This window comes from Cnephaeus nilssonii, assembly GCF_951640355.1.
Source record: "Cnephaeus nilssonii genome assembly, chromosome: 4".
Lineage (NCBI taxonomy): Eukaryota > Metazoa > Chordata > Mammalia > Chiroptera > Vespertilionidae > Cnephaeus > Cnephaeus nilssonii.
The window spans coordinates 50,764,731-50,900,876 of record NC_137075.1 but is presented as its reverse complement, the minus strand read 5'-3'; the positions used below and the strand labels follow the sequence as shown (position 1 = coordinate 50,900,876).

General features: G+C 44.7%; 2 protein-coding genes across 3 annotated transcripts; one reads left to right on the top strand and one right to left on the bottom strand.

Moving 5' to 3' along the window:
* The first annotated feature begins 17,738 nt into the window (after positions 1 to 17,738).
* SHC4 (SHC adaptor protein 4) lies at positions 17,739 to 135,150 on the top strand. 2 transcript variants are annotated; one of them, XM_079769815.1, is made up of 12 exons: positions 17,739 to 19,303; positions 53,446 to 53,516; positions 78,599 to 78,662; positions 82,973 to 83,092; positions 94,487 to 94,540; positions 99,743 to 99,794; positions 109,378 to 109,501; positions 110,937 to 111,108; positions 113,153 to 113,213; positions 123,629 to 123,808; positions 131,316 to 131,569; positions 132,856 to 135,150. In XM_079769815.1, exons 1-12 carry the CDS (start codon positions 18,719 to 18,721, stop codon positions 133,009 to 133,011), a joined length of 1,893 nt encoding a protein of 630 aa, XP_079625941.1. In that variant the 5' UTR covers positions 17,739 to 18,718; the 3' UTR covers positions 133,012 to 135,150. The 2 variants fall into 2 exon arrangements, with proteins under 2 accessions (XP_079625941.1, XP_079625942.1); XM_079769816.1 differs by lacking the exon at positions 82,973 to 83,092.
* EID1 (EP300 interacting inhibitor of differentiation 1) lies at positions 88,766 to 90,766 on the bottom strand. Its single transcript, XM_079769819.1, has one exon. The coding sequence runs from the start codon at positions 90,417 to 90,419 to the stop codon at positions 89,856 to 89,858; it is 564 nt and encodes a 187-aa protein (XP_079625945.1). The 5' UTR covers positions 90,420 to 90,766; the 3' UTR covers positions 88,766 to 89,855.
* Positions 135,151 to 136,146: the final 996 nt, after the last annotated feature.

Below are 136,146 nucleotides of genomic sequence, written 5' to 3'. Positions count from 1 at the left end.
GAGGGATAGAGAGTTAGAAACATCGATGAGAGAGAAACATCGATCAGCTGCCTCCTGCACACCCCCTACTGGGGATGTGCCCGCAACCAAGGTACATGCCCCCAACCGGAATCGAACCTGGGACCCCTCAGTCTGCAGGCCGACGCTCTATCCACTGAGCCAAACCGGCCAGGGCTGTGGTCTGTTTCTTACCCAAACTCCCACTGCAATGAGATAGTGAGAATCACGGTTCCCTGGTGTGATGTCAGGCCAGTGGCATTTCCCCTGCTGGGTGTTCGTGTCTCAGGACAGACCTCTCCTATCCATGGCCTCCAGACACTGACAGCGGGGCTGCGGGAGCACAGCAGACCCCCCGAGTGTGTGGACCAGAGGCCCAGGGCTGGCAGCATGTGGGTCAGGGCAGCGAGAGCTGAACCCCAGGCACAGCTTCCAGGATGTGGGATCTTTGGTTCGGAGCGGTCCAAGAGGTGATTCAGTGCAGTCCCCTCATTTACAGATGAGGAATCAGGCCCAGGGAAGCGAAGGGACCTGGCCAAGCTCACTTAGACTGTTGGAGGAATGTTAGGGGAACCCCCAGGCTCTGGCTATTCCACCTGTGCCTCAGAAACTAGAAAATCCTTGGGGGTTCTCCCCCACCCCCGATTCTACTTTTGAAAGTAGATTCTCTAAGGAAAGCTTTGTTTTCTGGCCAAAACAGCTATGCTTGCTAAATTGGGATCTAGGCCTCCTGAGGCAGAGATTGCCAGACTTTGCTACCCCGTGACACCACAGACGCCACACCTTCCCCACCCCCGGAATCTTCCTCTAACTAAGCAGAAAACAGCAACAGGGCAGCCCCACCAACCAGCAGCCACTTCTACCATCGGCACCACGTTTACCTCCACCAGTTGGAGAGAGGCTGCCTGGCTCCTGGCTACCTTCTTACGTCTGCAAATGTTCTTCAACTCCAAGATGCCCTGGCAGGGTAGTTCAGTTGGTTAGAGCATCATCCCAATATGCCACTGCTATGGGTTGCAACCCTCGTTAGGGCATCAACCAATGAATGCACAAATAAGTGGAATAAATCTCTCTCTCTCTCTCTCTCTCTCTCTCTCTCTCTCTCTCTCTCTCTCTCTCTCTCTCTCTCTTCAGGTGTTGAGTCTAGGTGTCTTACCCAAGTGGTTCTCTTTTGCATTCTCCCCATTACAGCTTCAGCTCTCTGTCCCTTCTTTCTCACCTTCTTAGCTCAAATCTTTCACCGTCAAGTTAACGACTAATTTTGCTGTCCTCTGTCATCTCACTTCTCATCAGCTCTTCTCTGGCCCACTAGATATTGTAAGACAACAGGTCTCTTTCATTCTCTGATTCTCTTACAGTTGTCCATGAATTACTCGATGTGGGTGGAGCCAAGTGTACAGGTATAGAAACATCTGGTTTAGTCTCAGCTCTGCCATCTTCTAGCAGTGGGCCTTGACCAAGCCGCGGGATTGCTGGAGAGTAAATGAATTAGTGTACGTGAAAGGGGTGTGCCAGTTGTCAAGTGCTAATCACATGACCGGTGCTATTGCAGATGTTGTTGGTGAAGGTGTTGTTGAAGCGAGCTGCCTGGGGGAGTGCCCTCACTGAGCTTCCCGTTGCCATTCGGCCACCATTGAGGAGTGGGATGAAAAGCAGCCCTATGAATTCACTCTGCTCTTAAAGAAAGAGCATCGCTGATGTTCACAAAAGTGCAATGTTTATTTTCACACACAAAAAAAAGTCTAAAGAAATAGCTTGTGATCCTGAAGAACAGGTTTGTTTTCATCAGTGAACACCACGATTACAAAAATGATCATGTTTCCTTCGTTGTCTTGGCTGCTTGGAGCTCGGAATTAAATTGACAGTCTATTTAGCAAGTTTATTTGCCCTTCTGTCAAACACTTCATATGCGATCACTGCTGTCACCTGAATTTCCTTCTTGTTTGTTATCTTCACTTCGTTCTTCAAGGTACAGGGGTGGGCAAAACTAGCTTTACAAGTAATTGTTCATATGGGAATAATACAATAAATAAATAAGTAAATAAATAAATAAATAATACAAGGATACACTGTGTTTCATGTACTCACAACAAATAAACCTACTTTTGCCCACCCCTGTATTTAGTTCACAAGTTAATGGATGAATACATTCTTGTTGTAAAGATGAAAAGACCTCAGAATTATACAGAACAAAACTTGAAAGAACTCATGCATTATTTATGATGTAGTATTCTATTTGTGCAAGTAGGCTCATATCCATTTGGAATGATATTAGGAATAATCAAGTTTTTTTAAAAAACAAACAAATAAAAACTTAATTTGAAAGCTTACTACTATGCTAGATACATTCACATATCTATTCATTCTAACAGCCCATTTTACAGATAAGGCAAGTGAGTGAGGTTGTTGATTGTTCAAAGTCAGAGAGAGTAAATGGCAAAGCTGGGAATGAAACTCAGGTCTGGGGTTCAGAGTTTGCATGTTAGTTCCTTTATTTGTTTGCTTTTAGCCGTTTCACCCCTCATAGCAAAAAGGAGGATTACAAAGTGTATGCACAGCTGGGCTGTGTGGATGTGTGGGATCTGCTTTACAGCTACTCCTCCCTCTGCCTCAAGCCACGAGGCTTATTTAGGTAGTTCAGCCCCGAGCATCTTTCTCTTTAAGGGCCAGCAGATGTCTGATCTTTGTGCTAACTCCAGAAGACTCAGCCAAGGTCCGGAGTGAGAAAGGTAGCTTTTAACCTTCTTCCCCCATTGACCTTGCCTGCTGACCACTGGGCTGCCGCTGCCAGGCCAGAATACAGCGTGTCCTCTCTCTTTCCGGAAGAGGCAGCAGCAGCACCTGCACTGCTCACAGCTGGTCAGGGATCTGGTGGAAAGAAGTCGCTCACCTCCTGGTCCTGTCCCACCTGCGCCCGCCTCCCCGCAACGATGGCAAATTCTTACTGCTCTGTAACAAGTTTGCCTGGTCTCCTTCCTGGCCGCCCCTTCCAGTAATGGGTACTGGCTTCCCCCTCCTCCTTGGCCCTGGCCAGAGGACACAGCTATTGATACACACGCTGCCCGCTGTCCCAGCAAGCAGGCAAGCACAGTGCTATTTTCATCTGAATTCCCAGCATCTTGGAGAAAGAACTTGGCCATTGCTGTCCACCAGACCCCTGACGAGGGAGGAGAGCCTGCAGGCTCTTCTGTAACCTTCCTTTGACTTGGACTCCGAAGACAAAGGTGAACTTGAGTGCTGCAGGGACACAGCTTCCCTTTATGCTCCCCCAGGCCCCCGGGCTGTCTGCTCTCCGCACTGAGGCCCTTTTGTCCCGGCGGGGCACCCCCGGCCTGACTGCCCGCACTGTTACAGCGCGGTCCCCGCGCCCTCGCCCCGCCCGCCGAGCCGCTGCGCCCGGAGAAGGGCTTTTGAGTTTCGCGAACGCACACTGGCCCTTTTCTTCTCGGGGCGCCTGCAGCTTTGATGCTGCGCGCCTGGCAGCCTGGCACTCCGCTGGTCTTTCTCTGGGAGGCCGTGCGAGAGCGGGAGCGGGGCGCTTTGGCCACCGCCAGGCTCCCCGGAGAGGCGCGCAGCCCCGGGCCCTGCGGAGCTGGCGGGCCGCGCTCGCTCGGGACTCGCTGCGGAGGCCTGGGAGGAGCCGCCGGGCCGAGTTCGTGCGGACACCCATCAGCCCGCGGTCGCTCACTTCCACCCGGCAGTGCTACTTCTAGAACTCATCCTGTACACCAGGATATTGATATTTTTCACTCTAATCTTTTTAAAAATGTTCTAGACATGCAGAAAAAATGGGAAGATTTTTCAGTGGTACAGTGGATGTTCACATCCTCATTATCTAGAATCTGCAATTCACATTTTGTATGGGAGGCGTTGGTTACAAGAGCTATCCTGGTCCCATAGTGTGTGTGTGTGTGTGTGTGTGTGTGTGTGTGTGTGTGTGTGTGTGTAGACCTAAATGCCTCCCCACCCCCTTTCTTGAATTATGGCACATTTGTACAATGGTACTACATAGCAATTAAAATAATATCATACATTTAGTGACATGGAAAAAGGTGGTGTTTTATGTTAAATGAGAGGAAAACAAGTAGAAACTATGCACAATATTAAGTTATCTTTTGTTTTAAAAAAAGGTTCATGCATAGGAAGTAAAGCACCCTGAGATTATCTATTAAAATGTTAACAGGACTGTCGCTAAATTAGGATATGGTTGAATTTAATTTTCATCTGGCTTATTTTATTTCTTTCAGTGAAATACTATGTTAAGTGAAAAGGGAGATTTAAAACATGTGATCAGCTCAAGAGACCAACAGGGGTTATCCTAGCACCATTCATCTTGACAGAAGTCCTGGGCCATCCCAACTCCTATGTAAAATTCCTGCATCACCTGCATGCTGCTGGTTGGGGCGGGTGGGGAGAGGGGAGTTGGAGCACTTTACACCCCACACAGTTTCCCAAACACGAGTACCAGGTCTCTCTTTCCTCTGCTGCCCCCCCTCTCCTGCAGCACACTGATTCCACTCTCTCATCACTGCTTCTTAGGCCAGGGCGGTTCCTCAGCACTGACGAGAGTCCTCTAAATTCACTTTCCGCACTGAAAGTAAATCTCCTCTGGGGTGAAATTCCCCTCCTTAAAGAGAGGGCCAGGGATTAACCCAGAGGCGCCGTGCTCCCACCCCCCCCCCCCTCTTTCTCTGTGAGAGGCCTGGCCCCAGCAGACTCCAGGGGAGTGCTTTAGCGGGGCTCCTGGGGGACCTTTAGGGCCAGCTGGATAACGTTTTCCTCACCAGTCACGCAGTGGCACGTTCAGAGACTGCAGTAATAACAGCTCACTCTGTGCACATACTTTTAGTTCACAAAGTAAACTGGCAGACTCTTACAGTGGTTCCCAGAGCAAAATCAAAAAGCATTTGGAGATAAACATGGAGTTGCCAACTTTTATTTTGCCACATAAAACCATAAAAAAAAACACTACTGTTTATGATTACTGTTACTTTATAACAAAATAGACATTTTATCACACATACAAAATAGAAAAGACAATTTCAAAATATGAGACAGGTGTTTTTGAATTGAGGTAACATTGGTTAATAATGTTTATAAATTCCAGGTATATGACATTATAATTCTACTAGAGGCCCGATGCATAAAATTCGTGCAAGGGGCTTGGCCCTCGCAGCCCCAGCTGCCTTGACCGGCCCTCACAGCCCCGGCTTTGTCCAGAAGGTTGTCTGGACAGTCGTTCTGCTGTTTGGTCTAATTAGCATATTAGCTCTTTATTAGATAGGATATCTGTATACTCTATTATTGCATGCTCACCACCAAAAGTCTAGTTTCCATCCTTCACCATATATTTCATCCCCTTTACCCATTTTACTCTCCCCCTACTCCCTACCCCTCTGATAACCACCAATCTGTTGCCTGTATCTATGAATTTGTTTTTGAAAATACAGTATTTAAATGTTACTGTATAAAAACTCTTACTATAAGGTCCCCCTCTCCCCCTGTGAACTTTTAAAATCATTACTATTTCTATATAAACTGGCAAAAACTTTTCCAAAAACAAGTACTGGTTTGGGAACCAACATTTGGAAACCATTTCTCTATTGTTTTTGATCCTTATGATCATCCACTTGCACCTGCGGAAACAGATTCAGAGACCATCAGCTGGTAAGTGGTCAAATTAGGCTTCAAGTTCAAGTCTGCTTCTCCAGAACCAGCAGTGTCCCTAGTCCAGGTTGTGTCTGTGTAACCAGGCTGCCTTTGTGGTTCTTCTAGGAAATAGCTGACCAGAAAATAGGCCTGATTTGCTTTTCAAAGTTTGTCACCAGAGTAAACCCAGTGGAACAAAGTTTATCTTTGAACCTAAAATCATCTACACTAATAAAAGAGAAACATGCAAATTGACCATCACTCTGCTACACCCACAGCCGATCAGGAGCGAGTATGCAAATAAGCCCAACAAAGATGGCAGCGGACACAGAGCTGGAGCGAGCAGGAGGCTTGGGTTGCCCCTGGCAATGGAGGAAGCCAAGCTTCCCACCCGCCCTGGCCGGCCCTGGCCTCTGCTCAAGGCTACAAAGTTTCAATTGTAGAAGATAAATAAACCTTCCAGCCAGCCCTGGCCTCTGCTCAAGGAGGCACTGGGAAAAAAGAAAGAAAAGAAAAAAAGGAGGGGCCTGGAGCCTGGGTCACCGGGGGGCGTGGCCAGCCTGAAAACATCCCTCAGCTCCTCACCCAGGCTGGCCACACATCCATGGGTGAGGGTCCCCGCTGGAGGGCTTGGCCAGCCTGAAATCAGCCATCAGCCCCTCACCCAGGCTGGCCAGGCACCTCAGTGGGGACCCCCACCATGAAGGGGGTGTGGCCAGTCTGAAAACAGCCCTCAGCCCCTCACCCCGTCAGTGGGGGTCAGTTGGAGGTGATCAGGACAGCGGGGAGGGAAAGTGGGGGTGAGCAGGCCACCAAGAGGGGCAGTTGGAGGTGAGCAGGCCGGCAGGGGAGGCAGTTGGGGGTAAGCACACTGGCACGGGGGGAAGTTGGGAGTGATCAGGCTGGCGGGGGGGGGGGGGGCGGCATTTGGGGGCAAGCAGGCTGGCAGGCAGGCAGGTGAGTGGTTAGGAGCCAGCAGTCCTGGATTGCGAGAGGGATGTCCAACTGCTGGTTTAGGCCCGATCCCTGTAAACCGATAGTAGGACATCCTTCGAGGGGTCCCAGATTGGAGAGGGTGCAGGCCGGGCTGAGGGACAACCTCCCCCCCCCACCCCCAGGTGCATGAATTTCATGCACCGGACCTCTAGTTGAGCTCATAAGAGGGTATTAGCTTTTCAGAGAAGTTCCTGCCTAATTTCAGTTTATTTTTACCAGCAAAGCTGTTGTGACAGGTGACTTTAAAGGGAGGAGCATGTATTAGAATTCTAAACTACCCTCATACATCTACTAATGGATTCCTGAAATTCCTTCAGTTTAATCTTATCCAATGATGTGTTTGAAAAAAATCATTAAAATTTTGGAAATAAGGTAAGAAGATAGACAATATGTCCTTTCAATTTTATACTGAAGCATTATTTAACAAGCTCAGTCAAGAATTAGTTAATTAGCCAGGGAAATGTATCATGTTTGACTTTACTTTTTACTGTTAATTAAGTTACATATTAGCTATAGACATTGTCTGGAATAGAGGCAAATCATTTCTGTCTAGTGGAAATGACAACCCCAAGGTTATGGTTTTATTTGTACAACATTAACCTATTTCTTCTCTAACATGACAAAATTATTTTGTAACTAGAGGCCTGGTGCATGAGATTTGTGCACTCCGGGGGGGTCCCTCTGCCTGGCCTGCTCTCTCTCGCAGTCTGGGAGCCCTCGTAGCCATGAGCTGTGATTGAGGGGGAGCACCCTGACCACCAGGGGGCAGCTCCTGCATTGAGCACCTGCCCCCTGGTGGTCAGTGCACGTCATAGCAACCAGTTATTCCACCCTTTGGTCAATTTGCATATTACCCTTTTATTATATAGGATGCCTTTCCTGGTAGACTGTATAAATCCCATTTGAACCAGCCTTATATATCGCTGGTTTGTTCTCTCTTTGATAAGCTAAATAAAATTTATTTAAAGGTGGTCACCACCAATGCTACTTAAAGATGTTATCAGTCATTTGCCTCAGTGTGCATGAAGAATCTGAGAACAGGTTTTGAGAAGTTGAACAATGCAATATTTGGGATCTGAGGAAGATGAGGGAGAGGATACGTGAGATGAAGGGATCAACCAAAATTCTCAAGACAGTACTATCAGAATACCTTCATTTTTTCATATGGTTCCTTTGACCTTAGCATGGCTTGCTAGAAATAGGATGTACAAGGAATAATGTTGGAGAAGAGGTTGGAAAGCTAGTTGGGGTTAGCCATGGTAAAGGATCGGAATTTGATCCTCTAGGAGTCATTAAAAGTTTAAACCCAGGAACTGATATGATCATATTTTTGAATAATAAAGAAAGAGAAATCAGACAAGAGTGTATTAGAAGGAGAGTCTCAGTGAGAGATGACCAGGGTTCAACCCATATGTAAATGTATGTGAATGGAAAATTAAGTATAAAGTCAAAAGGCAATTCAAAGATAAAATGAACAGACTTGGTGATGAGATGTGGGATATGAAGAGAGGAAGGAGTTTGAGATGACAGCTGGGTGGATGGGAAGATGGTGCTGGTGATCTAGGTAGAAAGCTGTAATTTTGACCTGTTGAGTTTGAAGATTGTCTCAAAGAAGTTTGAATCTGGAGCTCTGAGTTTGGGCTAGCAAGAAAACTTGAGATTTAGCAGTGCATTGGTTATTAACAGAAGTTATGGACATGTGTATGGTTGTTGAAGAAAAACATACACTGGACAACCTCTCCAGTACTTGGCTGTCTAGAGAACAACGGTAGGGCTCACAGTATGCTACTGCCACGAACAGCCCAAGGAGCAGAGAACAGTCCACTGCCCAACACTTTGGCAAGGAATATGCATTCCTCACACCCATTTCACTTTGTAGAAATGGAGGTTCAGGAAGACAAAGCAAATTTCTTAAATGTAAGTTCCAGGAGTGGAAGCTTAGACTGGAAACACCTCCTAGAGTTAATTAACCCTGCAGTCCTGGCTGAAACGTCACACCGTCATGTCTTCCCCTCTCCTGACAAGCCCACAAGAGCAGAGAAAGTATGGGATCTTTGTCTACCCTATTTTGTGCCCTTCCCCAGCCCGCTTCCTGCAGTGACTTCTGTGCTTCATCTGTAGCAGCAACATTATACCAGACGCTGCGGAAGTAGAGAGTAGGGTATATTGTATTCCCCTGTATCCATCATCCAGCTTCAGCCTTTATCAACATGTAGCCAATCTTGCTTCATTTGTGCCCCATCCCTCACATTTTCTCCCCTGCCTGATTATTTTAAAGTAAATTTCAATAATCACATCATTGCTTCACTCAGTACTGCCATATGTATCTCTAAAAGATAAGGGTTCCTTTAAAAATGCAATTTGGGGAAGTTTAAGATGTTCTAGATTAGAATGTCTGAACACAGTATCCACTCAACCTTGCTATTGTTTGGTTCTGCTCCTTCTTTGGGTCTTGCTCTACCCATTTAGTCCTTACAATAATGCCATATATAAGGTAGCATTGATATATATATATTGATTTCAGAGAGGAAGGGAGAGAGAGAGATAGAAACATCACTGATGAGAGAGAATCCCCCACTGGCTGCCTCCAGAATGCCCCCTACTGGGGATCGAGCCTACTACCCGGGCATAAGCCCTGCCTGGGAATGGAGCCAGTGACCTCCTGGTTCCTGGGTCCGCGCTTAACCGCTGAGCTACACCCGGCTGGGCATTGTTATCTTTCTTGAGCAGCTGAAGAGAAACTGGGGCTCTGAGAAGTGAAGTAAATTGCCAAAGTGACACGGATAGTGTGAAAGGAAGACTCGGAGGCAGCATTTTGAACAGGAAAATTGTTTACCGTCTAAGGAGGTTCTGTAGGGAACCCAAGCTTTAGAAAGATTGGCCTGCAACATAGGAAATACAATGGTTATTTAAAGGAAAAAACACAAAATCACCAAGGTTACTGAGTTCTCAGCTAGCCTATTAGGGAGGAAGAACAGCGGTGTTCTCCCCTGATTATCACATCTGCAGGGGCCCCATCACGTCACTCCACTCCCAGCACCTCCCAGGCTGTTCAGTGGGGAGTCCTCAAGATACAAGAAAGGCTCAGCTATCATTTATTTGGGGACTAGAATTAGATGGGGCAAACCTTTACCCCTGTTTAATTATTTATTTTGGTTGTCGATGCTGATTTATCTCAGGGTGCAAAGATTCTTTTTCCCCAGCTCACAGTACAAAGTATCTGTATTCGTTTCTAGTGCTGCCAAAAACAACAAATAAACAAACAAAAATAAAACCACAAACTCTGCAACTTAAACAACACAAATTTAATATTTTAACTTCCTATAGGTAAGTTTACCCTCAGGCCACCAAAGTTCACATCTGTCCCACGGCAAAATACATTCACCTTATCCCAAGGTCCCCAGTGATATTATAGCATCAACTCAGAGTCCAAAATTGCATTAGCTCAAAAGTCCCAAATCCTTCGTCTGTGTCAGGTTTGGATGAAGTTCTGGGAAGGACCTATTCTGGGGGTAGAGTGTCTTTCCATCTGTGGGCCTGTGAAGGAAAGGAACAAAATATAATGGTGGGACAAGCACAGGGTAACAATGATAGGTATTCCAGTGCAAACAGGAAGAAAATTGAAAAAAAAAAAAAAAAAAAAGAGGCATTGATCTCAAGTGATTTCTAAATATAGCTGAGCAAATTCTGCTAGGTTTATGGTCTTGGAATAATCCCTTTTGACCTGTGCCTGTGTCCCCTGGGCAGTGTTTCTGCCGGCATGGCATTCTCAAGAACCTTGTGTGTCTCTCATTTATGTCATGGGGATTTACTTCATTAGACAAGAGTCTCATTCACAGACCTCCCAGAGATAATCCCCTCCCTATTTTTGGCGTTTGTTGACATGGCTGAGAGAACAGACCTTAAGCTCTCTGGTGTGACTGAGGGCATTGGTGAGGCACAGGCTTCATCTAACAGCCTTTTCCAGGGACTCTATACTCCGACCTTTTGATCTTTCAGGTGTCACACCTTCAGCTCTTCTTGTAGCGCACACATTCCCGACAGTGGATCTTTTCATTTTAGCATCCTTTGAAATCCAGATCGTCTGAGAGTCTTCAAAACTATCAAATCCTGGTTCTTTTATTTTTGCTGTTTAACAGTTCTTTCCTCAATTTATCTCTTTCCTCTCACATTTTACTCCCCCCTGCAGTTGCAAGGAAGCCTGAGAAATTAAGTATTTAGCTTTTCCTGGTAGAGGACTGAAAATGAAGTTTGGATTAGCCAGCTCATAGTGCTCGGGTTTAAACCTGCCTGTCCGGGGCCCTGCCTTTGCCTTTTGCTCTTGCCAGTCCACAGAATTGGAGTCCTGCTCCTGAGTCAGACACCTCCTGATGACTGCGCTCTGACCCCTTGTCCAACACCCACTCACGCCTTCTTGTATGCTGTCCTGAGCCCCCGAGCCACTTACACTGCCATCTGCAGCCCTGGCTGCCTGGGGCTGACCCTGGAAGCGTCTGGCCCCCTTTCAGAGGCCTACAGACTCCACCCGTCCCATCGCTATGCAGGGGAAAGCTGCGGATCTGACAGCACCTGCTTGTACACGGGTCATTTGTAAGCTCTCTCTCTCTCTCTCTCTCTCTCTCTCTCTCTCTCTCTCTCTCTCTGTGTGTGTGTAAAAAAGAGGGAAATGGACCACACTGATCAAGGCCATGTTGGTCCTATGCTAGCTTTACTACACTTGACCTTAGCCAAAAGGCTGAGAAGCGATAGCTTATGCTAGCTTTAGAATCTGTCTGGGTAGAAGCTCTTCTGAAAATATTACTATGGCAGAGATGTTGTTGTCTTCCACAATAGCCATTGTCCGCTCCTTCCCCAGTAACAGACTATGATTTTGTGTGCAGCAGCCACGCACTTAGACAAAAGACTTCATTCTCAGGTGAAGCGTTTGTTTTCTCTTACAGCCAGGCGCAGCCCTGTGACTGAGTTCTGGCTAACGTACTGGAAACATTCTATAGCGCTTCTGGGATGTCTCGTTAAAGAGAGTAGGCACGTCCTTCTTTGTCCTTTCATCCACTTTGTTGCCTGGAATGCAGATTGAGTGGCTGGAGTTCCATCCGCCACTTTGGACTGTGAGGAGAAGAGATACATGTTCAGGATGGCCCAGAGCTGATGCTATGCCTGGACTTTCCACTTCCAGGGAAGTAAATATTTTGTTTAAGCCACTGTTCTTTTGATTTTTATGTTATTTGCAACTAAAGGTCACCCTAAGTAACGCATCTATTCTTTTTTATTTTTTTAAATATATATTTTATTGATTTCAGAGAGGAAGGGAGAGGGAGAGAGAGAGAGAAATATCAGTGATGAGAGAGAATCATTGATTGGCTGCTTCCTTCATGCCCCACACTGGAGATCGAGCCCACAACCTAGGCATATGCCCTAACCAGGAATTGAACCATGACCTCCTGGTTCATAGGTTGACGCTCAACCACTGAGCCATGCCGGCCGGGCTATTCTTTATCTTCATGACGTCTAACTCTTTACACAGTGCTTCCAGGGACATTTTCTCATTTTCAACAGCGAGGAAAATATCGGGTTTCCTATGCTGTTTCTAGCTGGTCCTGGTTCCAGGAGAGCCAGTCAGGGCCAACAGCAATCATACAGAGCTGTTTACCTACCAAAGTTGAAGAGTGGAAAAACTGTAAATGTTTTGATCAGGAGGCAAAGGAAGATGTTGCTTTAATGGCAAATCTGGGGGAACAGACCTGCTCTGTTTTTGTGATACTTGGCCCTGACTCTCAGACTCAACCCTTCCACACCTCTCACATCCCCACCCTTAAAATGGTATTTTGATCTCTGGTAAGAGTTTTATATAAATACTAGAGGCCCGGTGCATGAAATTTGTGCACTTGGGGGGTGGGTCCCTCAGCCCGGCCTGCACCCTCTCGCAGTTTGGGAGCCCTCGGGGGATGTCCGACTAACGGCTTAGGCCCGCTCCCACTAGGGAGCGGGCCTAAGCTGGCAGTCGGACATCCTTAGCACTGCAGCGGAGGCAGGAGAGGCTCCCACCACTGCTGCTAAGCTTACCAGCCATGAGCCCGGCTTCTGGCTGAGCAGTGTTCCTCCTGTGGGAGTGCACTGACCACCAGGGGACAACTCCTGCATTGAGTGTCTGCCCCCTGGTGGTCAGTGAGCATCATAGTGACTGGTTGTTCTGCCGTCGGGCTGAAACTGGCTCTCTGACATCCCCCAAGGGGTCCAGGATTGCGAGAGAGCACAGGCCAGGCTGAGGGACCCACTGGTGCACCATCAGGGCCAGGGAGGGACTGAGGGAGGGCTCCAGGGTATGACCTGCCCATCTCACTCAGTCCCGATTGGCCAGACCCCAGCAGCAAGCTAACCTACTCATCAGAGCATCTGCCCCCTGGTGGTCAGTGCACATCATAGTGAGTTGAGTGGCCTTAGCATATCATTAGCATATTCTGCTTTGATTGGTTGAACAGCCAACCAGACAACTGGGACACTTAGCATATTAGGTTTTTATTATATAGAACTAGAGGCCCAGTGCACAAAATTCGTGCACAAGGGTGGGGGGTGTCCCTCAGCCCAGCCTGCACCCTTGCCAATCTGGGACCCATCGGACCCAATGGGATCAGACCTAAACGGGCAGTCGGACATCCATCTCACAATCCAGGACTGCTGGCTCCCAACCACTCGCCTGCCTGCCTGCCTGATTGCCCCTAACTGCTTCTGCCTGCCAGCCTGATCACCCCCTAACCACTCCCCTGCCAACCTGATCAACGCCTAACTTCTCCCCTGCCAGCCTGATTGCCCCTAACTGTCCTCCCCTGCAGGCCTGGTCGTCTCCAACTGCCCTCCCTTACTGGCCTGGACACCCCTAACTGCCCTCCCCTGCCAGCCGGGTCACCCCTAACTGCCCTCCCCTGCAGGCCTGGTCACCCCTAACTGTCCTCCCCTGCAGGCCTGGTTGCCCCCAACTGCTCTCCCCTGCTGGCCTGGCCACCCCTAACTTCCCTCCCTTGCCAGCCGGGTTGCCCCTAACTGCCCTCCTCTGCAGGCCTGGTCACCCTAACTGCCCTCCTCTGCCGGCCTGGTCACCCTAACTGCCCTCCTCTGCCGGCCTGGTCACCACCCCTAACTGCCCTCCCCTGCAGGCCTGGTCGCCCCCAACTGCCCTCCCCTGCAGGCCTGGTCGCCCCCAACTGCCCTCCTCTGCAGGCCTGGTCCCTCCCAACTGCCCTCCCCTGCTGGCCTGATTGCCCACAACTGCCCTCCCCTGCTGGCCATCTTGTGGCGGCCATCTTTGACCACATGGGGGTGGCCATCTTGTGTGTTGGAGTGATGGTCAATTTGCATATTACCTCTTTATTACATAGGATTGTGGATTCCCCCCTGAAATAGAGCTTCCACAGTGTTTTCATTCCTCACTGATGGACTGTTGGACTTGTCCTCAGTGAAATTCTTCAGGAGTGGGTCTTGCCCAGTTACAGTTCTTCAGGAGTGGTCTGCTCTGTGATAGAGATGGACTTGGTGTCAGGAGTAGGAGTCCTTGTGCTTTGGCATTCTGATCCCACCTGCTCCACTGGGTTCCAAGGTAGCAATTGGCCTACATTCCCACAGAGTTATTTCTGTCTTGTTCTGTTTCTACCTCCCTACACTCCCTAGCACACCCTTTCCTTCACCCCAAATTCCACCTTTGGCACCGTCCAAAGCTGGGCAGGCATTTTTGCCCAGGTCCCCTTCCCCCTCACTCCTCTGAGAAACCCTGGCAGGACCTGGCTAATTCTATGGTGGCCCAGCCTGACCCAACTCTTCCTTGAACCTGCCTGTGCCACCCAAGAAGTTCAGCCATGGCAGGCTGTCCCTTAAGAAGCTGGCATTTTGACTCGTAGCAGGTGCCCTTGGCGTGGGGCTGTCTCAAAGCAAACGAGGCATACTGCAATGGTCTGATCAGAGCCCTGCGTTCCGGGGCAGAGATGTGGGGTTATGGTACTCTGATGGTTTACTGACACTAATGGCTTTTCTTCTCTATTATTCGTGTTTTTACTCCGGACAATCCTGGGAAGTACTTAGGGTGAATGTTATAGATATGATCTCCAAGGATTTGGAGAGGGAGCAAGCACTAACATTTAGTGGGTGCCGGGTGTGAGGTAGGTTCTTGCTTGGCTGGCTGGTATCACAATGAGCAGGGACATGCAGTTGTAGTGAGTCCGCACTTGGTTCTACCCTAGATCCACCTCTATCTGGCTGTGGGCTTAGATGAGCCAGTAAACCAGGGTGGCTTACTGTAAACTCGGAGCCTAGGGTTCTGCAACGTGGAGATTTCAGGCCTGGGATGTGGGCTTGGGCTCCCTGGTGCCTGGGAGGCAGCCGAGTGCAGTGGCTACAGCACAGGCCTCACAGCAGGCGGAGCTGCTGGAGGGCCCCAGCATCACTGTTCCACCAGCAGGGACCTTGGTCCAGTCACTGAACTTGCTCTGAGACTCTTTTCCACATGTGTAAGGTGACGATGAAAGTAGTCCCAGCCTCCAAAAGTTATAGTGATTAAATGAGAACGCAGGTGTTAAAGGGAAAAAAAACCCACAGGCCCCAAATGGCGTCACTCGAGTTAAAAGCCCATGATACCAAACCTAGATTTAAGACCTGATCTAATTGCAGTTCCAACCTCTCCCAGAAACAATCTTAATCAACCAGTAGGGAATTTTCTGGTCAAGGACCAGTAAGGTAATATGTCACATAGGCCCTCTCCATCCCCCATAGGAAGAAGAGGCAACCTATATAATAAAACCCTTCCCCTTCTCTTTCCTCCAAGGAAAAGGTGCCCCCCCCCGTCCCCCCCCCCCCCCCACACACACACAAATAATCCTTCCTTTTCTTTCTGGCTAATAGCTCTCTTGCCCCCGACCCAGCTTCCTATAAAGACCCTCCATTTTGTACAACCCCTTGGAGCACCCTTCCAATTGCTTCCTGAATTGTTTAATAAAATAAATTAGATATTCAGATTTACTTGGTTACATTTTGTGGTTTTCTTTAAATATATTTTTTTAAAATTGATATTTAGAGAGAGAGGAAGGGAGAGGGATAGGGAAATAGAAATGCTGGGGATCTAGCCCACAACCTGGGTATGTGCCATGACGGAGAATTGAACCGGTGAGCTCTTGCTTCCTGGGTCTACACTGAACTGCTGAGCCACACCAGCTGGGCAAGTGCTGTGTTTTGTTGTTGTTGTTTTAACACAGGTAAACTGCCTTGTGTTCCATAAACAGTAGCTCTTCTTAATATTATTTTCATCATTATTATTTGAAAAGGATATTCTAATGTCCTGGGAAAAAGGGAACCGTCCGCTTTGCCTACGCACCTACCTGGAATGGAAATCCACTCAACTAACGAGCCTTTTCTTGGGCTGTGGGGGCAGATTCTCAGCCCTGCCTTTGTGCTGAGAGCGGCCCAGCTGGGCTGGCATGGTCTCTGAGGCGGTTCCCCCACCCCCAGTTGTCGGTCTGGTTTCTTTCACCCTCACAAAGGGCCTGGCAGAGCTGCCTAGCGGAGTCAATATCGCCAGGGTCCCGTGGGACAGAAGCAGCCCACGGTGGCCATGGCTGCTTGTCCAGTCCCACCTGGTTCCCCTCGCCCCCCCTTCTCCCCTAGGACTCACTCCTCCTGAGCCCTGTGGCTGGTCTGAGGCCCTGGAGTCTGACTGAGGCGCACACCTGGGCACCTGGCTCTCCTCCAGTGCCTGGCTCTCCTCCAGTCGGAAAGACCTCAGAAGGGCCCACACAGCCAGGTGGGCTGCTATTGTTCCAGCCCACACCATTGTGAGGAAGCTGTTTCTTTGGGCAGTGCTGGCTTCTAATTTGTGCTAGTTTTTCTTTCCATTGCCTAGAATGGGGTCGAGTGTAGGGGGAAGAGTACCAGCTTGAGGGGCAGGTGGCCCTCTATTCAGAAGGCCTGGCAGGTACTTCTGGGCCAGGCACTGTATGGAGCATGGTGCCAAGAGCTTTGCAGAAATGAGAATGATCTCAGGAGCCCTCATAGCATCGCCATCAGAGGCTCCTCCTAACAGAGGCGCAGGCGCAGAGTGGTGAAGTAACTTTCTCAAGCAGCAGAGCCAATGGGGGCTGTGATGGCAAGGAGGGAATCCATGAGAGGGGAGGGAGAAGGGAGGAAAGGAAAGAGGGAGATTGCTTCACAATCTTGCCCAGAGCCTGATTTACAAGGGATTTAGCCACACCCTTCCCAGAGAGGTGGTCAGCAAGGACTGACTGGAAGGGTTATGGAGATGCAAGGGGGCCTTCCCAAGGAAAAACACACCCTAACAGGAGATGGGAAGGGGCGCTATTTCTGTGGGGGAGCTGGAAGCCGGTGAGGATGCCTTTTTGGGTGGTCCCAGCAGCCATTTAATTCGGAACCTGTGTTTGGATCCCAAAGGAGCTCAGGCCCCTGAAGTCATGAACACCTGAGCCGAACGCAGCCTTCTGAGCAATAAGACCATGAAGGCGGTGTCCCTGATTCCTGTGGTTGCCAGTTAGTTTTCATTTTTGAATGAATGAATGAATGAACAATTCACACGCAAGAGCCTTGGCCCACCAGCAAATGGAACCTCCAGCAGAGGTGTTCCTGTTTCTTCTGGCAGGTGATTTCCACACCCTCCGGTGTTTCAGCAGCTTCCTCTTCCCGGTTCCTGAAGGAACCTGCATTCCCCTCTCCCGGCTTCCTTCCTGGCTTCCTGTGTTGCCAAGCCTCTTGCAGTTGTCATCACGTCTTCAGAAAGCAGCGAATAGGTACAGGAAGTTGCTCCAGACAGGAGATGAAACCAGCAATCAATAATAAAAAAAAACAAAAACCACAAAGACTATGTTTCTAAGAAAAATGCATCACCGGCTTCCCGCAGGAGTTATGCACCATACGTCCTAATATCCGTGGAACAATGCATCTCATTTTTAGCTCTTCTGCTCGGCTTTCCTGGCCATCTCAGCAAGAAAGGAAATGGACCTTGTAACCTGCGGCTGCCCGGCTTACCGATGATTTATGGTAAATGATGGCCTTTCCTTTTAACCCTTCCATCAGATGTGGCAACCTAGAATCCCCTCCCTCCCGCTTGCTTTCTCCCGGCTACTAGCTTAGTATATTTATGGTGCATGAGTCACCAAGCTGCCGCCTGATTGGATAAAAACCCAGCACCCCTGAGACCATCAGTCAATTACAGCTATTCTCAGCTCCATTCACAGATTTATTAGCTTGCACACACGGAGAAATTCATTCAGCAAAGTTCATTCATAAAAATTTCAACACTCCGCGTCTCATCCCGCACCTCTCAGCCTTCCGCTGCGGCCGCGCTGCCGAAAGAAGCTGTGAGAGGGGGGGATGCTCCGGGCCAGGGCGGGCCGGCCGGGCGGGGATGCGCCCAACTCGGAGGGACCACTCGTCCCTGAGATAATGCCCAGCAGCTCCGGTCACTAGTCCTCCTGGCTCGTGGCCCAGACGGAATGCAAGACGAGATCTTCCAAGAGAGGGCAGCCATTAGAATCAAGAAACTCGGGCAGAAAGCCCTTTGGCTCCTCTTCCTTTCTTCCTTTTTCTTTTTTTAATGGGCAGTCACTGGAACAAAGGGTTAACAGGCCAGTCAGTGCCCCGCCCTGCGGGAGCCGGAGGGAGCAGGTTTGAAAGTTCCTGTGCGCCGCGGGGCGGCCGGGGGCGGGGGCGGGGGCGCTCAATCTTTCTGCAACCTCCCGCACCGCCGGCGCTGCTGCGGGACCCGCCGGCCGGGGCTGCGCCGGGATCCGTTCCCCAGAGTTGGCCTTGAGCGATCCCCGCCGCCGCGAGCCGGGACCCAGCCCGGGCTTACCCGGCGAGGAATCCAGGCGAGAACCCCGGGTGCTGCCGCCCGGTCCAGGGAGGGACTGGAAGCTGGGGAGCCGGCTTCCCTCCCGGCTGTCAGCCCCGAGGGCTCGGCCGCCGAGCCGAAGAGGTGGCCGCCGTGAGCTGCGCGGGGCGCGGGGACATTGGTTTCCGCACCGGCGGTCGAGCAGACGAGGCGGCGGTCTGTGCCACAGCGCCCCGTGCCAGCCCCGCCGGGGCTATGCGGGAGCGCAGCCCGGACGGCTGGGCGGCACTCGCGCTGTCTGTAGGGCTGCTCGGGCACCCCGGGATGCTGCACAGGGCCAAGTACAGCCGCTTTCGGAACGAGTCCGTCACGTCCTTGGACGAAGGCAGTCCCGGAGGCTCCGTCGGGAACAAGGGCTCCCCGCCGCCTCCCCACCCCGCCCTGGCCCCGCACTTGCCGGCTGAAGATGCCACCTCGGCGTCCCAGGAGAGCCCCACCCCACTGTGCACCTTGATCCCGCGTATGGCCAGCGTGAAGCTGGCCAACCCAGCCACCTTGCTGAGTCTGAAAAACTTTTGCTTGGGGACCAAAGAGGTGCCCCGGCTGAAGCTCCAGGAAAGCCAGGATCCGGCTCCCAGCAGCCCGGCCTCACCCGAAAACTGTCTGAATAGGTCCGGGTCTGCACCTCCGCAGCAGCAGGACGTGGTGGGGCGCAGGGCAAGCGCCCTAACTCCCGATGCCTGCCCCCTCCCGGGCCCTGGGGAGCCCACCGCGGGGAGCAGGCAGGACCGGCACTGCCCGCAGCACCTGTTGGGGATGGGCATGAACTACTATGTGAAGGTGAGTCCATTTCCGTCCCCCGCTCTGCAGTCCTGAGGGCTCCTGGGGACTGGGGCATCTTCCCTGCTTTCTGCAAGGGGCGCCTATCACCGGGCTGAGGTCTAGGGTTGGACCAGACATTGTGCAACTGGACCCAGGGCAGGAAGGGAGCCGGGCTTACGGGCTCTGCCAATACCTGCCTTGTACTGGAGTCGGACAAGTTTGGTTCAAGGGCATGAACTAGTGCTAACTTAGGGTAGTTGCCAGGTGTGGGGGCAACTTTTGATCGGGGCAGCCGAGATAGCGTCTTCTTGTCCCCACTGGACCTAGCATTCTGGCCAAGAAGAGTCTAGAATTTCCAATCTGATTAGTGATTGAGACCCGGTAGGTTATACCGGCCATTGTACTTCAGTAGAGATTTCTGTGCTAGAGGAATACATGCTGTGTAAGGACCTTGAATTATACTTTAAATTTTAATTTAGCATTTAACAAGCACTTCTCAAAACATGGCCAAGTCTCTAGTCTTGTATGAGGAGCTGGTCTTAGGTCTTTGGTGCCCATTTTTGCATTTATTGCCTACACTGAGGCAAGTGTGACTTGTCCAGGGGCCATGTGCAAAATTAAGGTCCTTGCTGGCTTTGCACCTGCTCTTGCCCAGTCCAGATCTGGGTGAAAGAAGTAGATTTGGTCCTTGTCCTTCTGGAGCTCACATTTCAATTGAGGAGATTGACGAATGCCTGTGAAATAAAAAGAGAGATATACCTAGTAATAGATATCTCGTGTGAGAATGCTGAGGGGATTCAGAAAGATGGAAGGTTGTGATCTGGGATTCATTCACGAGACACCTTCAGGGGAAGGTGCATCTTGGGAGAGAGAACACATCTGGATTGGCAGAGGGGAGGAGACTCCTAGCAGGGCAAGAATATGAGCACAGCCTAAAGGCAGGTGTCGCTGTGGTGGCTGCGGGCCAGCATCTCAGAAGCTGGGCTCTCCTGAGAGAAGGCATGCTGGAGGGCAGTGAGGGGGCGATAGAGGAAATGGTACATAGGTGGTGCTCAAGCAAATATGAGTCAAAAAGAGGCCATTATAGATCAGAGGTAGCTTGGGGAGAAGGGAGCAGTTGACCAAAGATCTTAGATGCCGAATGAGGAGTTTTTAAACACTGACTGGCAAACAAGATCCCTTGTAGGTTTGTAGGCACACTGCGACTTCACCAAAGTGGTTTCAAAAAGATCGACCTGCGGATTTATTCGAGATGAATTGAAGCCAGGAGAAATTGGAGATTGGAAGGACAATAAGAAAGATGCTCCGAAAGTTCAGGAAAGAAGGATGAAAACATGGATGAAGGTAGAGATGAGAGAAAGGCGATGAATGTGAGAGAGACTGTGAGAAGCCTCAGCAGTTTTGGGTGATGGATCAGATCATTTTAGGTCATAATACAAATCACAGAATAGTCAACGTTTATTGAGCAGGGGGCAGATGGGTGAGTTTGTTCTTGTTGTTTATGGGAGTTGAGGGGAAGGCTGATGAAGGGGGTTGTGAGGAGTGAAAAGTAACTTCAGACTTAAGTCTCAGGATAAGAGTCGTGAAGCCAGTGACTTGGGGAGACTCACGCTGTGTTTGCCCTTGACATGTTACATTTAAAGTGATGCTACCCAAGTGGCACTTATTTGTAGGGAGGCGGTCACATAAGACTAGCACTCAGGTGAGAAGTTTCATGTGAAGGTGTAAATTTCAGAGCTAGCCCGATAATTATATTGTAAACAGGCAATTAAGAGCTCTAGGAAGACCAATAATGAACACTGAGAGGGTTACAAAAAGAGCAGGCTTGGGGCAGCCTTGGAAAATGGATAATTAAAACCTCTAAGGAAGATAAATTTGTGGGACACTCAGCTCTTGCACTCCTCCACAGTGATATGACTCATAATGGAAATAGCTTCATGTATCTACTAAAAGTTCATGGGCACAGTCTCATTTGCCAAGCTTAAGTGTCTGCTCGGTCCGAACAGGAAAATGACTGACTCTCCAAACCCATGGTCTTGGCACCTGCCTTCCCATCACCGAGACATCCTCTGCCTTCTGCTGTGCCTCTGCTCCCCTCTGTACCGCCTTCCACCACCCCACACCCAGGCACCACCTGCACCATTTTAAACGTGGAAAGAGTTGCTGTGTGCTCTCCACTGTCCCTGGGCAATGCCTCCATTGGCATTTTACATTTTTAATGAGAACACCATCTGTCTTTCCCTGGCGATGACAACTGACCCCCAGGAAAAGTGCTGACCCATGACCCGTACTATTTTGCCATTAGACAGTGATGTGAGACACCAGTTGACACCTCTCTTAGGAAGTCAAAATATACACAGAAGAGCTTACTTTAATAATTTTTATAGAATCCTAACTTTGAAAACTGGCGGGGGCTCAGAAGTTGTCAAGTTCAATGCCTCTACAGAGAAACTGAAGCCCAGATAAGTGATTTTTCAAAGGCCACACAGAAGTCAAAAGGACAGTTAGATCTAGAACCCACGTCCCTTGCGTGCCATTCTTGGCTCTTTTCACCACAGGTTTTCATTGTGGTTGAGATTCTGTTCCTCAGGATTCTTTGAGATGTGAACCAATTTTACAAAAATGAAATGGAAACCTATTCATTTACAGTGAAAAATATCAAACCAAAATTGTGACCCCTCTATAGCAATGGCTCTCAACCTTTCTAATGCCATGACCCTTTAATACAGTTCCTCAGAGCTAGCCCGATAATTATATTATAAACAGGCAATTAAGATCTCTAGGAAGACCAATAATGAACATTGAGAGGGTTACAAAAAGAGCAGGCTTGGGGCCCCCAACCATAAAATTATTTTCGTTGCTACTTCATAACTGTAATTGTGTTACTGTTAATGAATTATAATGTAAATATCTGTGTTTTCTGATGGTCTTAGGTGACCCTGCTAGCGGTTCACGACCCACAGGTTGAGAACCGCTAGCAGGGTCGCCTAAGACCATCGGAAAACACAGATATTTACATTACGATTCATAACAGTAGCAAAATTACAGTTATGAAGTAGCAACAAAAATAATTTTATGGTTGGGGGTCACTACAACATGAGGAACTGTATTAAAGGGTCGCGGCATTAGAAAGGTTGAGAACCACTGCTCTATAGGAACAGGCACATAGGAAGACTTAAACCAAAGGTTACTCAGTGATGATGGAAGCAAGGCATAGAAGTGACAGAGATGTTCTTAATGGTGAGTCTCATAGAGTCAGATTTTATAGGCAAGACGCAGCCACATATTTCACTTCCTCATCTGCATCATATGACTGCCCCCCCTCCCTGCCCAAACTTATTTGTTTATTCATTCCCTCATTTATTCAACAAATATGTATTGTGAACCAATTTATCTGACAGGGACTGTTCCAGGCCCTGGGGAGACATACGTGAATAAAAGAGACCAGGTCTGGGCCTTGGTGGAACTTACATTCTAGGGAGTAGAGATGGGCCCTGGTTGAATATTGAATAAACAAGTCAATACAATATGTCATGTGTAGTAGGTGTTAGGAGAGCAATATAGCAGGGGAAGTAAGAAGGGCAGTGGCCTGGGTGGGGATGGCAGGTATATTTTGGGGGGGCTAAAAATGGCATAGTTCATTTAGTTTCCTTGCACATTTTATCTTCACAATAGGAACTGTATTTGCCCTCTACTCTTATGTTACAGTTGACTTTGGTTAAATATCCTTTTTAAAAATGACTCTTCCTTTGGTCTCTTGATGTAGAATCAGTTATACAGCTGAAAATACTTTAGAAATCCTGAGCACCTAATTTTGAGTCACTTTCATTTAAGCTCAGGCCTTGAACACCCTGGAGGTCACTCAAGGGAGATGGCTAACAAATCATCCTTTGAGAGGTACTGGGCCAGACTCAGACAGCCAGGTCTGAGCAAAGTAGTGAGGTGAGTGAAGTCTGCTCCATGATGCCAAATGGTTTACTTTCGCCATAAGATTCAGTCTCATTTCTTTCTGAAGTCTTCCCAAGTCACTTCACACATCAACAGACATTCACCTGGAGGCCTCCCAGCTGCCCCACATGTCTGTGGTGAGTGTAGAAAACATACAACGTGACGGGTGGGCTCATCTCTAAAATGAGCGGCTTGGTCTTCATGGCCTTCACGGTGCCCCCCAGCACCAGCATTTAATGACTCTAGGCTCCTTTCTCCAGTGGGAAGTGTTTAAACTTTCCCGCCCCCAACCCCGCAAATTGCCTGTAATTTAGTTCAAAGACTACATAAAGCAAAGACAAAGAACAAACCCTGCTGTGACAGGTGAGCACAGTAGTTCTCACACTGACCCTCGGAGGGAGGCTGCCTTCTCCAAGCGAGGGCACTGAGACCCCAGAAGTCGGTTATCTGCCCTTTACAACCTAAGTAGCCGACAGGATTCAAACCCAGGTTTGTCTCCCTCCACTGCTCATCTCCTTCCAGGCGTCCTGGAAGTGTGCGAGTGGAGTAGTGTGTGGAGGACCACACTGTGCAGGGGAGCTTTATTACAGAACGGTCCTTAGAGCTTGCTGGGTCGCACTCATTTGCATGATTTCAGTCTCCTCACTTCAGCTCAGCCCAGCCCAACCCATTCCTCAGACTGTGTTAGTGTCCTAGGGCTGCTGTGACAAGTATCACAAACTGGGTGGCTTACAACAACAGATATTTATTCTCTTGCAATTCCGGAGCCTAGAACTCTGAAATCAGCAGTCCTTGGCATCCCTTGACTTGTAGATACATGACTCTAATCTCTGCCTCCTCTTCTCTCCTCTGTGTCCATGTTCAAATTTCCCTCTCTTATAAGGACACCGGACCCTGGGTTAGGGCCCATATGAATTCAGTGCGACTGCATCTTAACCTGATTACATCTGCAAAGACTCTACCTCCAAATAAGGTCACAGTCACAGTTCTTGGGGTTAAGACTTCAACCTACCTTTTTGGGTGATGTAATTCAATCATAACAGTCCCCCAGAACATTAACTGCAATGTTTTTGCCCACATAGACGTTCTTGGGTATTGGGCTCATCAGCTTTGTATGCAAATACAAATTTGTATTGAGGTATTTTCTTTACTTCCTTTGTAAATATCACAGCATATTCTTACTGTCTATCCTCCTGTGTCTAATGTTGTGTCTAAACACTGAGCTAATTGATTAGTGCTGTCTGTTGTCTAGATTAGATGTAGTCCACAGAGCTACAATGTTCTGTCTGCCCAAGTATCTTTTTCACAGGAGTGCACAGGTCTAGGTGTGACAAGATCTGGGTTAGAGTAATGGCTCTCACATTAAATAGCTGTGTGACCTTGGGTGAGTCACCTTACCTCTCTGATTTTCTCAGATTTAAAACAAGAAGTTTGAACAAAATGCTGCCTGAGATCCTGAGACTCCAGGTCTCCTTTCCCACTGGTCTTAAATATCCTTCTCTTAGGATCTCTTTTGGTTAGAAAACAGATTCAGGACAGCTTCCTGAAGGAAATAATTTTTACATCTCTTTAATAGAGAGGAGAAGAAATGCCCTTGGCACCCTCTTACTAACACTGAGCTGGCTTCGCCAGTCAAGCAGAAAGGGGTGTGTTATACTGGCACGGGCGCAGGTGGTCAATTTCAGAGAAATAGTGAGAGCGGAGTCAGGGTGTGGAACAGCATGAGTGTAGGATTATTGGGTGGGGGGGTGGGAAGGGGGGCAGAGGGCAGTCTGGTCCAGGGCAGGCCAGGGTGAATGATGGTGGCTGGGATCCTGAGAACTTGGCATTACTCACGTGGTCTAATCAGCCAGGCCAGGTTGGGGCTCGGTGTTCAACCTGAGGACTGTAGAAGCAGGAGTTAGTTAACCTTTCTCTATTTTCTATAGACAAAGTGCTAGGAGAAAAAGGCCCTGCTACACACAGTCCTGTAACTCTAACCTTGAAAGAGGGAGATTTGTAACTCCAGGAAACCCCTGAAGAGACAGTCCCACAGTTCATGCAAAATAAAGGCAGACCTGAGAGGTGTGGGTCAGGCACTCACAGTCCACTGCTAATTTCCCTCTTTTCTAAGTCATTGGTGGTTAAAAGGAGGTAGAAGGGGTGGGAGGAAATAATTCCAGTGAAAACTGACAATTTGGCCTTGAGAATATAGTATTGTGGTTTTTTTCCCTGTTTCTTTCTTGGAGTAGATGTAGGAGTCGATTCTGCTAGAGCTTAGGAAAACCCTGGCAGATTTGACCTGTTGTTCCTGTTATTCTCTCTCTTAAAAAAAAACAACACAAAAGAAAACATTTTTATTGATTTCAAAGAGGAAAGGAGAGGGAGAAAGAGATAGAAACATCAATGATGAGAGAGAATCATTGATCGGCTGCCTCCTGCAGGCCCCACACTGGGGATTGAGCCCGCATCCCAGACATGTGCCCTGACTGGGAATCGAACCGTGACCTCCTGTTTCATAGGTCGACACTCAACCACTGAGCCACGCCGGCCAGGCCTGTTATTCTCCTTAAACCCTCACACAGGGTTTGATCTGTCCAGTCCTTGACCACCCCTGGCCACTAGAATATTAACTAGAAGAAAAGAGTCTTAGAGATTACCAAGTTCAAAATCTTACTTACAGTTGAGGAAACAGAGGATCAGAGATGTGAAGTGACTTGCCCCATGCCACACAGCAACTTAGTGATGGAACCCAGACAAGAATTGTGTGCAATGCTCTATTTTCCACCCTTATCTTGCTTCACCTTCCCTCACTCCCCGAACATGCAATGCCAGGTGTGTCTGCTTGATTAAAATGCTGTGCTTGTGCTTTTTAAAAGACCAGAATGAAAACGTTTTTTTCTAATGGGAAAACTGTATTTAAAAATCAGGGTTAAGGGAAAAGAGAGCAAGGAAGGAGTGGCAAGGAGCCCAAAGTGCATTGTTTTTGCCAATTCCACCTTTTTGTTTATGGATGGTAACATGTCCTTGTTGGACCAATACTTGTACAACGTTTTATTAATCTTCCACAACCCTCTGGGCTTGTCTTCTCAATATGGCTTGTTGTCTCATTTCCATTTTCATATCACTTTAAAGCCAATATCATGGCACCATGATTATATTGAATCAACCCTGTCCCCGGTGCAGTTCCCAGTGTGACAGCCCCAGCTCGAGGACAGTGATCAGATGTTGCACATAGCTCATGACGCACGGTGACTCCTCGCCCCTTCCCACCAGCAGCAGGCATGTGAGGTAGCTGGGGTTTCCTCCCCTCTCCTAAAAGATACAAGCTTTGGAGCTCAGGGATCTGGTCATATTTGCATTGACATATTAAGATCATGGAGACCAAAGGATGCGGGCCTCAGTGCTGCCCACATAGAGCCGCTACATGCAATGGGAGGGTTTGGCAAGGGGGTATTTGGAAAAGTCGACAGGTCTCAAAGAGCTGGAATTTTGATTGAGAACATTGGTTGGGGTCAGAATAACAGAAATTTATTGATATCAGAGCAATGATGATAAATTTGCAACCATAAATTAGGTGTACAAGATGACATTAAAAAATATATATATTTTGCCAAAACCGGTTTGGCTCTGTGGATAGAGCATCGGTCTGTGGACTGAAAGGTCCCAGGTTCGATTCCGGTCAAGGGCATGTACATTGGTTGCGGGCACATCCCCGGTAGGGGGCGTGCAGGAGGCAGCTGGTCGGTTTCTCTCTCTTTGATGTTTCTAGCTTTCTATCCCTCTCTCTTCCTCTCTGTAAAAAATCAATAAAATATATTTAAAATATATATATATATATATATATATATATATATATATATATATATATATTGTTAATCCTCACCTGAGAATATTTTCCCATTGATTTTATTTTATTTTTTTATTTTAGAGAGAGTGGAAGGGAGGGAGAGAGACAGAGAGAGAGAGAGAGAGAGACATCTCTCACATCTCTCCCACATACACCCCAACAAGGGCCGGGGATCAAGCCTGCAACCGAGGTATGTCCCCTTGACCAGAATTGAACCCAGGACCCTTTGGTCCATGGGCTGATGCTCTATCCACTGAGCCAAACGGGGTAGGGTCAATAAAAATATTATGAAATCTAAGACCAAGTCACTTCCTGCTTTAATTTTGGTCATTATTCACCGCCTAACCTCTAACCAGTACCACATAGTGAGTGAATCAGGGGGCTCATTTTATGTCCCCAAATGGGAAAAAGGCCTCTGGCCTTCAGTTCATTGTTAAGAATGTTGATAGTTAGACAGGAGGCACCCCTGGGTCTAGGCTCCATTTTCACACTAGAATCGCGACCCATTCTGGGAGCCCTTTGCTGAGAATTTAGCCTGGCTACCTGCCTCTCCAGCCACTCCCCTTGGGAGGCCTGTCCACTTGCCTGGGGCCTGGCCAGGTGCAGGTTGAGGGTTCATCATGGTCAGACACCCACCAATATCAGCTAGCCATCGTCTTCCCACTTCCTGCCTCTGAAGGTACGGAGGACAGATGGCAAAGCAAGTCAATGGGAAATCCAGAAGCAGCTGGCAAACAAAAGAGGTGACAATGGTAGGAGGACACAGCAGGAAGACAAAGGAAAGAACAGCCCACTCATGGAGACAAGACAGAATTCTCAGGCCCAAAGTGTCAATAGTACTACTGAGGCCAAGAAACCCTGAGTCCATGGGACAAGTGCATAACCTGGGATGTGCATTAGGAGGAAACAATGAATAGGAGAATAGACAATTGATTAGTCTTTTGGATTCTGAAAAATCAACCTAAGCTCCTTCTAATTTTCTCAAATTTTCTTCTTTAAACCCACAGTTTCTCTAAATATTATAGTTCACTCTCTAACCCCGACCCAAACAATACTCCTCAGGCTTCCACATGGGGATCTCAAGTGATGGGAATGACCGTGGGGCTAATTAGCCATGTGCTACTAGTGCTCACTTGTAGATCAGGTATTGGCAGCAGTTTCGACCTCAGGTGCCCTCTGGGCTAAAGGTCGTTTCCAGGCTAGCTTGGTATCCTAACCATGGCATCCTACCATTGTCCAGACCTTCATTTCCATTGGAAATGCATTAAGATTTTTAACAACTAACTTATAAGTAAATTTTTAGAAGGGTTTGTTTGGGGATTGGAAATGCCCTCTAGTTAGAAGGGAAGAAGAGCTGGAAAGCAAGCAACCTGAGGAAAAAGCCCAAGGGCAATAAGGACAACCTCAGAAATTGGATTTTCCCCTCAGTGTCGTCAGCTCATAATTTCTATGAATCATTAGTTAGGAAATGGTGAAATGTATAATTCAAACTTGATTTTTTTGTTTTGTTTTACCTTTGCCAACTCTAGGGCCTTGAAAAGCATTGCCTCCTCCTTCCCCTCTCCTCAGCATGGTTCCTTTAACCCTGGACTAGGGACACAGACTGATATATTAGACTGCAAAGTTCTGTTTCATGGCGAGCTAAGCTATCCAAGGTCACAGGGCTCATCAGCGGCAGAGCAAGGACTAAGATTCAGGTCTCCTGATTCCCAGGCCAGGCTCTTTCAGTACCTTTTCTGAATAAGACATACTTCTTGCACAAGGACGTTCTAATACGAAAGGTAGGAGAGGAGAACAAAGATGTCCACATACATCTCTATTTTAGTCAATATATAATAAATGACATCAAAATGATGCAAGTAAAGCATGTGGGAGTTGAGGGAGGAAAGCAGAATCCTTCCATTTGAGATGATTAGAGAAGGTTTCATGAAGGAAGAGGCATCTTCACTGATTCTTGAGAAATTAGTAGTGTTTTCACAGGCAGAGCATTCTAGGCAAAGACACTGACAGGAGGGGAGGCATGGAGGTGGGAAAGTGGAGGATGCATTTGGGAAGTAGTGAGCAATTTGACTTGGTGGGAGAGGGCATGGGGTATATGTAGGAGGTCTGAGGGAAAATAAGATGAACTGATGCTATTACAAAGTTGTATAATGTCTGAAAAGTTGGGTTTTCCAACAGAAAACTATTAATTTTTTTTAAATAGGGGAACGACAAACTCAGAGGTGTGTTTTAGAAAGATTATATGGGCTGCAGTGCTCAGAGAGGATCCAAAAGGAGAGCGACTGGAAAATGGGAGCTCGGGTGAGAAGCTGTTTGGGAACAAAGGCAGTGGCAATAGCAATGGGGAAAGATGTGAGACCCATCAGAGGAGGAAGTGGGGAGCAGGAAGCATTTGGGGGTAAGTTCCATTTTGCATGTGTTGCATTCAAGGTGACTTCAAAGCATCCAGGTGGGAATCTCCTGGAGAACATCAAACAGGTAGGGCTGAAGAGAAATCATGTTTGCTGCTGTTATCATCAAGACACCGGGAATGAACAAGGCTAACCAAATGAGGGTATGGAGCAAGGAGGGAAGAGGCGTAGAGCGGGCCACATTTAGGTATTTCACGGAGGCAGAGGAACAAAAGGCATCAGGGACAGAGCTAGCAGCGTGAGGAGCAGGATGGAGAGAAGATGGGGAGGGAGGAGAGAGTTTCGAGGAGAAAGAGGTTGGACAAAACGATGTCAGAACTCAGGGATTATTCAAGGAAGGTGAGAACCGAGAAAGCCATGGGTTTGGTCTTTTATCTTCTTACTGCCGCTCTCCACTTAGATATTAAATTCAACTGTTGCACACCAGACATCATTGGATACTGTCACCTCCACTCCCTCCTCTTGAGTTCTCAGTGAATGGCACTTCCTAGTTGTTCAGGTCAGAAATCCGAATGTCATTCTAGACCAGCGGTCGCCAACCTTTCAGACCTCACAGACTGCTGGTTTAAGGAAATATTTGGAGCAGCGGTCGCCAACTGGCAGTCCATGGACCATTAGTGGTCCATGAGGTCCGAAAGGTTGGCGACCGCTGTTCTAGACCACTCATTCTGTCTTACCCTCACAGCCTCCAATTTTCAAGTCTTGCTAATTCCACCTTTAGACAGTTATCATACACATTCATTTTTCTTCACCCACACTGAAATTCCTAAGGTGGGGATTAGAACAGGCAGCATTTTCAAATTTATTGTTCAGCTTCTGTCTGGAACTACTGTTTTGTCAAACACACTTTGTGAAACTCTCAGTTGAAACCAGGAGATGAGTAATCATAACACATGGTAGAAAATGATATATACCTACAGCAAATAGTCAAACCCATCAGTGTAATAAACTCTAAGAGGTAGAGACAGCTTCTAGCTGGGCAATGAGAAAAGTCTTTCAGAGCAGATTATGGTCCCTAAAAAGCCTAATTGAGATGGTCCCTAAAAATGGACAGCAGTTAAACCACAGGAAATATCTATATGTATATAAAAGCCTAAGTGACTGGAATGACCAGAACAACTGGTCACTATGATGCACACTGACCACCAGGGGGCAGATGCTCAATGCAGGAGCTGTCCCCTGGTGGTCAGTGCACTCCCACAGCCAACTTCCCCCTGGCTGGCCAATCTTCCGCAGTCCCCTCCCCCCAGCCCAGGGGTCCGAGGCCCAACTCCTTCCTTTGGACCAGTGGCCAACCTCCTGTGCCCCATCTCTCCCCCCGGCTGGCAGGCCCAATCGGCCCACCACCTGCCCACTGCGAGGGAAGGAGGATGTGGTGAGGTGGGGAACCACACAGTGGTGGGGTGCCAATGATGGCGGTGTCTGTGTCCGTTCCTTCCACACCCAGCCCAGCCCTTATAAGCCTGCCCAATTGGCCCTGATCGTGGGCCAGGCTTAGGCACCCCCCCCCCCCCCCGTGCACAAATTTCATGCACCGGGCCTCTAGTATATTTATAAAAGGGCATTCCACATAGAGGAAATATGGGTTACATACAAGGGAGAGCACTGATTTTAGTTTGGTTAGAGTAGAAGCTGCTTGGGAAAAAATGGTAGATAATAAATTAAAATCTGAGCCAGATTATAGCAGACCTTAGATATCAGGCTAAGAAGTTTATTAGATGTTTGAGAAGAGGTATCAGGATTCATTTGTGTAGAGAAGGGAGTGACTGGAGGTGGGGAATCTGTTCAAAGGCTGTTACAGCAATAGTCAAGGTGACAAGTGTCTATATCAGGGTTTTCATAGAGGAAGTAAAGTTAAGAAACATTGGTAGAGATATTATGGAAGAAAAATTTGATGAAGAGGGCAAAGAGGAAGAGCAGATTCCAATCCAACCTGCCTGAGCTTTAGAGTAAAAGGCCTGGGTTGGGATGGGAAGACACACCAGTATAAGACCTGGAGGACCACAGGAGGAGAACAGTGTTGAGAAGGTACGATATTTGATTTCTGATACATTTAACTTGATGTCGCAGAGAGTCACCTAGAACAGAGGATGGTGTCCAGCAGGCTAGCAGAGTTAGGAGAGCTCAGACCTGTGCGCATTTTGTGCGCCAAGCCAGGTGATCCTTCCTAACCTGACAATTGTCCCAGCAAGGCAGGTAGATGTTAGGTGATTTTTGAGGGTAGAAGAATGGAATGTTTCTTAATACAATATAGTAGAGGCCTCTTCTCCGATAAAATTATTCCATATGTTCTTTTGACACTTAAGTTAAACCTATATAAATGTGCTTTTGTTTTGTAGAGTCGAGGCCTTTCAGTTTTGTAAATACAATGATTAATATCCCCTTTCATTGCTTTTGCATGAATTCTACCCATAGTTTCTTATCGACATTCCTTCTTTTGGTTATTTATTTATTTATTCATTTATTGTCTAAAGTTTTACATATGTCTCCTTTTTCCCCACTTGATCCCCCCCATCCCCCAGCCATTCCCAGGCAAGTCCCCACCGCCCCAGTGACTGTCCATTGGTTATGCTAATATGCATGCATACAAGTCCTTTGGCTGCTCTCTAACCCCCCTCCCCGCCATTTGTCTCTAGATCTATTCTTGTTCATCAAATTATGTTGATCATTATATCCCACATATGAGTGAGATCATGTGGTATTTATCTTTCTCCACATGGCTTATTTCGTTTAGCATAATGCTCTCCAGTTCCATCCATGCTGTTGCAAATGGTAAAAGTTCCTTCCTTTTTTTTTTCTTCATTTTTATTTGTTTTATTTTTTTATTATTAAGGTATTATATGTGTACATATCTTACCATTTCTCCCCCCACCCCACTCCCATACATGCCCTCACCCCCCAGTGTTTTGAGTCCATTGGTTATGCTTATATGCATGCATACAAGTCCTTTGGTTGATCTCTTATCTCCCCCACCTCTCCCTAACCTTCCCGCTGTAATTTGACAGTCTGTTTGATGCTTTATTGCCTCTGTATCTATCTTGTTGTTCATCAGTTTATAATATTCTTTATTATCCATAAATGAGTGAGATCATGTGGTACTTTTCTTTCATTGACTGGCTTATTTCACTTAGTATAATGTTTTCCAGTTCCATCCAGGTTGCTGCAAATGGTAAGAATTCCTTCTTTTTTATGGCAGCATAGTATTCCATTGTGTAGATGTACCACAGTTTTCTGATCCAATCATCTGCTGACGGGCACCTAGGCTGTTTCCAAATCTTAGTTATTGTAAATTGTGCTGATATGAAAATAGGGGTGCATATATACTTTCTGACTGGTGTTTCTGGTTTCTTGGGATATAGTCCTAGCAGTGGGATTACTGGGTCAAATGGGAGATCCATTTTTAACTTTTTGAGGAAACTCCATACTGTCTTCCACAGTGGTTGCACCAGTCTGCATTCCCACCAGCAGTGCACGAGGGGTCCTTTTTCTCCACATCCTTACCAGCACTTGTCGTTTGTTGATTTGTTGATGATAGCCATTCTGACAGGTCTGAGATGGTATCTCATTGTTGTTTTGATTTGCATCTCTCAGATGATTAGTGACTTTGAGCATGTTTTCATGTGTCTCTCGGCCTTCTGTATGTCCTCTTTTGAAAAGTGTCTATTTAGATCCTTTGCCCATTTTTTGTTTGGATCGTTTATCTTACTTTTGTTGAGTTGTATGAGTTCTCTGTAAATTTTTGAGATTAAACTCTTATCTGAAATATCATTGGCAAATATGTTCTCCCATGCAGTGGGCTTTCTTGTTGTTTTGTTGATGGTTTCTTTTGCTGTGCAGGAGCTTTTTATTTTGATGTAGTCCCATTTGTTTATTTTCTCCTTAGTCTCTATTGCCCTAGGAGCTGTGTCTGTAAATATATTGCTACGACATATGTCTGCTATTTTGCTGCCTATGGAGTTGTAGGATTTTTATAGTTTCCCGTCTTACATTTAAGCCCTTTAGCCATTTTGAGTTTGTTTTTGTGTATGGTGTAAGTTGGTGATCTAGTTTCATTTTTTTTTGCATGTATCTGACCAAATTTCCCAACACCATTTATTGAAGAGACTCTCTTGATTCCATTATATGTTCTTGCCTCCTTTGTCAAATATTAATTGAGCATAATGGCTTGGGTTGATTTCTGGGTTCTCTGTTCTGTTCCATTGGTCTATATGTCTGTTCTTGTGCCTGTACTAGGCAGTTTTGAGAACCGTGACTTGGTAATATAGCTTGATATCTGGTATTGTGATCCCTCCAACTTTGTTCTTCTTTCTCAGGATTGCTGTGGCTATTTGGGGTCTTTTTTTTTTATTTCAGATGAATTTTTGGAGAGTTTCTTCTAGATCTTTAAATTATGCTGTTGGTATTTTAATGGGGATTGCATTGAATCTGTAGATTGCTTTGGGTAGTATGGACATTTTAATGATGTTGATTCTACCAATCCATGAACATGGTATGTTCCTCCATTTGTTTATGTCTTTTAGTTTTTTAAAGTGAGATCTTGGAGACATCCTCAAAACAACCCGAGTGCAGAATCAGTTTTATTTTAAAAATCTTTTTAGAGTCGTCTTATCCACACCTAACATTATTTTTTAAAGCACCTTGCCTTCATAAAGTCTTTCCAAAGTTTTTGACTTAATTTTTATGGAAATGACTACCTTTAAGAAATCCACACTCATATTTTATCAGTTTGTTTAATATCTACTTAAATCATGTGATTTCATTGGCCATTACAATTGCCATATTTGTGTGGCACCAATACAATGGAATTCCTGGTACGTCCACAATTCAAATGGTGGCAGCAGAAGGTGTGGACGTTCTAGCTGCCTGGTGGCCGAAGCAAATTGGTTAAATGGAAATCCATTCACAGTTTTTTGTACTATTGGGTAGTAACAGTTCAGCAACTTGGTTTTGAAGACATGTTTCACAATACATTTCTGATTTTTGGCATCACATATAAAAGCTTTGCTGCATAGTTGTAATCAATGAGTATGTTTTACATTCTACCTATTTTCCCCTACTAAACTTGACAACAGCATCTTGCCCTTGAAGAGCAGACACTATTTAATGAATACTCTTGTTCTTAGTCTCCAAACAGTTTCTGTTCGGAGAAAGTGCTATATAGAGTGTCCCAAGGCAAACTAGAAAATAAAAAACACAGCTTGGAATACAGCAGGTATCCCAACTGCCCTGCAGAATCCTGTCCAAGACCCTGTTTACAGAAGATGAAACTGAATCAGCAACTAGAGAGGTTTAAATTTAGAAACTCATCTATGACTCTAAGCCTTTCCCTTTGCAAAGGAAACCCAAAGCCAACATAGTTCTACCAGCTTCAGACTAAGTGAAGACCCTTTGTTGTTTTTTTAACAACAGTCTGCATTTTATAGGGTGCCATTTGTATCTTCACAACATTTTGTAAACATTAAACGAATAGAATAAGTTTGTTACAAGAGTAGATGTAATTTGTTATCAGTCGCTTTTATTTGTCATTTGGAAAAAATGCATATCTTTCTCAGATGGGATAACATTAACAATTGGAAATATGCTCTAGCCAAAACCGATTTTTACATATCCGTCTGCCAGAAACCAAGGTACTTTACTCAACAAAATGTATCCTCTCTCCCGCCCACTGACCTGCATGGCTCTGCTGGAGAGAACACAGGCGGGTGCTTCGGCCAAGAATGGGACCTGTGGGTGGGATGGAGGAGAATGCTGACCAGAAGCACATCTGTTTCCATTCTGGTTTTCTTTTGGTTTCTGAAATGATGTTAAAGATACTAATTCTGGCTTGATGAAGAGATACTTGGAAAGAGTGTTTGATTTGAAAAGAAAACATTTTACGCGTACTGAACTTTTGAAATAAACACCTAAAACTTTTCAGAGTAGCTTTAACTGCACCCCACCCCCACTCCCCAACATATACATCATGGGTAGACAGCCCATGGGAGCTAATACCTGTCTGCATAATGCTGGATTCTCAGGACCTAAGTTATCTCACGTATCTCTTCGCAATCCCTTCAAATACAGAGGTAAGTTTTAAAAAATATGTTGACCTATCAGGAGTAGCTGTGAGCTGTTCACTTAGAAACAAAGAAACCCTCATTCATCACCAGATCTTCAATTCTTTATCTCATATGACAAGCAGTAATAAGTTGCAAAGTTCTGTGAATAGAAAGACTAAGACTGCAAGCACTCTATCGCTGCACCTAATTCAGTGACAGGGCTTTGAGGAGGGAATGTTCAGAAAGTATTGTGCAGAGAGCAAAGATGATCATTGAGGAGGGAGAGCGCCAGGCAGCAAGCACCAACGGGAAACCAAGGAGAGATTCTGGGGAGGAAAGAAGGAGAGGGGGTGGAGGGGGGAGGAAGAGGAAGGATGGGTAGGATGTGGGCATTGCTGCGGGAGGCCCTTGGGTCTTGGCAAGGAGTGAGTATTGATTCTGGAGGCCTCCAGGAAGCATAATGTGCATACTCACGGATAATATATTTATTTATGATTTATAGCCTGCTGACTTCCAGAAAGGTTTTGATGTGGCTCACCGGCTAGTAAGTTAATGTTTCCTGTACACACTGAGCAACTCTGAAAAAAGTGAAAGGGCAGAAGTTCTGTGAGTCATCACCCAACTGTTTAAGTGAGCTGAGAGGGCTGTTTCTTCTGAATGATGTGCCCACAGATGCTGTCAATGCCCACTGGTAGGGATCCCGATACAGTCAAGCTCATTGAGCTGACATCGCCAGGATATCATGGGGTTTTTTAGGTAATGGAAGCTTCCCCCTTTAGAAGTCAATCTTCTATGACTTAAAATGTTTACTGACATGGAAACCTTTGTGTAATGAAGATTATAGGCTTCGTTCTCTTCAAAGATGCTTGATAACTGATTGGAAGGGAAATGCCATTTTTTTCTCTAGATCTATGTTTTATTTTTGTAACAGTTTTATTGAGATATAATTCACATACTATAAAATTCCCCCTTACTGTGTATCATTTAGTGGTTTTAAGTATATTCTCAGAGTAGGGCAACCATAACCCCTATCTAATTTTAGGACATCCTCAGCACTCCAAAAAGTAGCCATGTACCCAATAGTAGTCTCTCCCTAAGACCCCCCTCCCCCCCTGGAAGCTACTAATTAACTTTCACTCTCTGTGGATTCAATTATTTGGGACATTTTATATAAATGTAGTTATATAATATGTTGTCCTTTGGGTCTGGCTTCTTTTATTTAGCATAAATATTTTCAAGAATGATCCGTGTTGTAGCATGTGTTATACTTCATTTCTTGTTTTAAAAATATATTTTTATTGATTTCAGAAAGGAAGGGAAAGGGAGATAGAGAGATGATGAGAATCATTGATCAGCTACCTCCTGCATGCCCCTTACTGGGGATCGAGCCCAAAACCCATGCATGTGTCCTGATTGGGAATTGAATCATGACCTCCTGGTCCATAGGTTGATGCTCAATTGCTGGGCCTTCATTTCTTTTTATGGCCAAATAATAGGCCATTGGGTAGATATACCACATTTTGTTGATCCATTCACCAGTTGATAGACATTTGGGTTGTTTCTACTTTTGGGTTTCGATAAATAATGCTGCTCTGAACATTCACGTATAAGATTTTGTGTGGACACGTGCTTTCAACTTTCTTGGGTCTAGGAACCGCCTGTGAGTGAATACAGATTGAACGAGCTTTCACTCTAACGGTCATGGTGCTGTGCTGGGAGCAGGGCAGATTTTCGGGAGCTAATGAGTGCAATGGGCTAGTTGCCCCTGAACTCTGGGTCCCCAAATAGGAGAGCTTGAAAAATTTGTATGTCTATATTTTTGTAATTTTTTGGATTCCTTCTGCTCAGTCAGCTGTCACTCCTTGCTTTTGACAGTGAGTCTATCCCAAGGAGAAGCCAAAACTGCAATTTGGGCTTCTGAGTCCTGAGAAGACAACCTGTTAAAACTGTCTCTAAGTCTAGAGTACATGGGCTCTGAATGAAGGACCGAGGTGCTCTCCTAGGGAAAAACACACGCATAAGCTTTAGTTTAAAAATCTGTTTGGGCAGTTACTTCTGAATTCTCAGTCATGGTTAGGACACTTGAAGTTGTCAAGTAGGAGACCGCCAGTTAAGGTGTTATTATGTAAAATCTCTCTCTCAGATAAAAGAGATGATTACTTTTAAGGTGTTACTTTTGCTGGTATCTGGGAAAATCCATTGAAGAGCTGCTGAACTGTTTCTAGTCTTAACCCTTTTCACAAAACTCACTTGGTAGGAGGGGAGCCACAGAGGAGCCCTGACTCCCAGACCATCATCTGCAAAACACAGGTTAAAAGGCCTCTGTCTCACTTTGGAATAGGCTTTTACAAAGACTCAAATAACTGGAGTTTAAACAAGACAGAGGTTTACTTTTTGGCTCACGTAAAAGAAGTCCATAGGTAGGTAGGCCAGAGCTACATAGTGGTCCCACCATTATCAATAACCCAGGCTCCTCCCATCTTTTTCTTTGGCCATCCTTAATCCATAGCTTCCAACCTCAAGCTCACTCAAGATTGCAGCACGGCCACTGGCGCATCCCCCATCATGCCTGTTTTCCAGGCTGCAGGGAATGAGCAAGGACACAAATGGTGCACTTCAGCGCTGAGTTAGCCCTGTTAAATGGCTTTCCGGGAATCCAATGACATTCTTTACATCCCATTGGTCTCCTGGTTTCAAGGGAAGCTGGGAAATGATAGTTTTTAAGCTGGGTACATTGGAGATTCTATTAGTAAGGAAGAAAAGAGGAAAGGAAATACAGGGAAAGGATAGAGGTAGGCAACCCAGAGTCTCTGCCCTGACCTCCTAGGAGCTTGTGGTTTAAGATGGACGAGACAAAGGCAGGTCATCACACAGTGTTATACCCAGAGCGGTGCAGAGCCTTACAACAGCCCATCCCTGGACCACTTCAAAGCCTGTAGGCTTAGATTGTGGAAAGGATGATTTTTGGTGATGGTTGAATTGTCCATCTCATTTCTTCAGTGGGAGGATCAGAGGAGTTTCTGGAGGATATGGAATTTCAGGAGGATGTTAAAGGAAATGATGCTATGAACAGAGACCGTTAAATATGATGGGAATGGCTGGTCCAGAGCCATCTGCTTGGTGTCACCTACTCTTGGTTTCCATTTGTGTGTTCTATGAATGACATCGGTCAGGGGTATTCAGGGAAATGGTTGGAGGTATGGAGTATAGTCAGTGGCTGGAAAAGGAAAGAAGCTTATTAATTTCCATGAGAATCTCAAACCTGAACTAGACTTCCATTATTAGCTGTTACCACCGATTGACCTCTTCCTACCTTTGGCATTGCTCTCCACATTCCTATCTTTCTGATTGCTTGCACTGAACTACATATCCTTGTAGAAAATCATAACCTACCTCATGCAAATGGCCTTTAAAGGAAATAGAGATCCTCCTAGTACTCTATTCTTTGCATTCAGCTAAAAATGCTGAGATTTTGAAAAAAGAGCACAAGCTACAAAACAAGCAAATTAAACCTAAGGTTCTATGTAAGTTGTTTTCTGAAGGTATCACTTTAAGTAATGTACAGGCATCATTTGAGTTTGACTCACAAATCTAGGTTAGAATTCATTGACAACTTGAGGTCTGTGATAATGGGAACAGGTTAGCAATTTTCTACACTTGTTTAGAGCTTTGTGATGTTGCATGAACTTGTGGAAATCGCATAAATGCTTCAAAAATAAGGGGATTGGGGCAAATAGACCTTTCCAATGCAAAGGTTTTCTGAGCGGGGTTTTGTGTTTAAATATTGACTAGCAGGTCACTTCTTTCTAGCTCTGATCATTATGCCTCTTCGATTCAATTCTGAAGCAGCCCTGTGGTCGCTGAAGCCATAGGACTTTGCTGCTATTCACCATAACGTTTCCATTTGCACAGCTGATGATAAGAATATTTAAGAATCCCTAAACAGTATCCAGACATATGAAAAGGGCAAATGTTCCTTCCAACGCTGAAAGCTATTTGCTTTGGGCACTTGGGAGAATCTGATTCATGATTAAAAGCATTTATTTGAATCAGGCCTTACACATTTCATGAACAGTGTCCACTTCTGCCTCCCCAGGGTCTGTGATCTCTCCATCCTCTCCCTCTCCTGTCATTGTCAACCTTTCTGTCCTAGGAGCGCGCATAAGTCGGTCCCATCCTGAAAGTAACCTCCTCCTCCCCTTAGCTTATCTTTCCTCTTTTGTTAAAATATAAATTCCTCAGGAGAATAAGTAAAACAAAGCACTGTGCTTGCTGGTTTACTTCCTTGCCTCTATAGCACACTCTAAACCTCCGCTCTCTGGTTCTGCTCCCCTACTCTACTGCTATTGCTTCATGAACTCCAATAGTCAAAGTCAGCTGTTGCCAAATGCCAGTGGTCATTGTCCAGCCCTTCAGCACATTGATTCTCTCTGCTGCCCTCAATTCAGTTAACAATCTGTTCCTCTTTGAAGCTCTGTGTGCCCTGGTCTTCCACAACGTCATACTCTTTGGTTCTCCGTATACTTTTTTTTCTTCTTAAAAAAATGTTTTTTTATTGATTTCAGAGAAAGGAAGGGAGAGGGAGAGAGATAGAAACATCAATGATGAGAGAGAATCATTCGTGGGCTCCCTCCTGGATGCTCCATACTGGGGATTGAGCCCGCAACCCAGGCAAGTGCCCTAACCGAGAATGGAACTGTGACCTCTTGGTTCATGGGTTGATGCTCAACCACTGACCCACATTGGTCAGCCTCTCCTTGTACATTTTTGAATTCTGTTTTGTGTCTTTAGTAGCTCTACTCTGCATGCCCTTTAAGTGCCAAATGACATCAGATAAGCCACCTGATTTTTTAATCCATGAAAAGTAGACGGGTTGGGATGGATAATCTCCAAAGTCCTTCCAAGTCATAATAGGAGTCAGAATGCACTGACTTGAGCTACAGTAAACTCTTGTGTTTCATATAAAAAGCAGTGTAATGAGAGATGAGTAACATTTGGACTGCAATTCTGCAAAGGCATATTGTTGGCCGCTTCTTTCAGAGATGTCATAGACGCTGAAAACCAGTACGACATCATTCAGCAGTTTATCACCAGCGGGAGACTGACTAATGCGAGTTGTGGTTTTAGTGTAACACAGAACAACGGACCATTCACGTAAAACTCCAGTGCTGTGACTTGGAGGAGGGAGCGGTGTGAATGAGGTTCTTTGGCCACCATGACCTCTAGATATGACCACACACTGGGCTAGTTACTGCCTTAGAGAGCTGGGAAGATTGAAACCACGATCACACAGATGTTCTCACTGGGACACAGTGTTTGACTAAACATGGCAATGGCTGACAAAAATGTTGGCCTTTTTCAGTGACAATGAAATGGTACCCAGTTTGTAATAGTTATTTAGTTCTATCTACTGTATCTAAGATTTCAGATTATTCCCAGAGAGTGGGATTTAACTTGACAGGCAGGGGCAGGAGCAAAAGTTTAAGGGTATTTGAATTTCTAAAAGGGTGGGTGCAGACACTGCTGGTGGGGAAGGGAAGAGAAGAGACAGGTTGATGGAGCTGCTCAGATGTGTCTCCCTGCGGTAGCACTTACACATGCCCTCATGTGTGATGCATGCTGGTCCTCCAATAAGTGTTTGATTCAACCAAAACCTTTAGGTCGCGGAACAACCCAAAATTCTGGGTACTCAAGGCTGAGTCAGATTTGGGTTATTTTGGGATGAAGGGTGCAATTTATTTAATATTTTTGAGGATCTCAAATTGAGAAGCAAGGTCATAAAACCCCAAAGATGTAGGATTTTAATTGCATTATGGGTTGGCAGGAGAGACCTACACACACCATCACGATTAGATTAGATTAAGTTTCCAACTTAATTAGACAAGGATACAACATATAATGGTAGGTCATCTGCGAAGCCATTCTGCAAAGGTGTTGCCTTGGCTACAGCAGTAACCAAATTAAGGTCACAGTCAACACGATGGTGGATACAGTAGGCAGGGCTCTTTGCCATGCTCTTGAGCACACACCCAGGGCACCCCTGTTAGCCTCTGTGGGGATGCACAGGGCTGCTGCCCCTGGCCCCTCTGAATGGGAGGCTTGGGATACCAGGTGGGCACCAATGGCAAGCCTGGGAATTGCATTAGCTTTACCTGCGGAGCCATCGTGCTGGCGTTTTGCCTTACCTGCCAGAGCAAAGGACATCCGGCAATACTCTCCTGGGAAGCCGATTAACTTCTATGAGTCACTGCTTTTCCATCTCATTTATGATTCATGACCTGGGCTATATTTTTAGCTTATATTTATTTGGGTCTGAGAAGTGGGCTGGGTGGAAGTGTTGTTTGGAAGCTTATGGGAAAAGGAGGAGAAATTGGCGTCATGCTTAAGCTTAGGTGGTCTGAAATGCGGTTATAGTCCTCTGACAGTCTGTGATCATTTACTGAGAGCCTACTGTGTGCCACATACTGTGCCACACTCTAAGGATGCAAGGTAGATGGCTCCCCAAGAGCTCATCGAATTGTGCGAGCAGACAGTTAACTAGATAACTAATGTACTGTAGCTCCTGCCTGTCACCCCAGTTGTATCTCTGGACTCCAGTCACATTGAAGAATTGGGAGGTTTGGAGTGCCCCTTATTCTTGCCTTACCTCTTGCACATGCTGTTCTCCTTGCCCAGTCTCTCCTGAGTTGCCCTTCATGACTCAAAGCAGGATCCCTCCTTCTGAAAAGTCTTCAGAGGCTGGGTTGGAGACCCTCCTATCTACTCCCATAGTGCCTCGAGTCCCTGCGTTTATCACACTCCTGTAAAGAGTGCTCTTGATTGAGCTCCCTCCACGGCAGAGGCTTATCTATCAGCTCCCCAAACTAGGAGCCAGGTGAAACTGATCTGGAAGAAAAACATCGTCATCCCAGTGTAGTCACTGCCGTTTGCTGAGCCTCTTCCGTGTGCCAGGCACCGTGCTCAGCACCACACCACGCATTTCCTCCTCTGAGCCTCACAGTAACCCTATGAAGCAGGCACGTCACTGTGCCTATAGATGAGGAAACGGAGGCCTTCGAGGTGAGGAGATTTGCCCAGGGTTCTTTCCCAGGCAGTGCATGCAGAGCTGAGGTTCACACCCTGGCCCGCCGAGCTCGTGCTCCTACACTAGAGCACGGCCCTGCTTCCCTTTTATGTTACTGCACCAGTTGTTGATAAGCAACCCCAGCATCCCAGTGGCTTAGACTAAAATGGTTTATTTCTTGCTTACGCCATGCGTCCACAGCAAGTTGGCTGGCGGGGCGCGGGGTGGGAAGGGAGGGGGACTGTAATCTGTGTTATTCTCCCTCAGGACTGGGCTGAGGGAGGCTGAGGCTCTGAAAAGAGACGGGAAATGTGAACCATCACTCCCAATGGGATAGGCCACTTGAGTATCACTGGCTAAATCAGGAGCCACGCCCAACCTCAAAGGAGCAGTGGAAGTGGCCCTACTATGTGCTGGGAAGGGGAAATATTGGAAATATTTGTAGAGCAGCACTAATAATGCCCACATTGGATTATATAAAGAAAGGATTGGGGTAAGTGTACAGATGAAAATAAGAGGAAAATAAAGCGAGTAGACAGAGGAATGGGCACCTTCCAGGGAATAAGAGAAAGCCCTTGCCTTTTTAACCCTAGGTCTCTAGTTAAACGGCTGTTGGGATCAATTATTCATTGCTTCTTCCTGGAAGCAGCACCGTTAAGGCTTCTCCTCTGGATGCATTAACGCTTTGACACAACCTGGGATTTCGCTGGGCCCATCAGGAGAGAGTAGTCCATCGCTATGCCAAAAGCAACTTCATCTGAGCAGGGCCAGCCTCCCACGTCCCACGTCTCACGTCATCATGGGGAGCCAGTCCCACCAGGTTAGAAACTTTCTCCAAGAAACACAGAAGACAGTGTTCTTGGTCTCCAAGGATTGTACCGAAACAGGGATAAAAACCCCTTCATAGTTTCTGAGCAGGCTGGGGCAGTGTCAACACCTGTCACTCCCCGCAGAGGACTTAGCTTAAAGCTGCTGGTTGTGGCTTTTGAAACTCAACATTAAAATTGAATATAAGATACAAGGCCCCTAAGGAGTTTCTGTAAAAAGCACACTTGGTTAAGGAGAATTCACCCTTGAACCATACAGTTTCTGGTCTTGGAAAACAAAGGGTGACCGACCGAGTGTGGCACTGACTGTCTCGGGTGGTGGGTGCAGCAGCCATTCCTGAGCTGCTCTCAGTTATTATAGAACCTAACACATCTGCCACCTATAATGGATGCCTGCCTTTACCACTCTTCTTTTTCTCTTCTTCATGGGGAAAACACACACACACACACACACACACACACACACACACACACATATATGGAGAGAGAGAGAGAGAGAGAGAGAGAGAGAGAGAGAGATTGAGATTGTTGATTGTTTGGGTGGGTAGAGGAGAGATACAATGCATTATCTTCAATCCAGAAGTTTTTCGTTTCCTGAATCCATTTACATTTTAAGTATCTCCAACTCTACCATGGTGGAGCATGGGGCACTGCAGCGGGTAAGCATCAGGGAAACTCCTCCTGCCTGACCCAGGTACCATGAGGCGAGGGAACTGCTGTCAGCACGTCGCGTCCATAGGATGAAACACTGAGTCTGCTAAGCCAGTGTTCAACATCGCTGCGTGCTAGCTTGTATGCTCCATAGAAGCAGGGCTTGGCATCTCCCCTAGAATCTAGGGCCTAGATGGTAAACTTCTCCAGGTCAGGTACATGACATGGAGTAGCACAGCTGTAAGCATCGAGACATCTGGATTCTTCTCCTTTAACCAGGCCTGTGGCCTTTGAGCAGACCACACTGCATCTCTGGGAGTCAGCTTTCCCATCTGTAGGAAGGGTCTTCGATGCCCGTTCAGGTTCTGTCACGGTTTCACTGTGATAACACTCGTGACAACAGACAGTATAAATCTCTGGGCAAAAGCTCACGACCACAGCGGCTGAGTTTCCTGCTGTGCCCAGCCACAGAGAGCCACGCGTGTCTCCCAGCACCGGGGTGTGGAGGTGCTCCTCGGAGAGGTCACAGCCTTCCGAATGCTGTCAGGGTGGCTTTGCCGCAGGAATGACCTCCATCTGAGTGACTGTGTCTGTGGGCAGAAATGAAACCTCTCAGCTCAAACAATCCCCCGTGTGTAGGGCTCGTCAATGGGAGTAGGACTGTTGGTATGAGACACCACATAGCCGCCTCATGGGATGCAGATGGTTGTCATATTTTTCTCGCCCACAGACAACCAGTACTTTTTTTCCGATTAATTCGGTGGGTTTTTGGACACTTGTAGACAGCCTGTGTCCTAGTGTATTCGAGTGTCTCCAAGGTGTCAACCAGACCAAGATCTTTACTGTTGATCTGGGCTTCTGACACCCAAGACTCTCTATGTGTGGGATCCTGGGGTGCCCACTGTCAAAGAGAAACTTTTCTCCTGAATCAACTTAAAACTTCCCTCATTTAATTCTAAAACTCCCCAGGAGCTATGCTGAGATGTTGTCAGTTCTCCTTGCCTTCGAGGGACTAGGAATGGGCTGTGGACCAAGGGGTCTGCTTAGCTGGGAAAGCGCATCCCGGTGAGGGCTTGGGCCAGCGGGGCAGGCGAGCTCCCGTCCCAGCCCCGCCTGGGCCTGCTCAGGCACCTGCGGAGGGAGAGCTGCCTGTGGGAGAACCAGCAGAGCACACGACTCACTGTTAGAAGGTTCCGTCTTTGTGAGCATGAAGGACTCAGAGGGTTGAAATTCCCTGGGTGCCAAGACCTCAAATGTGAGGGAATGAACAAATCCAGAGTTTCAGGCTTTTGAAGCTGGAGCAGAAGGAGCTTTCAGCAGAGTAGATGTATGTTTGGATTTTAAAAAACATGTTCAGCCCGGCCAGTGTGGCTCAGTGGTTGAGCATCAACCTATGAACCAGGAGATTGTGGTTCGATTCCCGGTGAGGGCACATGCCTGCATTGCAGGCTCGATCCTCCATGTGGGGCATGCCGGAGGCAGCCAATCAATGGTTCTCTCTCATCATTGATGTTTCTCTCTCCCTCTCCCTTCCTCTCTGAAATCAATAAAAATATATTATAAAGAAAGAGAGAAAGAAAGAAAGAAAGAAAGAAAGAAAGAAAGAAAGAAAGAGAGAAAGAGAGAAAGAGAGAAGGAAAGAAAGATGTTCAATTTGATCAACCCAAGTTAATTTGAGGGGCCACTGTGTGCCACGCAGTATTCTAGGTGTTGGGGATAGAACAGTGCGGCTCGCTGCTACTAACCTTCCAGTGCGGGAGACAACAGGCACAGTCAGCAACAAGTGCTCTGAAGAAACACACCAGGGGCCAGAGAACAGGGAGGAGAGGGAAGGGTCAGCAGCCCTGGGCTCTTGGATGGCCAGTTTCAAAGGTGCTGTCTAATCACGCCACGAAAAATCAGCATTTGGCAAGACCACCCACCTGTGCCTCTTCCACGGAGGCCTGCCCTCCTATTAGTCTCACTGAACGCCCCCTAAACTTGCTCTCCCATAGAGCTCCCGTTCCAGAGGTGGGTCTCCAGCCCCACTGCCCGCCTGCCCAGGCTTTCATGAGGTCAGGGCGGCACTAAAGGGGAAGGACTTTCCACTCCCTCCCCACACTGTGCACATTCTGACCCAAATTTGGCACGAGGAGGGCTTTGACCAGCTTCACTTCAGGGTTATTTTAACTGGCAAGATATCCCTTTAAGAAGGAACACATGACAGATGGTCCAGTAGGGATGCAGGTTATTTCAAGACTTCCTGAACATCATTTCTTGGCTACTTCATTCAAATAAATCATTTATTGCCCTGGAAGAGGTGCCGGGGGTAATGATGACTAAGACTCACGCCCTGCCCTTGAGCAGCCCACAGTCCAGCAGCGGGCAGAGGCGTTTGAACAGATCAATTGCAGCACCACTGGGCGAGTGCAACCTTGAGGTGTGACCAAGGTGCTCTGGGAGCCCAAGGGAAGAGCAATGAACTCTGCCTCAAGGGTGCTGAAGAAGATTTCAAACAGCTGTCATGCTTCCTGATGCCTCACTCATTTATTCCTCACCCATCCATTCACACGTATTTCCTGAGCAGTTTGTATCAGGGCCACACCCTGCCTGCAGATATTATTTGTGTGGCCTGTTATTGTTGTTGCTGTCATTGTCTGGCAATAGCTATACGGAGATATCATTCACTTACCATACAAGTCACCCTTTGAACGTTCACAATTCAATGGCTTTTAATACATTCATAGAGTTGTGCAACCATCACAGATATTAAAACACTTTTATCAACCCCCAAAGCAATCCTGTATCCTCTAGCAGTCATACCCCGACCCCCTCAACCTTCTAGCCCTCCTTTCTAGCTCTGTAGATTTGTTGATTCTGGACATGGCATATAAGTGAAATCCTGCCATATGAGGTATTGTGTGATGACTGCCTTCTTTCCCTTAGAATAATATTTTCAGGGTTCACCCATGTGACATAGCACATATCAATACTTCATGCCTTTTTATTGCCATTGCATGATATACCACATTTTATTGATCCATTTATCAGTTGTGGATATTTGGGTTGTTTCTACTTCTCCACTATTCTGAATAATGCTGCTATAAATATTTGTGTGCAAGTGTTTTGGGTGGACATATGTTTTCAGTTTTCATCGGTATATATATACCTAGAGGTGGAATTGCTGGGTTATATGGCAATTTCAAGTTATACTTTTTGAGGATCTGCTAACCTATTTTCCTACTGACTATACCATTTTACATTCCCATCAGCAACATAGGAGAGTTCCACATCTTTGCTAACACTTGCTATTTTCAGCAGCTTATTGGCTGGTTTTTTAAATTATAGTTAGCCCAGAGGGTGTGAATTAATATCTCATTGTGGCTTTGATGTGCAATTCCCTGGTGATGGGTAATATTGAGCACTTTTTATGTGCTTATTGGCCACATGAATAAGTTCTTGGGAGAAATGTCTGTTCAGATCATTTGTTCATTTAAAAATTAGGTTACTTTTTAACCTAAAATGCTCTAGAGGATCAGAGGAAAGGGCAGGTGGCTAGGGGTCGGCAGCGGTGGATGCCCTAGGGTCGGGGGTGAGCCAAAGAACAGAAGCAGCAGGTCCCTGGAGTGGACGATGCGGGGCGGCTGGTGAGCGTAGGCAGTGTCAGTAGAGTCCTGAGGCAGAAACTCCTGGAGTCGGCTAAGCCTGAGTGGAAAGTAACAAAGTAGAGACAATGTCCAAAGATTATGAAGAGAACATTCTCTCCCTTCTCCCCCAACCCCCCGCCCCCCATTTTTTTTTTTTTAAATGAGAAGGACTAGAAGTTTTAAAGGTGGCAGGAAAGTCTTGCAGTGTCTTTGGGCCACATTGCCGGCCTCTGTCATTGTTGAACATTTATTGCATGAAGGTCAGACCCTGGTCGTATTGTCCTTGATGATAAACAGTTCTCAAGGTTCTGATGGCTTCAAAGTGCCCTCTTCCTTGTCTTGTCAAGCTCAGGGCCTAGGCCTTAAACCTTCTCTTGAACAATATTCCTCCATCCTCCCAGTGCATGGGCAGGCACTGTCTAAGGAAGGGGCTATGCCACTGGAAAAAAAAAGGGGGGGGGACATAACCCCACTAGTAATTCATAAACTCTGGTTCCTAGAGATTAATTTAATTTTTAGGCTTTATTTAATGGTTTAATTCCAAATAATACTACCTACTTATCTATATATATAAAAGCCCAAGTGACCGTTGCAACCGAAATAACCGAACGGATGACCGAACAGGCTGCATGGGGCGACCAGGCCGGCAGGGAGGTTAGTGAGGGACGACCAAGTGACTGAGCAGCGGGCCTAAACCAGCAGTCAGACATCCCCCAAGGAGTCCTGGATTGGAGAGGGTGCAGGCTGGGCTGAGGGGACCCCCCAACCCCGTGCACGAATTTTGTGCACTGGGCCTCTAGTTTTTTAATAGTATAAACAATACAAAAATATAAAATAAAAAGTGAAAGGCTGCCTCTCTCCCATGCCCAGAGGTAACCACTGTTAGCAGTGCCTCTGCGTCCTGCCGACATCCTTTCTGAGGCTATGAGAATATATCGTTCTGAAAGAGAGTCAGGATGAGAGGTTCCCATAAACTAGCTCTCATTCCTCTTCTCCGCAAACCCCAATAATTCCTTTTCTGGCATGCAGAGTCCAAGATACACACGGCCATGAATAGGCTGTTCATCTCTCCCTGGGAGCTGGGGGGTGGAAGCTCAGACAGTACAACAATATTATGACTGCCCGGGGCACGAGGAGAGCGAGCTGGGAGGTAGGTAGGAGGGCGTTTGCCAGGTGCTGAATGGGAAGGTTGTCTGAGCTGTGCTGAGACTCGCCCCTTTCTCATCACCCACAGTGTCCTCCCCTCAGCCCCTGGCCAGGAGTTAGGGAGTGTCTTGTCTCCTGTGCCGCCTCCTGCTGTCCCCAGGGGAGCCTGGTTCATGCCTGTTCTTACCAGGTGGCCCCAGGCTCGTCCCCTCCTTACCCACCTGGGTGCCTAAGGCGGAGTGCGTGGGGCCGGCTGGAGGAGCCCTCTGTTTGGATGGTCCTGTTGTACAAACTCACACAGAGCCCAGAAGTGGACTTAGGCTCTAGGAGAAACCCTGATTTCATCTCACTGAACAAATGAAACGGAGCCAGGCACTGTCCCTTCATGGGCCTCAATTTCCTCATCTCCTCAATGGAATGAACAACAATGAATAACCCCACAGAAAGAAAAGTCATCCCTTTCACAGTTGTCCTATCCTCATGGGGCTGGGTTTCCTAAGAACACAGACTACGTCCTGCGCAGATTGGCCTTTAATAAATGAAGGAGAGGTATTGTCATCCCTAGTTTACATCTAAATCAACAAACTAAACTTCTTCCTCAGGCATTGACATTCAGCCACCATCCGCTTAGGCAGCCAGCAGGCACCTAAACAAAGAAGGGGAGAGATTATTTTTATGCGCGCTCGCTCCCTGCTTCCTCACAGCTATGGTTTCTGAGCGAAATGGACTGTGTGAGCCAATGGGGAGGCCAAACCCATTCTGGTTTTTGGGGTAATTGTGGCAACAATCAGGCATTGATTTCCCCCCTTCGCTCTGCCCAGAGTGGCCTCCTCACAGGCCTAGGGTGGAGGGGATGTATTCATTGTCATGATCATCTCAGGCTTTCCTTCCTTCCTTCCTTCCTTCCTTCCTTCCTTCCTTCCTTCCTTCCTTCCTTCCTTCCTTCCTTCCTTCCTTCCTTCCTCCCTTCCTTCCTTCCTTCCTTCCTTGCTAATCCTCACAAGGATATTTTTCCCGTTGATTTTTTAGAGAGTGGAAGTAAGGAAGAGGAGAGAGAGAGAGAGAGAGAGAGAGAGAGAGAGAGAGAGAGAGAGAGAGACAGACACAGAGAGAGAGACAGAGAGAGAGAAACATCGATGCTGGAGAGATACATCGATTGGTTGCCTCCCACACACGCCCCACCGGGTCTGGGGATCAAACCTGAAACCCAGGTATGTGCCCTTGACTGGGAATGGAACCCACGGCCTTTTGGTGCACAGATCGATGCTCTAACCACCGGCCCCGGGCACCTCAGGCCTGGCTGAGAGGCCTACGGGGAACCTTCCCTTCGGCCCCTCAGGACTCACGCTTCTTCAGAAACTTCACTTTGTCTCAGGGAGGCTGCAGAAGGTGTCACCGGTGCTGTTGCCAACGGACAAGTGTGTGAAGCACAACAGGTTTCGGTGGAGGGGCGAGGGGGCATCAGAAGCCATACCATGGTCTGCCTTTGAAGGAAGGAGATGAGGTGGTCAGCACCCTGAAATGTGATTAAGAACCAAACCCTGGAAGGTCCGCTCTCCCCCGCCCTCCACCCCCACTCTGCACTAAGAACCCCACCACTGGAGTTGCCCCATTTAGACCCTGTCCCTCACGTGGGAGCTCATTATCATTGTGGGCTTCTCCCACAACACCTGAGGGTAGAGCACTGTTCTCCCCCCATCCATGCCACTGCAAAAACCCTCTCAGTTTCGGCTGATGCCAATCTCTGAGATGGGGGAATACAAAACACGTAGAGGAAGTAACAAAGAAATCTAGAAGCCTTCCAAAGGCCATCCTCCTGGCCTACAATTCCCGAGGCCTCAGTTCTCCTGTGCTCCTCACTCATTCTGGGTCCAAGCTTCTCCCTCCCTCTGCTCAGCTGTAAGATACTGTTGGAGTCGAACAGTAAAAGCCATATTCATTCTTTCATCAGTATTCGCCTGTCCCAGGTGATGGGGACACAGTGGTGGTCATGGTCCTTACCCTTATGGTGCTTACAGCCAAGGGAAGGAAGACAGGGAACAAGCAAATTAACAGGTAAACCCACTCACCGGTCAGTGGCATGAGGGTGACAAATAGGGGCTGTGATGAAGGGTGAGGGGAGGGACTTCTGGGGCAGTGACATCTGCATTAAAGCCTGAGGGATGAGAAGGAGTCAGTCCTGCAGAGCAATAGGGGAAGAGCTAGCCATGTGGGGCGAGGAGCCGCAATGCAAAGGCCCTGTGACTGGAAAGAGTTGGGTGCATTCCAGGACTGGAGAAGGCCCATGTGGCAGCAAAGAGCATGGGGGGGGGGGGGGGCGGGGGGAGTGACACAGATAGAGGGGAAGGGCAAGCAGGGCCAGAAATCCCGCGGTCTAGGTTTATAGGATTGCATTTGTTTTGAGAATTTGTGCCAGGGATTTTTAAGCAGTGAAGGGGCATGTTCTGCTATTCACTTTGGGAAATCACCCTGGCAGAGTGTGAAAAATGTAGGTGCTTGGTCACGGTTTAAAAAACTGTGCCCAGATAGGTGGCGTCACCTCATCTCAAATAGTTTCACACGGAAGGGAAAATGAGGCCACCTGTGCACTGACCAGGGCCTGGAGGTGTAGGCCAGACCCGTCTCCTAACATGTGTGGGGAGGCCATTCCTTCCAGCGCAGGAAATAGGGAAGCAGGAGGAAAGTTCTGGAATAGAAAGAGACACTGGAAGGCAGGAAAAGTGGGAGTAGCCAGTGAGGTTAGGAAAACCATCTTTTCAGTTCACCTCGCAGGGAGCTTAGAAACCTTGGAATCTCATTGCATGACAATTCTGAGATGGGCTTTCTACGCCTCCCCCGCCCCCCTACCCCCCCACCCCCCCAACCCCGACCTAGCTTTCCTTCCCTGCTAAATCTTATGGTTCATTGAACTGAAATTTCTAGACACCACTCACTTCCCTGCCGTGCTCAAGCCTTGGGAAGTTAAGTGTGATGGGGACAGAATAAGACATTCAAAGAAGGTGTGTGTGTCAGCACTGGAGTCCCCAGCAAAGTGTGGACAGGAACCTGGCCGAGAATCGCCAGGCGGTTGTGTTGGCCAGCACGCCCTCGCCAACCCTAGGCTCTTGGCAACCCCTGGGGACTGACCAGCTCTTAGGATGCTAAATCTACAGAATTTGTTCAGAAATGATACACGAAGTGTCCGGAGAGGCACCCCTGGCCCCCGCCATCTTTCCACAGGGTTTGGGCCATTTCCAAGCAGAGGGCGGCTGGATGGTTTCCAAAGGAAAGCTAACAGGAAGCATATAGTTTTCAAGCAGCCGAGAGGTCACTTCCAGTCAGACCACGTGGCTCTCCTAACATTTCTGAGCTCATTCTCTGAGAACCACTCTTCCTCACCACCTAAGGCTCTGCTAAGAGGACTCACTCCCCGGCCTCACCTGGCAAAGCTACCCAGCCGGCTCCTGAGTCTGCATCCCAGGCTTCATTCCTCTCCACGCTCCCCGAACCCAGCCTGCAACCGCCAGCTTGTCATTTCCTGGATGCCCCACCAGGGCCTTTCAGCCAATGGGTCCCAAACCAGCTCATCTTCCCCGGCCCCGGCTTTCCTGTTTCTGTTGATAGAATCACTGTTCCCTCTGCTACCCTGCTGGAAATGTCTGAGTCATCCTTGACTCATCCTTCTCATTCTCTAGATCAAACCAACTCCCGAATCACCACGTAGTATCTATTTCCGTGATGCCACTTGACTCTGTCCCCTCCTTCCGACGGCCCCATCCCATTTGGGTGTGGGCTGTCATTGCCTCCCTCCGGGCAGGCACATCCTCACTTGTTCCCTCACTATTTCCCACCTCCACACTGCTGCTGACATAGGCTGCTCACACGGATCGCATCGCTGTCTCACAGCAGCCTGGCCTGGCTCCCTCTGCTCCCACATTAAATAGAAACCATCTTTGAGCTTTATAAGCCACAATTCCTTTTCTAATACTGCGTGTTCAAGTTAAATTTACTTATTCTTGGTGTAGGACGCAATGGTTTGTCTTTTCTTGCATGCCCTTATGTGATTTTGCAAGAAATAAGATCTTCTGTTTTATCTCCTTAGAAGATTCAGTGTTTCTGTAGTATTAGTCTCACGTTTGCTTATACTTCCTCTAATATTGGAGCACATGCATGTACCACACACTCACTGCTCTCAGGACACCTGGATGAAACAATTTACTCTCACAACAATTCTGATTGTATCCCCATTTCCCTGATGACAAAACTGAGATGCAGAGGTGTTGAGTAACTTGCTGAGGCCCCATACCTGGCACGTGGCAGAGCCTGGATTCTTAATCACGTGGTCTGGCCCCAGAGCTCAAGCTGTTAACCAGTGAATTCCTATTTGTCCTTGTTACCTGCATTCCTGATGTTGTAGTTTGGCTTTAGCTGATGTTTTATAGCTGAACTGAAGTTTAAGGCGTGTGTCCATTATTGGTCCGAAATAGCAATGGCAGGCTGAGTGTGTAAATGTAATTTGTTAGCAGGAGCTGATTTAAGGTGTTTATTTAATGTGAAATCACTCTAAAGTTAAGAGACATCTTTGTGTTATTTTTTTTTTCCTACCTGTTTTTTTTCTCTTATTTTTTTTTTCTTATTCCAGTACATGGGCTGTATTGAAGTGCTGCAATCGATGAGGTCACTGGATTTTGGAATGAGAACTCAAGTTACAAGGTAAGAGAACAAGAATGGGAGAGGCTTTGAGGACCATGTTTTATTTTTCACTTTATTATTTTTTAATAAGAGAAAGTTTATTTAGAAAGTCACAGAGGTAGAAAAATCAGCCAGCTGGGCTACGTGGGCTTAGGAAACAAGTTACAGAGAGGCAAAAGAAGAGGACAATTTTTGTTTGTTTGTTTGTTTGTTTGTTGTTGTTTTAAAGAGGACTGTTTTTAAAGTCACAAGAGTTTCTCCCCACAGAAATATCATGCAAGCCTTTAAAGTCCCAAAGGGCTGTTATTCACATGACTGGAAGGTGGACACAGTGCAGTGACCTGGGATAAGTCCCTTTATCTCATCATGTGAAAGATTTCCCAGTTCTGTGGCAGAGCACCTGCATTGTATATGAGAACTGGTAAGAGGATGCAGTCATAGAAATAGCTGGTTTCCCAGGTACCAGCAGTGTTTAAAATTATGCCTAGACATAGGGCCTTACAGAATCTGAGACCTGTTGAAGAAGTAGCTGAAAAGAAGATGAGAACTGTTTCAGCTTCCCAATTTGAAACTCTGTATTCAGTAAACATAACTCCCCAGTCCCCATTCCCCACCCTGCCCCAGCCTCTGGCAGCCATCATTCTATTTCATGTCTGTGAATTTGACTGCTCTAGGCACCTCATATACGTGGAATCATACAATGTTGGTCTTTTTTTGGTAGCATAATGTCCTCAATGTTTATCACTAGGCCAAACAATATGACTGCTTTGCAGGCTGCTGCTGTGTATTGCTAGATTGTTCTACAGAAGAACTGCACTGGATGGTGCTCCTTCCTCCCAGCCATGTATCTGTCTTTTGTTAGGGTCGATTTTGTAAATCATTGTAAACTTCTAAGTTTACATTTTCCCATCCTATATAATAAAAGGCTAATATGCAAATCAACCGGATGGGCAGAACAACAGCTTGCTATGGTGTGCGCTGACCACCAGGGGGCAGACACTCAACTTGGGAGCTGCCCCCCTAGTGGTCAGTGGGCTCCCACAAGGGGAGCACTGCTCAGCCAGAAGCCGGGCTCACAGCTGGCGAGTGCAGTGGCGGTGCCGGGAGTCTCTCCCGCCTCCAAAGCAACGCTAATGATGTCCATCTGAAGGATTAGGCCTGCTCCCCGGGGAGTAAGCCTAAGCCTTCAGTCAGACACCCCCGAGGGCTCCTGGACTGCAAGAGGGCACAGGCTGAGCTGAGAGACCCCCCCCCCCAGTGCACAGTTTTGTGCACCGGGCCTCTAGTTGTTTAATAAATGGTAAAAGACTTTTTTTTTTCTATGCCATGAAGTTTCCATGTGTGACTAATGTACAAACCCAAGGAAGGTGTCTGTCATGGTTTCTGGATAGTATTCCTTGCAGATGTGTCTGTACATGATTTGGGCATGGCCGACTATGCTCTGCGCAGATTCGCAGAAGCTTGAGAGTGGTGGGGTTTTTTTAGATTTGGTGGTGGGGAAGGTCTCTCTGAGGGGAAGTTATTTGAGCTAATCTCTGAATAAAGTGAGGGATCCAGCCATGAGAGTGTCTGGGAGAAGAAAGCTCAGGCAGAGGGAAGGTGGCGTGTACACCATTGGTCCATAGCGTCAACCCTGACAAAGCCCCAAACCTGGGCAGCTGGTCTGTCTGGTAAGAGTGTGAAGAAAGTGCATCTTCTTCCAAGAGTGGATACCAAACAATGACCAGTGGGCTCCAACTCAGGGGAGGGACAGGCTGGATGGGAGATTCAGGGTTCAAGATGCCCTACGGTGCAAGTGGTCTGCCTTGAAGTCAGGAGACCCCAGCCACGTTAGCCCAGGTTGTCTGTGGTATGGCTTAAAAGCCATGAAGCTGATTTCCATGTACCAGGGCTGAACATGTCTCCCTGCTTCAGAAGCATATGTTCTAGGCCGCCCTCCCCAGCTCTCGAACCCATTCTCTAGAGCTTGTAGAGTTTGAGGTGCTGTTTCTTGTAGCTACCTGGGCTCAGCAGCAGTCCTGAGACTCCCTGATCCAGATGGGAGCAGGAGAAAAGCCACCAAGGAAAGTGAGGTAGAAGACAAAGGAGAAGAGATTAAATAGGTATGTCCCACTTTAAGGAGTTAACCAAAATCGAAATTTACTGAACAGAACAGTTATCATGCAGAGTGTACCCCTGGATTCCTGTACGTAATGAATTCCTTGCTGGTATTTCAAAGGAAATTCAATATAAGAAAGAAAGTGTTTTTGCTTTTTCCCCTAGGAGCTCACATATTGCTGAAAGTGGAAGTGATCTTTGAAACTCTAGGTCCTATAGGACTTTCTACAAGAGGATGTAGGCTTAGGTATTAGTGCACAGCCATAGATCTCCCTGTATGTTACCTGGGTGGGAACATTCTATTGGGGACCTGGATCATTTCTTTGGTCCCCCTCGCCCCTCGCTATTAGACTGGTGCATTCTATGAAGTGAGTATCTCAAAGCCACATGCATGTTGCTAGGCATAGTGTTCTCATGTGACCAGCATAAGAAAATGGCTCACTTTCCTCCAAACCTCTAATTTCCACCCTACTTCCTGAATATCTACTCTTCTTCTGTCTCTTTTAATTTTTCCTTCTTTATCTTGTTCTCCTTTCCTCTCTCAACTTCTGTGTTTTTTGACATTCACCTAATACTCGAGTTGCTTTATTACCGGTTGTCTTAGATGTTATCATTAAAACATTACTCTGGAATCAGGCTTCAAACAGCTTTAAATTTAAGTTTCACATATTCACAAAGTTTCATTTTGCTCATATCTTACTGAATGCAAGAAAATAATTTTCAAAGGACCAGTTAGAATTCCAAGAGAAAAGACCTTTGTTTCTCATGGCCGATGTGCCACCCTGATAAATGGTCTTACCATGTCTATCCTAGTTCACACCTTATTCCAGATAACAGGGCGGCAGCAACAAGAAATTCCTGGTAATCAAGGGGAGCTAGGATTAAGACACCTGGATTGGGTCAGCATTTGAAACAGAGGAGGAAGGTGGGGCACAGTTCTTGTCTTTCTGAGGGACCTGCCTGCCACTTATTTGGGGGCTGAGTCTACAGGGTCTGGAACACAGAAAGTACTCAAATGGAGCAGCAGAGAAAAAGAGGAGGGCAGGAGGCACCTACTTCATAGCCCCACTGTCCTCTGTCCCTCGGTCCAGACTTAGTCCCTGAGGAAGCCCTGTGTTACTGTTGTTCCTCCACGAATCCTCACCCACATTGATCTTGCCTGATTTACAACCAGATCTCAATCGTTAGTAACTGAGTATTCATGCAAAAGGGCAAAGGAGGTGGTTTTCCTCCACAGAAACAGGAAACATGACCATTAGGAAAACAAAGGCTCGCAGCCACAGTTGTCTTCAAATGTCTGGAAAACAATACCAAGGAAGTAAAGAAAAGAGAGGGGATGAAAATCACGCTAAGGATGATTTGTTCTCTAGTCATTTGTTCTCTTCCGTAAAAATGTTCTCATCATGAGTTTAAAAACAAAACACCTCATTTAATCTGAAGCACGCACACACACACACACACACACACACACACACACACACACACAATCAGGTCACTAAACCTTAAGGCCCAACTTCCATCCCTTGAATAAGCATCCACATCATGCAAAGAAGAAATCTTCCGTCTCCCCCTAAGGATGCCTTCTTCCCTGTGTTTGGTACCTGTGTTTGGGTACCCGAGGCAGGCAGGAGGAATAAGCCCATCAAGGGCAATCACTTAAGGGGAGCTGGTGGGACAGGACCTGGCTTCCAGCCCCGAAGAACAGAACTTCATGTCATTGGTCACATTTAGTTCGTTGCCCACAGGCCATAATACAGGGTGGGAAAAAGTAGGTTTACAGTTGTATGGAAAATAATACAATGATTAATAAGTAATAATACAAAAATAAACTGTATTTTGTGTACTCACAATTGTAAAACTACTTTTGCCCCACCCCATATATCCCAAGGGGCAAGGCATACTGCTGGTGGGAGGGACCTCCAGATCACTGGCTTATTACTCTGGCACCCTCCTGCATTTTTCACCTTATATTTGTAACTCCTATTTGATTTAAAAAAAAAGAAAGAAAGAAAAGAAAAGAAAAAAAATCAGCCAGACAAAGTGCAAGGCACCTAGCACAGGATCTGCCCACGCCACGCTCCAGGACAGCTGGGAAGCCGAGGCTGGTGCTGGGCTCACCTCATTCTGTGACTGCCATCCCTGGGGGTAGGGGGGCGGGCGGGGGGGAAGAACGGGTCTGTGTAGGGAAATGGGGAGCTGTTAGAGAATGAGTGGTGAACGTTCCTTTTGGGGTCCTGGTCTAAGACTCATTTTCTCTAGCTGATCCTAAGGGGCTGCATGTTGTGGATTATTTATCTGCCCATGCCATCCCATGGGGAAGAAAACCCTGACCAGCGTTTTTCTGAACTGCTGCTGTAGACATTCGGCAAGCTGTTCGGGTGGTTTGGTACCAGGCAAAGCAACAAGGATGCAGAGATCATAATTCAGAGGACATTGTAACTGGACCAATTTCCTGTTTGGAACGTTATTGCTCCTGAGCAGTGATTAGCTTACTAGCTTGAAGGTTTGATTCTTTGGCTTCAGCAGGACATTAAAGGCAGTTCTTCAGAGACAAATGCATACTTCCCGTGTGTGTGTGTGTGTGTGTGTGTGTGTGTGTGTGTGTGTGTACACGAGTGCGGGCAACCATTAGATAGATGCAAAGTGGGTCCAGGATGCAGCTAAACATTTATGTAAAGACCTGTGCATGTGGTTTCTAAGAAATGTGGACATTAGGCGGGAAAGTATTCTATAGAGGTCCATATTTTCATGTTAGGGAGCTAAGTTAATATATCTTTGAGTACAGGTTGGCATTTATCTAAATTTCCTGAGAATTGCAGGGATGGGATTGGTGCAGCTCTGTGTGGATAAGTGTGTGCATCTCCGCCTAAAACTTGGAGTAACTGTATGGCACCAGCTGTGTGTGTTGACCTGTGAGGAGGCCATGGAGGTAGGAGTAGATTGCAGCCCACATGACATGCCAAAGGAAGACCATGAGAAGAGGCCAAGTCTATTAGCTTGCCAGGGAAGGGCGCTCCAATGAGGAAATTTACTGAGAAGAGTGGAAAGGAGGTTTACGGTTCATAGTGGTTATGCTAAGGATGGAAACACGAGCATTCTGGCTGAGACGGATGTATGTGATTGGATAAATAAAAAATGTTTCATTGTTCATTGGTCAGGAAAGAATGTTAAGATGCCAATAAGGGTCTGGTGTTCCAAGGTCAAGGTTTATGACCTTTACCAGCTAGTAAGAATAGCTACAATAAAACATAAGAGTGAAGTCTGGCTGGCGTGGCTCAGTGGTTGAGTGTTGACCTATGAACCAGGAGGTCACAGTTCGATTCCTAGTCAGGGCACATGCCTGGGTTGCAGGCTCAATCCCCATTGGGGGGTGTGCAGGAGGCAGCCAATCAATGATTCTCTCTCATCATTGATGTTTTCATCTCTTTCCCTCTTCCTTCCTCTCTGACATCAATAAAAATACATTAAAAAAACACACACACATAACAGTCAAATGCTCCTAGACACATTTGATGTAGTGGAAGTACTTCCTTTCACACATGTAGATGTCAGGAAGCCCTTGCAGGAGGTTTTTTTTTTTTTTTTCAATTTACTTTTTATTTATTTTATTATTTTTTAAAAATTTATTTATTGATTAAGGTATCACATATTTGTCCTCATGCCCCCATTCCCATCCCACACCCCTCCCCACGCATGCCCCCACCCCCCTGTTGTCCTTAACCACTGGTTAGGCTCATATGCATGCACACAAGTCCTTTGGTTGATCTCTCCCCTATATCCCCACCCTCCCTTACCCTCCCTCTGAGGCCCGACAGTCTGATCCATTCCTCCTTGTTTCTGGGTCTGTTCTTGTTCATCAGTCTATGTTGTTCATCATTTCCCCTAGATGAGTGAGACCATGTGCTACTAGAAATACACTTATAAAAACCGAAAATGAGACAAGCAATAATGGTTATGCTGAAAGGCAAATGAATCAGTCTGTAGTGAGTTTCTTTCTGGGCCAACAGTTCTTTTGAGACCCAATTTCAATGTCAAACAGTTCCTTATGTGCTCATGTCAGCAATGATATTTCAGTTCTGGATGGTGGACAAATGGTGGTAATGCAGGTCCGACCCTCTCTGGTTTGGTCCTGGGCAACCTGCAGTGACGCACAGCTGCTGACATTGCAGGAGGTTTTGATGTGAGTGTGTGTGTGTGTGTGTACAACCACCACTTCTTGTAGCTTCAAGTTCCGCTGCTCCTCAGTTCCTCACAATCTATTTTGGACTGAGATCTCACTTCTCAGATGAGATGAAATTGCCAATTAAATTCCTTTTAGAAGACTTCAAAAGTCTAGTAAATAAAAAAAAAATGTTTCCAAGCAATTGGGAAGAGTTTTGAGAGCATGTCAGAGTTAGGTGAAGAGAGAGAGGGCATGAAAGTCAACAGTACGTTTTTTGCGAAACCAAGATGGCGGCATAGGTAAACACCTGAACTTGCTGCCGAGCACAACTATATCAAAACTACAACTAAAAGACAAAATGAATATCATCCAGAACCCTGGGAAGGCTGGCTGAGTGAAAATTCTACAACCAGAAGGAAAGAGAAAAGTGCATTAAGTCCAGTAGGAGGTGCAGAGGTGTGGAAGTGAAGTGCGGAGGTATGAAGGCGTGCATGGAAGGGGCTGGTAACTGGGTGCACTGTTGTTTTTTTCAGTTGGGAGGGAGATACAAGCTCCCGATTGCTCTGAACTCCAGTTCCGGGCGAGATTCTGGGGACCCAGACTCATACGGAGAGAAATTGGATTGTCTGGCATCGGGCTGGAACGTGAGGGCGGCTTTCCCTCAGAGGTGCCTGCAGCAATCATTGCTCCTGCACAGTGCTGCGGGACACAGAGACCCAGGGACCTCTTCAGGGTAGGGCTGATGGTCAGCCATTGCTGTTTGCTCTGCCCTGGTGATTCCCTGAGACTCCACCCCACCCAATTTACAACCCCACCCAAGCTGTGCACTGAGGCTTTTGCATATGAATGGCCTGGCCTTTCTCCACCTAAAAACCTGTCAAACTGCAGCTGGGTCAGAGAGCCCCAGAGCCTCCAAAAGAAGGCCCAAGGCTGGACAGCAGCTTGCATTACTTCAAAGCTGGGCCTCATCTGGGCACCTCCAAACCCCAAACAAAGAGGAGGAATCTGCAGATCTCTCTGTAGCTCCTGCTGGATGGCCTCAGGCAGTGGCTGACTTTGCACCTCCTTGGAGATCCAAGAGCCAGTGTACCCAGTGGTCAGAGTGAGACCATTCAGATTACAACTCTTCAGATCCAAAAGAGACACACTCAGGGGGCAGATTCAGTGAGCACCAAAGCCCCAATGAAGCAAGTCCTGCCTCATAAGGGTGTCTCCAGCACAGAAGTTCTCCCACTGTAGACACAACTGGTCCTCACAGCCAATTGGCCTGGAGGTCAATTCCTCCCAGTGATACCAACAACAATCAAGGCTTAACTACAACAAGACTGTGCACACAGCCCACAAAGGGGTGCACCAAGAGTGTCCACCTGAGGTAATTAGGGAGGCTGAGCCACTGGGCCCTATAGGACACCTAGCACACAAAGCCACTCTATCAACACAGAGAAACAGCCAAAATGCGGAGACAAAGAAACAGGTCACAAATGAAAGAAATGGAGGAAAGCAAACTACTGGATATAGAGTTCAAAACCATGGTTATAAGGTTACTCAAGAATCTTCTAGAAACCTCTGAGAAATATATTGAGACCCTCAAGGATATGAAAAAGGACCAATTAGAAATTAAGCATACACTGACTGAAATAAATAATAATATACAGAGATCCAACAGCAGACTAGAGGATCCCAAGAATCAAGTCAAAGATTTGAAATATGAAGAAGCAAAAAACACCCAAGAGGAAAAGCAAAAGGAAAAAAGAATACAAAAATATGAAGATAATGCAAGGATCCTCTGGAACAACTTCAAGCGTACCAACATTCGAATTATGGGGGTGCCAGAAGAAGAGAGAGAGCAAGATACTGAAAACCTATTTGAAGAAATAATGACAGAAAACTTCCCCCACCTGGTGAAAGAAATAGACTTACAGTCCAGGAAGTGCAGAGAACCCCAAACAAAAGGAATCCAAAGAGGACCACATCAAGACATATCATAATTAAAATGCCAAGGGCAAAAGACAAAGAGAGAACCTTAAAAGCAGCAAGAGAAAAACAGTTAGTTACCTACAAGGGAGTACCCATACGACTGTCAGCTGATTTCTCAACAGAAACTATGCAGGCCAGAAGGGAGTGGCAAGAAATAGTCAAAGTGATGAATAGGAAGAACCTACAACCAAGATTACTCTACCCAGCAAAGCTATCATTTAGAATTGAAGGTCAGATAAAGAGCTTCACAGATAAGAAAAAGCTAAAGGAGTTCATCACCGCCAAACCAGTATTATATGAAATGCTGAAGGGTATTCTTTAAGAAGAGGAAGAAGAAGAAAAAGGTAAAGATAAACATTATGAACAACAAAGTGACAACAAATACATATCTATCAACAAGTAAATCTAAAAATCAAATGAATAAAAAATCTGTCGAACAGAATAAACTGGTGAATAGAATAGAATCAGGGGCATAGAAAGGGAGTGGGCTGACAATTCTCAGGGGGTAGGGGGTGTGGGGGTGCGGGAAGAGACTGGACAAAAATTGTACAACTATGGACGAGGACAGTAGAGGGGGGAAGGGCAGGGGATGGGGTGGGAACCAGGTGGAAGGAAGCTATGGGGGGGAAAAGAGGAACAACTGTAATAATCTGAACAATAAAGATTTATTAAAAAACACACACAAAAAAAGCAGTACGTTTTTGCTCAGTCATTTAGCACGTCTTTTACATACAGGTGCACAGTTACTATTTGAATGAACAGGTGTAAGGTTCAGAAGTATAGTTCCTAAAGCAACACACAGAAAGTGAAAAATATTTGCAAATCATATATACGATAAAGGATTAGTATCCAGAACATATAAAGAACTCTTACAACTCAATAATAAAAACCAAAACCCTATTAAAAACTGGGGAAAGGCCCTGGTCAGGTAACACAGTTGGTTAGAGTGTCATCTCAATATACCAATATTTCGGGTTCAATCCCTGTTCAGGTCACATATAAGAATCAACCAATGAATGTATAAATAGGAGGGACAACACATCGATGCGTCTCTCTCTCTCTCTCTCTCTCTCTCTCTCTCTCTCTCTCTCTCTCTGCAATCAATAAATTTTTAAAAACTGGGCAAAGGAATTGTATGGATATTTCTCTAAAGAAGATATACAAATGGGCAATAAGCACAAGGAAAGATGCTTAACAATACTAATCATTAGGGAAATGCAAATCAAAACCACAATGAGATAGTACTCCATACTCATTAGAATGGATATTATTTTTTAAAAAGCAAACAGAAAATAACAAAAGTTTGTGAGGATGTGGAGAAGTTGGGACCTCTTGTGCATTACTGGTGGCAATGTAAAATGGAGTAGCCACTATGGAAAACATTATGGGATTTCCTAAAAAAATTTAAAAATAAGATTACCATTTGATCCAGCAATTCCAATTCTGGGTATATATCTAAAAGAATTGAAAGCAGGGACTCGAACAGATATTTGTAAACCTATGTTCATAGAAATGTTATTCACAATAACCAAAAGATGGAAACAGCCCAAGTATTGATTGACAAATGAATGGATAAACTAAATATGGTACACACACACTGGAATACTAGTCAGCCTTAAAAAAGAAGAAAATTCTGCCCTGATCAGTTTGGCTCAGTGACTATAGCATCAGCCCATGGACCAACGGGTTGGGGGTTTAATTCCTGGTCAAGGGCACAGGTTTGATCCCCTGGTTTGGGTGCGGGGGTGGGTGCGGTATGAGGGGAGGCAACCAATCAATGTGTCTCTCTCACGTTGATGTGTGTGTTTTTTTATCTTTCCTCCCTCTCTTCCATTCTCTCTAAAAATCAATGGAAAAAGGGTATCCTCTGGTGAGGCTTTATAATAACAATAACAAATAAATAAAAGAAAGTAAATCTGCCAAGTTGTAACAACATGAATGAAACTATAGGGCATTATGCTAAGTGAAGTAAGCCAGACAATGCATGGCATCACTTATATGTGGAATCTAAAAAAAAGTTTGACAAAAAAAGAAACTTGAACTTATAGCAACAGAAAGTAGAATGGTGGTTGCCAGGGTATGAGGGTTGAGGGTTGGAGGATATGGGGAGATGTTGGTAAAAGGGTACAAACTCTCAGTTATATAATGACTAAGGTCCGAGGAGCTAATGTAGACCATGGTTGATAATACTGTATTGTATAATTGAAAGTTGCTAAGATACTAAATCTTAAGTGTTTTCACAGAGAAAAAAAAAGGTAAATATGTTAGGTGATGGTGGTGTTAAGTAATCTGATTGTGGGAATCCTTTTGCAATGTATAGATATATCACATCATCACATTGCACACGTTACATATATTGCCATTTTATTTGTCAATTATACCTAAATAAAACTGGAAAAAAAGGGCAGGATATTCTGACACATGCTACAACATAGATGAACCTTGTTGTCTTAGTCTGTTTGTGCTGCTATAACAACATGCCACGCTCTGGGTAGCTTATAAACAACAGAAACTTATTTCCCACAGTTCTGGAAGCTGGAACGTCGGAGATCAAGTTACCCCTTTCCCAGTTTCATGCTTCTCATTGTGTTCTCATGTGGCAGAAAGGGCTAGGGCAGTGATGGCGAACCTATGACACGCGTGTCAGCACTGACACGCGTAGCCATTTCTGATGACACGCGGCCACATGCCGAGGATGAAACATTTGCGACTAGAGTCTTGGAGTTAGTTTTTTCCCTCAAAGTGACACACTACCCGAGTTATGCTCAGTTTTTTGGCGAAGTTTGACACACCAAGCTCAAAAGGTTGCCCATCACTGGGCTAGGGAGTTCTGTTCTACAAGAGCGCTCATCTCATCCAGAGGGCTCCTAAGGGATTTCAACATAAACATTTTGGGGAGACACAAACATTCAGACTACAGCAAACCTTGAAGACTAGCTTAAGCCAAAAGGGGGGTTTCTTTTTAAAAGGATATATTTTTATTGGATTTTTATTTTAGAGACAGAGGAAGGGAAAGGGCGAGAGAGAGAAACATTGATGTGAGTAAGAAACATGAATCAGTTGCAACTGGGTATGTGCCTGACCAGGAATTGAACCAGCGACCTTTCGGTGCACAGGCAATGCTCAACCAACTGAGCCACACCAGCCAGGGGGATTTCTTGAAAGGATATTGGGGCAGCTCATGGGACCTGAGGATCAGTGAACAATCCAATGAAGGACAGGGGTCTTGGCTCCCAAGGCCTCCTCCACAAGAATACAGAGACTCCCCATCTCTGGTTCTCTCAGTTCTAAATACCAAATTATAGGTAAACTGGTGATTGGGGCCTAATCCTGGACCAGTCATCTTTGGGCAGGACAGAGTTGCACTGTGGCAATATGGTAATTCCGTAATAGTCATGTACTGGGAAGGGGAATGGTTGAAGGAGGAGGAGAGGAAAAAGTAGGAGAAGAAAGAGGCTTGTGAAATGGAGGTAGTAGATACAGTACAAAATGGACTTCTACCTCAAAGGGAAATGAAGACATTAGATCAGTTTCTTTGGAGAGAGAGAGAGAGAGAGAGAGAGAGAGAGAGAGAGAGAGAGAGAGTTTGGGATATTTCATTCATCACTAAAATCTAAGGTTGGCAAAATTGTTAATCAAATGTTTCATGTTATTATAGCTAGTGCATTAATTTTAGGACATAATTCAAATGAGCTGTATTTTTATGTGGTGGTGAAGAAACTTAGAGACTACATGGATAGGTATTATATATGTTTATGCTCCTTTTCTAGGACTTAGAGCATTGTTTTAATACTTTAGATATTTATAGAGGTTTGTAAAATGGTTATTATTTTTGTTCCACGGCAGGCTGTTTACAGTATCTATATTTTATTTGCCAAAAAGCCCTTGGTCAGGAATGAAACTCCCAATTATAGTGTCTTTTCCATGGACAATATGATCTACTTTATGGAGTGGTTTCTTAAAATATGTGGTAGGTAAAGTCAGGGCCTGCTTATTTATCATATCTATATATCTATGAATATATATAAACTTACAGATGTGTAGATATATCACACAAATACATACACTCACAAACACACATTCTCAAGTAGTAGACAATACGCATACATTCACTGACCCAAGTGAGAACAGTTAGCTACCTGTCCATGTCCAATATGCATGGTAGTGAACTGGCCTCAAGTGTTTGAGGAGAAACAAATTAATTCAGTGTTTAAAATGCATGAATGTTTAAGCCTATGGGGAGACCACAGTATTTTTAGCTCTGATTTTAGAATGAAATAGCTTTTTCTGGTAATTCCCCCAACCCCACCCCAAGCCTTCTTTACAACATGTTGAGCTAGATGAGAATGCATTCAAGTATCTCCCTTTTGTGGCCCTTTTTGGTTTCCTTTAGGAGTTAGTACTAAATGTTTGTGGCACCCCAAGCATTCTCAATTATACTTTGCAGATGTTCAACAGGAGCAAGAGAGTGAGTTTCTAATTTTTGTTTTGATGGACACACTGGTCACCCGGGGTCTGAATCATTTAACAAGGCAAGTAGAATAGGCCTTTGGCACCATTGTTCTTGGAAACATTCTTACTGTAGTTGTATGGGAGCCTCTTGAGAAAACTCAGAGGGCGCCCCAGAGTGGGTCTGGCCTAGAAGGAATTGGGTCAATCGTAGGGAGCGATGCTTCAATAGAGCAATCATACGGGCTCCATCATCTATCATCTTTAGGCCTGAAGTTTCTCTCTGATCCATGGGCCTAGTCTATGGGTCTGGCAGTTTTCAGAGCTACAGTCCCTGGGGCATGGTTGGATCAATAAATATTTATTAACAGAGAGGCAACAGGGCTTCTCAGAGATTTTGAGATGACTCTGGAGGTCTTGAAGGCTCCATGGTCACTGCTGGGGGTCAGAGAAAATATACAGACAGTCTATACACATGGACTCTGGTATCTTGAATGAGGCCAGATTCTAGAATGAGGAGCTCTTAGACAAGTGGGTCAGGTCCCTGCTTCCATGATAGGATGCTGGCACATGGACACGATTTGTATATATTACTGAACAAAGGAATAAAAGTACATTCACTGAAGATTTGGTTCAGAGAGCCTTGGGGTCCAATGAGTTGATTCAGATAAAAAGTAGAATTTCTCAAAGAATTGGCTAAACTTCAACTCTTTCTAGTTCAGGGAGTCAAACATGATTTTCAACTACTAACACACAGTCTATAGAGAAGTTTATTATTAATTAACTAGTGACCTGGTGCACGAAATTTGTGCACATTAAAAGGGAATTAATTAGAGGGAATATTTTAATATTGCTATTTGCCCTTTCTTTATAATGAAGTGTCAGAGATGAAAGAAAATTAGTAAAATGTATATGAAAATCTTCCTCCTGTCAGAATCTGGGGTGTGCCACGGGAACCAGAGTCAAGTCCCCGCCCACATATGTGAGCCTTGAAATTGCATGAGACCCAGACCTGGCTGGCCCCACCCCCATTGGGCTAGATCCAGACCTGGCCGTCCCCACCCCTGTCAAGCCCCGCCAGGCGGGGGGTGCAGCCTCAGGTCCCCTGCCCTGGCCCAGTGCCATGCAGCCTCAGGTCCCTGCTGATTGCTCATTAAGGCTGCTCGTTAAGGCTTGTTATGGAAACTCGGCCTCCGCTGTGGGCGCAACCATCTTGTGTTATGGAATACCTGCCTCCGCTGTGGGCGCAACCATCTTATTACAATGTGATGGTCAATTTGCATATTCCCTCTTTATTAGATAAGATAGCTACTATCATCAGCATTGTCATCATCACAAAAGTTAACATTTATAAAATAGATATTACTATTAACCTTATTGTGCCCATGCAAACACTTAGACTTACAGAAATTACAGAACTCACCATGGTTGTCACCTAGCAAGTGGTGGAACCAGAAATCATATCTGCTTGGCTCATGTGTACCATGTCTCAATTAGAATGAGAGAATATTAAGGAAATGTTTAGTCCATCTGGATTCAAGATGCCAGATTCCTGGTTTGTGAGCTCCCTCTGAGAGACCTTCATTCAGATGCTCATAAATCCGTAGGTGAGGAGAGTTTCACTGTCCTTTTCTCAGCTCTCCTGAGGAACAAAAGAGATTGTGCCAGACAACGGTTCTCACATTTTAGCAAGACAATCAGTCACCTGGAGGGCTTCTTAAAACACAGAATGTGTACGTCTAACAAGTTCCCAGATGTTGCTGATGCTGCTGGTCCGCGGGTCACACTTTGGGAACCACGGATATAAGGGAGGCCTACCTAGTGGTTTCAAAATGAGGTCTCCTATTGGATCACAAACCATATGGGAACCCCTAGTTTTTAAAAAGTGGTTGCCCAAAAAATCCCCCAAAGCATGAGGTTTTTATTGTTTTGGTTTTGAAAAGTCGAGGGCAAAGCCTAGGGAAAGCCAAAGCAGTGAGTTTTAATTCTGCTATATGTACTAGTATACATATATGTATATATGTATATGTGTATATGTGTATATGTGTATATGTATATATATGTATATATGTATATAGAGCCAGAGAAATCAATATTACATTTCTTTTGGGGAAGAGTGGATTTAGAGGGGAGGCACTCAAAATTCATTACAGGCTAATTCAGCCGGGAGAGTCCTTTCTTAGATAAAAAGGGAGCTTTTGGCCAAAGGAAATGTAGGACAGTTGGTGCATCTCTTCACCTGCACACAGATGTTTCTGTTCTCATTGGTATTCTCCTTAGGAAAACTGAGAAGTGCCTGGTGGAGCAAGTGCTCAGCTCTGACCCCTCTACTTAGACATGAGTTGTAGCCTGTGAGAGCGGCACCCACTCCGGGAAAATGTGTATGTTCACACATGCTTGAACAGGAAGAAGGTGGATCTTTTTGATCCAGATCATCTGAACTACTTATGAGAATTTCTCTGAAAATGATTTTTTCACAGTCAACTGTGACAACACAGACTCTTAAAAGGAACGTTTTGATCATTAAACTTACCTGCTTAAGTTGAACTATAAAAAAAAGAGAAAGACATCCTCTAGTGAAGTGTATATGCCAATGTAAAGTAGCATAATTCTGGCAGCAGCTCCTTAGCAGGAAGTAGGCTAGATCTAGAAACACTCTGAGATGGAGAGAGAAAGGCAGAAGGTTTACTGGGAGGGCTCTCACGATCCTGAGGGAGTGAGGATGCAACCCTGGGCAGGGGGGAGGTTGACTAGTGGTGCCATCTCAACAGAGGCCTCAGCAGATGTCATGGGCAAACAGACCAGGCCTTCAAACCTGTATTGACTGGTCACAGGTTTCCTGCTGCCTCTGGGGAGGGGCATATCTGTAGGCAGCGTAACTGCCTTAAAGAGAGGACAATTTCTGGGAACTCAGCTGTGAGCCTTTAGTCCTGAGAAGTGCCTGGTGGAGCAAGTGCTCAGCAAGTGTTCATTCCAACAACTGGGGCAATGAACATCTCTGTTCTGAAAGGGGATGTGGGTTACATAGGGGGACAAGGATCATCCTTTGTTTCATGCCACAGAGCTGTCTAAATGCCTACTAGGTGCCATGGGTCATCCAAAGAAGATCAGAGAGGCATTCTACTTTTCTAGAAACGTGTATTATCCATTACTATTCGCACGATAGACACAATCTGACCTTTACAGCATATTGTCTATAGCATTCCAGGTAAAACACACAAGAGGACTCTGCTAGGTAGTAGGCATTGTAAAAAGTAGGCTAGGCCCAGTTCTGAAAGCAGATGGAAATGATAAGGATTAAGCAATGATAATGGCTAGCATCTACCGAGGCCTTGTTTAAAGCTCTATTGTTATTCCCACTTTTTGGACGTAAGGAATGGAGACACAGAGAGCTTTACAAACTTGCTCAAGGTCACAGAGCTTGTAAGAAGCAGCTAGATTTTCAGCTCCGACTGTCTGGTTGCAGAGCCCACTTAACCAGCTTTTCTTCACTCTCTGTTATCCTAGAGGAGTTGTAGATAAGTTACAGCCCTCAGCTTTTTCCCTTTTCTCATTTACTATAATTTTGCACGTTTGCTTATTTCTGTATCCCCAAGCACTTTGTACTGGATTATGCACATAGTGACACATAACGAAGCTCAGTTGATATTTAAAAGAAGAGCCTTCGTTCCCCTATCCCTCCACTGAGTGCTGGTGGGAGGGACAAAGGATGGAAGATAATAATTTTCAGTTTGTAAAAGGAATTTTAGTAGGAGACTCATTTCTTATAAAATCCAGCTTCCTGTACCAAGGAGCTGAACAAGACCAGGTCCCAAAGACATATAAATAATCTTTGTCTGTAAAGATTAAAGGTGGAATTCTAGTCATTTTTTCTGCTGCACACAAGCTAATAGCAGACCTGACCCCACAGCCTCTCACTTTACTTTCTAGTCTGCTCCAGAAGAAGGTCAGCAAGCCACAACCTGCCTGCCAACCCAGCCTGCTACACTTGAGTTTGATTTTGCCACCTTTTGAGCCAGGAAAGGCTGTTGACATTTTTTAATTGTTGGGGGGAAGGGGGGGGGAGGAGAGGAGGATCAAAAGAAGAATATTTTGTGAATGTGGACATTATATGAATTCAAATTTCAGTATCCATACGTGTTATCGGCACATGCACATACCCATTCGCTTATGCATTATCTGTGGCTGCTTTTCGATGTACAAGTGCAGAGATCAGTAGTTGAACAGGGACTGTATGGCCCGCAAAACCTAACATTTTTACTACCTCACCCTTTACAACCAACGCCTGCCAAGTGCTGCTTTGAGTGGTTCTCAATCTTAGCTCTGTTGGAAACATTGGGGGAGCTTTGGGAACTCCCAGTCCCCAAGCCCCAGCCTGTACCAGCTAAATCAGCATGTCTGGAGGTGGGACCCAGTCTTTAGGATTTGTTAAAGCTCCTCCATGTTTCCCCGATGTTCAGCCAGGACTCAGAACCACTGCCTCGAGCATGAGTGCATTTTGAGGGGCAGGTGGATAGGTCTCTCACCATCCAGGCTGCCAGATGGAGGGCAAATGCAGACCACTCATCACCACCTGTGTGTGCAGGGGGTGAGGTGAGCAAAGGGGTTCCGGACTCCAGACGCCCTCTGGTGAAAGCTCTTCCCAAGAGGGGATGGCAGGGATGGAGGGACCCAAGAGGAGAGGAAAGGATGGGTTATATCAAATATCTATCCCAGCATATTGAGTGACTACATTGAAGACAGATTTTCGCCCAAATGGAGCATCATCAAATGTACAGGTGGCGTAGCCTTCCTCCCCTCCCTTCGCCACGAGAAACAGGTGACCTGATTCCTTAGCATCCACTAATGCAACCATCTGGTCAACGCGGCAGAGCACAGAGCCAGGCATCCTGGGCAATGAGTCCAAGTAGAAGTTTTAATCAGCTGTGTGCTCCATGAACTGATCTGCTTCCCACCCCAGGCGTATAGAATCAGAATCTGTAGGAACAGCCCCAGGAATCTGCATTTTAACCAGCATCCCAATTGCTTCTTAAAAACTTTAAAGTTTGATCATCACTTATCTAAATGGTTAGTTTAGAAAGGGGTGAGCAAACTTTAAAGTGAGTGCTCAGCAGATGTGCAGGCACAGTTGTCCTACCATGGTTTCCCACGGGGGACTCGACTGGCTAGGCCAGTTGTGATTCCTTCCAGACAGGGCACTTCAGCACACCCACAGTGAAAAAGGATGGAATTACCAAATCAAACCTATAATATGCGCATAGACCAACTGGCCTTTAAAAAATTTTAAAAACAAAACAAAAACAGCAGTGGAAGTCATACTCTTATCCCACCAACTGCTGTCTTCCTCCGTATTATGGGACCTCCATGGCAAACTGTTTTAAATATCTAAATAGTGCCAGTCTTCCTTTTTAGAAGATAGGCTTAACTTTTGTGAGTCGATAAACATCATTTGTCGTGAAATGTGGTGACTACAGTGGGTGATTCAGTTGGATCTGTTTTGGCTCTTAAGTGACCATGCTGAACGAGCAGTACACTCTCCAACTCCAAAAGATATGCCTTCTTAAGACGTTGAATATTTTGTCTAAAACAGAGTTGTTTTAGAAGATTCCAGTTTATCCTAAAATAAAGGAGAACAGTCTTTGGGATTTACAAATTCCAGTGTGTTTTGTATGAAATCAACCCCATTTCTCTAGTGTGATTTTCACAGGGCTCAAATATTGTGAAGGGGTAGAAGCCATCAGTTTGTGGGTACAGGTGTTAGAATTTAGAAATTCGTGATTCTATTACAGCACATCATTGTGGGGATAGGAGAGACTGACTTCATTTCTGTTCATTAGGGGAGAGGTGTAGGGAGGCTGTACTGGGGGCAGGAGGTCTTTTACTTCATTAAAGTGCAATGGATGGGTCCGCATTTGCATCAGAGCCAAAGGGCCGACGTGGGAGCAGACAGAACCACCTGTGTTTTGCAGCGGCTGGAGCTGGGTAGAATTGCAAATGTGCTTTAGAATCAGGTTTTAACTCTAAGTCAGGTCGAATGGAGTGGTGCCAAAAGTCAGTGTGAGAGCCAGTGCTGTGGGCCGTGCTGCGAGGCTGTATTTGACCACCCTGGGACCCAAGGGCCTGTTTCTGAAATGAAAGGCTATATTTTATGGGCTGAGTCTACCCTCCCAGAGAGCATGGGCGATGCCCCTTGATTATAGCACAAAGGGAGTTTGAAGCTTTCCCTTCTCCGCGGCCTCTGGCATTGACTGCATCCATTGTGTGCTTATCGCCATGGAGGCAGGCTCCTGTTCTAAAGTGTCCTGTCTGCCGGCTTGCACAAGTTCTTGGATGTCTTTGATTTCACCAAACTGAACAAAATTGAACACACAGATCACTGAGCCTTCATATTCTAAAGGCAGAGATTAAGGAGAAAAAAAAAAAAGGTGCTCGTTTCCCTAGAACAATTGGAACAACATAATACCGCACTGACGTGGAGTCTGAATTGCAGGTCCCTTCCTTCATGGATATGAGACATTCAGGTGACAACGTGTCCCTTCTACATCGATCACTGGTTTCTGTAAGGATTCCTGTTGGGGATGATAAGTAAGGGAAAGATCCTTGGGAAGTACAGGTGGCTTTGTTTGCCTAAGTCTTTTTCAATATTATTTTGGAAAGGCTCTTTTCTGTGATTAAAATGTATTCTCATTTCTGTTCGCCTGGACAGAACTGAAACCACTCCGTCACTGTGTGTGTGTGTGTGTGTGTGTGTGTGTGTGTGTGTGTGTGTGTGCTGGGAGCTGGAGGGAGCTGCCTTAAACGGTTCCAGTGGGCCATTTGCTTGGTTTCATGTTACACAGTTTCTGGCTTTCCTATTTACTGGAGAACTGCATTTTGACATTCACTGGAAAGGATCTGTCCCACAGCCCCTCCCCCATGAAATGCTCCACTGGGTCCTGGACTGTGCTATTGCCTTCCAAACTTAAAAATAAAGGGGCGGGGGGTGGGGGGACAGTTAGGCAACAATGCTTCCCGGGCAGCTTAACTGTTTAAGGGTTAAGGACACAGAAAAGTTATAACTTGAGGACTGTAGCCACCAAGGGTTGGTGAAGAGAGGTGCCTTTGTGTGCATGATTAGTTTGGACTCTGTTAAGACAAAATATCTTCTTTTGGTCCTATGGTGTAGGCAGGGTTTTATAGGCTTAAAAGCAAATCTTCAACTGCATTCTCATTCTCTTACATCAGCCCACTTCTCCCCTTCCTTCTCATGTGGCAAAAACAATAAACAAAGTGGCCACTGTTGGTACTGTGGGGCGTTTCCCCTCTCTCCTTCTGGTGCCGGCTCCCAGGGTGGAAATCTTCAGCCATTTAAACTCCAAAAATGCTGCTCCTCTCACAGCAGGTCAGCCCCAAAAGGGGTTATGCAGAAATGCAGGCTGCCTGGGCAGCTGGGGTGGCGGGGCACCCAGCCCTGTGGCAAACCCCTGCTTGGGGTTCTCTGTTTTCTTTTTCCTCAGCATTTGTAAAGTCAGCGCTTTAGGTCAAAGGGTGTAGCTGAAACTTCAGAAAAGCGTTGGAAGAACTATTTGTTCTTGAAAATATTACAGTTAATCTCTCGGTCCCAGTCAGAAGGGAAGAAAAGATCTTTGTAAAGAAAGGCAACAAAATGCAGGCATCTATCTGTCTTTTCTGGAGGGAGTTTCAAGAGATTTGTTAACATCGATATCAACAAAGAAGAACGCAGAATCTGAGAGTTTATTTTAAAGCAGGGATCTGTGGTTCCCAGGAGGCCCACGGATGGTTTTCTGGGGGTGCTGGTGAGGGGGGGGGGGCCTCTAAAATCAAATAGGAAAGTTTGTGCAAACAGGCCTTTTATTGGAGAGTCTGGGACTCTCTTTAAAAATCTCAAATTAATAAGTACTTTTTTGATATTTTTTGTGGTAAGATACACATAACATAAAATTTATCATCTTAACACGTTTTTAAGTGTATATTCAGTGCCATGAAATGCATTCTTAGTGTTTGCAGCCATCATTACCATCTAACCCCATTATTCTTTTCACCTTGTAAAACTGAAAGTCTTTACCCATTAAACAATAACCCCTCATTCTCCCCACCCCATACATCTGTCTTTATGATTTTGACTATCCCAAATACCTCACATGGGTGGAATCATGTAGCATTTGTCTTTTTATTACCACCCTATTTCACTTAGTGCAGTGTCCTCAAGGTTCATCCATGTTGTAGCATGTTGCAGAATTTCCTCCCCTTTTAAGGCTGAATAATATTCCATTGTCTGTATGTATATGCGGTACCACATTTTGCTTTTCCATTCATCTGTGGATCGCCACTTGGGTTGCTTCTGTGTTTAGCTATTGTGAATAATATTGCTATGAACATGGTCTACAAAATATAACTACTTAAAAGCAAGTTCATAAGCACAGGTTTTCTTTTTTCATCTGAGCAAAGTTGTATGGCAAGAGATTTTTCAGAATCTGTGAAACTTCCTGTGCCTCAACTGACTTTGACGTTCTGAGTGAGGGTGCCGGTGCACACCTGTGTGTGCTTGCCTGCTTGGGTGTATGGTCAGGCTCTGAATAACATACGACGGTAACAGCCAACATATGGAAAGCAGAGGGCTGGGGAAGGGTGGGAGCATCCATGTGAGCCGTTTCCAGAGTTGACCCCTGCCCCTGGGCCCTGTTTCCTTGGCAGTTTACCTCAGCCACATTGGCATAAGGATTGGTTAAAAAGAAGCCCTCGGGGCCCTGGCTGGGTAGCTCAGTTGGTTAGAGCACTGTCCCGTTACATCAAGGTTGTGGGTTTGATCCCCAATTAGGGCACATACAAGAATCAACCAATGAATGCATAAACAAGTGGAACAACAAATTGATGTTTTCTTCCTCCCACCCTCCTCTTTCTCAGATCAAAAAAAAAATTTTTAAAATGAAGGAGCCCTCCATATGTTGGGGAGTGAGCAAGGGAAGAACACACAATATATTTGCTCTTCTAGACCCAGGAGCCTGGGACTCTGTCCTTTCCATGCACCTGGCAATGTGCCCGCCGCCGGGTGAGTCAGGCTTTGAATTCAGAGCTGGATTTTTGCATGTTGTCTCTCCCGGTATCAGCTGCATTCTTTGGAGTCAGTATTTAAATTCTTTGACTTTTAGTTTACTCATGTGTAAAATGGAGGTAAAGTACCTACCTGAAAACAACCTTGCTAAGACTGAATGAGCTGCTTCGAGCCTGGCCTGGCCATGTACATAGGACCTTGCTCCTTTGTTAAAACCCTGGCTTCCTGCTGCCGCATTCTGAAGTAGGCGTTTCTAATGGGAAAGCGTGGCTAAACCTGGTCAAGATTCCCTTTTCTTCATGAACTTTTGGGAAATGGAAACAGGCAAGTCTACCAGATAAACTGAAAAGATAGATCTGGATGCAGTGAGCTACCCGGCCATGGCCATGAGGGCTTCTTTTTGACCAATGCTTATGCCAATGTGGCTGAGGTAAACTGCCAAAGAAACAGGGAGGAGTTAAAGGCTAAGATGGGACGCGAGCAGCGAGGGAAATGAAGATCTGTTACTATCGGTAGCATGAACGTTGTCCCACCTCTCTGTATAATTTTGTTAACCAGTGTCACCCCAATAAATTCAATAAAACAGAAAAGAAAACTGAAATCCAGGTTTTAAAAAAAATAAAGCATTTTCTTTAATTCAAAGTCACAACTTTACATTTTGTTAGAGGGTATTGAAACGGAATTTTTGGACTGGAACCTGGATTCTTTGTCCATTGGAATCGAAGAATGAATCCACAGACAGAGGGTAGTATAGCAAAGGTGGAGACTTATTGAAGAACAAGTACAGACTCCCATGTAGGGAGGGGAAGAGTCCCACAGAATGGATTCCCACCTGGGGAGGGGGAAAGGGTCCCACTGAGTTCCTTTTCCCTATGGCTTATAAAGGCTGCAGGTCCTGGTGCCTTGATATCCCCTCTGATTGGTCACTATTCCCTTAGACTGGTTACTATAGTAACTCCTGAGCTCAAAGGTCAAACCTCACATGGGACAGGTGAGGTTCTCCCCTACCGCCCCCCCCCCCCCCCCCCCCGCCTCCTTCCTTATTGTTTTCCTATTCCCTTTGGGCTTTCTTCTCCTTCTGGATGAAGGGCTTCCTTCCCTTTATTTTGAAAATATAGACCTTGTGCTGCTCCCAGCTCCCTCATTCTATGGAAATGGACCTGTTGCAGCTCTGCAGCCCTGTGCTTCTTCCAGGGTTCTCTTAATATCTAAAATTTTCTAAAATCTGTCTTTTTCACCCCAAAATTCCTGTTTCAGTGTTGACAGTTGGTATGAGAATAAACAACAACAACAACAACAACCCAATGTCTGGGAAAGCACTTTGTAAAACTACAGGGTCCTATGTAAAAAGTAACAACTTCGAATAATTACTATTATTATACGCAGCAGCATCAATGCTCATCTTTGTTTTTACTTTTATTTCAAACCATTTACAAAGAACTTTTTAGACCAAAGCACTCCAGTAGACCAGTGGGCTCTCAGGGAGTAAGGGATCTGAAAATGCCTTTCTTATAATACATCTTTATTAATTACCAACACCCTAGTGGGGTGCCTGCACTAGTTATTTTGGCAACACCAGCGGCCAATTTGGATCAATTACATGTGTCTCATCAATTATTGATTAATCATTAAGATGACTCAAAACATCAATCAACCAAACAAAAGAGCCCAAACCTCTATGTTATCCGTCTGTTTGACTCCAGAGACAAAGTTTGGAATCCTAGAAAAACAATAAATATGAAATCCTGAGAAAATACGCTAAGCCCAAAAGCCATTCTATCTTTTGGTTGCAGGTATTTATGCAAAAATCAGACAAGATAATACCTTGGAGAAGAAGCACTTTGTAAAACGACAGGGTCCTATATAAAAAGTGACAACTTCACATAATAACTTATCCAGAAAAATAAAAAGAAGAAAAGGATTGGAATCCAGAAAAAAAACAACCATTTATCCAGAAAAAAAGAAAAGAAAAAGAATCGGAACTAAAACATACATTATAAATCCAAAGTAATGTCTAGAATCTTTGGAAATTCTTCTATTCTTCTTTTGTCTAAAGTGTCTGCTAGAATTGTTCTGCCTCTCTCGCTGTCTCTCTCTCTCCCTCTATCTCTGTCTCTCCTCTCTCTAGCTGCTCCTCCTTTTGAAAACATCTCAGAGAAAATAGTTTCATGAAATAGAATAATAGATATAAAAACTGTATTGTGTGTGTTAATATAGTTTACTAATTTGAACAACGATCTCCGGGGAATCTGGGGAAGAGCTTAGAGATTTCCATTTGCTTTGTGAACAGTTTACTATGTGTATTGAAAGCCACATGGCGAGGGCTCAGATTGCGCGAGTGAAAGCGTGGGCGGTTGTGCGTGCTGAGGTCCTGAGACAGAAGCTCTTAGTTCTAACTGCATTTCTGGAGAGGAGGGCGCCAGTGCGGTCACCACTTCCATTAAGGAACAGCTACTTGTTTTAGTGGAGCCTCTCTCTCAGGAAGTGCAATATATAGTAAGGGCAGAAAAATAAGCAAAGGAGGAAATTTGTTATTGATTTTCTTTTCTTCTGTGAAATTACGTGAAAGCTCAATGGCTCGTAGCAGGAACTTGGTCAATAAGGCTCCATTTGAGATCATGTTGAAGTTCAGTCTCTCCCTTTCCTTTCAAACTTCCTCTAGTGTCAGGTTCTTTTGTATTTAATTGTCTTTGGTGCTGAGCTACTATGAAGCTTTTTATTCATAACACCACAGAGAGGGTTAAGCTAAAGGTAAACTGTGAAATAAATAATCTCAGACAATAAAGTTCTGCCCCTCCTTGTTGGTTAAAAATCAATAACACTAAAAACCAAACCTGGCCCTCGCTGGTTTGGCTCAGTGGATAGAGCATTGGCCTTCGGACCAAAGGGTCCCAGGTTTGATTCCAGTCAAGGGCATGTACCTTGGCTGCAGACTTCTCCCAGGCCCGGGTCCTGGTGGAGGCTCGTGCAGGAGCAACCAATCGATATGTTTCTCTCACACTGATGTTTCTCTCTGTCTTTCCCTCTTCCACTCTCCCTAAAAATCAATGGGAAAAATATCCTTGGGCAAGGATTAACAACAACAACAACAACAACAACGAAAACAGACACACAAAAAAACACACAAACAAACCTGAAAAGCCAAGAAAAAACATGAGGCTGAGATGAATGGTAGGATTGCTTATTATAAAGCAGTTTTTCAGTATCAGGGTGTTGCTGGAAATACTAAGAGTGTTTTCTCCTATGGGAAGGTTGGTTATGTCAGACTCACCATGATGTGTGTAGTATAATACTTGCTAACATTAATCGAACATTTACTGCGCACTAGACAGTACGCTAAGTCTTCATATGGTTTCTGTTCCATAGGGAAGCAATAAGCCGTCTGTGCGAAGCTGTCCCTGGGGCAAACGGAGCCACTAAAAAGCGAAAGGTAAATAAATATTGGTGTGGTTTTCTTCTTTTATGTTTCCCCAGCTATGAGGAAGATGATATAAAAATAGTTGTTAGGTCATTCCACCATATGACTTAAAGGTCCCGAATGGCCTTTATTGGTTGGCATGATAGTAGAGATACAACTCAAAGTCGCTCTGGCCCCTCAGATTTTTCCAACTTGTCTTAAACGGTGGTGCCTAGAAGGAGAGAGCAGAGGAAGCACCTGGGTTTCAAGTGCGAACATCCTGGTTCCAGGCCTGGGTCTTTACCTTCCTTTGAACGAGGTATCTCCTAGTCTGAGACTCTTTCTTATTCCTGTAAAGTTAAGTTGTTGAACCAGATGGCCAGTTTGGTACCTTCCAATTTGAATATGATCTAATATCTGTATTTTTAACATTTTAGACTTTTAAAACTCCTTGGCCTATTTTTAAGTGCAAACACGGGTGCTGGCAGAGATGAGATAATAACACATGGGGAGAAGGGACTTTTCATGCTGAAAGAGCACAAGTTTTGGTGTTAGATAGACTTGGGTTTAAATCCTGCCTCTGCCTCCTACTTTTAAAGAACAAAAGTTCAATCGAGTAAATTTGAAGATCTAATTGGCTGTATTAAATCGGCCAGCATCCCGTCTAATAAACAGAGAGGTGCTCCCAGAAACTGCACAATATAGAAGGCCTTTCTAGGCAGAAACTGTGCCAGACAAGGACGTGATTAGCAAAAGAAAAAAACGCGTTGTTTCAGGCCAGGTTACCTTCCCTTAGGGAAAGGCGGGGGTCTTACCAGGCAAATTGCCTCAGTTGCCTTTCAGATGCAGAGGGCCCATGTGAGAGGTTGGTTACCTCATGGGTACTGACCGGAACATTCCAGATTGATTAAGATTACATTCCTGGAAAAAGTTGAAACTGCAATTAGGTCAGGTATTAAGTAGTTTCAGCCCTGGCTGGTTTGGCTCAGTGGATAGAGCGTTGGCCTGTGGGATTGAGGGGTCCCAGATTCAATTCCGGTCAAGGGCACATGCCCAAGTTGCAGGCTCGATCCTCGGTGGGGGGCGTGCAGGGGGCAGCCGATCAATGATTCTCATCGTTGATGTTTCTCTCTCTCTCTTCTTCTCCTTTCCTCTCTGAAATCAATAAAAATATTTTTAAAAAAGGGTAGGTTCAGTGTCATGGGCTTTAGCACAAGTGACTCCATTCGGATCTGTGGTTTTCTCTTTAAAACACTATCAACTCTGTGATCTTGGACAAGTCACTTCACCTTTTGGATCCTTGGTTACCTCATCTGTAAAATGGGAGAAAATTGCACTTACTTTACAGAGTTGTATAAGAATTAAATGAAATGATGTCTACAGAGTGCCTAATACCATGTCTGACACTATTAGACTTTCAACAATAATAGTAATTAGTATTATTGTTATTAAGCTATTAACTCTAGGATGTTCAGTTGTTTTGAAAAGTCCAAAGGGGACATAAAGGCTCTGAAGATAACTGTGTAAGTCTTAGAAATGGAAACTGTTTAAGAGGGAAGGGATTTTTAGGTATCCTCCAGGCTAACCCTCTCATTTTGCCATTTACTAAACTGTGGCTCAGAGAAGAGATTTGTCTTGAGTCACTAGGATCATGAAGATCAGAGCCGGCTATAGAAGCCAGGTCTTCAGATTCCCATCTTAGAGCTCTATTTCCATACCACCCTGCCTCATTTGTTACCATTCTTCATCATTTTGCATAGAGCTGAACCCGGTGTAACCCAGAATGACTCAGATGAGCCACATGGTATGGAAAACTCTGATACATGGCTTTGAATGCTATTAGAAACCCTGATTACTAGTTTCTTTGACAGAACCCATGGCCTCAAAGTAGCCGCCAGCATCCTCCTACTTCTCAGAACCTCTGTGAATAGGATGTTTCAACTAGATGATCCCAACAAACAGTCCCATTCATTTAAGGCTTTCTCATTTCAGGAGTGGGGAGTCCATACCCCAAAACAAAACAAACCAGGCAATTGTTGTTCCAGAAAGTACACCTTTAATAAAAAAGGAAAAATTTGAATTAATTTCCTTTGACAGCTAGCATTTATTGAATACTTAATACATGCCAGGGACTCTACTAAGCACTTTATATTTTTTATACTCTTTTTCCCCCCCAACTTAAAAAATTGTGGTAAAATATACATAATAACAAGTTTACCTATTAACCATTTTAAGTGTACCGTTTAGTGATATTAAGTACATTCATGTTGTGCAATCATTACCACCATCCATCTCCACAACTCTTTTCATCTTCTAAAAACCAAAACTCCATTACCCATTAAACAATAACTTCCCATTTTTCTCTCCATTCTAATGTGTGTGTGTGTGTGTGTGTGTGTGTGTGTGTGTGTGTGTGTGAAACTCTCAAGTCCTTTTGAACATCACAAATATTTAAAGATGAAATCTTAAGACATGGCTTCCACAGCTTTATGGGAATAAAGAAAATCGGCAATGGGAATCACATTTCATCCACCATCATACTTTCTATCGCCATGATTTGGACTACTCTAAGTACTTCATTTAAGTGGAGTCATACGGTATTTGTCTTTTTCACTTAGCATAATATACTCAAAGTTCATCCATGTTGTATCATGTATCAGAATTTCTTACCTTTTAAAGGCTGAATAAATATCCCATTGTATGTTTATAATGCATTTTGCTTATCCATTTATCTGTCAGTAGACACTTGGGTTGCTTCCACATTTTAGCTATGAACATGGAACTCCAAAAATCTGGTCAAGACTCTGCTTTCATTTTTTGAGGCTATATATCAAGAAGTGGGATTGCTGGATCATACAGTAATTCTATTTTTAATTTTTTGAGGAACTGTCATATTGTTTTCTATAGTGGTTGTACCATTTTACATCCCTACTAATAGTACACGGGGTTTCATTTTCTCCATATCCTTGTCAACACTTGTTATGTTCTGTGTGTGTGTGTGTTTTGTGTTTTGTTTCTGACTAGTTGTAGATCTATCCAGATTTTCTATTTGTTCATGATTAGTCTTGGTAGGTCTAATGTTTCTAGAAATTTATCTATCTTGTCTAGGTAATCCAATTTGTTGGCATTCAATTGTTTATAGTACTCTTATAATTCTTTTATTTCTGTTGAATCAGTAGTAATGTCCCCACTTTCATTTCTGATCTTAATAACATAGTCTTCTCTTTTTCTTAGTTTATCTAACTAAAGGTTTGTCAATTTTGATCTTCTTGAAGAACCAACTTTTGGTTTTGTTGATTTTCTCTTGTTTTTCTAATCTCTATATCACTTATTTGTGCTCTCATCTTCATTTTTTCCTCCCTTCTGCTAGTTTTGGGTTTAGTTGTGTGTGTTTTTTTCTAGTTCTTTAAGTTGTAAAGCTAGGTTGTTGATTTGAGGCCTTTCTTCTTTTTTAATGTGTTTATAGCAATAAATTCTCTCCTTAAGCAATGCTGCATCCCATAAGTTTTGCAATATTGTGTTTTTCATATTCTTAATCATCGCAAAAAAACTTAGACAGTAACTTTTTATATTTTTAATACTTGTAATGTTCAAAAGGACTTGGGAGTTCAGCTAGTTCAAACTCTCACAGGAATTTCTTTTATATAAACCAGACCTCTACTCTAAATACTTGGGGAGAAGGGAATGTGTGAGAAAAGTTCTGAGCGCTCAGATTTAACTGCTGCATTCCATTTTTAAAATCCTCACTTGAGGATATGTTATTATTGATTTAAATATATTATTGATTTCAGAGAGGGAGAGAGAGAAACATCAATGATGAGAGAGAATCATTCATTGGCTGCCTCCTGCATACCCACCCCTCAGGATTGAGCCTGCAACCCGGGCATGTACCCTAACCGGTAATAAAACCATGACCTTCTGGTTCATAGGTTGACACTCAACCAATGAGCCACACCAGCTTGGCTTATAGATTTTAGAGAGAGAAGAAGGGAGAGGGAGAGAGAGAGAAACATGGATGAGAGAGAGAAACATCAATCTGGTGCCTCCCATAGGCACCCTAACCCGGGATCAAACCTGCAACCTGGGTATGTGCCCTGACTGGGAATTGAACCTTCTACCTTTCAGTGTGCAGGACGACACTCCAACCAACTGAGCCACAACAGCCAGGGTGCATTCCAATTTTTTAAAAAGTTTTTTTTTTAAAATAATTTCATCTCATTTGATTTATGTAGAGTAAAATAAAGAGGAAGAGTATGGGCTTTGACCCATTTTTAACATTAAAAGAAACAAACATTCATTCTGTAACAGAATTCATAACTTAGAGTGTTTTGTTCTTTTTAAAGCCTCCAGTTAAGTTCCTATCAACAGTTCTTGGCAAAAGTAACCTTCAGTTTTCGGGAATGAATATAAAACTGACCATCTCAACATGCAGCCTTACACTAATGAATCTTGACAACCAACAGGTAAGATCATAAATGTCATTTATGGCTTAACATATTATCTATTTCTCTGTAGAGTCTGAGCACAATAAAGAGAATAAAGTTTCAGACAGTGTGCCTAAAATTTACTAAGGCATAGGGGAAAAAATCTGCCAAGGATTTATACATACTAATAATTAGAACAGCATTTCTAATTCATCACTGGGGCATTTAACTGCTTGCATACTTGCCCCTTACCTAATTGTCTTTGTAATAAGAACCAAAGTGCAAAGAATATAATAAATACCATTTGGTAACACCTATTTTTTATATTTTTAAATATGTTTTTATTGATTTTTAGAGAGAAAGGGAGAGGGAGAGAGAGAAATATTGATGAGACAAAAACATCGATCGGCTGCCTCCTGCACACCCACTCCTGGGGATAGAGCTCAAAACCGGGCATGTGCCCTGACTGGGAATTGAACTGTTGACCTCTTGGTGCATGGGACAACACCCAATCCACTGAGCCACACCGGCTGGGCAACACTTATTTTTTAATCAGTCGTTTATTACTCTCCACCAGCCCTTCCTGAAGAAAAAGCAATTTCACCCTAGCCCGAGTGGTGAACATTGTCCCATGTACCAAAAGGTTGCTGGTTTAATTCCCTGTCAAAGCACATACTTGGGTTGTGGGTTTGATCCCCAATTGGGGAGCATACAGAAGGGCAATCGACTGACTTCAGGTGAGGATTAAAAAAACAGAACAAGCAATTTCATTATCAGAATTAAGCACAGAGGAAGAATGATGTTAAGGTTAGTGTTCTAGCTAACTGAAATTTTCTTACAAACCTTGAGGTTGAAAGCTTTCTAAAATGCTATTGTATAAACATAATTTTTTCAACTTTGATACTGAGTTTTTATTGTTAACCTTATTTCTTAAAGAACAGCATTGCTTGTGTCCTAGTCGGTTTGGCTCAGTAGATAGAGCATCCACCTGTGGACTGAGGGGTCTCAGATTTTATTCCAATCAAGGACACATGCCTGGGTTGTCGGCTAGATCCCCAGTAGGGTGTGTGTAGGAGGCAGCCAATCAATGATTCTCTCTCATCATTGATGTTTCTATCTCTCTCTCCCTCTCCCTTCCTCTCTGATATCAATAAAAATATATATTAAAAAAAAGAACAGCATTGCTGAAGCAAATGTAAAAGACATAGAGGCAATGAGCTAAATGTGTACCTTAAAATAGGACACTTTTTACTTGCTTTATATTTTTTAAACTAAATTCCTTATATCAAGTTAGTTATGTGTGTTAAAGTCTAGTTTTTTCTTTCTAATACGTAATGGTTGGAGATTTTTAATCTTTAAGGTTTCACTGTGCCGAGTGCTGTCGATCAGGGACACGTGGAGGGTGTACTGTGTACTTGGCAGTGATAAAACACTAAGAGATTTTGAGGTCACATATAGGTTGAAATCCTGGCTTTGCTATGAATGAGCAAGTTACCCTACCACTCAATTTTCCTCATCAGTGAAAGAGCGGTATAGTAACTTTTCATAGAGTTTCTGAGGGGACAGATTTAGCAATAGTATGTCTCATGTGGTTATTTAGAGGACTAGGTGAGATCATGGATGTCAATCAATTAGCACAGTGCCAGTCACATGGTATCTATTATTATTATTTACCAAACATCCTTCTTTGAGACCTTTACATATACTCAGTACTTAATAGGGGAAGCATATTACATAACATTATAGAATTGTCAGTAACATATAAGTACAGTTACATAAATTTTGATTTCCTTTTTTTTTTTTTTTGCTAAAAAACTCACTTGTGTTGTTGAGGGCTGTTTTATTTTTTAAATTCAAAAGCAGAATTAAATACATTGGTTACATAATAGTATAAATCATCATAGAGGAAAATGCGTACTTTTATTAAGCAGTTCAACATAGATTCCTGTGTCATTGGGTCCTCATTGGTTATCCAAGAGAGGTGGCACCACTGTTAAGATGACAGGGGAACCTTTGGGGCTGTGCTTGGGAGGTGCCACACATCTGGGCGGAAGGTAAAACATTCTTCAGTCTTTCAGATGCTTTGTGTTCAAGACATTTGTAGACTTAAAATTTATTTTTAGTTTTCAACCTCGTGTATGGTACCAGGGATGCTCAATGCTATTAGTTATGAGATTTCATTGAGTATGGGAGCCCTCGACTTACCTCAGAGTTTTGTAGGGAAGGAAGAGTAGGCAGAGCCGGAACCCATCTGGTGACAGCCTTCTGTGCAGAGTCTAAAGAGCATTTTTAAAATGACTTGTTCCACAGGGTGACTGAGGAATGGGGAACTGAGGAAGCATAGGGTTGTGATGTGTGTGGCAGGGGTTCTAGTTTATTCTCAGCATTTCCTCATCCTCCACTGCCTTTTCTTCCCCAGGCCCCTGCAATTAGAGATGGTATCGCCACACGCCCATCATCTTTCTGGCAGAACCGAAGTAGGGACAGTGGGTGTGGGCAGCTTCCACTATCAGTGGTTACAGCAACGAGGTAGCTTTTCTGCACTGGTGCCACGGACTGGGGCTGTGTTCAGCTCAGGGCTGGAATGGTGACCAAAGTTAGGATCTCACGGATACACCACAGTTCAAATAATTTTGAACTATTCTGCAGGCCTGGGGGAAATGGCTTGGGGGCAGTGTACAAAGAGATGTGCCACACTCCAGATGCTTAAACTCAAGAAGCTTTATATATTCCATCAAAAGGGCAACTTCAGTGTTCGAGGCACGAAGGCAGCAAAGAAGGAACCTTATGGCTATAGCGTGAGAAAAGGATTTTGTAATTACATTCTCCTTTTAAAAAGCTACCCTTTGAAGTTCTAAGATAAATACAAAGATACACTAATGCCTCCCCCTCCCTTAACTTCTAAGATATACTTTGGACTGAAAACATAAACAGGTTCAAGTTTATAGATACATTCTAGATGACAGAGTTTTTATGGGTCAGATGGTTCACATTTATTTTCAGCCACTGAAACTTTAAAAATATAACTAGCCATTCACTTCCAGAAAACGTCTCATTGAACTTCAGAGGCAGGAAATAAACTATATTAAACGTGTAAAGCTTGCAGTTTTTAAAACCATATTTTGGGATGGCAAAATATATTTTAGAAAAGCAAGTTATAGGGTTTAAAAATGGTTTTTGTGTATTCCTTGTTTTAAAAATTTAAACAACAGACCTCCTTCACATATTTTAATACAGTATTTTAGGGCCTTAAGCAAAAATGTCAGTCTCAGTAGTTTCCATTCTTAGTATTTCTTTATTCATTTCTACATCTCCTACCACACAGCTCTAACAGCTACTGAAATTGAGAAGAGTAATAAAGAGGTAAGGAGGGTTAAAGAAAACCCAAACAGGAAATAGAGACATTCTTTAGTCGCAAATATTTACAGAGTCCAGGCAGGTAATGCAGTGTTTAGGCACAAGAAAAACCAGTGTTGTGCCAGGCCGGTGCGGCTCAATGGTTGAGCATCGACCTATGAAACAGGAGGTCAGGGTTCTATTCCAGGTCAGGGCACATGCCCAGATTGCAGGCTCCATCCCCAGTAGGGAACATGCAGGAGGCAGCAAATCAATGATTCTCCTTCATCATTGATGTTTCTATCTCTCCCTCTCCCTTCCTCTCTGAAATCAATAAAAATATATTTAAAAAAAATTTTAAGTGGTGCAAGCACAATAAACGGTGAGTGCCACTTGGACTCTGTTAGAGAGACAACACGGGGGGTCATGGCAAACAGAATACCTTCCCTGTGTAAAGGTGAATCAGGAGCTTTCTCCATGTCACTGTAGGTCAAGGACTGCCAGATCTCCTAATTTTGAAGAAAAAAGAAAAAAAAAAGGATGGAAACCTGAGAGTTTTACTGGTCTCTCGAGTATGAAGTGTTGGTCTTTAATTATAAGTATGAGCCAAACAAAACAGATCTGTCCTTAGGGCAGCCAATGCGGGATATCTGATTAAAGCAAGCATTTTGTAATGTTTATGAACAGATGCAGAAAATGCTCCCCAAATCACACTGCATACTCATAAGCTTAAGTTCCCTCTCTCCCCACACAAAACCAGGACCAGAATTTTCCCAGAATCCTTTCTTTAGTACCCATTAAATGAAGAGATATATTGCTTTTCCTAATCTCTATTACCATGTATCTCTTTAGTTTCCATTAAATGAAGATATCTATATCTATCTATCATCTATCTATCTATCTATCTATCTATCTATCTATCTACCTACCTACCTACCTACCTATATCTTCATTATTATGTTAATTATATATAATTATTCCTATTTTCAATTCAGGACTGAGGCAGAAATATTAAGTAATTTGTCTACTTAGAAAGCTAGTAAGTAGCCCTAACCGGTTTGGCTCAGTGGATAGAGCATTGGCCTGCACACTGAAAGGTCCCAGGTTCGATTCCGAAGGGCATGTACCTTTGTTGCGGGCACATCCCCAGTAGGAGGTGTGCAGGAGGCAGCTGATTGATGTTTCTCTCTCATCGATGTTTCTAATTCTCTATCCCTCCTCCTTCCTCTCTGTAAAAAAAAAAAAAAAAAAAAAAAAAAATATATATATATATATATATATATATATTTTTTTTTTTTTTTAAAAAAAGCTAGTAAGTAGTGGAGCCTAAATTTGAATCAGGTAGGTTGGGTCTAGTCTGTGATAAGGTTTATAATAGAAATAAAAGTGATTTTACACTCCTTACAGGGGTGTTAAAAATGGTAACAATTTATACCTTCAGTAAAGTAACAAGTATTAATTTCAGTGGTGTCTCAGTTCACTGCCTGTTTCTAAGACCAACAGACAACCATTAGGAGTCAGTTGCAGAATGCAGGTCTTTCTCCCCAAAGCAAGCCTTCAAACTCAACAGGGAGTGGTTTTCTCTCCCCCTCCTCTTGCTCCCCCGTCAGTCCCAGAGAAAGAATCACATCTCTGGGTTTGTGGACCTGTTTTTTTCTATTTCCTACATCTTCATCTGGAGATAAACGCAGCTGGTTATTTCATCGTTATTGGCATCCTCCCCTCCCCCTCCCCCTCCCCCCTCTCCCCTTCTAGTACTGTACTGTGCATTCACATCACACAGGCAATTGATTACTTATCCAGACTCACCTAACTGCAGCTGTGAGCTGTCTGAAAATGCAGTGCAAGTGAGGCATGGAGGAGGCTGGATTAAGAAGTTCTTTCCCCCATCTCTCTCTTCCTGCCCACCAAGCTAGTGTTCTTGTGATCATCCTTGTCAGTCCCATGTTTTACAGAAAACAACCCCCCTCTCTAAGGCCCTGAGTTGTCATGTTGTATTAGATGTGTCTCTTATTGCCATAATGGAGCAGGAACATCTAGTACCTCTTTATTGGTCCTAAGACCTGCCGATACACTGTTTCACCGGTCACAGCCTTGACAGAATTATCATAGAACTTTAGAACCTTAATAAGATAACCACAGTAACATGCTCACTAATAGGGCAGGTTTTCCCAGGTTGGCAAATTCTCTTATAGGAATTTACTAAATTTAGTTTCCCCAAATTAATTTGCAAATCACATATTTGAAGTGGGAACACTTTCCCTTATAGCGGTTAAATTTAAATCATAAAGTGGCTGCAATAATGCAATGAAATAGAATACAGTAAAAATAGTATATAAGGTGTGGATGCATACTAATTATTAGCCAAACAAAATACACAGAACAAGAAATTTTATTATCTCAAATGCTGGTGCATAACCAATAACAAGCTTAATTAGAGGAGGAGACAGAGGGAAACTTCAGAAATTTCTGGATAGGTTTGAAACCTTTGAAGGTTGACGGCATAACTGTTCATAAAGTCTTTTTTAAATGTAGGGCCTTTCTCTTACTTGACAATTTTCACTTAACAGTTCTTTCATGATGAAGTTCCACCAGTCTTTTCCCTGTAAAGTTAAAGGTAAAACAAAATTTCTCTAGGATATGAAGGTATTAGAAATAGTTTTCTTTATACTTTCACATACATTTTAATGTCTGAATTTGAAAATTTACTAAGAATTTCTTCATTTTTTTACTTTTAAAAATAATGGTCAAGATAATGAATTTCTTGAATTACAGATCACAACAGCTTTATAAATGATCAAGATACATGTACAAATAAAATTTCAGATGCCCTTAGAAACATGTTAAGATGTAGTACACATGATACATATTTCTTCTGGGGTTTGCTTTTTCTTTTGGGATACTAAGAATATTCACCTTATTATTATACACTAAAAAATTTAGCCTTTGATACCTATAGCTTGAATAGATCACAAAGTGGAATTTTCAAAGTTTTCTCAATAGGCTTTCTGTCCAATAAACTCAAAAGACACCTGGTGTCCTACGCTGGATACATTACTTTTTCTCACGCAATTAGTATCAGTGGGCTCTGGCACTGGCCGGCAGTTTGTCTTGGTCACGATGTATTCTTGCAAAACCATTCCTTCCAGTGGATGTGGAAGTCACTTTTCCCAATGCAAAGAAGAGAATCCGGATCAATCACAAAGTCAAAGCCATAGGTGTTTCAGGACAAACAGGTTTCAACAGTCCTAAGATCCTTTTTCTTCAACCGTTATTTTTTTCCCTTTTTCACAACTGTGCAGTCACTGCCCTATTCTATTCTGAAAAAACAAAACAAACAAAAAAAATTTTTTTTTCTTTGAAGATCAAGTTTTTCATTGGCACGGAACTATTTGGAATAAACCCAAGAGACAGTGGGGTGCTGGGTCTCCCCTCAAGTCGTTTCCTCCTCTGGAACCGCATTTAGCTACTCTTTGTCAATGATCTCATCGCAGCCGAGTTCTTCGGTCAGACGATTGACAACCATCAGTGAAAAGAGCTCTTCGATGAAAGCCAGCTGGTCAAACGGGGTCTTCTCGTAATGCATCTGAAAGCCGCCGTCCCCGGCCGCCTCTCCAGCACCGGGTGTTCTCAGGAAAATCTTGTTGGCTTCGTCCAGGGCCACGGACGCCCGGTAGCCCGCCCCGCGCCGCTGCGCCTCCTCGGGGTAGTCGTAGTCGTCCTCCCAGTCGTCGAATTCCTCGGCCTCAAAGTCGGGGCCGGCGAACAGGCCCGGCAGCTCCCCGGGGCTGGGCCGGCCTGCGAGGCCTCGGCCCCCCGCCGCCTCCGCCATGGCCTGCGCCCCCTCCTCCTCCATCGGGCCTTCCTCCTCGGGCTGGGGCGGGCCCCGGGGGCGGGGGTGGTTCGGGGACGGCTCCCGGTTCCCGCCGCCTACCTCCATCGGCGGGAGGTCACCCTCGCCGGGCATCACATCCATCTGCAGGTCAGTGCTCTCTTCGTACAGCTCGGACAGCTCGTGCAGGTCCGCCATGGCGCCAGCGGCTCGAGCTCGGGCAGGGCGTCTGCTGCAGGATCGGAGCGGCGGGCCGTGCGGTTGTGCGCGTGCCCCGGCGGCGTGCGCGCCCCCCGGCGTCAGGGTGACCCCCAGACACCGCCCCCCGCCCCGCGCGCGGCGCGGCCCCGCCGCTCGCTGTTTCCCGGGGAGGTGCCTGCGTGGCCTGGGGGTCTGTGTTTCCTTCGCTCCAATGGATGTCGGAAAAGACTGTGCTTGCGAGAGCGTTCCTTTGTCTCCGTGTCACTTGACGGCGTTGCTGCTGGTGATGCTACAAACGGGGAAATACGTGCCGCGGTAGCCACGCGCTGTCCTCCTCCTTCCCGCTGCCTCCCGCCTCCGCCCCAGGCCACCGCGTCTGCTCCTGGGTTTTAACTACCTTCTGTCCGCGCCAACGACTTCTGAGTCCACACCTGCAAACCACACAGGGTTCTCAACCACAAAGCAACATGTTAAGGACGGATCCTTTTTTTTCTTTCGATGTTCCTCATTAGGAAAAGTTAAATTTACCAAAAAAGCATATTGCCCGTGCTCTTTTAAAAAAGTTCTAGTGAGGATATACTTGGTCCCATTTCTTTTTGCAAGAGGTAACTTTCCATTATCATCAATTTGATGTGTATGCTTTAAATCCTTTTTCTTTGCATTCACCTGGACCTTAGTCCCTCGTGGGAAAAATCTTAACTTTTTTCAATGTCTCACATAACTGTCTTCAATAAACCAAACCCCTCAGCATTGTCTTGAAAAAAAAAAATATATATATATATATAGCACTTCATTTGTATAACTATACTATGGTTGACCTAGCTATGCAAAAATAATGTCCGATTTTTTGATGTTATAAACTGGCTAAATGAACGTCCACATATGCCAGTTTCTCTGGAATAAATACAGTATTTGGAAGTGGAAAGGTGGAATCATAGGGTATGCATACTTTAATTTGAATAAATACTGTCAAATTGCTTTCCAAAGTTGCTATACAAATATAAGTTCTAGCCAGCAGTGTTTGAGAATATCCACACCCTTGCCACACGTGATTTTGTTGAACTTGGACAGTTTTATCAATTTAATGTATCTTGTTTTATTTTGAATAGTCTTGATTTCTTAGACACTGATTATTTTTCAATTTGTTTATTGAACATTTGCATTACTTCTGAAAATTAACTGGTCTTACTTTGGGTTTATTTTTCTTATGGATACATAAGAACTCCTTATAAATTCTGACTATATGAATACTTTTGTTTTGCATGTTGTAAATATATTCTCTCTTCCTGTTGTTTGTCCTGTTTTAGGGTTCTTTTCTAATACAAATTTTTAAAATGAGTTTTTATGTAATCTAATTTGAGGGGATTTTTGGTTTGTCTTCTAATAAGATGGGGTTTTCCTACATCAAGGATCACAAGCATAATCTTTTATCTGCCTTCTGATGTATTTGTTGATTTTTTAATGAATCAAACATTTATATATATAGATAGTATGAGGACAGGACTTATTTATATATATTTTTCCATATAAGCCAGCCAACTCCACTAATTTAATCACTTATCATTTTGTCTGTTAGATGCCACCTTTATCAGACTAAAAGTTCATGAATATGTGTCTGTTTTTAGACTTTGTATTCTAATGAAATCCGTAGTTTTATAATATGTCTTGCTTATAAGGAAAATCTAGTCTCTTTGTTCTTTTTAAAAAAACACATTTCCATTGATTTCAGAGAGGAAGGGAAAGGGAGAGAGATAGAAACATCAATGATGAGAGAGAATCATTGATTGGCTGCCTCCTGCATACTCCCTACCAGGGATCGAGCCCACAACTTTGGCATGTGGCATGTGCCCTGTGCCCTGATCGGGAAAACCATGACCTCCTGGTTCATTGGTTGATGCTCAACCTCGGAGGCACACCAGCCAGGCTAGTCTCTTTGTTCTTTAAAATTTTTCTTTAGCTTTTTTTGCACAGTTATTCTTCCATGTGAATTTTAGAAGCAGTATGAAAAGTTCCCTAAATGACATTGGTGGAATTTTTAGTGGAATTGCATGGAAATTACAGATTAATTTGGGGGAGAATTGACATCTTTACAATATTATCTTCTAATCCATAAAGATGATATGTATCTTTTTTATTTTTTGCTTGTTCAGGTAGTATTTATGCCTTCCAATGAAGTTTTTAAAAAAACTTTACACAGTTCTTTTTAGATTTATCTGTAGTTACTTTTGTAAATGTACCTCCTCTACCCCCAAATACAGTGTCTAATTGGCTATTGCTGATATAAAGGAATGATCTTTGTATGTTGATTTTGCTTTTAGTAATCATTTTAACTGAAATGTAAATATCTATAATAATAAGTGTAATATGCTAATTAGGCCAGACAGCCGAACGACCTTCCAAATGACCTTCCGGACAAAGCCGGGGCTGCGAGGGCCGAGCCCCTTGCAGGAATTTCGTGCATCAGGCCTCTAGTAGAAAACATAAATAGAGAAAAGTTGCACACATAATAATGATTTTCACAAAATGAACATACTTGTGTAACTATTACCCGGATAAAGAAACACCATGTAATTCCAGAAAACCATTTGCTCTCTCTTCCTTTGCCCAGAAGTAACCAATATCCTGACTTCAAGCAGGATAAAATAATTTTGGCCATTTTGAACTTTATATAAATGAAATCATTCAGCCTATATTTTTTTGTGTCTGGCTTCTTTTGCCCAAGAAGCACATTGTTGCTATTAGTAGTTCATTGCTTGAATATCACTATAGTCGTCACTGTGACTGGTTCCAGTTGCGGGCTTTTATGAAAAGGGCAATGCTTATCGTTTTAGCATACCGTTTGGTGCACATATTCACACAATCCTGTTGTATAGACATTTAGGAGTAGAATCGCTTGGTCATTTTATATAAGCTACTTGAGTATATTCTGTTAAACACTTTTGAAGACAGGACTAGTTAACAGGTGCACAGTTGATATTTTAATGCACCCTCAAAAACAGTATGACAAACACATTTCTGCAAATAGGTCATTTCACCCTGTAGATTATGAACAAGTGATCCTAGAATCTCAAGTAAAAGAAACAATCTTCTTAGTTAAATAATGCAGTTCACTTGAATAATGTTACTTCATATTGGAAATCTTAGTGTTAATTTCTTAGGATACTTTTGGTGGTGAATGACTGAAAATCCAATTCAAACCAATTTATATAAATATAAGTTAACTAGAAAAAATGATAAAGGGGGACAGGAATTGTATTGGTTGAAATGATGAAACAAATGTTACAACCAGAGTTTTTATCTATTTATTTATTTTTATCTATTGCATTTATTGGGGTGACATTGGTTAATATAGTTTTGTAGGTTTTAGGTGTACAATTCTATAATACATCATCTGTATATTGTATTGTGTGTTCACTACCCCAAGTCAAGTCTCCCTCCACCACCATTTATACCCCCTTTACCCTCTTTTCCTCTCCCCACCCCCTTTCCCTCTGGTAATCACCATACTGTGGTCTATGAGGTGTTTGTTTTGCTCTTTGCCTTAATCTCTTCACCTTTTTTCACCCAGCCTTCCCACCCCCACCCCTCTGACAGCTGTCAGTCTATACTTTTTTTCTATTTTCCAACTCTCAGCTGATTTTCTCCAGAGGGAAAGCTTCATTTTTCCAGTAGGATTTTCCTACCTGTCAGCAAAAGATGGCTCCCAGAAGCTTTGTGCGTACATGGTCCTTAATGGCAGAGAGAGAGGTATCCTTTCCTGTTGTCCCTATCAGTTTCTCCCCAAAGACTTAGATTGGCTCTGCTGTATCCAGATGTTTTCTGATTGGCGAGGCCTGGGCCATGTGTCCACCTGCAAGGAGAGAGGCAATGAGACAGGCATGTCAAAACCACCTGAAATCTCATGGTCTAAGTGAGATTCTCATAAAATGTGGGTGGACTGGTTTCCACAGGGATGCTGTCCAGGCAAACACAAAGCAAATGGATGTCCATTACTGTTAGATTGTATGTAACTAGGAGTAATTAATTTATAGCATCACACATGTTTAATTGTTTATGTTTTCCAGATTATTGCAAATCATCATATGCAGTCTATTTCATTTGCCTCTGGAGGGGATCCTGTAAGTATGGATTCATTAAGGTCTTTTTTTGTAAGAGTTATAGAAACTTCCATGTAAAGCATGTTAGCCACTACATGTGCTCTTCAAATACCTTACTAGAATTTGTGAATAGCTACATGTAACAGGTAATTAAAATTTTGGTTTTGACAAAATACATCCTACTACTGATTTTTAAAATAGCTGGATTAGTAGGCGAGCTAATAGCCAGGGAGTTATCATCTGAGAAGCTTCTTGCAGGTAGCATCAACGTCATGAAAAACAAACGTGTCATACATGTGTTGCCAGTCCTTCCTCAGAATTCTTCTCCACATAGAGTTCCAGGCAGATGCTACTAATCAGTTGGATTTGGCACATGAGGGGAAGCCTACCTGCTATGCATGGCAACTAAGTCCCATCTAGAATGAGCATCCCGGTTTGCAGAAGCTTATGGAGGCAACGCTCAGGTGGGGAGAGAGCACTGCCGTGTCTGGCTACCAGGAGGCCACATGGCGCTGAGCCAGTGGTGCTCTCTGCAAGCCTACTGTGCAGAGGGGAGAGTCACTCCCTGATTTGGTGCTGCGTCATTTCTGGACTACAGCAAAAGGAGAAGGGCATTAAAGCTAAGAAGCTTGTGGCTGAATAGAAAACAAATCTGTTTAAACTGAGAGAGTAGAAGGAGGACTTTGCTCCCCTTGACATCCTGACATTTTTCCACCTGCACACATGTAGCAGGCTCGAGGAGGGCGGAGTCTGCCTTTCATGACGACTGACCATCAGGCATGTCAGGAAAGCATGAGGACCATATGAAGACCTGGTCCTAACCGACAATATGTTACCTTCTGTTCTGCATTTATTACTAAAGAGCATAGCCTTCAGAAGTGAGGCAATAAACCCACTTGAACAGATGATTTTTTCCTCTCCACCACATTTAGTTTCTCTCTTCAATTGGAGGAATAAAATTTAGGGTCATAAATGATAGGACACATAACCCAGAAACCCAAGAGAGTTATTGAATGGTGGTAAACACTGAATCTGGCAGCTGTTGTCACTGCAGAGTTTTGATGGATTTTAATGTCGAGGCTAAATATTTAAAGGAAAAATAAGTCTCTCCTGAAGGAAATGAAGTTCTGAAGGTTCTGTGTAGAATCATTGCTTCCTGTACTGGCATCTACTGTATTTAAGCAAGTTCCTTCTCTTGGGTGTTGGCATAACATTTTATGTGTAAAATACATAGTTAAATGCTATTTAAATCAGCCCATTCTTTAAAACATCTACTTGTTTTCTCATTGGCTACCAGTGACTCAAAGTATTTAACCATGTCAAATGTAGACAACTTGCCTTCAGAACATCCTTGAAGCATATGGAAGAAAAGCAATCTTTATAGGATTTTAAATCACTGCTTCTTCTTCTTTTTTTTTTTTTTTAATTGAAGAAGTACTTAATTTCCTCATTAGGCTTCACTACTTCCTCACCTTTTTAGCTTTGATGTAGTTATTCTCAAATGAATATTTTAGTTCTATGGTGCCACCATCTACACTAATAAAAGAGAAAAATGCAAATTGACCGTACCTCCACGACGATCACCAGCCAATCAGTAGTGAGTATGCAAATTAGCCCAACAAAGATGGTGGGTTAATTTGCATGTGCAGGCGCCAAGCAGCTGGGGGTGGGCGGCGCCAAGTGGCCTGGGTCCTGGGAACAGGCGCCAAGCCCGCAGCCTCCCGGGACCATCGCTGCCCCCAGGAAGCCAGGGCGGTTCTGCCAAAGCAGCCTTCCTGGGACCATCACTGGCCCCGGGAGGCCAGGACGGCCCCGCCAAGCAGCCTGGGAGCACAGGCCGTGGCCCAGCACAGGCCTGGAGTAAAACGTGGACAGCAAGTCCTTTCAGTATATTTGGGGCATTAGAGGCCCACAGAATGATCATTTCCTTTTCTATGAAACACATAAATCTGAAACACTATTTACAATTAAATAAGTTCCATATATTTTGACATTTTACAGCCCTGGAAAGTTACATATAATGATCAGCAAAGTGAGAAGATGAAAAGAATTTTTAGGCTTTTAAAGATGTAACTAATTTCTGTCTAGAAGACACACCAATTCAAAAAGTGATGGTTTTATTGTCCTATAGGACATTAGCCAGATTGTATCTAATTTAGCAGTTTTACTTTAGGCTGCAGGCTCCTCCCTGGCCGGGGCCCAGGTCAGGGCTCATGTAGGAGGCCACCAATCAAAGTGAACCTCTCACATTGATGTTTCTCTCTGTCTTTCCCTCTCTCTTCCAGCTCTCTAAAAATCAATGGAAAAATATCCTCAGATGAGGATTAAAAAAAAAAAAAAAAGGAAAGAAATAAAGAAATGTCATATCCTATGAAAGAGACATCTTGAAAATGCCTAAAGAAAGTTGTCATTTTTTCATGGTGAAGGGACTGGAGTCCATGTTGATGAAAACACCTTGGCGGCTGTGGTGGCCAGAAGTGGCAGCAGCAGCAAGGTGATGGGGGTGGCGCCTTCCCCTGATCAGCCAGATTGCCTCCTGCAGAGGGAGGCCTACTGATGGCTTAGGCTCGCAGGGAGCAGGCCTAAGCCATCAGTAGGACATACCCTGAGGGCTCCCGAACTGTGAGACGGGGCAGGGTGGGCTGAGGGGACCCCCCCCCCAGTGCACGAATTTGGTGCACCGGGCCTCTAGTTTAAAAATAAACTGAATGATAAGAGTTCCACCTTTTCCCCAAGAGATTTCACAAATGGCTTATAGCGAACTCACTAGCAAGCAGGGGACATGCAGGGTGCCTGCCACTTAGCAGCTGCAGTGTGACCCCAATTCTGAATCTGAAGCCCCATCTATCCAGCCTTATCATCTGGCCTCACAGTGACACTAAGGGACATGTTTGGTACTGAATCCAGCCTGGAAAAGCCAGCCCTGTCTCTTCTCTCTCACACCCATTCTATTTGATCATCCATGAAAGAACTCCAATACTTTATTTAAGAGACTTAAAGTAATGAATTCTATAAGTGTCATGTGAAAAACAATCATTGCTGTTTGCCTTAAGTTTCCCCTTTTGCGTTTTAAGGATTCCTGTCACTTTTAGGATTTACCATAAGCATTTACCATAAGCATGCCCTGCATGATGCTTATCATAGTTCTCCAGAACCCCAATTACTTTTAGACCTACTTCATGTGCCTTTAGTTCTGTAGCTCTTACAACTCACCAAGGGCCGTTGCCCCTACCAAAAGCAAACAGTAAAGAACTTGTAGCCACTGTGGGAAAGTATTTACCTACTGAATGGCGCGGGACTTCTGTGCTCCCTACAGCTGGGGCCGCAGCCTGCTGGTTGGAAATTAAAACTGGAGCCTTCATAAACATTGGCACGAAGGTGACATTTACCCTCAGGTCAGGGGAGTAGAGGAAAGAGGCTCTGGTGTCAAGTGGACTTGACCCATTTATCCTCTCTAAGCTGCAGGGCCCTCACCTGTAAAAGGGGAAGGATCACCCTTGCCCAGAAGGGTGAGAACTGACTGAAATGACGCATGTAAACTGACGGTGCTTGCTTGGCACAGAGTGATGCGAGAGAACTATCACCAATGTGGTCACACTCATCCATATTTTTTAGGACACTCACTGAGATAATGCACAACTTCACAGCTTGACTGGGTACAAGGGTGAGAAGCTAAGCCGCCATGGCCTAATGTAGTGCCCTTCTTTCTACCGTATTTTCTCCAAAGTCTGACAAATACTGGGTGTTCTTCTTTACTTTCTGACCTTTGCTCCCCCTCACCTTTACTCTCTTCTCACAAACGGCTTACTGGTCTTCCTTCTGTCAGCCCTGGAGACATTTCTCCGTAATGCTTCTGCATCTACATATACTTGCTCCATTTCAAAAATGCATTAACGAGTATGACCAGGTTAAATACATTTTCTCGTAGTGTCCCCCGCTATTTGTGCTTTACTTTTAACATGCTTTAAGTTCTCCCAGATATCACAGTTACTGAATCTTAGAACTCTAAGACTGTTGGACACTCTTTTGAAGATGAGGAAACAGGTCTGCAGAGGTCCCACGACCCCTACCCCATCATCCAATACACCAGACACCGATGTCGGCACCACACTGCCTCTGTAACTTTCAAAAGAGCCGCTAAGCCCCCAGCCATTGTGGCCTTCCTTCTAAATTATGTTAAAACGAAGCCTGGAGACATGAACTTACATATTTACAAGATAGTTCAAACCTTTTATCTGTTTGCATAAGAGAAATTTACCTAGGAGTGTGTTGCTTTTTAAAATGACTCAAGAAAAGTTATGCAGATCCTGAGATCCGCTTCCTGTGTGATTCACTGCGGGTTATTAAATGATTGTCCTTGATGGTATTACAGACACGGGCTTTTATTTCCTGCCAGTTGATTGCATCTTCCCTCTAGAGAGTCATGCTTCTAATCTTCAGATGGCAGTGTGTATTTTTTCCCTGAGAACTGAGATAACAAAAAGCATCTTTAATTATTCAAATCTTATCATTCACCAGCTTACTGTTTTCAATAAAAATCAGAATTACCAAGTGGCTTTTTGTTTGTTAGTTTTTACAAAGTCAGCAGCACATCTCTCTTCCTCTCTATTTAACTCCTTAGGTTTTAATGGGTTCTCTTTTTTAATAAATGGTTTTTCCTTCCTCTGCCTTGATCAAATAAATGCTTGTATTTCTGCTTTATTGTTCCTTAAGTTAATGTGCACTGCACGCAAGCAAACCAACAACCACAAAACGCAAAGTGTTTCTTTAATGGAATTATTTTCTGATGCACAGGGTGTCTGTTTGGACAACGGGGACATCATGATGCCACCCACATCCAAGTTTATGGCACCTTTGTGATTGGGTAACCCCTGGTATTTCAACTCTCAACACAGGATAGAGTCACAGTCCCTAATCACTTTTTACGAATATATGTCCTCGCATATTACCTACCTGTATTCTCTTGTATTCTTACTGACACGGTCTGCCTCTAAGTTTCCAATCTTCAGATTCTCTCCACAAGGGGCAGAGAAAGCGGACCCCACAATTTCTAAACCATATAAGTGTGTATTTATGTTCCCTCCTAAGATGCTTTCCTTTTTTCTTTAAAAAGGAAACCTTAATATTTAAGTCCTTGACTTTGTATCATGTCCTAAATGTCCTCTTATCTTTCAACAGTGCAATCCATTTGTTTTAAATGCAGTCATTTTCCCTTTTTTATAGGATACCACAGACTATGTTGCCTACGTAGCTAAAGATCCAGTTAATCAACGAGGTATGGAAAGCAACTTCTAGATTTTCTTAAGAGCTGCTGTATACCAACTTTAAAGAGCGATCAACTGCTGTTTTCAATATACAGAGTGATGGGGATCACTAGAGTGCTGTGTTGGGTTCTGGAAACACTATGTAAATTTGAGTTGGAAATAAATAGTAGAGCAAAGTAGAAAAAATATATACACACAGGTGGATTTAAATCCCAGTCATGTGAGAGATCCATAAACCAAAAGTCTTATCTATTTTTTAATCAAAAGAAAAGCTGTTTTGACTATGATAGAAAGAGCTGGACATCTTCCGTGGACAAATGAATTACAGATAATTAGCCTCAGAGTGTGTGTGTGTGTGTGTGTGATGAACCTGTGCACCTGCTGTTCAAGAGCCTGGCATGTCACTTTGAGTGCTTGACTTCTCTTTTGGATCTCAGTTTAAATGTCTCTCCTTCAGAGGGACTTTGGTTGAGCGCCTCCTCTCTCCAGTCAGCCTATTCCACTCTGCTGCACTTTATTTCTCTTTTTATTAACACTTCTCCCACATTTTTATTCTTTTATTTACTCACTTACTGATGTGTTTTATGTCTGTGTCTCCTACTAAGGCTCCATGAGGACAAGAACTATTTTTTCCTCCTAAGCATTCATCGCAATGCTTAGCACATAGGTGGTACCCAATAACTATTTTGTTGAATGGCTGAGTGAACGGAAGAATGAGTTGCTTGGATTTCTTGTCTCAGAATTTAGCAAGGTATCCAAGAAACTCATATCCTAGCAGCACCTTGGGTCAAGGGCCTGATGTTCCTTAGGTCATTGGACTTCTCTAGACAGAATGGTTAGTATTGCTTCTCATCCCTAACTCTGGATCCTTCAGGCTCTGCGTAGGGATGGGTGTGAGGATGCTTCTCCTCCTTAACCAGAACCCATCAGTTGGGCAGCATCCTCTGCCATCCCAGCGCTAAGTTTGTCCCAAGATGTTTATTACGTACATATGGAGTAGAATTTGGAAATTCAAAGAGATGTAAGGCCCTGACTGGTTTGGCTCAGTGGATAGAGCGTCGGCCTGTGGATTGAAGGGTCCCGGGTTCGATTCCGGTCAAGGGCATGTACCTTGGTTGCGGGCACATCCCTAGTAGGGGGTGTGCAGGAGGCAGCTGATCGATGTTTCTCTTACATCAATGTTTCTAACTCTCTCTCCCTCTCCCTTCCTCTCTGTAAAAAAAAAATCAATAAAATATATTATATAAAAAAAAAAAGCTGTAAGACACAGAGGTGGAAATCTATATGGCATGCCGGGGAGCAAGTGAATAGAAGATAGAAGAATGTAGATTGTACATGAAGAAAAATGTCTAAAAGGCATCGAGAGGGCACATAGAAGAGAGCTAATAAGCAGGGACTTAATCCTGCGGGCGAACGGGTGGAGAATGCTGTTCACCAAGGAGAGTTTCCGGAAGGCTGGGCAGCAGGATGCAGGAGGTGGAGTCAGAGCGAAACCTCCAGGCAGGGGGGTCCTACAGCAGGAAGCTGTTGGAACGGTCAGAAATGATATTGTGGGGACCAGCTGCTGGCACCTAGCAGATGCTCAGTAAATGCTTGCCAGAAGAACAAGGCCCGGATAAGATGGAGAGGAAGGAACAGGTGGTGAATGCTATGCAACACTTCATTGAAATGGACTCACTCTGAATGATAGGATGAAGAACAGATAAGTGGGCAGGAGAGACAGGAACCAGGGAAGGGAGACGGGGGTGTAGAAGGAGGCACAACAAAGGATACCAGAAAAGAGCAACCTCTTTGAATTAAGCCTGGACTTCCCAGCGATGACGGCCTCCTGTTTTCAGGAAGGCCCCTGAACAACAAAGCCTTTGATCTCGAGCTAAAAAGGACAGGGTGAAAGGAAGAACTAATCAGGAAATCTAGATGCTCAGTAACTTTGCCATCAGGCACCGACTATCCCTGGGCATGCCATTGCTCCCCAGTAAATGGTGGTGAGAAAGGCAGGGATTAATGCCGGTTGGTGAGGGCAATGGCTAAAGAGGACCTGCCTGCTTGCGGATATCCCCTTTGCTTAAACGAGACAAGAGAGGCAGAGACCATGGCCATGTGGCTCATTCACTCGGAGAGATCCCACTCTGGTGTTTGAGTAATCCATCAGAGCCCAGCTGCTTCAATGGGACCCGCAGGGACCCTGGCTGGGGATTCTGAAAAGTCATCTGTGGGAAAGCTGACTGAGTTCATGGCTGGGATTTGAGAGACAGTTCAAATAGGGTTCAGTTTTTTCTTTCTTTAGCCTCAGACTGTGTAGAAAATAAGAAATATGCTGGAGCCAGACAGGCTGGGTGGGAATCCTAATTCTTCCATCGTCTCACCATAGGACCTTAGTCAAGTGGTTTCACATCCTTGGACCTCCATTGCTTTAAGTGGGAATAGCACATCTACTTGCTGGTGGTGCTGGGAGGAGTAACTGAGATAACACACAGACAGCATCCTTTCCTTTTCGTCCTCACCTCATCATTCCTGTTTAGGGAAACGGGTCTATCTAGTAGATAAACGACTAAAAAACATAGGGTGATTTTCTTGGATTGAAAGTTAGTACCTCTCCATCACTTATTGCTCCTTTTCCTATCCCTTTGCCCCTTCTCGTATCTTGGTTATAGAAACCTCTGTGAGTAGCCACTCTGTTCTCGACATACCCCTGCTCGCATGCCCCTGTGGGTTAATTCCTTTCCCCTCACCTGAGCCTCTGGGCTTGACTTTCTGCTCAGAGATACTGACAGTTATTGATTACATACGAATACACAAGAAGCTGAGCTGTGCAAGAAAGACAATTCCTGGCCACCATGGGCTCAGCATTTAGTGGGAGAGAGAAACATAACCTGTAGGATGTGCACAGAGAATGGGAGGGGTCAGGCCTAAAGGGCAGTGCCTGGAACATAGAGGTGCTGTCAGAATTTGTGGGAGAAATGAATAAAACACAGGCCATGGAGCTAGGGATTATGTGTTTGGATGGTGTGTGTGCATGTGTGTGTGTGTGTCAAGGTGGGGTTGCAGAGAAAAGGTAGAAGGAGGGGAGCCGTGGCTGAGCAGATAGGCCAGAAACAGATGGTGCAGGGGTCTGAATGCAGGTTAAAAGGTCATTCAGAATCATTGCAGATTCTGAACTTCATAAAAATTACTCTGGCTTTTGTCATTCTATTGCAATGGTAAAATGATGACTTTCCTGGCATTTGTATCTGTAACAGTGCCCTTGGGCAGAAAAGCAGTCTGGAACCGTACAGTCCGGTTTGGAGGCCATCTCACTAGTTCTAAGCTGCCCTGGGGAGGAAGAGCCTGTTTGGACAAATTTGTAAACTAATAGTACTGGGGAACTGCTCAGATATGAGGGCCGATGAAGAAATAGAAATCAGGCCCGGACGGCATGGCTCAGTGGTTGAGCTTTGACCTATGAACCAGAAGGTTGCAGTTTGATTCCCGGTCAGGGCACATGCCTGGGTTTCGGGCTCAATACCCAGTGTGGGGGGTGCAGGAGGCAGCCAATCAATGATTCTCTCTCATCATTTATGTTTCTATCTCCCTCTCCCTTCCTTTCTGAAATCAATAAAAACGTGTGTGTGTGTGTGTGTGTGTGTGTGTGTGTGTGTGTGTATAAAAGAAATAGAAATCAGATAGCTCTGAGGACTTAATGTGCTACTTTATGCAGTGAAAGTATCTCAATGCCAGGCTTATAGTAAGTATTCAACAAATGGTAGTTATTATCACTATCCTCTGTGGTTTGGAGTTACATTGCCACTAAAGGAACAGGGATTTTTACAAATAGAAAAAAGACAAAAAACCAATAAAAATAGGGCCCCCCAAAAGGGGAAAAAAACAGTACCATTTATTGTGTGCTCTCATATGCCAGGGGCATTTTATCTGCACTGTCTCATTTCATCCTCACAGCAACCCTGGAGGGTAGGTATTACAATTATTCCTTTTTACAAATGCAAATACTGGAGCTGAGAAAAATTAGGCGGCTTTCCTAAGCTCACCCAGCCAATAAGCATCGGCCCGAGTCCAGATCCTGAGCACAGGTTTATACAAGGACATTGCGTGGATCCAAGAAGCATTTAAAAAAATTTTAAAGTTTAACCTCATTAGCAAGCAAAGGCACACAAATTATAATTTGATATCATATTTCATCTTCAAATTTCAAACATCGCTATAAGTAATATGTGGCGTAGAGTAGCAGTTACTCCTGAACACTTCTAGTAGGAGGGTGGGTCCATATGTTTTGCAGAGCAATTTGACAATTTGCATCAAAACTTTAAAAAAATAATTTTGAACCATCAATTTCACTTCTAAGGGAAGAATGAGGGCATGCACAAAGATTAAGCAGTAAAGATCATTGGCATATATTATTTATGTAATGGGAAAAATCAATATTAATGAATAGCAAATTATTTAAATGAATTCATAGACTGTCCTACTGTACAGCAATTAAAGCTAGTGTTATAGAAGAATAAATAATGACATGGGGAAATATTCAAAATATTATTAAGTGCACAAAGCAGGTTATGAGACAATGTGTATAATATGAGCCTATGTAATTTTTTGGAAGTAGATATACATAGAAAAGAGATTGGAAAGGCACATGCCAAAATATTAGTTGTAGTTATCTCTGAATAGTAAGACTTTATGTAATTTTAGTTTATTCTTGGTGTCTTTTTATCTAAAACATCTACAATGAATATTTGTTACATTTATAAAGGGTAAAGTGTTTTGAATTCTTAAATAAATATAAAAATAACAGAAACAGAAAGACAATGTTATAAAATTACCCAGTGGGTTTGGTTCATCCAGGGGGAAATGTTCAGCAGAGAGGAGAATCCTGGGGGTGAGAGGGTGATAGTGGTGGGTAGAAGCAGGCAGAGAGAGAGAGAGAGAGACAGAGGAAGCCATAGAGAGAATATGAGATTATGCCTTCGGTGGGAGCTTGGAAAAACTACAACTTCTTTGCTCTAAGGATGAGTGAGGTCACCGAAGGAGGAACCAGGAAGAAGAGGCAGAGGGTGTCAGGGAGCGGGAGAAGGCCGAGGGACAGTGGAGAGTCAGAGGAGTAGTCAGGGGAGGGGAGAAAACCAGGAGAGGAGTGGCACCGAAGAAGGAGGAAGAGCAAGGTTCTCTGGGAGAGGACACTCTGGAATGTCTCATACTGAAAAGGAGTTTAAAGTGGATGGAGGTGGAAAATGCCATTCAGGCCAGCATTACCAGGCCGTTGGTCACCTTAGGAAGCATGCTGTCAGTGGACTGGCAGCAGCAGGAGCCGGACCTCAGGGATGGGCACGTGGCTGATAGGAAGTGGAGCCGGGCAGAGGAGGCTGGCTTCATGCTAATAATCTTGAATGTCCCCACTGTCTCCTGCTTGCTTCGTTCACTTTTAGCATTAGTGCATTCAAGCCACTTTTTCCCGTCTTGGCTAGGACCCTTCGGTGAGCTCCTCATTTTATAAAAGGCCTTTTCTGTAGAAAAGGTAAGTTCCAGTAAGAATGTTTTGAGTTTACTTAGTGACTAATACAGCCTGCCCCTGCAATTGCCACAAATGAGGAAGTCTCTTCCCCTCTTATCCAGGAGAGGTAAAATTTTCTCTGGACCTAGTCTGTTAAGAGGCCCCGGTTTACCTGGACTACCTGCACACATAGTAAGGCCATGGTTCTGAGTCTCTGAAGAAAGTAAAAAAAAAAGAAAAAAGAAAAAGAAAGGTGGTAAAACCAACTTAACTTAACCCATTTACTTAGGTTTATAGTTACAAAAATACATGCACTACTGCCCTGCTCACATTAGTTGAGTATGGACTGACTGGCTTGCTTCTGCAGGCCCGTTTCTTCCGTAGAGATGGTGGGCCCCAGGCTTCGACCCCACAGCACCATCTGGTGGTTAATCTGAGAAGCTGCACTTTTCAATTTCTTGTTTTCTAGTAACAACAACAAAAGCCCCCCCCCCCCCCCCCCCCCCGAAACAACCCCCAAAACCTAGTGTATTAAAAACAAATATAAATCAGTAAAGAATAACCTGCTATCCTTGAAGAATAGTGTCAGCCTTTTGTTCATGACTATCTCATTAGGAAACCCAAAGTAAAAGACAAAAGGAAATGAACCTAAGATTCTTTTAAATTTTGCTTAATATAGTACCTGATACCCCAGCGTCTATCTGGCTGCCAGTGGAGTGAAAAGAACACAGGTTTGCATCTGATTCCAGTCAAGGAGATCAAAGCTCAGGCCTCCAAGCAAAGTTATCAGATCACTGGAAAATTCTTTTCTGGGAATTGGGACTTTTTACAGACTTGTCTTTCTTCCTTCCATTAGCTGAAGACTGGGCAATTCTTGGCCAAACTGGCCGCTTACCTGAGCTTTTGGAGGCCTGTCTCACCCTGGGAAGTGGGCATATCTGTATGTGATTTAAAGCCCATCCCTACTCCGGCCCATGGCCAGCTTAAAAAAGAGCCAAGGCCACATCCACAGAGCAGCACGTCCTGTCAGCCACCAAGACGTGTGTGTTCCACGAAGCGCGGAGGCCGCACCGGACTTCGCCCAGGCCAGCCTGTTGGTCCAATGCTGTTTCTTCCATGGAGACAGGCACCTCTGGTTTTCTTTCTTTCTGTTTAATCTTCTCAAAACAGTAATATGGCCGTAGCAGGGTTATCCAAAGTGAAGCAGACACTTAGGTTGGTAGCCTCAGCCTGGGAACAGGACCAAACCCTCAACGTAACAGAACGAGAAAAGCTGAGAGAAATGAAACGTATTAGCGGGATATGAGAGGTGGTGGAGGACGGCGGTGGGATTGGTTGATGCATTCATTCCTGGGCCCCCCACGTGCCTGGCCCTGCTCCTCAGAGGGTGTAAGGGGCTGCCACCCAGGAAGGGTGCAATTCCTGTAAAGCGGCAGGGACTTCAGAGATCACCCAGGGCCCTGCCTTGGCAGGTGAGGCCCTTGCCGTAGAGCAGCTTATTCGGGGTCACGCAGATCGTAGTGTAACTGGAACCTGAACTTGGATCTGAATCTTTTCATAGAGTTCTTTTAACCATCCTTGTTCTCTCATTCCTCTCATGGGAGGCACGCTTTAGTTACCCTCCTTTCCTTCCTTCCTTCCTCCTTCCCTCCCTTCCTTTCTTCTCCCTTTCATTCATTCGTTCATTTATATTTGCATTTTCTGCCTCTCTCATTATCTTCCCCATGTTTATCTCTAGATATCTCCTTGATTCTAAGAAAAAAATAAAATTACAAAAATTTTTGTCTCCATTTCCATATGATTTCTGATCTTTTCTTCGTGTTTGGACCAAGAATTTATGGGGTGAAAAACAAAAAAATTCCAGTGAATTGTCTTTTTTTTTTAAAAAAATCACAATGTAAAATTTTTTTTTTTTTTTTTGCTCAGCTAGAGGCTACATCTCCAAGGGCACTTTGTAGGTTTGAGGCTATGAGGCCTGACCAGGAAGGAGGAGAGCATTCCCCAAAGACCATGCAGTCACTTGCACCAGTCAGTGCTTGAACGACCTGCCCCACTATTGGGGCTCATTGTAGGTCTTATTTTAATAAAATTGAAGACAATTCCTCACAGTAGAATTATTTATGTGATTCGGGAAAATCAGAATTTATTCCATCAAAACATGTTTTTGAAACACTTATGCATTGGTCGCTATGTGAAGATACTGTAGAGAAAAAGAAGGGGTCATGAAATGTCAGTCTAAAGATAGAGCAAACGCTTTCCTTTGGTAGAAAGGATATAAAATTATAGATATTCTCAATTGTGTTTTCAAAACCGTAATTAGCTCCTAGTCTACTTCAGGATCCAGGTTGCTTCTTGAAAGGGACAACTTTATAAGAAATGATCAATAACTCTTGGGGTTTTGACATCTAAGCATTGTTTGATTTTGTAATAGCACCCTGCCCCCCATCCCTTCCAAAAGTATTCAAATACATAAATCCTTTAAATAAACGTCAAACTAATCTAAAATGACAATTATCTGACATGTCTTTTTTAAAATATATTTTTATTGATTTAAGAGAGGAAGGGAGAGGGAAAGAGAGATAGAAACATCAATGATGAGAGAGAATCATTGATCGGCTGCCTCCTGCATGCCCCCCACTGGGGATCAAGCCCGCGACCTGGGCATGTGCCCTTGACCAGAATCGAACCCGGGACCCTTTAGTCCGCAGGCTGATGCTCTATCCACTGAGCCGAAACGGCTAGGGCAGCATCTGACATTTCTTGACATGATTATCAATGCTTGGCTAAGAAACACCAGTGTAGGTTCTACCATAACCTACTGTTATAGGCTCTTCAAGTTCAATCAGAGGTGAATGAGTTGCCTCTTACTTTAAGTAAATTCAACATTCTGTCCAAGACAATGCAAAGCATCAAACCCGGCTTCCACGTCAACACAGTTAAGCACTTCCATAAAGTCAGGCATCTCTCCTCTCCTCCCATGTCCCCTTTAGTCATTCTCTCATTCTCCCAGTGTTGGTTTTAGGGTTCCCAGGACCTACGATGCTTCCCCAGTATCTAACCCGATTCCCCATGCACTCAATCCTTTCCTGTTCTCAGAGAACAGCTGGGTTTTTACAACATTCGTGTACCTATTTAACCGTTATCAAGCTTTTCCTCAATTGTTCAGGCTATACAAACCAATATATATCTTAAAAAATTTCTCACGAGACATTGCCTCTATCTTGAAGTCATCCTCAGGACTCTTTCTAAGCCATTCTTATGAAACCTCCAATTCAACGAAACCTTCCTATTGCAAGACCCTAAGCCTGGCACCGACCTCTCACCGAGGCCAGGATGGCATTCCTGATGGAGGGGAGAGTGATTTCCAGCCCCTGAACACCAGCTCCTTTGTTGGTGGCATTCTGACAGCTGCCCCCTTCACGACTGGCTTCTCTAATTTGCTTGTGAAAACTAGCCCTTCCCAGTAACTGCTTCTCAGAGAAAGTGTCTACTACAACTTGTAATATCTTCTGATAATGCCATCTTCACAAAATCTTGATTCTGATGCTTATTGGAGGTAGTTTTTTTCGTAGGGTTCAATGATGGGGATTCCGGACCATCACTGATAGCAACCGGGCAAAGGGTTGGCTAGAGGAGGGGGTATTCTAAAGCCTTATCTTCACTAGTTGTTCATATCTCTTTTCGGGGAGAGGGGTGGGAGGTTTGGAAAGTTACCTTTTGTCAGTCTTCTGTAGCATCCCATGCCAGGACAAGGCTGAAAACCTCATCTTCCCTGCGGACTGCTGTCCTAAGCATTTCCTGTATTGAATTCCAGAGCTAACACTGACCTTGAGTATTCGTCAAAATTGTCCTACTTTTACAAAGATTATCCCAAAAATACCCACCTCGAGACCGAAATTTGTGTTTTGAGATATTTAGATATAGACTATGTGTGTTTCTGCTCCTGGATGTGTATGAAATAGGAGGTCTTGTTATACCACTTCAGAGCTGAAGAGAGCTTGTACCTCCTCCCGTTTATTCAATTACCAGGTCATATTCTGGAAGTATTTTGACTTTATATAATCTTCTCTTATCGAAAATTGGTTATAATTTTTTTGTATATCCTTTTGCAGCCTGCCACATATTGGAATGCCGCAACGGAATGGCCCAAGATGTCATAACTACCATAGGGCAGGCTTTTGAGCTCCGGTTTAAACAATATTTGAAAAATCCTTCTTTGAGTACTTCCTGTGAAAGGTCAGCCAACAGTTCTGTAATTATTTACTTACTATATTTTGTTTAATTTTAAAATGAATATGGCATTTTCCATTTTTCTTCCATTCATATTTGTCCAGATATTCCTCCTTGGTTTGTAACAAAATGAAAGAAGAAACTAAAAGTGAGAAGGGATCAGCCATGTTTCTCTGATGTTACACTACACTATGAATTAATTAAGTAGCATCATAAAATAATAAACATCAACAGATTTCTCAGATTTATTTCAACCCCAAATATCAGTAAAAACAAAATACATTGAGAAAGAAGAGCAAAATAGTAAGAGTCAAATGTCTATTGCAGGAATTGCTGTTGGGTTGTTCGTTTGCAGTGCAAATAGGTCACCTCTAAATGGTGGCTGGGGTGACATATACCATGACCCAAGGGTCTGGTTGTTCTGTCTCAGGCACAGAAAGGCTGCAATGAAAGCTGAACGTGTTCAGGCCGGTGGAATGTGGTGAGGCCCCTGGCTTGCAGAATTCACACCTGAGAAACAAAACCCTTGGGCTATCCTAAGCATGTGGACACCTTTCCCCCTAATTTGTCATTTTGGGTATCAACAAACACTGGGTTTGGAGCTCACCTTTTATGAGGTGGTTGAGGGCAGCAAAGGAGAAGTGGTTACCAGAAGGTGCAGATGTTGAATTTCTCCCAGGGTAGCTCTTACGGACTTAGTGCTGTCACTGTGTTGACATGTAATGAGCCCAACAAAACCGTGTGTGTTGTCAGTGGAATCGGCTCAACCCAAAAGGACTTGATTTATTTATTTTTTCATAAGAAACTTGTACTAATTCCAGTTTGGAAGAAAAGTACATTTGTTTTCTTGCCCTGTTTCAATTTAAAAAACAATGTATGTTTACATCAATCTACCTTATTGCCACATATGGTTCTGATATTTATTTATGAATCCCACATACTCCTGCAGACCTATGCAGACAAGGTAGCTGGCCGGAGCTTTTTAATTATTTTCCTCTTGGTTTACTAAACTGGGGCAGGCCCTCTGCCCAATATCTACATTTTCTTCGAGCAAAGCATTTGTGAAATGGTACCAAGCATGCTAAAGGTATCCGGGAAAACTTTGTATTTTTATATACCATTGACAAAAAATGTCTTACATTCAGGGAGTTCACATATTACATATATATTTTTTTAATTCCTGGGCATGGGAGGGAGACACAAAAGCATCACCCTTGTCACTTTGGTTGGCTTGTCCCACTTTAATTATCCACGGAAATCTAAACAACTCAGCCATCTGGTTGCTTCCATCCAGATGTTTGACATGGCTTAAGCACATCTGTAAACATACAACATGAATGCAGTGTTTTTCAGGATAATTTGTGTGGTTCTGACCCCTCTGCATCCCCTACAGCATTTGAATTCCCGCCCAGCCTCTTGGGGATTCTTTTTTGCCTTACAGTGAGGAGGTGCATATTGATGGCCATGCTGAGGAGAGAGACGATCATGAGTATTACAATGAAATACCAGGAAAGCAGCCACCCATGGGTGGTGTTTCAGACGTGCGGGTCAGAGTTCAAGCCACAGAACAGATGGCTTACTGCCCCATACGGTGTGAAAAGTTGTGCTATTTGGTAAGTAACGTTTTATTATGATTGGAACTAGCAAAGTGATTCTGTCCTTATCACTAGAGAGTTTAATTTGTGGGTTTCCAAATGCTAATTTAGAGAAAGTATCATCTTCCTCAGTACTGAGCCAGAGAGTGAATCATTGACAGGGCCTGGAGTAGATCATTTTTACTCCAATTCCCAACCTCAGCCTCCGCAGCTGACCTCACATCTCACTTCACTGGGAACCCCAGGGCAGTCCAACACACTATCTTCAACGTCCCCTTTCCCCGTCTCCAAGTCTTCCTACATTCTCCTTGCCTCTCTTCCTTAGTTACCGTCTCCACAGCTAGTCTTTCCCCGGGGCTCCTGATCCCACCCACCCATCCTACCAACTCTGTGCCCTTGTTCTGTCACCAGCCTCTGTCACCATCTGCATTCTCTCTCTGTCTACCGGTTCCTTCCCTTCTGTCTGCACAGAAACTTGGACTCCTCCAACACAACTAATAATGTCCTACCTCCTCCTCTTTCTTTTACCCGCAAACTTGTGGAAAAAAACCACACAACTATCTTTACCTACACTTTTAAGATCTGAACTCCACTTGACAAGTTGAGAGAAAGTACTTTTACAGCAGTCACCAATATTTATTTATTTATTTATTTATTTATTTATTTATTTATTTTTAGCCACCAATGGTTTAATTGCTAAACCTACTTCCTTCTCCAGTATTCTGAATTTGTCTCCAGCATTTGATACCTGTTGGCTGCCTTGTGTTTTCTTAGACCTCGTCTGTTAGCTTCTAAAACATTTCCATTGTGTGATGCTGATCCCACATCTCTAGTTGCTGTTTTCTTTCTTTTGTCAGGCTTTCCAATTTTTATTATAAATATTTTCAAATATACAGAAAAGTTGAAAGACTTATACGGTGAACACTCATAGACTCACCATCAAGATTCAACAGTTAACATTTTTCTATATTTGCTCTGTCACCCTATGTAGCCATCTATCCTCCATTCATCCATCTTATTTTTGATGCATTTCAAAGTGAGTTGCATCTTTTCTTTTCTGTCTTGTATTCTTGCATCCCCTTCCTCTGGGAAGCCAAGCCCCTGCCTCACCACCAGGAAGGCACTCTCCAATGCACTGCCCTGGCCCGATTTCCCCTGGGGCCTGACACCTGTGTTTGTAGTCCTCCAACTTCTCCTTCCAGCTATTACCTCTCTCGGCTGTGATGCCACAGGCATGAAGTTGCTTGTTTATATCAAGACTGAACTGAGCGTTTTCTCCTGGACTCCAATCCAGAGTCCTCTACTGATTTACTCATGTTAAAGAATGGCATTGCCACTCTTTCAATAATCTACAGGTTTTTTTGTTTTCCTCACACATTGAGCCCTATATCAACTCATCTTAGAGACCTAGGATTCTATGTCTTTTGAATATACCCAGCCTTTTCCACTCCTAGCACATCTTTCTTAGTTCTAGTCCTCACTTGCCCAGATGATTCTGAACGCCCCTTCTTTATCTCTAATTTCATGCCCCCAAACGCTCCCGCACGAAACCGCTGGATTATCTTCCTGAAGCACAGACACCCCTTCTTGAAGGCATCCCTGGGTCCCATCCCATTCGAGCACGAGATGTTTAAGGATGAAAGCGAGCCTGGCACCAGCCCCAGCAGAGTAGGGCTGCAGCCTGCCATTCACAGTTCGATAGAGGCTTGCCAAGTGGCCGGTGTTTAGACAAGTGTCCTGGAAATCACACCTTCTCGCTGAGCCTTGGACCGAGTCCTGGAATGTGACCTCCCAGCAGAAGGAGTGTCCCTCAGGGTGTGCCTGGTGGTGGCAGCTGTGATGACCCTCACCGCCATCTCTGCGGCCCCCAACAACGCACCACTGAAAGGAGTCTACACTCCTCACCCCAAACCCCAGTTTCCTTTTTTCACCTGCCAGGCACTTCCTGTATCAGAAAGTGAAGTTGTCTGCCGGGAGTGTTATTCCCTGCTTTGTGTATTTTGGGGAAGTTCAGGAAGGGATGCTACGAAGCTAAATGTCTCACGATGTCTTGTCCCTGCAGCCTGGGAACTCCGAGTGCAGCAGCGTCTACGAGAACTGTTTGGAGCAAAGCAGGGCAATCGGTAGGTACAGTCGCCCTTCCCCACCGGCCACTCTCCCTACTCCTTTCATGTCACGTGGTCATGTGTGGACCTTGCTGTAACACTTGATGGGAAAGGCAGGTGCATATACGGAACACATTCTGCCTCGGCTACAGGCTTCTGCGTTCTGAGAGACCCGGGGGGGGGGGGGGGCCGCATGCGGGTCCCTCGGGAGGCTCGTGTTTCTCCCTCTATCGCACTGTCCTCCTGTCTCACGGAGCCTCTCACTGCTCTGACACAAAGGCTCGCCCTGGAAAGGTGCTTTCTCTGACTCCCACTTCAAAGATCAGGGATGGGCTAATGTGAAAATGAGTGCTTGTCAAATCCACCAGGATTTAGAGAAAACCTTTATTTCTGCTTGGCAAAGGGAACAAAGAGAAATCTGAAACGTGAGTCCCGATCTGGGTCCCACCCACCCCAGACCTGCCAGGGCGTTAAATGTCTGATGACTGCTTGTGGTTATTGACATAGGGCGTAGCTTTTCCGCAGCACAGGTGCAGGGCATCCACTCTCAGATTGGAAACTATTTTCATAAAAACAAGGTATACTGACAGATAGTCGTTTCATGCTTATAAATGGTTGAAAGTATTTATTCATTAATGTGTTCATTTGGGAAGGAAAGTTTTGCAGCTTTACAGGGGGAGATAACAGGACAGTGAAAACAATACAGGGGAAGGCAGAGCTGGATGACCACACGTAGGGACGCAAAGGAAATTAGCAGGAACTTGCCCTGTAGAAGGTAGTCACTCCCAAGGATACTTTGGTATTTCTGATGGAATTATGCCAATGTAATCTATTAATTTTATTATTTTTATGCAGTGGGGAAAGCATGAGGATTTATGGTTTGGGGTATAGCTATGATTACCACCTTCCCCCAACCTGCAAAAATACTAGGAGTAGTGAGTAATGCAGTAATTAAAATTCTTCAAAAGCATGGCTTCTTTTGATAGAAATTAAAATTTCATGCTATTCTTTAAAGTTATTTAAATTTTTAAGTGAATTCTTAATGATCCGACTAAAACAAATTAGATGAATGGTAAATGTCTTTTTAACACTATGCTCCCTGCCTTAACAAGTTTGGCTCAGTGGATAGAGCATCGGCCCATGGACTGAAGGGTTCAGGTTCAATTCCGGTCAAGGACATGTGTCTCGGTTGCAGGCTTCATCCCTGGCTCTGGTTGCGGTGTGTGCGGGAGGCAACCGATCAATGTGTCTCTCTCACATAGATGTTTCTCTCTCTCTGTCTCTCCCCATTCCTTCCACTCTCTCTAAAAATCAATGGGGAAAAATATCCTCGGGTGGAGATTTAAAAATAAATAAAACTATGGTCCCTGTGAGCTATAATTGCTCCCTCCCTCCCTCCTTTCCCTTTCTCTGGAAACCCCTCACCTAAGGACCCCATTTTCCACATGTGCTGAAGCTCCCTGGAACTGTCTCCATGCTCTGCCTTGATCTCATTGTATAGTCTTCACTAGAGGCCCGGTGCACGAAATTTGTGTACTTGGTGGGGAGGGGCGGCTCAGCCTGGCCTGCGCCCTCTCACAATCCAGGAACTTTTGGGGGTTGTCCGACTGACGGCTTAGGCCACCTAAGCCATCAGTCGGACATCCTTAGTGCTGCCACAGAGGTGGGAGAGGCTCTTGCCATCCATGAGCCCGGCTTCTGTCTGAGTGGTGCTCCCCCTGTGGGAGCACACTGACCACCAGGGGGCAACTCCTGTGTTGAGCGTCTGCCCCCTGGTGGTCAGTGCACATCATAGCGAATGGTCGTTTTGCCGTTGGGCCAAATCTGGCTCTCTGACATCCCCCGAGGGGTCCCAGATTGCGAGAGGGCACAGGCCAGGCCGAGGGACCCCACCGGTGCACGATAGGGGCTGGTGAGGAACACGGGAGGTTGGCCAGCCGGGGAGGGACTGCAGGAGGGCTCCAAGGCATGTCCAGCCCGTCTTGCTCAGTCCCAATCAGCCGGACCCCAGCAGCAAGCTAACCTATTGGTCGGAGCGTCTGCTCCCTAGTGGTCAGTGCACATCATAGTGACTGGTCTACCAGTCAACTGTCTTCCCCCTGGTGGCCAGTGCATGTCATAGTGACTGGTTGAGCAGCCTTAGCATATCATTAGCATATTACACTTTGATTGGTTGAACCGCCAACCAGATGACCGGACACTTAGCATATCATTTTATTATATAGGATTTCTTAAACAATTCACTCAATGCCTCTTTACTGTCCTGTGGGTCAAGCACGGAGCTACAACATTGTTTCTTTTAAAAAGCAGGTTCCTTACTTCCAGTGGGAACCAGAACACTAGGCAGCTCCCTCCCCAGACCTTAGCCACTGAGACCATGGGGCTAGAAAGAGTCAGCCCTGCTCCAGGGGCCACGACAGGTGTGGTTCTTCCCATTGTGACAGGAAGGACGTCCCTAACTTGGTATCCTTTCACTCACAGGCACACGGGAATCAGGTGTTCCTACCTTGGGTCCTGCGTTGGGCATATGTTTAAAAAGTGATCCGAAATTCTTGACCAGTGAGCAAATTAATAGCAGTTACCAGAATAGCAAATAGACATTTTTATGGTTTTTCCCAGAGATTCATACATAAGCATTTGGGAGACACCTATACAAATATTTTCAATAAGGTTTGGCTTTTTCCTCCCAAGACATTGATTTATTCAAATGTTGACTTAAAACTTGAATCTCAGTGTATTATAAATACTGCAACAGGCTTCTGGTTGTTGAAGGAGTTAATTGTGTTTATTTCCAGACTAGTCAGATGGTCAGACGGTCGCTTAGCCTTTTATATTATAGATGTATAAAATATCTCTATCCTTAATAATAAATTCCCTTATGGAAAGAAATAGTTAGCAAAATAGGATAATGTTTCCCCAACCTTCAATTTAAAATGGGAATGTTGATATTTTTAATAAAAAAGATGTTAAATTCCCACAAACCCTACTTACAAACGTTGGTACTTACAGTGTACACACCATGTGTGTACTTACTAGTATATTCTGCCAGAAACCTCCTCTTGGGCTGGTTGGGTGGTTCTCAGTCGTACTTGGCACAAAGGACTTTTGGCCTGCATAGCGGCTGGCAGGTGTGGGTAAGCTCTCATCAACCACACGCTTCTCCTAGAAAGATTTTAAATTTGGGTAAAGGGTGAAATATCTTTTTTTTTTAATTTAAGACAACATTGCTGACTTAAATATAATGGCACATTTGAAATAAAAAAAAAAGGAATGTTAGTTTTCAGGAAAGACTGGGTGTGGACATGGGTGTTTTTGTGCCAGCCTGTGGGATGGCAGACTTGGTGTGGTCAGCGCATGCCAGCGCTCCATGAGGGGCAGACGAGCAGCACTCTGCTGAAGGCCAGCTCTGGATCTTTAGATCATGGTGGGGTCAGCCTGGGTCGACACTCAGTCATCTGCTCATCCAGCTGACAGACATTTTTCTTTTGAGCATCTGCTTTCGACCAGACATTGAAGATGCAGAAGGTACACAGATAAGTGGATTCTAGTCTCTCCTCAAGGACTCAAGGAATTTGTAGTCTCAAGGGGAAGACAGACAAGTAAGCAGACGCCTTCAGTGTATCAGAGAGTGGCACCTTCCTTATCCAGCCTGAGGAAGGGAGGAACTTACCGGAAGCCTTCCTAAAGGAGGTGGATTCAGAGCAGAATCTTACAAGATAAATGGAAATTAGGTCAAGAAAGGGATGGGGCCCAGCCAGCGTGGCTCAGTGGTGAAGCATCGACTTATGAATCAGGAAGTCACAGTTCAATTCCCGGTCAAGACACATGCCTGGGTTGTGGGCTCCATCCCTAGTAGGGGGTGTGCAGGAGACATCCAGTCAATGATTCTCTCTCATCATTGAGGTTTCTATCTCTCTCTCCCTCTACCTTCCTCTCTGAAATCAATAAAAATATATTTTAAAAAACAAAGAAAGGGATAGGGTGGCTATTACAGCAGGAACTAAGCACTGTGTGCAGAGACCCAGTATCAATGAATAAATACACACTGAGCATTGATAGGAACCTCTTACTGAATGCCTACTAGGAGGCAGGCTCTATGCTCAGTGAGGGTCTCGGCCACATTCTTTCATTTAATCCTCACAACCATATTTTAAGCAAGGCACCCCCATTTTACAAATATGAAAACTGATACTTGGAGAGGTTAAGTGGCATGCCTCACACCACACAAATAGTAAGAGATAACACAGGGATCTGAAGTCAGGTCCCTGTTCATTCAGAAGCACACTGCTTGCAAACACTTTTGATCATATTCCACTTTCAGTAAAGTTTTATGAGCAGGCACTCCTAAATAAATGGTAATTTAATCATGTATAAGTTATCGACATGCATACTAATATATTATACATGTATAATAAAATACACAAAAATAGCAAATTTCGAAGTTAGAGTTAATGATAAACATTTTCTAAAAATGTCTTGCTAATTACATTGGCTGAATACTATCATTAGATAATATCAAGGCCCAATATACATTTAAATCATTTACTGATCAATAAAATTGATATAAATTCACATTTCAAATCTCAATAATTCTAACTTTTGGTAGATCAAACTTTGCATCTAATTATATTACTCTTATAAGCTCTAATGCAGCTAAGGAGGAGCTTGTACTAAGAAGAATAGTCTTCAATTCTTGATTTCTTTGCAGTGATCTTTTAGCCACTTAACTATTTGTGAAAATAAGTTTAGTTTAAATGAGATAACACACTTCATAAATCCACTTAACCACGCAGATGCAAATTGTCATGTGCTGCAAACAAATGAGGTGCCTTGCCAACCCCTCCCTCTAGAAATCCCACTCCTCCCTCAGGGTAGCCCATGTGTAGAATATGACATGGCACAAGGTGATATGTGACGCCGATAGACAAGGTGTAAAGGAGGAGCAGGTATTAAGAGCTATTGTCTAAACAATAAAAAAAAAAAAAAAAAGAAGAAGAAGAAAAAAAAAGAGCTGTTGTCTTCTGGTTGGGCTTCCCCGAGCCAGTGCACTCTTGGGTTCCCATGCTTTGCATTACAACAATTGTAGCACTTCACCGTGATGTGAAGTCCTATATGAGATGTGAAGTCCAATACGAAGTTGGTCCCTTTTGGGCCACATGGGAGGGGCTTAATGACTGAAAAAATAGAAGGACTGATGTTGTTTTATGGTGGGACGATGGAATGCCACTGCCACCACTTCATGTGCATCTTGGTGATCTCGTGGCACCCGTGGCCAAAACTATAAATGTACTGGTTTCAATAGCAAAGCAAAAAAAATTCCATCCTGGTATTCTCAAGACAGAACCATCTGGATGGTACAAAGTGCTTGAACAACTGGCCATCAGGTAATGAGCTGTGGTCCTAATATCCATTCATCCAGTAACTGTTGTTGATGGCATTTTATGTGCCAGGCATGTGCTAGGAGCAGGAGTAGCAGCCGTGAACAAGACAGACAGGAACCTTGTCCTCATGGAACATGCAGTCTAGAGACAGTACACACATTAAAAAATAATAACGTAAGCAACAAAATGTATTACTCTTGTGATACGGACTTCAAAGGCCAAGTACAGACTGCTAGGAAAGCAGAGACTGAGCCTATTCTGAGAAGGTCTTTTGAGAAAGTGAGGTTTGAACTGACACCTGAAGGATGAGGATGATGGGGAAGGGGAGAGAAGAGCATGTCAATCAGAGAAGATGGCCTTGCAGTGGGGATCATACTGCAAGAAGGCCAACGTGAGCCCAGGCGGGACAAGAGGGGTTACAAGGGAAGCTGGGTGGCCAGGAGTAGGGCCACAGGCTTGTTGAAGACTTTGAGTTTTATCTGAAGACTCTTCGTGCAAGAGTAGGCCTTACTTCCCCCAGCTGCTGGCACTGGCTTCCCTCCAGTACCCGGACCCGGGCTGGCTTCCCTTGGGCCGCCCGCAGGCACCTAGGACCGGGGCTGGCTTCCCTCCAGCCGTGGCTTGGTCAGGAAGGACATCTAGAATGACATCCGGTCTAATTAGCATATTACCCTTTTATTATTATAGATACAATGGAAGGAATGAAAGGGTTTTGAACCTCTGAGAAATATGATGAGATTTTCAGTTCTTAAAAGGTCATTTTGGAGGGGGAAACCAAGATGGCGGCATAGGTTAAACACCTAACCTACAGCCGGGCACAACAATATCAAAAACACAACTAAAAGTCAAAACGGACATCATCCAGAACCACAGGAAAGCTGGCTGACTGAAATGCCCACAATTAGAAGGAAAAAGAAAACCACAAGGAAAATCAGAGAAGCCGTAAAAGCTTGAGGTATGGAGACACAGGCGGAGACACGAGCCCGCGAGCGTGCGGGGAAGACGGAGCCGGAGAGGAAGGGGCGGCTGACGGCCTGGCTGGCGTTCTCTGGCGGGAAGGAGATAAAAGCGCCAGATTGTGCTGAACCCCAGCTCCGACTGCACTGAACCCCATTTCCCGGCGAAACCCTGGGAAGCCGGGCTCATGCTGGGGGAGTCTGAGCTGTGGGACGGAGACACAGAGGAGCTGCGCCGGAGCCGCGCACGGGAATGCGCGCAGAGGAGGGTCTGTTGCCTGTGCCGCTGGATTGCCCTAGCGGGAAGGAGACAAAAGCTCCGGACTGTGCTGAATCCCTAGTTCCAACTGCACTGAACCCCAGTTCCGGGAAAGACCCGGGGAAGCCAGGCTCATACTGGGGAAAGCTGGGCTGTGGGGCAGAGATGCAGAGAGGCGGCGAAGAACAGAGCACCGGAGGCGCGCAGGGGATTGTGCGCGGAGGATGGGCTGTTGACTGTGCCGCTGAGTCGCCCTGGAGGGAAGGAGACAAAAGCGCCAGACTGAGGTGAGCCCCAATTCTGACTACACGGAAACCCAGTTCCGGGAGAGAATCTGGGAATCCAGATTCATTGGGGGAGAGACTAGACTGTTTGGCAGCGCGCGAAACTCCAGGGCACTTTTCTCTCAGAGGTGTTTGCTGGGAGTACGGAGGGACACAGGAACCTCATAGGGCGGGGCTGACAGGAAGCCAAGGCGGTAGGCTCCGCCCTGTAACTCCGCCCCATCCAAGCTGAACACAGAGGCTTTTACAATTTTGCAAGTCTAGTTGAATGGGGCTGTCTCCCGGCATAGACACAGCTGATCCTCACAGCCAATTGGGCCGGAGGTCACATCCTCCCAGTGTACCAACAGCAATCAAGGCTTAACAACACCAAGACTTTGCACTCAGCCCACAAAGGGGGATATCAAGAGCGACCACCTAGGGAGATTGGGGAAGCTGAGCGATAGGGAGGCAGCCAAAAGGGGAAGGCACCGAAACAGGTCACGAATATAAGGGATGCTGTAATTCCTGCTGAGGGGCCACAGGCAGTAGCTGACCTACACTACATTGGAGACCCAGAAATGAGGGCATCTAGTGGTCGGTGTGAGATGACACCAGACTTCGACCACTCCCATAAGGGACACATTCAAGAGGCAGACGCAGTGAGCGCCGAAGCCTTGCTGCACCAAGACCCGGCACATAGGCGTGTCTTCCGCACAGCAACTCTTCCTTTATAGACACAGAGGGTCCGCACGGCCAATAGGCCTGGAGGACAATTCCTCCCAGTGACACCAACAACAATCAAGACTTAACTATACAAACAAGGACCAAGATGGAGGCATAGGACAGAAGCCTGATTGCTGCCTACCACAACGGTTTTGAGACTACAACGGGAGAGCAGAGCAGACACCATCCAGAACCACCGGAGGGCTAACTGAGCGGATGCTATACAACTAGAATAAAAGAGAGGGGTACGCGGGATGAAGCTGATGCCGGTGACCCAAAGACCACACTTTAAAAACTACGGCTCAGGCGACACAATGGTGGCCTGGAACGTGCTCGGTGCAGTTCCCCCAGCGGTCTCCGGCTGAGGGGAAGGCTTCACTCGCTGCCGAGCACGGACAGACGAGCCCCTGGGAGACATGGGGCGGGAGACTACGCGCTTGCTGACCTCCGAGTCCTTCAAGAATCTCAACACCCCGGAAGCGGCCAGGTGCGCATGCTCGGCGACCGGCCACCGCTGCAGACCCAAGGGCCGACGCAGCCACCCCGGACCAGCCCGCCGCCACGCACCGGGCACACCGGAGCTTCGCCGAGCCCGCCGCCCAACGAGTTCTGCGGTGGCTGCCCTGGAACTCTGAGAAAATGGCCGAAGGAATTGCTGAGAGGGAATTGACCAATAGGAATTGGGATCAAGAAGACGAAACCCCGCTGGGTCCCGGATCCGGGTGAAGCCGCGTGCCCCTGGGTATGGGTGAGGCTGGGAACTGGGTCAGGGTGAGGCTGGGCCCCGGGTCCGGGTGAGGCCACGTGCCCCTGGGTCCGGGCGAGGCCATGCGCCCCTGGGTCCGGGTGAAGCTGAATCCTGGGTCCGGGCGAGGCCGTGCGCCCCTGGGTCCGGGTGAGGCTGAATCCTGGGTCTGGGCGAGGCCGCGGGCCCCTGGAGCCGGGTGAGCCCTGGGCCCCGGGTCCGGGCGAGGCCGCGGGCCCCTGGAGCCGGGTGAGCCCTGGGCCCCGGGTCGGGGCGAGGCCGCGGGCCCCTGGAGCCGGGTGAGCCCTGGGCCCCGGGTCGGGGCGAGGCCGCGGGCCCCTGGAGCCGGGTGAGCCCTGGGCCCCGGGTCGGGGCGAGGCCGCGGGCCCCTGGAGCCGGGTGAGCCCTGGGCCCCGGGTCCGGGCGAGGCCGCGGGCCCCTGGAGCCGGGTGAGCCCTGGGCCCCGGGTCCGGGCGAGGCCGCGGGCCCCTGGAGCCGGGTGAGCCCTGGGCCCCGGGTCCGGGCGAGGCCGCGGGCCCCTGGAGCCGGGTGAGCCCTGGGCCCCGGGTCCGGGCGAGGCCGCGGGCCCCTGGAGCCGGGTGAGCCCTGGGCCCCGGGTCCGGGCGAGGCCGCGGGCCCCTGGAGCCGGGTGAGCCCTGGGCCCCGGGTCCGGGCGAGGCCGCGGGCCCCTGGAGCCGGGTGAGCCCTGGGCCCCGGGTCCGGGCGAGGCCGCGGGCCCCTGGAGCCGGGTGAGCCCTGGGCCCCGGGTCCGGGCGAGGCCGCGGGCCCCTGGAGCCGGGTGAGCCCTGGGCCCCGGGTCCGGGCGAGGCCGCGGGCCCCTGGATCCGGGTGAGCCTGGCCCCGGGTCCGGGCGAGGCCGTGGGCCCCTGGATCCGGGTGAAGCAGTGCCTCTGGGTCCAGCCGAGACCAAACCAGAGGGAGTCGGACCTGCATTACCACCATTTGTCCACCATCCAGAGCTGAGGGGTCAGTGCCAACATGTACTCATAGGGAACCGGTGGACATTGATATTGGGTCTCAAAAGAACTGTTGGTCCAGAAAGAAACTCACTACAGACTGATTCATTTGCCTGTCAGCATAACTATTTTTGCTCGTCGCACATTCAATTCTTATAAGTATATCTATAGTGACACATGATTTCGCTCATCTAGGGGAAATGATGAACAACATAGACTGATGAACAAGAACAGAACCAGAAACAAGGAGGCATCGATCGGACTATCGGGCCTCAGAGGGAGGATAGGGGAGGGTGGGGGGAGGGGGGAGAGATCAACCAAAGGTCTTGTGTGCATGCATATGAGCCTAACCAATGCTTAAGTTCAACAGAGGGTTGGGGCATCCAAGGGGAGGGGGGTGGGATGGGAATGGGGGGATGAGGACAAATATGTGACACCTTAATCAATAAAGAAATTTAAAAAAAAAATAATAAAAAAAAAAAATACACGTGTAAAATCTTAAAAAAAAAAAAAAAAAAAAAAAAAAAGGTCATTTTGGCCACAATGTGCAGAATAGAATGGAGAGGAGAGGATGGAGTCAGGGAGGTGGAGGAGATGATCTGAGCGGTGAGTCCTTTCTGATAAAAAACAGCAGAAACACCAGTCCTTGCGGCAAGGCTGAGCTGGGCAGAACAAAACTGAGCATAGAGAGGAGAGAGGCTTCCCACTCTAAATAATTTTAAATCAAGGAATGAGTCTTTTGAAAAGGAGTTTGAATAATTGGTATTCGGGTTCCATGTGGCACGTGTGTTTTCTTGGTTCTGGACTGCAGCTCTGAGCAATGTTGTCTGCCGGTTTGTCTGTTTGCTGGACAGTCAGCCCTTTTCCTGCCTGGCTGTTCTTTGGGATCTTCCTGCTCCTTTTCTGTCTGTTTGAAGCCATGGGGCAGGGAAACCAATGAGAGGGAGCTTTTCCTCAAAGACCAGAGCTTACCTTATTTCTACAGGTCAAACTTACAGGTTGATATTTAATCCTTGTAGGGGATGAAGGTGGCTTTTGGCTTCCTATCAATTCTAGACTCAAATATGGTTTCATTTATTGTTTGCAAAGTAGAACGTGATGCCCTGATCACAACTAATCACTACAGGTAATACCCATGAGAGAGCAGTGCCGTCCCAAAGAGACACCTCGTTAATGAAGCACACCTGTCGAGTGGATCTCTTCGACGACCCCTGCTACATTAACACGCAGGCTCTTCACAGCGCACTGGGCTCTGCCCGAAATCAAAGCTCCGCCCAGCCGCTGGGGAGCCTGTGGCACCGTGAAAGTAAGTAGCTGCTTTCTGTCTGTATTAGTCTCCTGTAGGTGCTGTAACAAACTACTGCAAACTGGCTATCTTAACACAACAGAAATTCATTGTTTCACAGTTCTGGGGGCCAGAAATCCTAAATAAGCATGTTAGCTGGGTTGGTGCCTTCTGAACGCTCTGGAGAAGAATCTGTCCCAGGCCTCTCCTAGCTCCTTGGCTTGTCTTCATTTCAGTCTTCACCTGGCCTTCGCCCTGCGTCTCAGATCTCCCTCTTCTCTCTTCTAAGACAGCAGCCTCTGAATTTAGGCACATCTAAACCCAGGAAGATCTCATCTTGAGAACATTAATGACATCTGCAAAGACCCTTTTCCCAAATGAGGTCACATTCACAGGTGTGGGGGGTTAGGACTTGAACCTAATCTTTTGGGGTTACTATTGAGCTCACTACACTGTCTCACATGAAAGAAGGCTATTTCCTTGGCCTCATTTTCAGGAAGCTAAAAGGATTCTTTCTGACCTCAACCTCTCACCACAATCACTGATAATAACGTAGTTATTAATAGGATTTTGTGGAGATAATGGATTTCAAAATGTGGGGACGTCATGATACGGGCTTCAAAAGGAAAGTACAAACTGTGAGGAAAGCAGAGAGACTGAATCTCGTCTGAGAAGGTCAGAGAAGGCTCTCTTGAGAAAGTGAGGTTTAAATAATCTTTTCACATACTTCAATTTTGCTATGTGCTCTTGCTGAAGGAAGGATGGTCAAAGCCAGGAGGTAATTTTGAATTTATTTGTTTGCATGAGAAACAATGGCCATGATTTCGGTTCTGTTTATTGATGATGTTAACTTTACTCGTTTCGCAACCCCTTGGTAAGTCATCTATTCAGCACTAAAATAAGATGGCTCCTTTTTAAAACCATATACTGTGAGTAAAAACAGTAAGACTTTACTTAATCTTAAATACATCACTTTCTTGCCAATTGCTTCCAGGGATAAATGCAGAAACAGGAATATCTATAATAATAAAAGCGTAATATGCTAATTAGACCCGATGGCCGAACAGTGGAACGAGCCGGGGCTGTGAGGGCCAAGCCCCTTGCACGAGTTTCGTGCATCGGGCCTCTAGTAAATAAATAAAAGCAAAAACAAGCCAAAAGCATACAATCAACTGAAAAATAAACAAAACATGCTTTTCATAAAACGTTGAAGCGTGTTGGGTTCAGAGATTGGCTTGGTGTCAAATCTGGTTCATTCCAAAGATGGAGAACACGCCGCTGAGCAGGTCCTTTCACTGGCCCAGGAGGCCTTTCCCAGACTGCCAAGGCAACTGCACAGCTGGCGTGGCCAGGTGGCCAGACGAAATGTAAATGGAGACTTTGCTGAGCCTTGGCTTAACCAGATCACCTGAACTTTCTAGCCCAGTGGTCGGCAAACTCATTAGTCAACAGAGCCAAATATCAACAGTACGATTGAAATTTCTTTTGAGAGCCAAATTTTTTAAACTTAAACCTCTTCTAACACCACTTCTTCAAAATAAACTCACCCAGGCCGTGGTATGTTGTGGAAGAGCCACACTCAAGGGGCCAAAGAGCCGCATGTGGCTCGAGAGCCGCAGTTTGCCGACCACGGCTCTAGACTAAGAAACAGAGGTCCTTGTGGCCAGACAGGTGGCGAATGGGCATTCTTCTTACAAGCTTTCCAAGATCACTCTGGGCTCCCAAACATCCCTGCTGGGTTGGTTCTCTGGAAGCAGACACTGAGATGGGGCTTGTCCTGCAGGGTCTTTATTGGGATCAGTTATCAGGAAGGGAGGGGCAGGAAGCAGGCTGAGGCCAGGAGGGGTGGGCAGAGCCTCAGCCAACCCTGCAGAGAGCTTATGGGCCTGTGAGAGTGGCCCACATTGGCCCCACTTATCTCTGTCTTTGGACATGGGCCACGTGAGGGCTTGCCTGAGGGTAGGGCAGCTCCCTGCAGCTGAGGCAGACCCTGCGGGGATGGTTGGCTGGAGGCTGGCTGCTGACACCTGGGGCTCTTGGTCCTTCCCCAAAGGGGGATCTGGGTCATGTATCTCCACCTGCATCGCAGGGGGCATCTTGTGCCCTGGGTAATGGGATGTGCAGTGAATGCAGATTCTGCAGTGAACTTAGCTACACTGGAGAGTACCCTGTTTGGATAAGGTAATGTTTGTTAGAGGCACAGCTTTTTGAAAACACATTTGAGGACCTCAGATTTTAAAAGTCACTTTATAAGACTATACTAGTACATTGGTAGCTTCCACATCATGGGCTGTTCAGAGCAACAACCTATTATTAGAAATATGGCCTGAATCAGGTGATCTGGCCTATTCTTTGATTCTCAACTGCAGTGCCTTTATAACCAAGTCTTTAATGTTAAAAATGTTCACAACTCAAGCAAAGAAACTATGCCTTTTATCATAAACAATTTTATAGTGTGAAAAGGCAAAAATAATCCATAACATCATTCCTGCCATTGGTGGAAAGTAAATAAGTCCTTCTATATCCAAAATAGTAATGTCACATATGTTCTTGCTGACTCCAGCCTTCTTTATTCAGACTTTTTCCCCCTCTCTCTGCCTTGGAGGCAACAGTTTTAATAATGTAGGCCTCTAGTACTCTCTTACTCTTTATTCCCGTTAGGATTAGCCCTCCTGGACTTCTTGCTACACCCTCAAGGTTCATTTCAGCTTATCATTACTCCCTCCAAAAATGTAAATCCAACTCTAAAAATATAAATAATGTTAAGAAAATTTAGTAGAGATGGAGTAGGGATAACTTTGGACATACTTTTCTGCAAAGTATCTTAAATACACCACTTAACCTTTCTCCCCTTATGTTTCCTCTTATTTCTTTCTAGCTTCTTTAGGCATCCTCAGCTTCCCTTATTCATACAAATCTCACTGATTAGCTCAGTAAAATGAGACAATGACCTAATAGCTCTCAAGCATAACATCAGGGCTCCTCAGTTCATCCTAGCATACAGCCAGCATAGGAAAGCTCTGGCACAATCTTTACTCTTATCAGACACGGCAGAGGAATCATTAGTTCACATACTGTTTAATTTTTGTACCAATTTATATTAGTTTCAGTCTAAAGCTGCCATAACAAAGAAATACCATAGTGTAAAAAGGACTGAAGTTTATTCATTTTACCTTTTAGCCTCCAAAATTGGTGGCTCAGGTCTGATAGGAAGTTTGTCATTCTTAACACCTGGCTTCAATCTCTGGTCTAAGGTGGCTGCCTGGCCTGTCACCATCACATCTGTATGCAGCCAGTGGGCAGAGAGAAAGGCAAGAGGAGTACATACACATACATTTCTTTAAAGGGCTTGACTCAGAAGAACAGGCATCATTTCTTCCCACCTGCTATTTGTGGGACTCGGTCATGTGGCCATACCTAGCTTCAAAGGGGCTAAAAATGTTACTCTAGCTGGGTGGCCATGTGCCCAGCTAAAACCAGCATGCAATGAAAGGGAGGAGAGATGTTGGTGAACAGCTGTCCCTGCTACCTTTCTGCCACCCCAATATCCATGAACTCTCTTCACATAGAACCCATTTGCCCTCTGCCAAAGGAAGACTTTGAAAATACCCCATCCAGTTACAGCATGCAGCTTACAAGTCCATGACATCTGGGGGGTATGAGTCCCTTCCATCAAGATTGGATGGGGATTCTTATAATTGCCAAGTTGTCTGCCCTCCCTCCACAACCAAAGTTGCTGGTGGGATTGGAGTAAGATAACCACAATACAAACTCACACTTACAAAAGGGAAGCACGCAAAATGCATAGCGGCCATTGGTTCTAGGGACTGCCGCATCGCATCCTGCCAGGCGTGATGGTGCAGGCTCCCTGAGCTGGAGGTAGGAGATGATGATCTGCCTGGACTCTGGTTCTGCTTTAGGAGGGGACTCCTTGTCTGTTGTTATCCGGGGGCTGGACCTGTGTCTTCCGGGATGTTCCTGCCATTGTCCTCCGTGTGTACATTGAAAGGAGATGCTGGAGAATGTGCCTTTCTTGGGGGCTTCACAACTTTCACAGCCTATTTCCTGTTGGCATGGGCTCAAGAGATTGGGGGTTGCTTAAGAGGCCAAACAGCCAGACCAGAGAGACTGGTTTCTTTGGCAGTGTAATTTACTGAAAAATTTAGTAGGATTTTGCTTTATTCACTTAGTCAGTTCTACATGAAATTTCCCATAATATTCCTTTATTATCCTCTTATTGCCTGAAGGATGCCTTCTCTCTTTCTTGTTATTGGTATTTTCTGTTTTCTCTCTTCTTTTCTTGATCAGTGTTTATCGAGATTTACTAAATTTAACTGATCTTTTCCAAGTACCTAAATTTTGGTTTCATTTTCTCTATTGTTTTTTATTTCCTATTTCATTGATTTCCATTTTTATCTTCAGTATATCTTCCTTCTATTTGCTTTGGATTAAATTTTTCTCTTCTCTATCCAGCTTCTATTACATTTTCTTCTATCAGCTTTATTGCTTTATTTATATAATAAAATATCTATTCAACTTGAAATTTGTATTTTATATGAGGTAGGGGGGTCTAACAATGTTATCTATGTAAACTATTTAATTTTCAAAGCACTGTTGACTAAATAATCTCTTTCTTTAATGCCAATCTCTATTATACTAGATTCCTCTATATATGTGAGTCTATTTCTGAGCCTTTTATATATGTGAATACTTTTTCTATTAGCTTATTTGTCTGTTCTATACCAGTATATTAATTACTATATACTAATTACTGTGGCTTTGTGATATATCTTAATAGACATGTGCATTTTCCTTTATATTACAGATAAATTTTCTCTGGGTAGCATTTCAGCCCTTCATTTATGCTTAACATTTTATGTTAACATATTTTACTAGCAACTTTTAGACATCTTATAGAGTGAACATATTTTCCCCTCAAAATGCAAATAAGTCCCTATTTTTCACAGTTCACAGTAGTTTCGTTTCTTTAACTGTCTCATCCCTCCTTTCATTGACATTACTTGCAATTGCTAATTCTAGACTTTGCAAGTTAGACTTTTCTTTCTTAAGCTCTATTCCCCTTTTCAGAGGTTTGCCCAGCAGCTGCATATGGGTGTGGATATTCACATTTATCTTGTGCTTTCCTGAAGTTTTGATTGTGAACAATATGTCTTCAGTTATAACGGGAATTACACGATGACATGATGACTTTCTTCCAGGATTCCTATCACTTTTTTCTTTTTTGGTCTCAGTTAAATCTAGAGTGGCTTTCCTTGATGCTTCTTTAACCTTCACTACTTCTGGGAAAATATATCAAGTCAATAATTTATTAAATATCGTGTGGGAATTACATATAAAAATTATATTGAAATTATGATTATCTTTCTCAAAGTTAACTTTATGTAAGGAAAAGGATCAAGATAATAGATAATGCACCACCATGTTAAGAGTGGTTGTATTTGGTGATAGAGCCAGAGGTGATTCATCTTCTTTGTTTTTCCAAGATTTAAAAGAATTAGCATGGATAACTTTTAAAATCAAAACTAAAATTTACAAAAGTCTGTGAGATATTCTCTTTCCGTAGAATTAGATTTTCAGCAAATGTTTGGATGACTGAAATCTCCTAGCACAGTGTATCTTGTGAGAAACTGAGTTGGGAAAATATTATCCAGACCTTCTGGCTGGCCCATGATCTGTTGCCTCTTTTCCCGATGATATAATGTCTCTTTTTCTTTTGTTGTGTCCTTGTCCAAAAGCTCTCCACCATACTCTCAGAAGAAACCAAAAGCCACCATGCACCAAGATGTGTGTGCCCACACATGCATGCTCCTCCCCCACGCTTGCACAAACACTTTCTCGCTCACAAACATAAACACACACACAGCTACTCATCAGAAGTTCCCTGTTATGCCTCAAAGCTGGCAGCACTAAGACCAACTACAGGTATTATCAAATCTAGACACATTATTTCAGGCTTCCCCAGCAACAATAGAGGCGAATATTTATAGACACTAGATATAGACTAAAGATATTTTTTAAATAGTGCTGCTTTATAATTGTGTTATGTTGAGAAGTTCTTAAGCAGGGACAAAACTATAACATATTAACAGGAGAACTGGATTGTGTCTACAGGGCACTGACTTCCTACATCAGTGACTTCATAGGATTGTCTTGTGTAAGTTGTAAATCTCAGAAGCCGGAGGATTTTTCATGTGAGACCCTTGCATAAGGACATGTAAACACCCCCTTTGCATGTATAAAGGTGAAGGCTGGTTTCTATGCAAAATGTCCTTTGCATTTACAAAGACAAAGCCCGATTTCTATGGTTATTTTCCAGGTAAATTTGCTGTAAGTAATCGTATGACTTTTACCTGGATTGAGACCTGAGAATTTTATGTTATTCCTTCTGGAGATGCTGTGTATCATCCTGGCAGCCTTGTTATCTTCTAAGGATCTTTGTGGGCACTACAGGAATGGAGTGGCTAGACCTTGTGAAATGGAAAGATTTTCCCATCCAGGGCAAGGAAGTCAGTCACCTTAGAGTGTGGTGATGAGTAACCTGGGCTTTGGAGTCAGACCTTGTTTTAAATCTCAGACCTACACCATATTAGCAGTGTGACTTTGCCAAAGTCATCTAACTTTTGTAAAGAACCATTGCCTTGCCTATCTCATTTTGAGAGTGAGACCAAATAGTATACTAGTATATAAAGCATTGAGTAGTGCCTGCCATACTCAGTAAATGGAACTACACAGTCATTATTATCACTAAGAGTGTCAATGGTATTATCAAGTGCTGCCTGGATGTGCATTGTCATCCTAGTGCTCTCGACTCTACATAGGACTTACTCTGCAGAGACTTGGGGCGCTGTCTCAGGCCATGCCTCCCTGATGTTTTGCCTCCTTTTACCCGACTGACTCTGTTTTGTCCAGGCCAGTGAATGACACAAACAGAGTAGTCATTTAATAGGAATACTCTGAGGTTCAGCATAGCTTTGAAGTATTTGGTTAGAAGCATCTCTGAAACACATTGATAATTTGTTGTGTGTTTTCTTAAAGCTAAATGCTAAAAAAAAAAAAAAAAAAAAAAAAAAAAAAGGCATTGCCAAAGTTACCGTAGGCATTTTCAAAGAGTTTGGGAAAATCTTATAAGTTGTCTATAATCCAGATACAGCATAAGCCTCTTTCTCTTTGACAGACAGCCCCTGGGACATAACAAGCCTCTTGCAGCGGTTCTAAAAGCAGTGCTCATGGGTCAGTTCCATTTCTCATCAGAAGGAAAAACTCCTGCACCTGGGCGAGCCTCTCTTGGCAACAGAAGCCAAAGGCAATGTTTGGATCTACCATTCAATTAGAGCCTGTTGGAAGTTCCCCAAACAAAACCCTCATTTGTTCCAGGAACAGCATTGTTCAAATAGTGCCTGGCATGTAGTAGGGGCTCAAGTTATATTTGCTGAATGAATGAATGATTGAATGAGCGGATGGATGAGGAGTTAACTTGGTGATGTCTCCTTTTGTATTTTGACTTCAGAAGCACCCGAAACTGTTCAGCCAGGTGCCACGGCCCAGCCAGCCGGCTCCCAGTCTTTGCCACACATTCAGCAGCAGCTGAGGAGTGAAGACTGCTACCATGGCAAGCTGAGCAGGAAGGCGGCAGAGAACCTCTTAGTAAAGGATGGGGACTTTCTGGTTCGAGAGAGTGCCACCTCTCCTGGCCAGTATGTGCTGAGTGGACTCCAGGGAGGCCAGGCAAAGCATCTTCTTCTGGTGGATCCCGAAGGCAAGGTATGATTGCCTTCTCTCTGTAGTCCTTACAGGATGTTGTGATTAGGGTTACTCTGAATGACAGGTCCCAAACCTATTGATAGTGTTGAAGAGTATTCAAGGCTAAGGGTTTACTTTTACTTGAACCCCCCAACTGGGGCAGCAAGTCCTAAATAGAGGTTAGTGGAGGGATTTGAGTAGAAGGCACCTTATAGGATGAAATAGAGGATAACTTCTTTCTGCGCCTCTCAATTCAATTCAGTGAATTAAATGAATACCTCCATGGTTCACGGTTGATTATTCACAGTTGACTATTGCTCAGTATCACATACTTAGTTCTTCCTGTCAAGGTGCTTATGATTTCATAAAATAGATGCTTAAAAAATTATAAGGATGAATGGCATAAGGATGGTTCAGCTAAAGCATTAGGTGTTCCTCAGGATGGAGGAGTGCTCTGGATAAGGCACATGGGAAAGGCTTCCTGCAGGGTCTGGCGTATAAGATGAACCTTGAAAGAGCAAAATCGTTAAAGGGGAGGGCATTGGGAGTGTAGGAACGGAAACACAGGAGCAGAGCAGCAGAATGGTGTTAAGCCAATAAAGGATATATGGCTGGAGCAGAGGCTGCCTGTAGACAGAAATGATCCTGGACTAAAATGAAAAACTGTCAAAAGAGACAAACAATCATATTGTCTGTATATATAAAAGCCTAAGCGACCATTATGACTGACAACTGGCCGGTAGCTCAATGCAGGAGCTGCCCCTGGTGGTCAGTGCACTCTCCATGGCCAACCTTTCACAGTCCCTCCCCCCAGCTAGCAGGCCCCGATCAGCCCGATCAGGACTGGGCAAGACGGCCCCGATGGCTGGCCAGGCTGAGGGACCCCACCCATGCACGAATTTGTGCACCGGGCCTCTAGTATAATGATAAAAGGATCAATTCACTAGAAAGATATAACAATTATCAATATATCAATTCACTAGAAAGATATAACAATTATCAATATAAAATAACAATTATCCTATAACTACAGAACACAAATATATGACACAAACATTGATACAACTGAAGGGAGAATTAGATGACAAGTGCTTACTATTTTCCAAACTGGGAGGGACAGTTGTTTTAAAAAGGTATTTTTACTAAGGGATACAGAGTTAAAAAGTATCTTTTCTTTTTTTCATTAAGCAAAATGTCTCCTTCAGGATTATGTGTCGTGTCCCCGTCGTCCCCCCCTCCTCCCCAGTTGTTTACATCTGTCAGGGGGACTATTATCATTTAACATACTTCTGTTCCTCCTTTTCAAGGTGAGGACCAAGGATCATGTATTTGATAATGTTGGCCACCTTATCAGATACCACATGGATAATAGTTTGCCAATCATCTCTTCTGGAAGTGAAGTAAGCCTTAAACAACCAGTGAGAAGAGATAATATTCCAGGACTTTTGCATTTAAACAAATGATAATATGGAGATACCATCACACTGGTAATTCAAGAAACTCCATTTTGTGTTAGGACACAAGGATGGTTCAAACTTGGTTTCTAGATATATAGAACACAAACTGTGAAGTGCATCTTTCGAGACCATCATGGACTAACGAAAACTGATCTTCAGAAAGTGGAAGTCAGAAGAGGGGAAAAGGATTGGTCCATTTGAGAAGTTATACATATGCACGGATGTCACTTTTTAAGGCCATATTGCATTGATAACAAGCTAAAAGCACAATTAAAATCTCTCACATGCTAAAGACAACTTGAATGAACTGCTGGGGCAGTGGTATGTGCCTTTCAACTTGATCACTAGGGGACATTTTCATATTGGGGAGATTAGTTCTAAGTGTCTTCATATTCGATAACTACAGAACCATTTGCCAAAAAAAAAAAAAATCTTTCCTTGTTACAAAAATAAGGAGCAATTTGCTTGATGGATATTGACTTCATTTTTCTGTTTACTAGCACTTTCACTGCAATGTTAAAATAAATTTGATATTGAATCTGGACTGTGTCTATGGCAGTGGAATCAAATCAAAAGCCACTGAAAGCACTGGTCTGTTGCATTGACTGGTCCCATTTGCTGGTTAAAGGGTTGGGGCCCAAATTGTGTGGCCTAGTCTTTCTCAATTTTTGCTATTTGGACTGTTTGTATGCAGCATGTGACAAGCTGAAGAGGCCAAATCTAGTAGTCATTTCTGATTTCATCATATTTCTCCCTCCATCCCCCTGCCCACCAAAAAAAAGCTCATGAGAACGTGGATTTAAAAGACAGCAAACAGACCAGTGTTCTTTCTAATTAATATCCACATTGGTTCTATTATTATTTAAAATGCTGAATTTATTTGAAAGGATGGGGAGATCTCCTCCTGATTGGCTGTGACTGCACGATGGTCCCTCACCTTTTCTAGATAAGATCAGGCCTAATGCAGAAGGGAGAAAGCATAGTGAATGAAACAGTCGGAAAGGTTTGCCACGCAGAGACGCAGTGGTAAAGTGATGGTATAATTAAGCGCTGTGTAGGGAAAAGCCCTGGGCTGGCTGTCATCAGGGTGACCACGAGCAAGTTGCTGAACCTGTCTGGATTCCCATTTCCATGTTTCTAATGTGAGAGAGCTGGGTTAGGGTCCATTTCAGCCCTCACATAAATCTATAAAAAGCAAAATTTCCATTTAATGGCGGTCAATGTTGATCGCCAGTCTGTATAGCTAAGGTGAAAACTTCAATATTTTCTTTTAGTCTGTGTCTATACTCAGAATGAATGGCACAACTGAGATCCACATTCACATAGGGGACACCCCAAGCCTTTCAGTAAAAACATTGAAACTGTGGAATAACATAAGTAAATATGGTAGAAGTGGATTTGGTTGTTTTGAGTCGCAAGAAACCTGCTTCAGTCCTTTACTTGCCTTTGCATGTAGACATACGGCTATTACAATAAAGTGTTTTTTCATCCTCAGTTATCTGGATAATAGTCTTAACTCCACTTCATTTTGGCTATGTAGATACAACTTAATATTTGTAATTGTGATATATTTGCTAAGTTTTAGATAAAACATGGGAAACTTCTTTTGCATAGAAATAATCAGAAATCAAGCATACTGAATAGTATTTTTATGAAAAGGTTTATGATTTTACTTTATTTCTTCTATTAATTCCTTAGACAGGTTTGTTTCCTTCTATACAACTAGGAAAGAATGTATTTTTCATCAATTTTGCATACATCTTAGATCTTGATTATCTGTCCTCATAAAGGAAGGGGTTCAGGAGGGTATAGATCATAGAGACTTACGGGTGATCTAATCACCTTTATCAGAGACAGAGAAGGGCTGTGGTCTCAGTCTGCAGAGTAGTATTCCTTGGGTAGCAAGAAAGAGTTCCTGATCCAAAAAAATGCAGAGAGTATAAATGATGTGAGCAGTGCACATGGAAAATCAATATTTGACTGTGATGCTATCTTAGTTGGATGAGCAAATACCATACTTACAAATACCACAGACACAGTGAAAACAGAAAGAAACAACAAAGGAAATGTTGGATTGCATGCTCTTTTACTGACACACTCTCATCTTCATCTGTCTTAAAGTGGAAATCCATTTGACTATAAATACCTGTAAATGACTTTTCAGAAAAATAAATGATTATTACTTTGTGACTATTGACAGTATATGTCTGATGTTTGGGATTTGGAAAATTTGTCATCCGTGGGCTGTGTCAGAGTCCTGAGAGGAAACAGATGGCTCGCCTAACGTGGGTAATTTGAGATTTTAATAAAGGGACTGTGTTTTACAAAGGTGTGGGCAGAGTGTGGGAAACCACAGGGGAGGACACTGTGTTGGGCCAGGGAAGGGGGAGGGAGGGGACAGTAGCAGCAGGTGAGAGCTGTGGGAAGGCTGCTTTTTAGGAGCTATGGCTACCAAGGAGGGACTCAACCAGTCTTGGTGGCTCCGAAGCAGGGTGCTAGGGTCATTATTCCACAAATGGTGCTGGAGCAATCGAACAATTGGAGGCAAAAGAATGAACCTCACAATTTACATAAACATTAACTCAAGTGCATTATGAGCATGTATGTAAAACAATGAAACTTTTATGAAAGAAAAAATAAGGGCAAATCTTCAGGATATAAGGCTAGGCAAAGAGTTCTTAGACTTGACATGATCCCTTAAGAAACACACTGGTAAAAAAAAAAAAAAGAAGAAGAAGAGAAAAAAAACCTAGTATATTACACTTCATCAAAAATACAAATTTTTGGCCTGACTGCTGTGGCTGAGTGGTTGAGCATCTAGGAACCAGAGGTCAGGGTTTGGTCAGGGCACATGCCTGGGTTGTGGGCTTGATCCCCAGTGTGGGGCATGTAGGAGGCAGTCAATCAATGATTCTCTCTCATTATTGATGTTTCTATCTCTCTCTCCCTGTCCCTTCCTCTCTGAAATCAATAAAAACATATTTTAAAAATTAGCCTGCTATATTTAAAAAATATAGATTTTTCTTTGTGAAAGAATGTTAAGAAGATGAAAGACAAGCAATAGACTGGAAGAAAATATTTGCCAACCACATATCTGAAAAAGGGCTGATATCTAGAATATATAATAAAAACTTTAAAACT

Coding starts and splice junctions, on each gene's coding strand:
- SHC4 (XM_079769815.1), top strand. CDS start 18,719: ATGCGGGAGCGCAGCCCGGACGGCTGGGCGGCACTCGCGCTGTCTGTA. Junction 83,093..94,486: donor TGAATCTTGACAACCAACAG/GTAAGATCATAA, acceptor TATGTTTTCCAG/ATTATTGCAAATCATCATAT. Junction 109,502..110,936: donor TTGAGTACTTCCTGTGAAAG/GTCAGCCAACAG, acceptor TTTGCCTTACAG/TGAGGAGGTGCATATTGATG.
- EID1 (XM_079769819.1), bottom strand. CDS start 90,419: ATGGCGGACCTGCACGAGCTGTCCGAGCTGTACGAAGAGAGCACTGAC.